Source organism: Scyliorhinus torazame, chromosome 4 (assembly GCF_047496885.1).
Source record: "Scyliorhinus torazame isolate Kashiwa2021f chromosome 4, sScyTor2.1, whole genome shotgun sequence".
In the NCBI taxonomy this organism is placed as follows: Eukaryota; Metazoa; Chordata; class Chondrichthyes; order Carcharhiniformes; family Scyliorhinidae; genus Scyliorhinus; species Scyliorhinus torazame.
In genome coordinates, this window is record NC_092710.1 from 132,600,340 (window position 1) to 132,722,235 (window position 121,896).

General features: G+C 49.3%; 1 protein-coding gene across 1 annotated transcript; it reads left to right on the top strand.

Annotated features, from left to right (window-relative positions):
* The first annotated feature begins 6,533 nt into the window (after window positions 1-6,533).
* LOC140411435 (putative nuclease HARBI1) lies at window positions 6,534-116,933 on the top strand. The gene is given in 6 exon segments (XM_072500540.1): window positions 6,534-7,168; window positions 7,170-7,443; window positions 7,446-7,737; window positions 112,002-112,085; window positions 115,145-115,335; window positions 116,802-116,933. Coding segments are annotated over 6 exon segments (1,608 nt in total).
* Window positions 116,934-121,896: the final 4,963 nt, after the last annotated feature.

The window sequence follows — 121,896 nt, forward strand, 5'->3', positions numbered from 1 at the left end:
TGAGTATTGATAAGTAAAGTTGAGAAACTTGGGTTTTGGCTCGGGGTTTTTAATGGGAAAAGATGAGACTTTGAGGTAATCTAGTTAAAGGTGTCAAGATTATGATGGGAATTGACAAATCTAAACCAAGATTTCTTTTTCGCTGTTTTGGAGTCCTAAATGCCAGAGTTACATGCAGGTCTAAAATGTGTAAGTTAAAAATAACAGGGAAAGTCATGCAAAACAATTTTTCACATAAGTAACCTGGAAGGTCAATGAAGAGAGCAGTGTTAATGGATTTGAAACAATTAAGTGTGTCTCTGAAGACAGAAGAGATTGAATAATACAATGAATAAGTAGACAGTTGGGGTTGATCTCTGGGGCTAATTGGTCTAATGTTCTATTAATTCTTAGGTTCTTATGTACTGAAGTAAATGAATGTAATCTATCAGAGTATACATTTTAAATGTTATAATATTTTTTTATTTCGTGAATATATTTACGGTTATCAATGTGAGAGAATGGGAACACTTTCCTGGGGGGGTTTTGCAGAAGACTAACTTTTCAAGTTTAATGTATTTGGGATGGAACACAAATATCCACATGCACGCTTAGAATCATAGAATCACTACAGTGCAGAAGAAGCCAATCGTCTCATCGAGTCTGCACCCACCTTCCGATAGAGCACCCTACCTTGGTCCACTCCCCTACCCCTATCCTCGTAACCCCATAACCCCACCTAACCTGCACAGCTTTGGACTGTGGGAGGAAAATGGAGCACCCGGAGGAAACCCACGCACACACGGGGAGACTGTGCAGACAGTCAGCCAAGTTCGGATCGAAACTGAGTCTCTGGTGCTGTGAGGCAGCAGTGCTAACCACTGTGCCACCCCAAGAAACATTCTTGGTAAACAATACAAAAATACATTTTATTTATAAAACCAAAATACTATAGAGTAGAAGGAACACCTCCAAGTATCCTTATACGCACATAGTAACAAAATGAATGTTCCTTAAACTCATGTAAATGAATTATTACTTCCAATTTCTTATATCATTTTCAATTACCTTGGTTCTTTTGAAAGTATTTCTGCTATCTCTGGCAGATATAATTTGTCCCAGAACTGTGATAATATTCCTTTTGAGGGTTGAAATATCTTGCACCCTGAATTTAAACGAATAGAGTAAACAATTTATTTTTCTGTTTGAATTTCCATCTATCCATCTTTCCAGTTCTTGAACATGGATCCATGTGATTAATAGCACACACCGGTATATGGAGTTCAAACATTCAGCAAACTCATTTTAGATGTTTACTATTTCCTGCCTGATTCAAAACACGATTAGCCTGATCTGTCAAAAGCAGGAGGGAATGCATTGTGAAGTAAGACGCTTTCAACCCTTCAATGTTTATTCTGGATTTTAATATTCATCACTAGAAATTCAAACAAAATCATGTTGTGTTTGTTTTGGGGATTTTCTATCGTATGTAAATTAAGTCAGGAAGATGGGTGGTGAAATGCCAGAATATGGATATATCCCAAAATGTAAATGTAAAAAAAAAGGAAAACATGTTTGCACTGAGACCATCCACTCTCCGGTACAAAAATAAGTTGTGTCATAATTGTGTTTTTACAGACATGACACAGAGTCACAACATATTGTGACAGACGTGTAATGGGATTGTAGAAATCTCCAATAAAGATGCAGTTGGAAGTATTAACGAATGAGGATGTTACAGCTAGAAATTGTTGTTAGTGTGAAGGCTTACAACACTGACGTATGAGCATTCCTAACCAGAAATCTGGAAATTTCCTTGCTTTGTGTAACTTCCACCCTGGTGGCGTAGTGGTATTGTCACTGGACAGCTAATCCAGAGACCCAAGGCAATGCTATTGGTTCGAATCCCACCATGGCAGATTGTGGATTTAAAAATCTAATGATGACCATTTATGGTTTTAAAAAAAACAACATCTGGTACATTAATGTGATTGACTAATGCCCCTTAGGGAAGTAAACTTTCCATCCTGACCTAGCCTAAATGTGACTCTAAGTGTCCTCTGAGATGGCTAAGCAGTAGCCAAGCAACCCACTCAGTTTATTTCAATCCAGGAATAAATCTGGACAGACCACCTGGCATTGACCTCAGCACCGGACACGTTCAAGCCCTGTGGACCCTGTAAAGTTCTCCTCACTAAGATCCGTGCCCAAAATTGGGAGAGCTGTCTCATAGTTATACTATGTCCCAGCTGGTGCAATCACGAGGAAGTTGCCTTGGGAGTCCTGAACATTGCCCCAATGAAGTCTTATGCCACCAGTTCAAAGATTGGCAAGGAAACCTTCTGTTGATTACCACTTACTGTCTCCCATCAGCTGAGGAATCAGTCCTCCATGTTGAACACCATTTGGTGGAATGTGCTCAGAATGTACTCTGGGTGTGGACTTCAATGTCCATCAACAAGATTGGCTTGGTAGTACCACCACAGATGAAGCTGGCCGGGTCTTAAAGGACATGGCTGCTGGACTGGAACTGCGGCAGATGGTGAAGGAAACAACAAGAGGGAAAAACATACTTGACATAATCCTCACCAATCTGCCTCAGATGTATCTGTCCATGAAAGTATCGGTAGTGACAAACACTGCACAGTCATTGTGAAGACAAAGTCTCAACTCCACATTGAGGGTACACTCCATCATCTTGCACGACCACTGTGCTAAATGGAATAGACTTTGAACAGATCTAACAGCTCAATACTGGGCATCCATGAAGTGCTCTGGGCCATGAACAGGAGCAGAATTGGACTGACCAACAATCTGTAGCCTCATGGCATGACTCTACCATTATCACTAAGCCAGGAGATCAACCCTGGTTCAAAGAAGAGTGCAGGAGGGCATACCAAGGACAACATCAGAAATACCTAAAAATGTGGTGTCAGCGTGGTGAAACTAAAACACAGGACTACTAGTGTGCCACACAGCATAGGCAGCAATTAATAAACAGAGCTAAACAATTCCATAACCAACAGATCAGATCTGAGCTCTGCATTCCTGCCACATCCAGCCTTGAATAGTGCGGGACAAGTAAACAGCTCACTGGAGGAGGAGGCTGCACAACTATCCTCATCCTCAACAATGGTGGAGCCCTGCACATATGTACAAAAGACAAGGCTGAGGCATTCGCAACAATCACCAGCCCGAACTGCTGAGTTGATAATCCATCTTGGCCTCCACTGGAGGTCCACAGAATCACAGATGTCAGTCTTCAGCCAATTTGATTCACTCCATATGATACCAAGAAATGGCTGGAGGCACTGGATATTGCAATGGCTATGGGTTCTGATAATATTCTGGCAATAGCCCTGAAGACTGTTGCCCTTGAACTTGCCTCACCCCAGGCCAAGCTGGCATCTATCCGGCAATGAGGAAAATTGCCCAGGTACATCCTGTACACAAAATGCAGGACAAATCCAACCCGGCCAATGACCATCCTATCAGTCTACTCTCCATCATCAGCAGAGTGATGGAAGGCATCATTAACAGGGCTATGAAGCGACACTTACTTAGTAATAACCTGCTCACGATGCTCAGTTAAGGTTCTGCCAGGTCACTCAACTCCTGACCTCATTATAGCCTTAGTTCAAAGATGGACAAAAGAGTGACTGCCCTTGACATCAAGGCAGTGTTTGACCGAGTATAGCATCAAGGAGTCCGAGCAAAACTGGAATCACTGGGAATCAGGAGGAAAACTTTTCACCAGTTGGAGTCATACCTGCCACAAAGGAAAATGGTTGTGGTGATTGTAGGTCAATCATCCCAGCTCCAGGACATCACTGCAGGAGTTCTAGGCCAAATCATCTATAGCTGCTTCATAAGGCCAAAGGTGGGGTCCTCACTGATGGCTGTGCAATGCTTGCAACTCCTCTGAAACTGAAGCAGTCCATATCCAAATGCAGCAAGTACTGGACAATATTCAGGCTTGGGTTGACAAGTGGCAAGTAAAAATCACACCACACAAGTGCCAGGTAATGACCATCTTCTGCAAGAGAGGATCTAACCATCGCCCCTTGACATTTAATGGTATTACCATCACTGAATCCCCCACCATCAACATCCTGTGGATTACCGTTGATCAGAAACTGAACTGGACTTGCCATATTAATACTGTGACTACCAGCGCAGGTCAAAGGGTAGGAATCCTGCAGTGCGTAACTCAACTCCTGACTCCACAAAGCCTGTGCACCATCTATAACGCACAAGTCAGGAATTTGATGGAATACTCTCCACTTACCTGGATGAGTGCAGCTCCACTAACTTTCAAGAAGCTTGGTACCATCCAAGACAAAGCAGCCCGTTTCATTCCAACCCTTTCACAAACATTCAATCCTCCACCATCGATGAACAGTAGCAGCTGTGTGCACCATCTATAATATACACTGCAGGAACTCACCAAGGTTCCTTAGGCAGACCCTGCCAAACCCTTGCCCACTATCAACTAGAAGTACAAGAACACCAGGCACCTGGTATCACAACCACCTGGACGTTCCCCTCACCATCCTGACGTTGAAATACACCACTTCATTGTTTCTGGGGAAAAATCCTGGAATTTCCTCCCTAATAGCATTATGGGTTTATCTACATCTTAGGGACTGCAGCGGTTCAAGAAGACAGCTCTGCACCACCTACTGAAGGTCAACTAGAGGATGGGTAATAAATGCTGGCCTAACCAGCAACACACATCTCATAAATGAATTTTAAAAATCACTTCTCGGCCTTTTGGCTAAGTTCTGGTATAGCTCTCTTGTGGGGACCACGAATTGGATTCAATTTGAATTGGTTTTTGGAGCAGGCAAGGAGCTGGATTAGGGGTTCGTCCCTCTCCACAATCTGAGCTCTGACTTTGTAACTCTGAAAAAGTAATTTTAAAAAATGAATTAAAAATTAATTCGGGGGCGGTTCTCCCATGCCGCGCCGTCTGGGAGAATCGCTGTTCACGGCAGTTTTTCGCGCAACGCCGGTCCGACGCCGTTCTGCCATTCTCCCAACCGGCGAGAACGGCTTCATCGAGGTCGGCGCCGCGCATGCCGGAGAATCTGCCGAGCAGGCAGTAGAGCCGATTCTCCCAGCCCCCCGCTATTCTCGGCCCGGGTGGGCCGAAGTCCCGGGGTCACGACGTCGGCGTTCACCCAGGCTAAATAAATTTGTCAGCCAGTTGTGCCGGCTGACGAAGCGGATGAGGGAGGTGAGTAGGCGGGCCCATCCCAGGAACCAGGAAGTAGCATCTACGGCCGGTGATTGCGGATGGGGGTGGGGGGTGGGGGACGGCTGTCCGAAGCATTTGCCGCGATCCCCCATGGGGGGGGGGGAGGGGGGAGAGTGGGGAACGGTAGATGTGGTTGGGGGGGAGGGGGCTGGGGGGGGGGGTGAAGGGGGTTGGGGGGGGAAGGGTGGAGGGGGAGGGTGGAAGTGGTTGGGGGGAGGGGGGATGTGGTTGGGGGTGAGGGGGGGAGGGGGGAAGGGTGGATGTGGTTGGGGGGAGGGGGGAGTGGGGAAGGGTGGATGTGGTTGGGGGGAGGGGGGGAGTGGGGAAGGGTGGATGTGGTTGGGGGGGAGGGGGATAGTGGGGAAGGGTGGATGCGGTTGGGGGGAGGGGGCCGGGGAGAGGTGAAGGGGGTTGGGGAGAGGGGGGGAAGGGCGGATGTGGTTGGGGTGTGAGGGGGGAGGAGGCGGGAAGGGTGGATCTGTTTGGGGGAGGGGGAGTGGGGAAGGGTGGATGTGGTTGGGGGGGAGGGGGGAGTGAGGAAGGGTGGATGTGGTTGGGGGAGGGGGCCGGGGGAGAGGTGAAGGGGATTGGGGAAAGGGGGGAAGGGTTGATGTGGTTGGGGGGGGAGGGGAGATGGGGGGATGTGGTTGGGGGGAGGGGGGGAGGAGGGGGAAGGGTGGATCTGGTTGGGGGGAGGGGGGGAGGGGGAGTGGGGAAGGGTGGATGTGGTTGGGGGGAGGGGGTAGGGGAGAGGGGGAAAGAGTGGATGTGGTTGGGGGGGAGGGGGCCGGGGGGGGGGGTGAAGGGAGTTGGGTGGAGGGGAGGGGGGGTTTGGGATGGGCGATGACAGGGCTAAGGAAGATGGGTTGTGTAAAGGAGTACAGCGAAGGGGGGATGGGTAGGAGAAGGGGGCAGGTGTGGGGGTTTGAGAAGGGGGAAGGAGAGGGTGCGGTGCAAATTATGCCACCATCCTGCCGGGTTTGGGGGGGGGGCCCTCCACAGTTGCCCGCGGGACTGAGACCCCCAGCTGGAGTGCCGTGGCAGGAAGGTGGCGAAATCGAGGGCATGGTGAAGGGCTGTGTCTGCTGGCGCTGCGATGAGGAGGGACGGGATGAACTGGGCGGGAGACGGATACTGTGGGCAGGTGGCACGGTGCGTGCCTGAATGAACAGTGATCAGGCAGCCGGGGCACCCATTCATCTGAAGGGCCCTGGCTGCCTACGTGCCAAAGCGCCCTCCTAACGAATTTTGTTGCCTCTCCCTCCCAAACCTACTCCCCCCTTTCAAGTTCGTGATGTATTCGCAGCAGCCATCGGTGTTCGCCGCCGTGGCGACAGCGGCAGCCATGCAGATGGGCATCCATCGCGGGCGAGCACGGCGGCTCAGGGAGGGTGCTGCAGAGGCGGATGCAGCAGAGGGAGTGGCTGCGGAGGACCCCGTGCCAGCCGCTGCTGCTGCAGGCCATCACGCCCGACAAGTCCAAGAGGAGGCGGAGGGTGCGGATCACCTCCACGTCGTCGGCCAGGAAGAGGGCGACGACACCGATCCTGATGGGTCACCAGGGGATGAGCACGAGCAGGTGGTCATGCCAAGGCGGCGGAGGCATCCCATGCGTCACCGTGTGTACAGGGACTGCACTTCCTTCGAGGACCTAACGGAGGCGGCATGCAGGAGGAGACTCCAATTGAGCCATGAGACGGTCGGCCATATATGCCACCTGCTGGCATACCTGGAACCACATGGAACTGGGGGAGGACATGCCATCCCAGTGAGGGTGAAGGTGACGGTCGCCCTGAATTTCTTTGTGACCGGCTCCTTCCAGTCACCGAGCGGGGACCTTTGCGGTATCAGTCAGGCCTCGGTGCACCGGTGCATCCGGGCAGTCACCGACGGCCTTTATGCAGTCGCGGCTCGATACATCAATTTTCCGGAGGACCACGCGCACCAGGCACCGGGCATCGCAATCCACCTCAGTGGCCGGCATCCCGATGGTACAGGGCGTCGTGGATGGTGTACACGTCAACCTGCGTGCACCAACGCGGGACAGGGACGTCTTCCTAAACAGGAAGGGGACATATTCGCTGAACGTCCAGGTGGTGTGCGACCAGGGAATGAGAATAATGCACGTGAGCGCCCAGTACCCGGGAAGCGTGCATGATGCCTTTATATTGGCGCAGTCCTACATCCCCGCAATTTTCGAGAGTCACCCCCCCCCCGGATGAGGGGCTGGTTGCTGGGTGACAGGGGTTATCCGTTGCAGCCGTGCCTGATGGTGCCACAGACCAACGCGGAGAGCCGGTACAATGAGGCCCATGCAGCAACCAGGGGTGCAGTGGAGAGGTGCTTCGGCCTGCTGAAAATGAGGTTCTGGTGCCTGGACCGCTCAGGAGGCGCTCTGCAGTACGACCCCGACAGGGTTGGAAGGATCGTCGTCGCCTATTGCGTCTTGCACAACATTGCCCAACAGAGGGGCGATGTGATGGAGGAGGAAGAATCAGGTGAGCCCGGAGAGGCCAGCGACTCTGAACAGGAGGATGATGAGGAGGAGGAGGAGGAGGAGGGGCAGGAGGAGGAGGGGGAGGATGAGAGGGCGGCGGGGCACAGACACCATCGGGGTGCGGGATATGGCCGGGAGGCCGCACGACGCCACCGTTTGGGACAGCGGGCATGCGATGCATTGATTGCCACATGATTCGCACACTAGGGGGTGGGCATCGTTGCTCAGGGCACTCGCACCATTGACCGTGCTGTCACCACCCAGCACCCCCCTCACCCACCTCCCGCACCATCGCACAGCCCTACCACACACGGCACCACCCTCAAGCAACACTGCACCTGTGGCACCTCTGAGCTACAGATCGCTACTGAATGTCTGACTCATGGCCATATCTGAACTCCCCCACCTCAGTGTGCCCTCTATGCATCACGGACACTCCATCACATGTCCATGTGGGGCAGCGGGAGTCGGAGCACTGAGGACGGCGGCGTGTTTGGTGTTGGGAGGGGGGCACTCCCGCCCTCACCCTTGCAATGATCCTCGAACACCACCGTCACCGGGCACCCTCACGTGCCCGGACTGGATGGGCCAGGCTGTCGGCGGGCGTGCTGGATGGCATGATGCCACCCTCCTCTGCCCGCTGCCCACCAGATGCACCAGGGACAGGACGGGGGGAGTGCGAGTGTTCCAGTCCCTCCCTTGCTGTGGTTACCGGGTCAGGCACCGGGACCTCCTCCTCCCTCGGGGAGCCAGTTGGCCCCCGGGCCTCTCTAAGGGACGGTGGTGCGCGTGGAGGCATGCCCTGTTGCACCACCGACACCTGGTGCTGCCAGTCCTGGAGGCCCGCTGTGGAATCGACCAGGGCCTGAACGTTCCCGGCGATGGAGCTGAGGGAGTGCGACATCCCTGTCAGGGACAGCGCTACCTCCCGCTGGGTCTGGGCGACGCCGTCCATCACATGGACAAGACCGCCGATGCTCTCAGCTATGGCCTGCTGGGACCGGGCCAGACCCCGGAGCGTGGTGGCAATGTCCATGTGGCTCTGGCGCATGGCTGTCTGTCATGGGCCACGGATGACGAGTACACACTAAGCCTCACGCCCTGAAGAACCTGACCCATGGCCGAAACCTTTTCCCCCATTGCCTCCACCGTGGATGCCACCCGTGCGGTGTCGGCCTGGGTTGCAGCCATGACCGGCACCACTCCCTGCTCGTGGTCGCGGATGGACTCCTCCAGCTGCGCCTGCAGTTGCCGGACGACTGCCGTCATCGAGTCGTCTGATCCCTGGGGTAGCAAATGCATCAGGTCTGTGGGTGGGCCTGGAATGCGCAGGAACCCGTGAGCCGTCTGGGCAGCAGCTGGGTGCTGGGCCTAGCCTGCCCTCCGACCGTCCAGCCCCTAGGCTGCTCCTACCTCCACCTGCTGTACCGGTTCAGCTGCGTGATGCGCACCAGTCTGTGAACCAGAAGCCTCGTCACTTACTTGCCCAACCGAGGTGAGCGTATCTGCGATGTTGGAGGGTGTGGGTGACAGCAGTGCCGCGGCCGCGAGGTCCTCGATTGTCCCCAGCTCTGGTGTCTCCTGTGTGGAACCTTGGCCCGGTGCATCGAGACCACAGCCGATGCCAGGTGCCATGCCCCTGTGACTCGAATGTCGCGACATCCTCTGTGCGACACTGTCCGGGCTCACTGTCCCCTCCTCGTCCGTCTCACTGTCATAAGAGTCATTACTGTCCGTCCTGACGTCTCTGTCTGTCCTCTGTGCGTCACGACTCGATGGCCTGGCCTCAGAGGATGGCCCTCCTGCCCGTGATCCATGCCCTCTGTCCCGTGCGTCCCTATGGCCAGAAGAGGTTGGAGCTGGACGGCGGCGGGGTGACCGAGCAGTTCCACGACGGTGCTCCTCTGGCCCTGGAGAACACAGTAAGGCACGTTTTGTTAGACACGCGGGGTCGTATGTGAGGGGGTTGAGGGGGCATTGTGAGGGTTTGGACTGTGGGGGTGGTGCAGTGTCAGGCAGTGGGGTGTGAGGGTGTGGACTGTGGGGGTGGTGCATTGTCAGGTGGTGGGGTGTGAGGGGGTTGACTGTGGGGGTGCAGTGTCAGGCGGTGGGGTGTGAGGGTGTGGACTGTGGGGGTGGTGCAGTGTCAGGCGATGATGTGAGAGGGTGTGGACTGTGGGGGTGGTGCAGTGTCAGGCGGTGGGGTGTGAGGGTATGGACTGTGGGGGTGCAGTGTCAGGCGGTGGAGTGTGAGGGTGTGGACTGTGGGGGTGGTGCAGTGTCAGGCGGTGGGGTGTGAGGGTGTGGACTGTGGGGGTGGTGCAGTGTCAGGCGGTGGGGTGTGAGGGTGTGGACTGTGGGGCTGGTGCAGAGTCAGGCGGTGGGGTGTGAGGGTGTGGACTGTGGGGTTGTGCAGTGTCAGGAGGCGGAGTGTGAGGGTGTGGAATGTGGGGGTGGTGCAGTGTCAGGCGGTGGGGTGCGAGGGTGTGGACTGTGGAGGTGGTGCAGTGTCAGGCCGTGGGGTGTGAGGGCGTGGACTGTGGGGGTGGTGCAGTGTCAGGCGGTGGGGTGTGAGGGTGTGGACTGGGGCTGGTGCAGTGTCAGGCGGTGGGGTGTGAGGGTGTGGACTGTGGGGGTGGTGCAGTGTCAGGCGGTGGGGTGTGAGGGTGTGGACTGTGGGGGTGATGCAATGTCAGGCGACAGGGTGTGAGGGGGAGTGGGGGTACTGACGGGCTGAGGGACTGCATTCATACAGTGGATTCTCACTTGGAGCTTTGCCTCCGACCTGGCACAGCGCTACCTCCCGGCTGGCGACTCCCCCAGCATGGTCCAGTGCCCTTTGCTCGTAGACGGTCAGGGGGTGCAGCTCAGGTGACCCCCCTCCGGGTCTTGCACACTCCCTGTGGTTGTGTGCTGTCTAGCCCTTGGGGGGGGGGGGGCGGGGGAGGAGCTGAACCTCAGGGTTAGGCGACATTGGCAGGACGCACACATGAACGCAATATTATCACAAGGTGGGGACACTACGACCCACGCCATGGCACCTGCCCACTGGGTGGGGTGGGGGATTCCACATGTGTCTCAGGTGCAATGTGGGGCCCCAGCATCCCCGCCCCCCGGCGTGGGCAGGTGGGGGCGTTGCCCGGGGGGAGTGTCAGGGTACATACCCTCGCCGCCCTCGTGGGGTCGTGCAGTTTCTTCCTGCACTGTTCTCCCGTGCGGGGGATGTGCCCCACAGCGCTGACTGCCGTCCCAACCTCTCGCCATCCACGCCTCACGGTGCTGCATGGCTGCCGGTGTCCACGTCTGTGGAAGAGGATGGCCCGACGCTCCTCCACTGCCTCCAGAAGTGCCTCCGGGTCGCTGTCCTGGAATCGGGGAGCGGCGCAATGGGGCTCATCCATGTCGGGCCCCGGTGTGTGTGTGCCGATCCGCGCACTTCCTTATACGTAGCATGGCATCATCCTGGCGTCGCGCATGACGCCGCTGGTCCTGCGCAACGCCCACCGCGTTTCTCGCGGTTGCTGGACCATTTTCTGGCCGTGAATCGGTTGTGGCGGGGGCCTGTTCGCGCCGTCGTGAAACGCGACAGCGTTCACGACGGCGCGGGCACTTAGCCCCGCGATCGGAGAATCGCCCCCTTACTGTTGCAGTATTGCATTTCATGTGCACAACTGCACCTGTACATGTATTGATCCTGGGATGGTGGGACAATCCTGTGAAGCGAGTTTGGGGAAACTGGGCCTGTATTCTCTAGGGTTATGAAGACTGAGAGGTGAAAGGGGTAGACAGGGTAGATGAGGTAAGACCTTCCCTTTGGTTGGGGAGTATAGAACCAGAGGACACAATTTTAAAATAAGGGGGAAGCCACTTAGAACCACAGTGAGAAGGAGTTTTTTACTCAGAGGGTTGTGAATCTCTGGAATTCTCTATCCCAGAGGGTTGTGCAAGCTCAGTCACTGAATGTGTTTAAAGCATTAAAGTGGATGATTAGCCATAATCATATTGAATACAACGCAGCCTGGATGGGCTGAATGGCCTACTCCAGCTCCTATGTTCCTATGGCCAGAGTATTTTGCTCCCCCGGTGGGTTTTCAGGCCTGGAGGGGTGTGAAACTGAAAATGTGGAATTACACTGGGGTGGGCAAGTCCAATTAATGGCCACTTAAGTGCCAGTTCCTGACAGGCTTACGTTTCAGGCTCGTGGAAGGATAAACCTTGTCATGTTGGGTGCTCTGCTACTCAGACGAACCAACACGGTTGCAGATGGTACAACTCTGTTTTATTACTATCAATAACAACATCTGTAAACTTGTTATTGTGGCTCGTTCTTTACCCTTTAACCTGTGGACCCAGCCCTAACACTATCTTGGAGAAGCACTCAGCACATGGTGAATGTCTGAGTGGCACGCTGTGAGCTCTGTGCTCTGAGCTATCTCCTGCTGGAATGAGCGGGAACTGTGGTGTTCCCCGTTTTATAGTACGTGTGCCCTTGCTTGTGATTGGCTGTGATGTTGCATGTGTGTTGATTGGTCCGTTGATCTGTCCATCAGTCTGTATGTGTGTTTGCACCATGATGTTTATCTGAATATCATGACATCCCCCCTTTTTTTACAAAAATATGTGCCTATGTGGTAATAAATATAGATGTGTACTGAGCGCAGCTGAATGTGTGTGTGCAATATCTACAACATGTACATGAGGCTAAACTAAATACATAGGAAGGTGTCAGGTGCAACATAGCAACAAGTTTGTACCATAAACAAAACAAGTGTAAACATCAAGCATCAAAACGAACTCCTGTAATGACAAAAAGAGAAACATACTAACATTGTGGCATAAAACTTTAGTGAGTCCAATGTTCAAACAGGCTCATAAGTCCAGTCTAGTAGGTGGGCGACGAATTCGGGTTGACCGCCTCAAGGGTGGGTCAGGATCCACCGGCTGAGGAATGGGCCTGGCCGCAGGCGACAGAGGAATGGGCATGGTGGCAGGAAGCTCCACAAAGTCGACATCAGGACCAACAGGATGGTGTGGCACCAGTGTATAATTACGTAGCGAGCGCGGAATCAGGCGAAGAGCCCGGCGATTGTGCCGGCGAATGGAGCCATCAGGCATGCGAACCAGGAACGAGCGGGGAGCCTCGCATCGGAGAACTTCGGCAGTTGCCGACCAGCCACCCTCTGGTAGGTGGATGCGGACGTTGTCTCCAGGCAGGCCCATTGTCCGACATGACAGTAAGTGGAATGCCATGGCGAGCGAAGGTCTCTTTGCATGCCCTGATGACAGCGGACGATGTCAAATCATGCAGGCGTATGACCTCTGGATAGTTCGAAAAGTAATCTATGATGATGACGTAGTCCCTGCCAAGTGCATGAAAAAGGTCCACACCCACCTTCGCCCAGAGGGACGTCACCAACTCATGGGGCTGAAGTGTCTCAGGGGGTTGCGCCGGCTGAAACCTTTGGCAGGTGGGGCAGTTGAGCACCATGTTGGCAATGTCGTCGCTGATGCCCGGCCAGTAGATAGCTTCTCGGGCCCTCCGCCTGCACTTCTCAACCCCGAGATGGCCTTCGTGTAGTTGTTCGAGGACCAGCCTATGTATGCTGTGTGGAATCACAATCCGGTCCAACTTTAGGAGGACACCGTCAATGACGGCCAAGTCGTCCCGGACATTGTAGAATTGTGGGCACTGTCCTTTGAGCCACCCTCCCGTCATGTGGCGCATCACACGTTGTAGAATGGGGTCAGCCACAGTCTCCCGGTGAATACGGGCCAGACTTGAATCATCAGCTGGCAGATTTGCCGATGTGAAGGCCACCTGCGCTTCCACCTGACAGACGAACCCCTCCGAATCGGGCGGTGTGCTCACTGCTCTGGACAGGGCATCCGCGATGATGAGGTCCTTCCCCGGGGTGTAGACCAGTTGGAAGTCGTACTTCCGGAGCTTGAGCAGAATGCGCTGGAGGCGAGGGGTCATCTCATTTAGGTCCTTTTGTATGATGCTGACCAGGGGGCGATGGTCAGTCTCCATGGTGAACTGAGGGCGACCATTCTCCATGGTGAACTGAGTAGTCGTGAACTTATCTATGCCGGTTAACAAACACAGGCACTCCTTCTTGATCTGCGCATAGCGTTGTTCTGTGGGGGTCATGGCCCGCGAGGCATAGGCGACCGGGGCCCATGATGCAGTGTCATCCCGTTGCAGGAGTACCGCCCCAATGCCGGACTGGCTGGTATCAGTCGAGATCTTCGTATCTCGAGAGGTGTCGAAGAACGCCAATACCGGGGCTGTGGTGAGCTTAATTGTGAGCTCTTCCCATTCCTTCTGGTGTGCGGGCAGCCACTGGAACTCCGTGGTCTTCTTCACTAGGTGGCGAAGAGCCGTTGTGTGGGAGGCAAGGTTGGGAATGAACTTCTCCAGGAAGTTGACCATCCCGAGAAAGCGTAGCACTGCCTTCTTGTCTGCCGGCTGCGGCATGGCTGTAATGGCGCTCACTTTGCCTGCATCCGGACGCACTCCTGATCGGGATATGTGGTCCCGCAGAAACTTTAGCTCAGTTTGGCCAAAAGAACACTTGGCTCAGTTGAGGCGCAGGCCGTGTTCTCGTATCCGAGCAAAGACACGCTGGAGACGACTGATGTGCTCCTGTGGTGTGGTGGACCAGATGATGACGTCGTCAACATAGACGCGCACCCCTTCGATGCCTTCCATCATCTGTTCCATGATTCTGTGAAATACCTTGGATGCCGAGATGATGCCAAACGGCATTCTGTTACAGCAGAACCTGCCGAATGGAGTGTTGAAGGTGCACAGCTTCCTGCTGGACTGATCCAGTTGGATCTGCCAAAAACCCTTTGAGGCATCAAGCTTCGTAAAGATTTTAGCCCGGGCCATGTCGCTCGTGATCGCTTCCCGTTTGGGTATGGGGTAGTGTTCCCTCATGATGGTGTTGTTCAGGTCTTTCGGGTCGATGCAGATCCGGAGTTCGCCAGAGGGCTTTTTAACGCACACCATGGAGCTGACCCATGGCGTGGGCTCCGTGACCCGGGAAAGCACCCCTTGGTCCTGGAGATCCTGCAGCTGCTGCTTGAGGCAGCCTTTGAGTGGTGCTGGGACTCTACGAGGTGCGTGAATGACCGGGGTGGCGTCCGGTTTGAGCCGTATTCTGTAAGTGTAGGGCAGTGTGCCCATGCCCTCGAATGCCTCCTGGTTGTGGGCGAGGAGCGAGTGGGGCTGTGCCCTAAATTCTGCATCCGGGAAGTCTGATGTGCCTTCTGGAGACAGGGCGTGTACCCGCTGAACGAGGTGGAGAACCTTGCACGCCTGTGCGCCTAGCAGGGAGTCCTTTGATGAATCAACAATCTCGAAGGACAGTGTGGCCGTGTATGTATTGTGTGTCACCTGGAGCTGGCAGGATCCCATGGCCGGGATAACGTTTCCATTGTAGTCGACCATCTTACAACGGGATGGCCGAATCGGTGGTCTGACCTTCAAGGCGTAGAAGGCTGACCATGCTATTAGGTTGTCGAAGGCACCAGTGTCTAAACGGAATGTGATTGTTGATCGGTTGACCGGTAGGGTGGCACACCATTCATCACCCGGATTGACACTGTTCACTGGCATCAGCTGGTGGGTCCTGCTTGGAGACATCCGGTTCCTGTCAATGACCAACACGGAAGGCTTCCCGGTCGTCTGTATCACCGGTCTGTATATCGTCAGGGTATGACTCGGTGTATGGAGGCTGAATGGTCCGCACGTCCCTGCGAGACTGGCGGAATTGGGGAGCTTTGGCAGGTTGAGTTGCTCGACAGCAGGCAGCGTAGTGGCCCATCTTGCCCCAGCAGAGTCATTGTCGGTTCTTTGCTGGACATTGCCGCTTTAAATGTGCAGATCCACAGTTGCCGCACGTCGTGACGTCTTGGTGTTCGTTGCGCCACCGCGCATGCGCAGTTCGGTCCTGCGTAGAGTGCGCCTGCACCTCACGTCCCTCTGCGTCGACGTCTCTTTTGGCGCGTACAAGCGCTGGAGGCCGCAGAAAGCACGCAAAATGGCCACCCTCGTCCGGGCCGCGGGCCGGGAGGAATTCGATCGCCTGGACCCGCTCGGCCTCGTAGGACCCCTGCCTTGCCGATTTAGCTGCGTAGGACCCCTGCCGTGCCGATTCGGCCGCCTGGAATTGGGAGTAGCGGCTAGTCGCGTTTTCATGGAGGACGCAGGCTTCGATGGCGGTTGCTAGGGTGAGGCTTTTAATTTTGAGGAGCTGCTGGTGTAGGGTGCCCGAGGTGACCCCAAAAACTATCTGGTCCCGAATCATGGAATCGGAGGTCGTCTCGTAACCGCAGGACTGCGCGAGGATACGGAGGTGTGTTAGGAAAGATTGAAATGGCTCATCCTCACCCTGCAGGCGCTGCTGGAAGATGTACCTCTCGAAGCTCTCATTTACCTCGACGCTGAAGTGTTGATCGAGTTTAAGGAGGACTGTCTTGGTACTTTGTCTTGTCCTCACCTTCCGCGAACACCAGGGAGTTGTAGATGTGGATGGCGTGTTGCCCTGCCGTGGAGAGGAGGAGGGCGATTTTCCTGGTGTCCGAAGCGTTCTCCCTTTCTGTGGCTTCTAGGAAGAACTGGAAGCGCTGTTTGAACAGCTTCCAATTGACGCCGAGGTTTCCAGCGATTTGGAGCGGCTGCGGCGGGCTGATGGTGTCTGTGGCGCAGGATGGCGGATTCCTGAAGGTGTGTAGGTAGATCTCACAGTTACTGGGTTCCAAACCTGATACTATGTCGTGTTGGGTGCTCTGCTGCACAGATGAACCAACACGGTTGCTTTTGGTACAACTCTGTTTCATTACTATCAATAACAACATCTGTAAACTTGTTACTGTGGTTCGTTCATTACCCTTTAACCTGTGGACCCAGCCCTAACACTATCTTGGAGAGGCACTCAACACATGGTGGATGTCTGAGTGGCTTGCTGTGAGCTCTGTGCTCTGAGCTGTCTCCTGCTGGAATGAGCGGGAACTGTGCCCTTGCTTGTGATTGGCTGTGATGTTGCGTGTGTGTTGATTGGTCCATTGATCTGTCCATCAGTGTGTATGTGTGTTTGCACCATGATGTTTATCTGAATATCATGACAAACCTGAGTGGGGGAAGCCTGGAAATCAACAGGCTGAGATCGCAAAGAAGAAGGGTGGCAGAGGGGAGGATGGGGGGTGGGGGTGGGGGGGGGGGGGGGGGGGGACATCTCCTCACCTCAATCCTAAAAGGTTTATCCCTTATCCTCAAACTATGGCCCCTAGTTCTGGACTCCCCCACCATCGGGAACATTCTTTCTGAATCTACCCTGTCTAATCCTGTCAGAAATTTATAAGTTTCTATGAGATCCCCTCTCACTCTTCTAAACTCCAATGAATATAATCCAAACCAAATTAGTTTCTCCTCATATGACAGTCCCGTCATCCCGGGAATCAGCCTGGAAAACCTTCGCTGCACACCCTTCATAGCAAGAACATCCTTCCTCAGATAAGGACACCAAAACTGCACACAATACTCCAGGTGTGGCCTCACCAATGCCATAAACAATTGCAATAAAACAGCCCTTTTCCTTTACTCAAATCCTCTCGCTATGAAGGCCAACATACCATTTGCTTTCTTTACAGCTTGCTGTAGCTGCGTGCTTACTTTCAGGGACTGATGATGAGGATATCAAGGTCTTGCTGAATATCTACCTCTCTCAATTTATACCCATTTAAATAATAATCTGCCTTCCTATTTTTGCAATCGAAGTGGATAACCTTTAAGTAGATAACCTTGTGGATTATCCACATTATACTACAGCTTTCTGTCCATCTCAGGACACTAGCCGCAATCCCATGTGCTTTAGCTTTACATAGTAATCTGTTGTGTGACACCTTGTCGAAAGCCTTCTGAAAGTCTAAATAAACAACATCAACTGGTTCTCCCTGGCCAATTCTGCTAGTTTCATCTTCAACGAATTCTAGGAGTTTTGTCAAGCCTGATTTCCCTTTCAGAAATCCCTGCTGACTCTGTCTGATTATACCACTGCTTTCCAAAAGCTGTTCTGTGAAATCCTATATAATGGACTCCAGCAACTTTGCTACTACCTACGTCACTAGCGATTGTATTTTACAATTGAAAGAGACCCGGGTTCAATTCCAACTTTGGGTGACTGTCTGTGTGGAGTCTGCACGTTCTCCCGTGTCTGCGTCGGTTTCCTCCGGGTGCTCCGGTTTCCTCCCACAGTCCAAAGATGCGCAGGCTAGGTAGATTGGCCACGCTAATTTTCCCCCAAATGTCCAAAAGTTTAAGTGGGGTTACAGGGGATTGGGCTTAAGTAGGGTGGTCTTTCTCAGGGTCATTGCAGACCTGATGGGCCAAATAACCTCCTTCTGTATGGATTCTATCATTCTACAGTGCCAGTGACCTGGGTTCAATTCTGACTTTAGGTCACTATCTGTGTGGTGTTTGCACATTCTCCCTGTGTCTGTGTGGGGTTCCTCCAGTGCTCCAGGTTCCTCCCACTGTCCAAAGATGTGCAGGTTAGGTGGATCAGCAATGCTAAATTGCTCCTTAGAGTCCAAAGATGTGCATGCTAGGTGGATTTACCAGGATCAATTCATGGGGTTGCAGGGATAGGGTGGGGTGTGGGTCTAGGTAAAGGTCTCTTTCAGAGGGTCGATGAAGACTTGATGAGCCAAATAGCTTCCTTCTGCACTGTATGGATTCTATGGAAAACATCTCCATGTTTCACCAGGGACAAAAGAGAATCAAAATTCAATTGGTGTTGGACGAATGTGAAATGGATTCTATTGACGTTTTGATTATAGTGATGGCCCCTCCTCCAAATACAAAGACCATGGCTGTCTCAAACTCTCAAAGTGTGAAATACCACAATACAGGATGTTTATATGACGAGCACACCACCTTACTCGGAAAATAATTTTGAACTTGTAACAGGTCATATGTGTAAGACAGCAATGTTTGTTGCCTGCTAAAAAACATCGCGGGCCATAGGCGATTACGTTAGTAACAACCAAAACGGGGAAGTCTCACCCTCCACGTTTTGGGAGGCACTGAAGGCCGTGATCAGAGGAGAGATCATAGCCTACAAGGCAAGTAGAGATGGGGAAGAGAGGGTGGCCAGGCAACAACTGGTGGACTCCATTCTGGAAGTCGATAGAAAATACTCCAAGGCCCCGACCGTAAGGCTGCTGGCAGAGAGGAAAACGCTGCAAATGGACTTTAACCTGCTATCCACTAGGAATGCAGTGTACCAACTCTGCCAGACACGGGGGACCATTTACGAAAACGGAGACAAGGCTGGCCGCCTATTGGCTCACCAGCTGTGAAAGCAGGCAGCCACAAGAGAAATAGCGCAGGTAAAGGATAGCAGAGGCAGACTAGTAACAGAACCAAAGGAGGTCAATCGGGCATTTGAGACCTTCTACCGGGGACTGTACACCTCCAAGCCCCCCAAAGGGGATGCGGGGATGAAACAGTTCCTAGATGGACTAGAACTACCAGTTGTGGGGGAAGACAGAAGGGGGGAGCTGGAAGCACCAATAGATCTGGGAGAAATCATGGAGAGCATCAGCTCTATGCAGGCGGGGAGGCACCGGGACCCAACTGGTGCCCGGAGAACTTCTACAAACAATTCGCACCAGTCCTGGGCCCACACCTAAGGGACATGTTCGCGGACTCACTGGCAAGAGGCACCCTGTCCCCCACGCTAGCGCAGGCCACAATTTCACTGATACCCAAAAAAGATAAAGACCTGACGGAATGTGGATCATACAGATCCATTTCACTGCTGAACGTGGATGCGAAAATACTGGCAAAGGTCCTGCCCAAAAGGCTGGAGGGCTGCGTACCAGAGGTGGTCGCAGAGGACCAAACGGGCTTTGTCAAGGGTAGGCAGCTCACAGCGAACATCAGGCAGCTGCTGAATGTGATAATGACCCCCTCCGGGGAGAGAACACCAGAGGTGATCGTCTCCCTGGACGCAGAAAAGGCCTTCGACAGAGTCGAATGGAACTACCTCCTCGAGGTACTGGAACGGTTTGGGCTAGGAGCGGAGTTCACTGCCTGGGTGAGGCTCCTGTCCAACGTTTCCAAGGCGAGCGTCCAAACTAACACCACCAGTTCTGAATACTTCCAGCTGCAGAGAGGAAAAAGACAGGGCTGCCCCCTGTCCCCACTCTTGTTTGCGCGAGTGATCGAACCCCTGGCGATAGCCTTGCGGGACGCGAAAAGCTGGAAGGGAATCCGGAGAGGAGACAGAGAGCACAGAGTCTCACTCTCTGCAGCTGACCTGCTCCTCTATGTCTCAAAGCCACAGGAGGGACTGAAGGCAATACTGCAAATACTGAAAGAGTTTGGAACCTTCTCGGGCTACAAACTTAACCTGGGAAAAAGCAAGCATTCCCAGTGAACCCAAACAGGGGAGGGAGAGAGCTGGAGGGGCTCACGTTCAAAACAGCCCAGAACAGATTCCGCTACCTGGGGATCCAGATAGCCAGAGACTGGACACAGATCCACAAGTGGAACCTGACCAGCCTGGTGGAGGAAGTAAGAAGAGACCTTCAAAGGTGGGGCTCACTCCCACTCTCTCTGGCGGGGAGAGTGCAGACGATCAAGATGAACGTACTGCCAAGGTTCCTCTTCCTGTTTAGATCCATTCCGATCTTCATCCCCAAGGCATTTTTCCAAAACGTAGACAGTCTAATCATGGCGTTTGTGTGGGGGGAGGTTGGAGGGGGTAAGAATCCGAGAATTCCCAAACACTGCAAAGAAGGAAAATCAAAGGGGGCTTGGCCTTACCAAACCTCCGATACTACCACTGGGCAGCAATGGCAGAAAGAGTGAGGGAATGGGTACAAGAACCCGACACAGATTGGGTAAAAATGGAGGAGGCATCCTGTAAAGGAATGACCCTCCGGGCCCTGGCCACAGCGGCACTCCCATCCTCCTCAACAAGATACACAATGAGCCCAGTGGTAGCGGCCATGCTGAGAATGTGGACCCAGCAGAGACAACACCGGGATAACCAAAATGTCCCTCATGGCTCCCATATGCGGCAATCACAGATTCCCCCCAGCCATGCTGGATACCACCTTCAAAAGATGGAGGCGGGTCAGGGGCACACTGACGGTCAGGGACTTCTAGGTAGGGCGCAGACTGGCGACACTAGACGAACTGACGAGGAAGTGGAAGGTAGCAAAAGGACAGGAAATGAGACACCTCCAAATAAAACACTTCCTCTGCAAAGAGACAGTAGGTTACCCCGGGGCCCCAGAAAGCACACTATTAGAGGACCTGATAGGCACAAGAAAAGAGAAGGGGGGGGCTATGTGGGAAAATATACGGACAGCTACTGGACAGAGACTGGACTCTACTGGACGAGACCAGACAAAAATGGGAGGACGTATTGGGGACAGAGGTATGATGGAGACTCTGGAGCGAAGCCCTGAGCAGGGTGAACTCCACCTCCTCCTAATGCAGCTCAAAGTGGTGCACAGAGCGCACCTGACCAGAACCCGAATGAGCAGGTTCTTCCTGGAGGTGGAGGACAAATGTGAGCGGTGCCAGAGGGGCCCGGCCAACCACACCCACATGTTTTGGGCTTTCCCCAAGCTTGCTGGGTTCTGGACAGCCTTCTCCGAGGCAATGTCCAAGGTTGTGGGGGTGAGGGTGAAGCCGTGCCCAATAGTGGCAATCTTCGGGGTATCGGTGCAGCCAGAGTTACACAGGTGGAAGGGGGCCAACGCCCTCGCTTTCGCTTCCCTAATCGCACGCCGGAGAATCCTGCTCGGTTGGCGATCGGCAGCACCACCCACAGCTGCAGCCTGGCTCGCTGACCTCTCGGAATTTCTACACCCGGAGAAGATTAAGTACGCCACCCGAGGGTCAGAGGAAGGCTTCCTGGATACTTGGGGCAGTTTGTTGGGATGTTCCAAAACCTGTTCGAGGCCAGCAACGAGGAGTAACCGAATAAGAATTTTAAAAAAACACCAAGATAGATGAGGTACCAAAAGACTGTGCAACAGGGGGTGGCGTGGGGGGTGGGGGGGGGGGGGGGGGTGGGTGGGGGGTGGGGGGGGGGGGGGGCTGAAGGAAGGTGAGCACTTCACAGCTCCCAAGTGGCTGCCAGGTTGTGTGTGCACTGTGCATCTTGCTTTTGGTTGCAGGACTGCTTGAAGACGGCTAGTGTTTTCTTTGCTGCTGCCTTTTCTGCTTCTGAAGCACGGAGTGAGGCAAAGGAAAGCTGTGAACAAGGCTACTACCAGTCTGAAGAAGGGGAATAGGTGCTTTCTCACTCCTCTGCTATGCTTTGTGTTACTGTGGCTTTCAGGTAATGTTTTGAGATTTTGCTACTGGAAGCTGCCAGAGGGGTAGAGAGATGAAGAATCCCGCCTGCTATTACAATGCCTGGGTTGCTCCTTGCAGCTGCCCTTCTGCTTCCTTGACCTAGACGGAGGCAAGGGGAGGATTCTGGCTGGCCTTCTACTGGGCTGAAGATGGAGGAGGGTTTGCTCTTGCAGTTTGTTGATATATTTTGTTTTTTGACTTTTGACAGGTTATTGACTAATATCTGGAACTATGTGTCACTTGTGTTCCTATGGCCCGGTCCTAGAACTGGGTGGTGTCAGGATATCCGATGCCAGGAGAGTAGGGGCAGTGGCCCGGTTCGACTGAAGAACTCAAAGGCTGTATCGGGGTGCCTTTGTGGACCACTTGTGTCTTTTTGTGTAAGTGGCTCTCTGCTACTTCCGGTTTGGGAGCCATGCAGGTTGTTGATGACTGTTTTGGTTTCCTTTTGTACTATTGTTGGTTTACATTGGTTTATGTTTAACTGGTGGGGAATTGTATGCTTGATATCGGTTTCTTGGTGTTTCTTGTTTCTCACCTAGCAGCTGTGTGTTCGCGAGTTGCAGCCCCTCCTGCTTCTGTGGCCTGGGGTTTGGCAAGTTACCCATGCTGGTGAAGGGGTCTGTTGCTGGGGCACGTGAGACAGGGTGGAGGGTGTGCGCTGGCTTGGATGTTGGTGGTTTCGTTTTCTTATTGACTGTTATTGTTTTTTATTTCTGGTGCGCAGTTGGTATCTTCGTTATATTGTTGCCTGTTTTGTGTTTTCTGTGTTTGCTCTGTATTTTGCCTTGACTTCTGTACAATGAGACTGTTCTTGGATTGTACTGTGTCCCTCCTTGAGAGGGGAGGGGTGTTTTTCTCTCTCTCCTCTGCCATGCATCATGTCGGTATGTCCTTTTCCGGTGGACTGTGCTACTCATTCTCACGCATGCAAGGAAGCTCTTACAGGCATGCACATGCATACATTCGCCCATATATTCTTTTAAACACACACTCTCACCGACATGCACACATTGCTTCCTACGCATGCTTTCCTATAAACATTGGACACCTTTCCACTGCTCCTCCTGGCACGGGGAATGGGGGGGGGGGAGGCGTTGATGATGGTGGGGGGGGGGGGGGGGGGGGGTGGTGGTGTGTGCTGGCTTAGATGCTGCTAGTTTAGTTTTTTTGTTGATTTTTTATTGTTTTTTTTCTGTGGTGTATAATGGATAATTTCAGTGTGTAATTGCTTGTTCTGTAATTTGCTTTGTTTTTTGTATCTTGGAAGTGTTATTGGACTAAAATATACCCAAATGGATTCCCGTGGGAACATATGCCATGGCACAGGTTGTCACTGCCTAGCGTCCCAGTTAGGCTGTGAGGCCTGGAAACTTGACTGAACTCTGACGGCATCAACACCTCAGAGGCAGCAGCCAACATTAGAACATCCAAGAACTGGGCCTCAGCACTGAGGACACCCCCATGCCTGAGGTTGGGTGTGTGGACACAGGGAGCGAACCAACTTCTGGTCCAGCTGCCATTACCAGTGGGTGCCTGGGGCATAAGGTCTGGGATCCGGTGCCCAGGGGCCACTGCTGAGGCCAGAGGTGCGTGTGCAGGGTGTGGTGGATGGCACCCTGAGCGATGGCAGGGGATATGAGGGTGGGGAATGATGATTTGGGTACTCTGAATCTGTGGAGACTGCGTTTACCTTAGCAGTATCATAGACAGGCTACCAACACTTGTAATAGTACAACTCTATTTTATTTAACTAAGAGCTGTTAAACATACTTGCACTGTGGGTCAACACTATGTTAGATTGACTGAAGACCTATGCCTAACCTGACCAGCCTATACTGCTAGCACATGGTGGATGTTTGTGCAACTGACTGCGGGCTCTGTCTGTCTCAGAAACTGCATCACGAATGAACGGGAAAACTAGTGCCCTCTGTCTTTATAGTGATAGTGCCCTAACTGGTGATTGGCTGCTGTGTTGTGTGTGTTGATTGGTCTTGCAGTGTGTCAGTCAGTGTGTGTCTCTGCACCATCATATACTGATGTGTATATTATGACATCCCCCCTTTTCTAAAAAACATGTGTGTTTGTGGCAATAAATAATGTAGTATGCAAATGTTCCTAACTATGTGTAGCATATGCGTGCATATTTATAGGACTATGTACAGAAACTCTAAGATGTTTACATTGGAAGGTGTCTAGTGCAGATGGACAGTATGTAACACAAAATATAACTAGAACAACAGTATGTACAAACCAGTGAGTTAATCAAACAGGGTAACGAAACAATCAAACATGAGTTCAAAGAGTCCATGAATTCAGGCAGTTCATAAATTCAGTCTCTGAGGTAGGCGATGAATTCTGCTTGACCAAAGGAGCATTTGGCCCTGTTGAGGTGGAGGCCATGCTCATGGATTCGTCGGAAGATGCGTTGGAGGCGATCAATGTGCTCCTGCGGGGTGGTAGACCAGACGCTGATGTCGTCCACATATACGCGAACCCCTTTGATACCTTCCATCATCTGCTCCATTATTCTGTGGAACACTTCTGATGCAGAGATGATGCCAAACGGCATCCGGTTGTAGCAATACCAGCCAAATGGGGTGTTAAAGGTGCAGAGCTTCAGACTGGATACGTTGAGTTGGATCTGCCAGAACCACTTGGATGCATCTAGCTTGATGAAAAATTTGGCACGAGCCATCTTGCAGGTGAGTTCTTCGCGCTTTGGAATGGTATCGTGTTCTCTCATAATATTGCGGTTGAGGTCCTTGGGATCAATACATATGCGTAATTCACCGGATGTTTTTTTCAAGCACACCATAGAGCTGACCCAGTCAGTCGGTTCTGTAACTTTTGAAATTACGCCATGGTCCTGGAGGTCCTGCAGCTGCTGCTTGAGGCAGTCCTTGAGGGGTGCTGGTACCCTGCGAGGTGCGTGCACCACAGGCGTGACATTTGGTTTTAACAAGATTTTATAAGTGTATGGGAGTGTGCCCATGCCCTCGAATACACAGTGGTATCGGGTGATGATGGCGTTCAGCTGCGTCCGAAAGTCAGCATCCTGAGATGCGGAAGCGTCAGCGGGTGACAGGGAGTGAACCCTTTGGACAAGGTTTAGAAGTTTGCACGCCTGAGCACCAAGCAGGGAGGCTTTAGTGGATCCCACTATTTCGAATGGCAGGTTAGCCTTCAATGACCAGTGCGACACTTCAAGCTGGCAAGAGCCACTGGCAGCAATGGCATTACCATTATAGTCCAGAAGCTGGCAGGCGGATGGCAGGATGGTAGGCTTGACATGGAGGCTTTCGAGGTTGGCTGAAGCGCCGGTGTCCAGGCGGAATCGGATGCGGGATCGATTGACCGTGAGGGTGGCACACCACTCGTCGTCTGGATCAATGCTGAATATTGGGAGAGACTAGGCTTTTATCTTCTGGAGCATCTTGTGTTTGGTGATGATGCCCACCTGAAATGGTGCTTTAGGGTCCTCGGTGTCAAGATCCGGAATCAAGTCGGAGTCGGAATCGGTGACCGGTGGCTGGATGGTTCGGACATCCCTGCATGGCTGGTTGGAGCGACGAGAGGTAGTAGGTTGAGCAGACCTGCATAGGGCTGCATAGTGGCCAAGCTTGCCACATTGGAGACAGCGTCGGGATTTTGCAGGACATTGCCGCTTTAAGTGGGCGGAGCCACAGTTGCCGCACGTCCTGACGTCAGAATGTTCGGTACGCCACCGCGCATGCGCGGTGCGGTCGTATGTAGTGCGCGCCTGCGCAGTGCGGTTTTTGGCCTCGCCGTCCCCTCCGGTCAGTGCGCACATGCATGGGAGCCCGCGAAATGGCCACCCTCATCCAGGCTTAGTCCCTGGAGTTGTTTAATGGCTTGCGCCCACTCTGCCTCGTGGGGACCTGGCCGCGCCGTTTCAGCTGCTTGAATGTGCGAGTATTGGTTAGTGGCGTGTTCATGCAGAATGCAGGTCTCGATGGCTATCGCAAGGGTGAGCTGTTTAACCTTGAGGAGCTGCTGGCGCAGGGGGTCTGATTGCACACCGAAAACGATCTGGTCACGGATCAGCGAGTCGGAGCTGGAGCCTTAATTACAGGACTGTGCGTGGATGCAAAGGTGGGTGAGGAAAGATTGAAAAGGTTCATCCTTACCCTGCAGACGCTGTTGAAAGACATAGCGCTCAAAACTTTCATTTACCTCGATGTCACAGTGACTGTTGAATTTGAGCAGGACTGTCTTGAACATGGACTTGTCTTCACCTTCAGCGAAAGTGAAGAGTTGAAGATATGGATGGCGTGGTCCCCGGCCGTGGAAAGGAAGACAGCAATCTTCCTGGCATCTGAGGCAGCTTCCAGGTCTGTAGCTTCGAGGTATAGCTGGAATCGTTGTTTAAAGATTTTCCAGTTTGCACCGAGGTTGCCGGTGATGCGGAGCGGCGGGGGAGGGCGGACGCTGTCCATACTACCAGATGGCTGATTGGTGGTCGAAGGCAGATCACTTGAAGGTAGGTCTATTAAACTCGAACATCACATCCTGGTACCATGATGTGTTGGGTACTCTGGATCTGTGGAGACTGCGTTTACCTTAGCAGTAACATAGACAGGCTACCAACACTTTTAATAGTACAACTCTATTTTATTTAACTAAGAGCTTTTAAACATACTTGTACTGTGGGTCGACACTATGTTAGATTGACTGAAGACCTATGCCTAACCTGACCAGCCTATACTGCTAGCACATGGTGGATGTTTGTGCTACTGACTGCGGGCTCTGTCTGTCTCAGAGGCTGCATCCCGAATGAGCGGGAAAACTAGTGCCCTCTGTCTTTATAGTGACCGTGCCCTAACTGGTGATTGGCTGCTGTGTTGATTGGTCTTGCAGTGTGTCAGTCAGTGTGTGACTCTGCACCTTCATATACTGATGTGTATATTATGACAGGGAAAATTTGGGGGATCGAGTGTACCAGGGCGGTAGCCAGAACTGATTGTCAGTCTCACGCCCTCTGCAGTTACTTACAGAAAGCTTCCCTGGCAATGGCGCTGGCAGGCTAGGTGGCCAGATCCTGGAGAAGGTGGCAGCAGCAGTGTCGACAGAGGCTTGAGGTGGCGGCCCATGTGCAGGGCCCCGCCCCACACTCTGAAGACCCGGCTCCCCCATCAGACCAGTGAGAGACCCAAATCATGACTGATCACATCCTGGCCTTAACTCCACTGTCCTACCCATTCTCCAGAACCCTTCAACCCAATACCAATTAGAAATCTGTCTATCTCCTCCTTAAATTTACTCACTGTCCCAGCATCCACCTCAATCTGGGGTAGCGAATTCCACAGATTCACAACTCTTTGGGAGAAGTAGTTTTTCCTCAACTCCGTTTTAAATTTGCTACCTCTTATCCTACCTTTTGATTAATAAATATTTTTGGAATGTTATTTGTGTCTCCCACGGTGAAGACAGACGCAAGGTTTTGGTTTAACTCAGGGTTTCTGTTGACTTTGGCCTCTCTCTTCCTTTTTATATATTTAAAAAACTCTTGCTGTCCATTTTTATATTGCTCGCTAGTTTACTCTCATTGTTTATCCTCTCCCTCTTTACTTATTTTTGATTATCTTTGTTGGTTTTTAAAATTTTCCTAAAATGTGCCACTAATCTTTGCCACATTATATGTTTTTTTCTTTCAGTTTAATACTATCCTTCACTTCCTTTGTTAACCATTTTTGATTTATCCCCTTCCTAGAATCCTTTTTTCTCACTAAAATATATGCGTGTTGCGAGTCATGAACTATTTTCAGAAACATCTGCTATTGCTAATCAACTGTCTTTCTGGCTAAATAGCTTCCCCAGTCCACTCCAGCCAACCCTGCTCTCATACCTCTATAATTGCCCTTATTTAAGTGTAGCACAGATGTCACTGACCCACGTTTCTCACTCTCAAATTGAATGCTAAATTCTACCATGTTATGGTCACTGTTTCCTCAAGGATCTTTTACTCTGAGATTGTTTATTAAACTTGCCTCTTGGCACATTTGCAATTCCAAATTAGTCTGATCGCTGTTTGGCTCTACAACATATTTGTTCTCGGAAATTGTCCTGAATATGCTCTATGAATTCTTCCTCATGGCTCCCTCTGCCAGTTTTGATATTCCCAATCTACATGAAGATTAAAGTCACCCATGATTAAAGCACTGCCATTTTTACATGACTTTATTTTCTCCTGATTTATTCTTTGTCCTGCAGCATAGCTCTACTTGTGGACTACACCCATCAGTGTCTTTTTCTCCTTGTTATTTCTCTCTACCCAGATGGAATCGACATCTTCCGATCCAAGATCGTTTCTTGCTATTGTAATTATTCTTACTTACAAAGCTACCCCACCATTTCCTTCCTATCTGTCCTTATTAAAAGTCACATACCCCTGAATATTTTGTTCCCAGTTTTGGGACCGGATTCTCCATCGGCAGGATCCTCCGTTTCGCCGGCAGCGCACTCACGCCGACGGCACGGGGTGCCCACTATGGTAAACCCCATTGGCCGGCTGCCGGGATGGCAAATCATGCTGCCGGCAGGGGTGCGCCACACCAGAAAACGGGTGCGACAGGGCGGCGAATCCTGTTGAGGATCTCTTTGTAACTATATATCTCTAATGTCTATAAGATCAGACCCATTAACCCCAATTTGTGCCATTAATTCATTTATTTTGTGCCAAATGCTACGTTAAATAAAGAGCCATTAATTTTGCCTTGTTCCAATTTTATCCCCCTTTGATCCTACTACTTTTTAAAAAAGTTTGTATAATCTGTCCCCTCCTGTCACACTCTCGATATCATTGATTCATAGATTCATAGAATTTACAGTGCTGAAGGAGGCCATTCGGCCCATCGAGTCTGCACCGGTTCTTGGAAAGAGCACCCTACCCAAGGTCAACACCTCCACCCTATCCCCATAACCCAGTAACCCCACCCAACTAAGGGCAATTTTGGACACGAAGGGCAATTTATCATGGCCAATCCACCTAACCTGCACATCTTTGGACTGTGGGAGGAAACCGGAGCACCCGGAGGAAACCCACGGAGGAAACCTAAATAGCTGCCTTGTAATGCTGCCACATCCTTTTGCTATACAAGCGGAAATATCCCCTCTACAGAACTGCCCCACTCCCTATTTACTTTTTTAGCCCTCTCTACTTCTCTAGTTATGTGGTTTGCAAGAACACTGGTCCCAGCTCCCTCAAACTGGATATAAAATTTAATCATATTTTGATTGCTGCTACCAAGAACTGCCTTTACTATGAAGTTATCAGGTAATCCTCATTGCACAATACCAGATCTGGTCTAGCTTGCCCCCTGTTTGGCTCCAGAATGTGCTGTTCTAAGAAACTATCCTGAAAACATTCTCTGACCTCTTCATCTATGCCATATCTGATTGTTTCCAATCTACATACAGATTAAAACCGACCATGAATATTTCAGTTCCTTTCTGACAAACGCTCATTATCTCTTCTTGTGTACTCTGTCCTACTGTGTAGTTACAATTAGGGGGCCTGTACATCACTGCCACAAGTGATTTCTTGCCTTTATAATTTCTCATCTGAACCCAAACTATTTAAACATCCTGATTTCCTAAATTGAGGTCATCTCTCTCTGATGTGCCAATACCATGATTAATTAACGGAGACAACCCTTCACCTTTTCCTAACTTCCTTTTACTCTAAATGTCACACAGCCTTCAATATTCAGGTACAATCAATGTTGTTTTGTAGTCATGTCACTGTAATTACTATCAGATTATACTTATTCATTTCTATTTGCGTTATCAATTAATCTGTTTTGTTTCAAATGCTCCGTGTGTTTAGATACAGACCCTTTAGTTTTGTCCTTTTATTATTTTTGTAGCATCTAGCCTACCTGCTGATTTAGTCTTAGATTTGTAGTCTCTGTCCCTTCCATCATGATCTGTTTATCATTTCTCATGTTAGTGGGGACACGCCCAGCCATCCAGATCCCCGCCCACTTATTGGCTAAGGAATCGAACAGAGTAATCAGGGATCACCCAATTAGTAAGGCCCAAATCGAAGGACCGCCCAAAAGAGCGCGAAAACCCCCCGAGTATAAGAAAAAGAGTTCGCCGCAGAAAAAGGGAGAGCATCCAACAGCGTTTGCTGGACGCCTTTGGATCCATTTTACTGCTGTATTTGGTGAGTTAGCCCGCGCCCATTTATCAGCAGACAATATGGCCAAATGGACCCATACGTTAGTATCCCATGCCACAGAGGCAGGACAGAAGGCATGCGCCAGTTAGAACCCCTCAGACCCAGCACACAATGAAGTGTGGGTTCTGAAACGATTGTCCAGAGCTTGGGAACAGTCCGTTCAGAAAAAGACGGGGCATGAGAGAGCAGATGCCACAATGAATCCAGTAAGGGCACACCAAGACCCCACATGGGTAAATGAAGGCAGAGGTACAGCGCAACACCCCAAGACACAGGAATGTTATAATTGCGGACACGAAGGCCATTACACCCAAGAATGTAATGCCCCCCCGAAGCAGCAAAGGAATCAGCACCCAAACGCCCCCCCAGAAACAATACCCGACCCATTCACAGCGTTAGCGCCCGACCAGATAATTTGGCCATGAGTGGCACTGATTGACGGTGTTCGGGCTCCACAACTTGAGTCTGCGATACCCTTTGGGATAAGTCCGGAAGACCGGTAGTTGCAGGTATAGTCCGGGGAGACCCCGTAGAGGTCCTTTGGGACACAAGAAGGTCCCAAACCATGTTAAACTCCTCCATCATGTTCCAGAAAGAGATATGGCACACTACGGATACCATTACCCTTAGTGGCTTTACAGGTCACCTCCAGCAGGGACACATCACAGCCCCTGGGTTTTCGCACTCTTTTGGGCGGTCCTTCGATTTGGGCCTTACTAATTGGGTGATTCCACAACTCCCCCTCCATTTTTCACAGACAATTGGCAAACGGATTATCTAAATTTTCCCGCCCTGAATGCCTTGTTCAGTATGTGGACGACTTGCTCCTACAGACTGACACCAAGGAAGAGCACATCTCGTTTCTTTCTGAATTATTAGAACTCCTTACAACGATTGGATGCAAAATTAACCCCAAGAAAGCCCAAATCTTTGAGGAAAAGGTCACATATTTAGGTACAGTCATCACGCATGGGGGAAGCGTGAAATAGAACTTAAATGCATTGATTCCATTGTAAATTTGCTCTTGCCCCAAAACGTTACAGCACTCCGGTCATTTTTAGGACTGGTTGGATATTGTCGGAACCATATAGACGGATTCACCACAAAAGCAGCCCCACTTTCCGAGCTCCTAAAGAAACAGGCCCCATGGAAATGGCTTCCACAGCACACGGATGCCGTGGATGCATTGAAACGCGCCCTGAGCACAGCCCCCGCTTTGCAAGCTCCGGATCCCCACTCCCCATACGCGATAGAGGTGGCGACCACAGATCGCACCCTTTCGGCCGTTCTCCTGCAGTAAAGGCACGATCGTCTAGGACCCGTAGCTTATGCCTCACGAGTCTTAGATCCGGTCGAACAAAGATTTTCAGCCTGCAAGAGGCACCTGTTAGCAGTTTTCTGGGCGGTACAGTGCTTCTCGTACATAACCGGACTCAACCCAGTAACCATCTTGACCGAGCACACCCCGACACAGCTTTTATTGGACGGCAGACTAAAGGACGGCAAGGAAGCCCAATTCGAGCAGCGTGATGGACCCTACTCCTACAGGGACGCAACATCACTGTAAAACTGACAAAAACACACACATTTCTGGCCGATAATTTGCATTATTCAGGGACCCCACATGAGTGTGAGATCATAGCCCCAAAGCACACCACAGGACCCTTTGTTCCCAAGTCGTTACCAAGAAAGACAGGTATCGGACCCGAGCCCACAGACAAAGCACTGAGAATTTATGTAGATAGCTCCTCCACAGTCCTTGAGGGAAAAAGGATAACAGGCTGTGGTATTTATGTAGAGGACGTGCAGGGACGCGCTTTAGAAGAGATAGCTTTAAAGTTGCCTGGACACTTAGGTTCGCAGGCAGCCGAGTTAGCGGCCATTGCTTACATTGTCCAGCACCCCGATTCATTCCCGACCCCTGTAGACATATATTCGGACAATTTGTACGTCTGCAACAGCCGAACAGAATTCCTACCCCTGTGGGAATCGAAAAGATTTATTTCCGCGGACGGAAAACCTCTACCCTCAGCCCCACTGCTCAAACATATCCTTCAGACAGCTAAAGGCAGAAAATACAGCATCTTCAAAGTAAGAAGCCACCATCGTTCCTCCCCACCCGGTAACGTGAAAGCTGACGCCCTAGCGAAGGCAGGCTCACGACATGGCCACTTTTGGCAACCCCCCGAGAGTGCCCCAGTACATGCAGTTCAGGTCTCACAGACCAACATCCAAGACTTAGCCCAGGCACAGAAAGAAGACAAAGCGTTAAAAGACATTTTAAAAGGAAACTTCCCAGCTCCCTATGAAAAATTTAGAAATTCTTTGACGGTCCATGAGGGAATCGTTTTAAAGGATGGAATTTATGTAGTCCCCACCCAGGACAGGAATGAGATAATTTGTAAGTTCCATGATGGACATGGACACCAAGGGATTGAATCCACCCTTGCCCACCTCAGACCCCTTTGCTGGTGGCCCGATTTGAAAACCGACGTGTCCCATTACGTCAAAAAACCCCGTTGGAATGCGAGAAAAGCCCAGCTTCGCCACACCCGCCCTGTAAATGGCCTGTGGACAAATCTCCAATTGGATTATATTGGTCCCCTCCTGCCCTGCAGAAATGGATACAAGTATGTGTTAGTGGTGATAGACACATTTACGAAATGGGTCGAAGTGTTCCCATTGAGAACAAACGCAGCCAAGGCCACCATAAAGATCTTAACAGAACAGATTTTTACGAGATGGGGACTCCCCCGTAGTATTGAGTCGGACCAAGGTTCCCACTTTACGGGAAGGGTCATGAAAAATGTAATGATGATATTTGGAATTAAACAAAAGTTCCACATTGCCTATCATCCGCAGGCCAGCGGCATTGTGGAGCGCATGAATCAGATGCTAAAGGCCACCCTTAGGAAAATGGTGCAGCAGCACAATCCAACGTGGGACACAGTGCTCCCATTCGCACTGATGTTTAGTAGGAACACAGTGTCGAGCTCAACAAGATAAACCCCCCATACCCTCATGACCGGACAATCCATGAAGGGTACCGAATACTTATTTGGACGTGATTTGGCCAGCCCCGAAGTCACCCCCCTGACCCATGAGAAAGCAGTCCAGCACATGGTAGAGAATATTAAAGCAGCACAGCTCGCTGCAGCCGTTCGACTGGGCTAAACGAAAGCAGAGTAAGGCCTGCTTTGATAAAACAGTACACCCGACAGAGTATACAGTCAGACAGCAAGTAATGATCACCTTATACAACCCTAGCTCATTCCTCTCCCCTAAATTTGCAGGACCCTATTCAATCTCTGACAAAGTAAGCCCCTCAGTTTATAAAATCACATATCCTAATGGAAAGTCAGGATGGTTTCATGTAAACCAGCTTAAGGTTTATGGAACGCAGTGCAGCCACTCGCACCACCTCTCATTGGTGATGGCAGACAATAAGGACCCGCCCACTGACAACCTGAGTTCCCCCTCCCCCAGCAACAGCAGCACATCCATGGACACGACCTTGACACGCCCCCAGAATCAAACTTCACCCTGACGCTTGATTCGGCTGCTAGCAACAGTGACCTCGACAGCACTAGTGAAGCCCCTGAGAGACCCGAACAGAGATCCCATGAAACAGGCCACAGTCACTACAGGCCCAGAGATCCCGACCACGATACTCTCAGCCCCTTTGAAACTATTTATCTGCCTACTCCGGAACCTGACCCACCACCCGACGATAGCGATACCCCCTTTGCAACCTCCCTACGGACCATGAAGCACTGGCACCGCGACAATTCCTGTCGCTTGACGAGAAATGACAAAATGGACCCCACATCGGTACACGCCGTGTTAGCACGCAAACTCCAGGAAAGAGTTTGGCACTCGGGAGATGGTGACAACTCCGAGTCTGACTCCCACCAATGTAACCCCTTTGCAAATTTCTTTGAAATGGAATCTTGAGGTGTCCAGATGATGAGAGTCAGGAACCGATGGAGATTTACAGTGTCCTGTACCCTGATGGAGCCTGCCTGCTTTTTCTTTCTTTAATTTGTTATTTGTAAATGTTGAATGTTTGTTCTTCATGCGACTATTTGTGTCAATCTCACTGAATTTTTTGATACAGTTTATTCTTTCGGCCTCTCACCAAAATTCTTGATGCAGCCATATTTACTCGCCTGACGCCACATGGCAGTTAGTGAAACAAGTTTGTCTGGGGCCCATGTAGTTAAAAATTCTTATCGGTCTTGGAAGGTCACTCGGGCAGTGGAGTAATGGCACTGATCCCCACCCTGCCTGGGGACCCCCTATACATCTCGTCAGCCAAGCCACTTGGTTCCTCCCCTGCCCACTGTAAGTTCCTCTCCAGCCTTGAGCTGATGTTTTTAACCGGAGCGGCAGTCATGCAACATGGCTGCCTGGACTCACATAGTGTCAATCGGATCACTATAGTGCACCCTACCACCATTACATTCTTAGGTGCCCCCCCACTCCCAACTTGAATGGCTTCCTGTACCATGGTACCATAATCAGTCAGGTCATCCACTCTGAATCCCTCACTCATTCACGCAAGCTGAAAGAACGTTAAACATTTTGGACAAATGCAGAGGCTTCCACTCTGGCACTCTTGCCCTCTGGGTCCCCTTAACTTCCTCAGATACAGTGACACCCTCCTGTCCTTGACCACTTTCCAAATCAAATGACCCTGTCCTAACAGATGTGATCGTCTACTGAAACAAAGTATCCAGGTAACCCTCTCTCTCCCTGATGTGTCAGAGTGTACGAAGATCAGTCTCCAGCTCAGTGACTGAGCAGAAGTTCCTCAAGTCGCAAACACTTACAGCAGACGTGTTTGCCCTGGATCACAATGTTATCAAGGAGGACCCACATGCTATAGCCTTGACATCTCACCTGCACTGCCATTTTTAATGTGTTTTAAGTCATTACTTCATAAAATTATTTACTTATTTATGGTGCTTTTTATACATTTTATTAAGTTTGCCACCATGTTGTGTACTATCTTAAACCTTAGGGATAGAGTAGCACTTACCCACTTAGCAGATCCTCACCAAATAGCTGGTTCTTTCCCCTGTATTGGAATAAGAATCAATCCAAACTCCACGCTTGCACTCAGTTCCCTGCTGTACTCCTCAACTCTGTAATGATTCAGTTAATCAATACTTCTACGTTTCCTTTCCATAATTCCATTTCTTGCACTCGGTGCTAGTATTGGGACCTGTGATTCTATTTATAACGCTAAGATTTCCATTTGGGTTTTTTAAGTTCCTTATATACTTGTCCTACCACCTTCAAAGTTTTGTGTATGTGGACCTCCAGCCCCTCTATTCACGTAACCATTTTAAAATTGTGCCATTTATTTTATGTTACCGACAAGCCATGTAATTATTTTAATCTTAACATTCTGGTGTTCTGAAACTTCCTAAGCTACTTTGTATGAGTTCACTTAAACTTGGACTTAACTAATTGATAAGTCTATTTACCAGTTTGTAATAAACATTTTTAGAGGGATAGAGCTGGCTTTGGAAAATGTGGACTAAATTAGCCTGCTGAAGGAGGACATAGATGTACCCGCCCACTTCGTATGTACATGACATACTAAAAATTCACTGAAAAGTGATTGTACATTAACCAACCAGCGAGATTCAGATACAGATGGCCTTGGATCAATCAAGCCACTGCCAGTGAGAGGCAACCAGGATGCCTGGTCAATTATAAAGTAGCTGTGGGTCTAAGATGGCCAAACTAATGTCACCTACATTACAACAGTGTCTATAAAACAAAAGTACTTTGTTGGTTGTGTTTTAAGATGTCCTGAGTTGTGGAAGCCATCATATTCATGGAAGTTTGTTTTTTCTTTACTGTCCATCTTTTCTACCCCATAAAATCGGCAGTTCTATCATGGTTTATGCTGATAAAAATTAAAACGTTGAAAACGTACAGGTCTAGAAGTGCAATAGTGCAGTGCCTGTTTTCTGTGGTGAGATACAAATGCTGAATTATTCTACACCATTGTGTGCAGTGTGTGCGCACTCCAGAATGGTTGGGCTGGAGTCCTCTGGGGAACCCATTTTGAGCTGGCATTAAGCCCATTACCTATGCAAATTGGGGACCTGCCCCTTTTTTTCATGTCCCTTTCCCAAACTACTGTGACTGAGAGCAGTGTGCACCATGCAGGCTGTAATCGATTTTCTCAAATCAGCAGTCCTTAAAGGGGTCTTGGAGATGCCAGCAAAGAGGTAAGTACAAAATGTCCCACTTACTTGAATGTGGAGTCAGGAGGAACAGCAGACTGCTGCCAATCCACACTTGCCCCCTTTCCCAATTCCCACACAGCTGGAATTCCTTGCTATCCTTGGCTGATATCCCAGGCAGCAATCTAGACAGTCCCACTCTCCCTTACCCCGGGGAGATGCCGCTGGGGCTATGATTTGTAATGCTCGAATGCAGCCAATTGACCAATTTTCCACGGTACGGAAACCAAGCTCTTTAGGCAATGACACAATCCAAGTTCTAGGTCAATACTTTGTTATTATTGTCGTGTTGGGTGCTCTGCTACCCAGACGAACCAACACGGTTGCGGATGGTACAACTCAGTTTTATTACTAACAATATTTACAATGGTAAACTGGTTACTGTGGTTCATTCATTACCCTTGAATCTGTGGACCTATCCCTAACACTATCTTGGACTGGCACTCAGCACAGGGTGGATGTCTGAGTGGCTTGCTGTGAGCTCTGTGCCCTGAGCTGTCTCCTGCTGGAATGAGCGGGAAGTGTCGTGTTCCCCGTTTTATAGTGTGTATGCTCTTGCCTGTGATTGGCTGTGGTGTTGTGTGTGTATTGATTGGTCCGTTGATCTGTCCATCAGTATGTATGTATGTTTGCACCATGATGTTTACCTGAATATCATGACATCCCCCCTTTTTTACAAGAACATGTGCCTGTGGTTATAAATAGAGATGTGTACTGAGTGCAGCTGAATGTGTGTGTGTGCAATATCTACAACATGTACATGAGGCTAAACTATATACAAGGGGCGATGTCAGGTGCGACATATCAACGAGGTTGTACCATAAACAAAACACGTAGAAATATTAAATGTCAAAACGAACTCCTGTAATGACAAGGAAAAAGAGAAACATATTAACAAAGTGGTATGATACATCAGTGAGTTCAATGTTCAAACAGGATCATAAGTCCAGCCTAGTAGGTGGGCGATGAATTTGGGTTGACCGCCTCAAGGGTGGGTCAGGATTCACCGGCTGAGGAATGGGCCTGGCCACGGGCGACGTCGGAATAGGCATGGTGGCAGGAAGCTCCACAAAGTCGACATCAGGAACAACAGGAGGGCGTGGCACATGTGTAAGTTCCCGTAGCGAACGTGGAAGCAGGCGAAGAGCCCGGCGATTGCGCCTGCGAATGGACCAACAGGCATGCGAACCAAGAACGAGCGGGGAGCCACGCGTTGGAGAACTTCGGTAGGTGCTGACCAGCCATCTTCTGGTAGGTGGATGCAGACGTCGTCCCCAGGCACCAGGACGGGAAGATCAGTTGCCCGTGTGTCATGTGTCACCTTCTGGCGAACATGCTGCTGTCGCATCCTGTGCAGTACTGGAGCATGCTTGGTTGTGGGGACTAGAATGGACGGCACAGTGGTCCTGAGGGCGCGACCCATCAACAGCTCGGCTGGTGAGAGGCCAGTGGCTAGTGGGGCCGAGCGATAGGCTAGCAGGGCTAAGCAGAAATCCGATCCGGCAGCAGCAGCCTTGCAGAGGAGCCGCTTGACGATGTGAACGCCCTTCTCCGCCTTTCCATTGGACTGGGGATGCAGAGGGCTGGACGTCACGCGTGTGAAGCCATACAAAGCAGCAAAGGAAGACCATTCCTGGCTGGCAAAACAGGGCCCATTGTCCGACATGACAGTAATCGGAATGCCGTGGCGTGCAAAGGTGTCTTTGTAGGCCCTTATGACAGCGGTCGATGTCAAATCGTGCAGGCGTATGACCTCTGGATAGTTTGAAAAGTAATCAATGACGATTACGTAGTCCCTGCCGAGCACGTGAAAAAGGTCCACACCCACCTTCGCCAAGGGGGGCGTCACCAGCTCATGGGGCTGAAGCGTCTCAGGAAGTTGCGCCGGCTGAAACCTTTGGCAGGCGGGGCAGTTGAGCACCATATTGGCAATGTCATCACTGATGCCCGGCCAGTATACCGCCTCTCGGGCCCTCGGTCTGCACTTCTCGACCCCCAGATGCCTTCGTGTAGTTGGTCGAGGACCAGCTTGTGCGGAATCACAATCCGGTCCAGCTTTAGGAGGACACCATCAATGACGGCCAAGTCGTCCCGGACATTGTAGAACTGCGGGCACTGTCCTTTGCGCCACCCTCTCATCATGTGGCGCAGCACACGTTGTAGAAGGGGGTCACCCGCAGTCTCCCGGCGAATACGGGCAAGACTGGAGTCATCGGCTGGCAGATTTGCCGATGTGAAGGCCACCTGCGCTTCCACCTGACAGACGAACCCCTCCGAATCGGGCGGTATGCTCACTGCTCTAGACAGGGCATCCGCAATGATAAGGTCCTTTCCCGGGGTGTAGACCAGTCGGAAGTCGTATCTCCTGAGTTTGAGTAGGATGTGCTGGAGGCGAGGTGTCATTTCGTTCAGGTCCTTATGTATGATGCTGACCAGGGGGCAATGGTCAGTCTCAACGGTAAACTGGGGGAGACGATACATGTAGTCATGGAACTTGTCTATTCCGGTTAGCAAACCCAGGCACTCCTTTTCGATCTGCGCGTAGCGCTGTTCTGTGGGGGTCATGGCCCACGAGGCATAGGCGACTGGGGCCCATGACGCAGTGTCATCCCGCTGGAGGAGTACCGCCTCAATGCCGGACTGGATGGCATCAGTCAAAATTTTAGTGTCACGAGATGTGTCGAAAAACGCCAATACCGGGGCTGTGGTGAGCTTAATTTTAAGCTCCGCCCATTCCTTCTGGTGTGCGGGCAGCCACTGGAACTCCGTGGACTTCTTTACTAGGTGGCGCAGAGCTGTCGTGTGGGAGGCAAGGTTGGGAATGAACTTCCCCAGGAAGTTGACCATGCCTAGGAAGCGTAGCACTGCTTTCTTGTCTGCCGGCTGCGGCATGGCTGTAATGGCGCTCACCTTGTCTGCATCTGGACGGACCCCTGACCGAGATATGTGGTCCCCCAGAAACTTCAGCTCGGTTTGGCCGAAAGAACACTTGGCTCGGTTGAGGCGCAGGCCGTTTTCCCGTATCCACGCAAAGACGCGCTGGAGACGATTGATGTGCTCCTGTGGTGTGGTGGACCAGATTATGACATCGTCAACATAGACGCGCACCCCTTTGATGCCCTCCATCATCTGTTCCATGATCCTGTGAAAGACCTCGGATGTCGAGATGATGCCAAATGGCATTCTGTTATAGCAGAACCTGCCGAAAGGTGTGTTGAAGGTGCACAGCTTCCTGCTGGACTGGTCCAGTTGGATCTGCCAAAAACCCTTTGAGGCATCCAGCTTTGTAAAGATTTTAGCCCGGGCCATTTCGCTCGTGATCTCTTCCCGTTTGGGTATGGGGTAGTGTCCCCTCATTATGTTGTTGTTCAGGTCTTTCGGGTCAATGCAGATCCGGAGTTCGCCAGAGGGCCTCTTAACACACACCATGGAGCTGACCCATGGCGTGGGCTCTGTGACCCAGGATAGCACCCCTTGGTCCTGGAGATCCTGCGTCTTTGAGTGGCGCTGGGACCCTGCGAGGTGCGTGAATGACTGGGGTGGCATCCGGTTTGAGTCGTATTCTGTATGTATAGGGCAGTGTGCCCATGCCCTCGAATGGCTCCTGGTTGTGGGCGAGGAGCGGTTGAAGCTGTGCCCTAAATTCTGTATCCGGGAAGTCTGATGTGCCTTCTGGAGACAGAGCGTGGACCCGCTGCACGAGGTGGAGAACCTTGCATGCCTGTGTGCCTAGCAGGGAGTCCCTTGATGATCCGACTATTTCGAAGGACAGTGTGGCCGTGTATGTGTTGTGTGTCACCTGGAGCTGGCAGGATCCCATGGCCGGGATAATATTTCCATTGTAGTCGACCATCTTCCAACGGGATGGCCGAATTGGTGGTCTGACCTTCAAGGCGTAGAAGACTGACCATGCTATTAGGTGGGCAGAGGCACCAGTGTCCAGACGGAATGTTATCGGTAATCGGTTGACCGTTAGGGTGGCACACCATTCATCACCCGGATTGACGCTGTTCACTGGCATCGGCTGGTGGGTCCTGCCTGGAGACATCCAGTTCCTATTAATGACCGCAACACGGAAGGCTTCCCGGTCGCCTGTGTCACTGGTTTGGATATCGTCTGGGCACGACTCGTAGTACGGAGGCTGAATGGTCCGCACGTCCCTGCGAGGTTGTCGGAATTGGGGAGCATTGGCAGGTTGAGCTGCTCGACAGCAGGCAGCGTAGTGGCCCATCTTGCCACAGCGGAGGCATTGTCGTTTTTTTGCCGCTTTAAATGTGTAGCTCCGCAGTTGCCGCACGTCGTGATGTATTGCCGTTCTTTGCGCCACCACGCATGAGCAGTTCGGTCTTGCATCGAGCGCGCCCGCGCATCTCGTACCTCTGCGTCAACGTCTTTTTTGGCGCGCACAAATGCAGGAGGCCGCGGAAAGCGCGCAAAATGGCCGCCCTCGTCCGGGTCGCGGGCCGGGAGGAACCCGATCGCCTGGACCTGTTCGGCCTCGATGGACGCCTGCCTTGCTGGTTCAGGCACGTAGGACCCCTCCCCGCCGATTCGGCCGCTTGAAATTGGGAGTAGTGGCTGGTCGCGTTTTCATGAAGGACACAGGCTTCGATTGCGGAGGCTAGGTTGAGGCCTTTAATTTTGAGGAGCTGCTGGTGTAGGGCACCCGAGGTGACCCCAAAAACAATCTGATCCCGAATCATTGAATCGGAGGTGGTGTCGTAACCACAGGACTGCGCGAGGTTACAGAGGTGTGTGAGGAAGGATTGAAAGGGCTCATCCTTACCCTGCAGGCGTTGCTGGAAGAGATACCTCTCAAAACTCTCATTTACCTCAACGCTGAAGTGTTGCTCGAGTTTGAGAAGGACCGTCTTGTACTTGGCCTTGTCCTCACCTTTCGCGAACACCAGGAAGTTGGAGACATGGATGGCGTGTTGCCCTGCCGTGGAGAATAGGAGGGCGATTTTTCTGGTGTCCGAAGCGCTCTCCCTTTCGGTGGCTTCCAGGAAGAACTGGAAGCGCTGTTTGAACAGCTTCCAATTGACGCCGAGGTTTCCAGCAATTTTAACGGCTGCGGCGTGCTGACGGTGTCCATGGCGCAGGATGGCGGATTCCTGAGGATTTGTAGGTAGGTCTCACAGTTATCGGGTTCCAATCCTGGTACTATGTCGTGTTGGGTGCTCTGCTACACAGACGAACCAACACGCTTGCGGATGGTACAACTCAGTTTTATTACTAACAATATTTACAATGGTAAACTGGTTACTGTGGTTCGTTCATTACCCTTGAATCTGTGGACCTATCCCTAACACTATCTTGGAGTGGCACTCAGCACAGGGTGGATGTCTGAGTGGCTTGCTGTGAGCTCTGTGTCCTGAGCTGTCTCCTGCTGGAATGAGCGGGAAGTGTCGTGTTCCCTGTTTTATAGTGTGTATGCTCTTGCCTGTGATTGGCTGTGGTGTTGTGTGTGTATTGATTGGTCCGTTGATCTGTCCATCAGTATGTATGTATGTTTGCCCCATGATGTTTACCTGAATATCATGACAATTATTAACCTAGCAGAACGCAACATCCACAAACCCAGGCATTGTTAATCTAGAAAGCTGGAAATTAATGGCATGATCACCAAACTGATCGTATTATGTATGTGCAATGAGGCACATGAGTCCATTGTACAGGTGAACAGTGAGGATGACAATCAGCATGCACAGACGCATATTTTCTTCAGCTACTTCATTATTCCCATTGAGGGTGAATTCAAAGCTGCCTTTTCAGTGAATCTGAAATGGTGCAATTCAGGGACTGCTCATCCATAATAATTAGTATGGACAACAAGCAGCTTTTATCGTCTTGAGGTGAGGGGAAAGAAAAGTTTATTACATTTAGTTCCATTTTTTTCTCAAAATATGTTTTCATTTATAAAATGGCTTAATCAAGAAACACACGGAGCTGGATTCTCCATTTCAGCGGCTAAATGCCGGCTCAAACGGATAATTCGCGGGCGATTTATGACGGCAAAATCGGCGGCGAGTCCTCACTGATTCTAGGACTGGTGAGGGGCTAGCAGCAGTGCCAGGTGAAACCCCCGGCTCCCGCGCTGAAAACGGCCGAAGAATGGCTGGGCCCCTGGCCACGCATGCGCACGTTGACGACCTGCAGCGGTCGCGCTGTACAACATGGCGCCAGCCATACACGGACCCGACCCTCCATCCGCGACCCCACACGCCACCCCCGGCCACCCCCTGGCCATACCCCACCAGAACCCACAGCCCTCATGGAAGCCCCCCCAGTCAGCTGCATGGCTCCTGGCCTACTATGGCGGCACTGGACATATTTTGCAGCCACAACGCAGGGTTCCTGACCGCTCAGACCACACGTCACCCGCGCGATCGGGAACTCAGCCCAACGGGGTGGAGCATCGGGGAGGGCCTGCCGATGACCCGCCAATGACGTTGCAATGGGGTTCGATTACACCACTTCCGAGGGGCAAGCATGGCTGACTGGCGTCAAACCGTGTTGGCTCGGATTTTGGCGTTGGAGTGGATTCTCCGCCCAATCGCCGATTAAAATATCGGCACGCGCAATGGAGATTCCCGCCCATGTTTTCTGGTCTTGCTAACCTTTCTATATATTTCATATATCTGTTTGTGAGAACGGCCCAAAGGAAAATACTGAAGCAGCACTTACCTTAATTCAGTAACAGAGAGATCTGGATGGTGCAAATTCAAGTATCTCTTGATTAATCTAAATTTGCTCCTATCAAATGAGTCAGCAGTAGAGAGCAATTAACACTGCATTTAACTTGAAGGTACTGCTAACATCAATACTTAGAAATGGAGCAGCTTGTGACGTACTGACATTTTATTGTGTTCGAACCTGAGAGACCTCCATCTATTGGTCAGTGCACTTAGATTTTGTAGTGCAGTCTCCATGGGCTTGATTCTCTGTCCCGGGATGTTCGGAATCCCTGATTGTACGGAGAATCAGCGCCAGGGCAAAATCAGGATCGGCACTGGGCATCAATCCAAATGCGATACTCCAACGCCCGGCTGGCAGCGTGAACAAGTTTCACGCCCCATGCCCGCAGGACCATTTAAGTAAATGCAAGTTGGTCATAACGACCAATTTACATCTATTTAGTGGGTCCCGCAACCTATGTTCCCGCTGCCGAGAATCATGCTGGTGCGGTGCACTTTGGCCCTGACGTGGTGGACCTTGCAACGGACCAAGGGGCCAGCCCTCCTGGCCCATCGTGATGTCCATTATATCAGAGCCACGATGGTAGAGACCACCCAAGTCCAATGCGTAACAGTTCCTTCGCACCGCAAATCGCCTCCAATCCCCCCACCCCACCCACAACGCACAGCAGCCCCCAACCGCCAGATTGCCTGCGTACTTTCTCCACCCCCAAGTACGGGGATGACCCAACGCACCCCCCACAGATTCACTGAGTGCAGCTGGCCGAGCTCCCGACGGCATGGCTCTCTCGTGGTTCCACCCGTCGGGAACTCAGCGTGGCGGCTGCGGACTCAGTTTGCAGATTCAGGTGAGGGGCGGGGGGATCATTCATGGGGGAGGGGCCTCCAGGACGGCCAGACTACCGATTGGTGGCCACTGATCCGCGGGTGCGAGCGATTTGGAGGGGGTCTATGTTTTCGGTGCAGGTCCGCGGTGTAGGTTGGCCATGTCACGTGGAGTGGCCGACGCAGGCAGGCCGCCGTGCGCATGCGCGGACTGCTGACCAGAAGTGCAGGGCCCCGTATAGGCAGCCAGAGCTGCGAGGACTACTCCGGGACCCTGCTAGTCCCCTGCAAATCGGAGAATCCAGGTAAGTCTAGAGTGATTCGCGCGGGTTTTTTCACGGGCATGGGACATAGCCCCATTATCGGAGAATCCCGCCCAGACTCTTTGCTGTTCAATTGGATGACTCTTGGCCATCATTTGAACAGTCATGCTTTGCCAGCCATTATTTGTACAGCCTATGAGGAAATAAGACTTAGTCATTTAGACTTAGCAGTTCAGCAGGTGGAGCAAGAATCCGCCATCAGCTGCAGTCCGGTCTTATCAATACAGATTCCATGGCATGTCACGTCTAAGACCAGAAGAGTACATTTTTCAAGTTTTGGGTGGACCCCTGCATCACAAAAACTCTTTAATACTTCCGCAGGCCGTTCTTGTGGTATAGTGTTAGTAACTAGCCTGCCATCAAAGTAAACATCCACCTTGGGAATTCCTTGGAAGAGCTTTTCCATTGTGTACTGGAAGATGGTACGGGCTGAAGAAAAGCCGAACAGCGGTCTGGTATATCGGAAGAGGTCTTTGTGGGTATTGATTGCAGCAAACATCTGAGAATCCTCATCCAACTCTAGATGCGTGTAGGCATGACTGAGGTCTAGTTTTGAATAGGTAATGACCTCACTAGCTTAGTGTGGAGGTCCTCAATTCAGGGATTGCATACTAATTGACGTGAGCAACCTGATTTATGGTCAGCTTTTAGTTCCCACGATTCCTTGAATGATCAGGTTTAAGTACAGGGACAATCAACACCACCCCCTCTGAAAACTGAACCAGCTTGGTTCTACCCAGCTCTTCCAATCTCTTTATCTCTGCTTCAACCTTCTGATGCCATGCGTATGGCACAGGTCAGGTTCTGAAGAACTTGGTGTCAAATCCGGATTGATATATATATCTTGGCTTTTATGCTCTTAATCCGGCCCAGTTCCTTGTGGAAGACACTGTTGTGCTTCCTTAAGCCATCTTGGAGGGTGCTGTTGGATACTTTGAAGATTTGTAGCCAGTTGAGCCTAATCTTCTGTAAGCAGTGTCTTCCCAGTCAGACTGGGTCCATGTCCTTCCATGACAGCAAAAGGCAGATTGGATTCCTGCCTTCTGTAGGCCACTGGGGTATTGGCTGTCCTGAGGATCTTCAAAATTTCCCTGGTATATTTTGAAAGCTTGACTGTAGTACTCTTCAAGCTTAAAGACTGAGTTTCTGCACAAAGATATTGGAAAGTCCCCACTACGGTAAGCCCCAGTGTCGACTTCCATTTTGAGGGGTTTACCATTTACCCTTAAGACAATTTCACTCAGAACCGTCTTATTTAATTGGGCTGCATTTAACCGCTACATTGCACGCTCTTCTACTCTATGTTCATTGGCGCTGCGGACTGCTGCTGCTGCGGCTGTTTTTTTTTCATTGGTGCACTTTGCCTCGTGTAGCAGCATGAATGTGCCCTCTTCAGTTTCAACGGAGGTGCATGGACCCCTGAACATGACAGATCTCCTGGGGTTGGTCTCCCCTGAAATGATAGCATTCCCCTTCAGACCCCAAGTTGACACCACGATTTCTTCCCGCTCCTGGGTTTTGGTCCAGTCCAGAGGACAATGTCTGGTTCTGTGCTGTGCTGATCCCGCCATGGAGCTTGTGGCCAAACCACCTCATGCTCAGTTTAGATCCCCTTCAGCCACACTTTGGAGCTCAGTGGTGACTTTATGGGTACTCTGTTACCTGAGCTATCTCGATTGCTTTTTCCAATGTAATCGTGGTCTCCGCAAGAATCTTCTTCTGGATATTAAGGTTATGAATACCATAAACCATCCACTCGTGCAACATGTCACTAAGCTCGGTCTGGACTCACAGTGCTCAGTGAGCTGGTGAAGCCTGGCTATGAAAGCTGACAGACTCTTCATGGTCCTTCACTGCAGTTAAATTTATAACATTGGAGGATAATCGAGGGTCTGGGTTGAAATGTTCTTATCTAATTTTACTGTCTGGTCAAATGTCTGAGTCAGGCGCCTCTGTGGACATGAGCTTCACAATCAAATTATATGTCTGGGGCCTGCAAACTGCTCATTCATGATAAAAAAGAAACGGAGCCTGCTCGACGTACTGACTCCAAATCTCAACCCCTTGATCAAATGGGTCTAGTTTCCTCACGGTATTAATTTTCACTCACGATTCAAATGATTCCGACTCTTGCTGGAGCTTCTCTACTTTCTCAACTGATCCTTCCTTCCTTCCCCACTCAATTCACGACAACTGTCAGCTATAATCGAGACATACAGTGAAGGCTTCCAGTCGTTGACAAAGGGGTTTATTAAAGAAAGGCAAAACTAGTTAAGTAACAGGCACAGAATACTATACAACAGGTCTTAACACCGGCTCCCTGGTCCACACTGCCCATGGACCTGCTCCCAGGGCCCCGTGCAAATGCTCCATTGGCTGGGGCTCATGCGCTCCCACACAATTGGCCCCGAGCTGGTCACATGGCCTGTGGATGCTGCCCCCTTAAAGGGGCTGCACTGCCACAGCCGATGGGCCAAGTGGGCCTTATGACTGACCCACCCCATCATCTGCCCGCATCATTTTCTGCCTTGATCCTGTTTCCCGAGGTGGCAGCCTTGACTCCTGCCAACTAACCATGAAGATAGCATGAGCTGGTGCTGCCCTGCAGGAGGTAGGTTCACAGCATCAAGAGTTGGTCCCAGCCCCGATCCCCACCTCCAAGATGAAAATTCGGCCCTTTGTTTGTTTGGCTAAGTGTAATGATATCTGCTACAAAGTATAACTTGCCATCCTCTTTGCCAGTCAATGTACATACAAAGCTGTGTTGTCAAAACAAATGGCATGATCCTTTTGTATTTAATTGAAGCTTTAAAGGAGGGGCTGGTTTAGCTCACTGGGCTAAATCGCTGGCTTTGAAAGCAGACCAAGGCAGGCCAGCAGCACGGTTCAATTCCCGTACCAGCCTCCCCGAACAGGTGCCGGAATGTGGCGACTAGGGGCTTTTCACAGTAACTTCATTGAAGCCTACTCGTGACAATAAGCAATTTTCATTGAAGCTTTAAAGGAAGAAAACTGCACTTGATTGTACACTTTACTTTAAATTCCACCCACTGCTCAGCTGGTCATGGTTAATTAAATCTCTAGTGAGCAGAGAAATAGCTTTCCATGTAGGTATACCCTCTGGCATTGGAGAATTAATTCAGTGTATCAGTCAAAAAGTTCTACCTAATCTCTTCTGTAAAAGCTAAATCAGTATAATGACAGGAAGCAGACTTCATATGTAAAATGACAGAGCTTAAGATTCTCACATCAGGCCCCTCCTAACAATTAAAACTAAACACAAATAAAGGAATTAATTTTATTTAATCCTCCCAATCTAGGCCGTACACCAAAAGGCAGCCAATGTCAATGATTGGAAAAAATAAGCGACTATAATGATTAACTGACAGATCATGAATCAAGGTGCCGAAATAAAAATATTCCAAATGAGAGAGAATGAATCGTCATAAACAAGAAGAATCAACAAACAGCTTGGAGCAGAAGGTGAGCTGGAGGATTGAAAAATCAATCAAGACCATGAGGGATATGAACAAAGACTGGTTGCTTCTCCCGTGAGGTGACTCTCAGAGGTTTGTTTCAGTACAGGGGTTAGTTTTGAGAAATGGTGATGGGGAATAAAACTTCAGGGCAAATAAACAATTTTTCTGCCCGGGTGTATTGCAGAGATTTGTGAGGGGGAGGATAAAATGGAAAACCATTGAGGAAGATCAAGAAATTGAAGGAGTTCTGAGAACAGTTGAACTATTTGATCACTTTGTTAAATACTTAGCATTAAAAGGCTCTCACACAAGTTGTCGTACAGTGTATAAAATTCAAAGACAGGCAGAAGAGTAGAATTAACTTGAGACAGAGAGTTTGAAGTCTCTGGGGTGGAATCTACTGCCATTCCCAGCACCGAGAAATGAGGGACTGGAGTTGGGGGATTTAATTAAGTAGTGTTTGGAGGCAGGTCAGACTTTCCATCCGCAAGTAGCAGGAGTCCATTAACAGGCCGCGTACGTGTGCCAGATGAAATGCTCCTTTTCACATTTGCCAGCAAACAAGAAATGTTCGTGACTAGTTCAAGATGGCATGAAGCAGGGAAAGTAGTCTTTGTGGTTGACTTGGAGTAAGTAGGAGCAGCTTTTTGTGTAGGGGGAGCTTTTTTGACCTGGAGAGAGGAGGTTGAATTGTTGTATTGAGCTTGGGCGTCAGTTGTCCAGGCAGTTGGGCATGGCTGCCTGAGGGAAGGAACGTCTAACAAGAGTCCTGGGGGGGGGGGGGGGGGCAGAGGGAGAGAGCTGGACGACACAGGGAAAGTTCATCACTACCAGAGGCAGATCAAACGGGGAGAGCAAGTGTGATTAACGGCAGGTCAATGATGAGGTTGAGAGAGTTGAGGGCGACTGAGGGCAGGTAATGGGAGCTAGGGGAAGGTTGAGGATGACTAAGGGAGAGTGCATGGTGTTGGAATGCAGTTCCAGAGTGAGAATGGGAGGGTCCAAGGGCAGAGATGCAACAACAGCAAGTGGTGGCCAGAGGGAGAAAAAAAACTTTCCAAGGTCAAAGCCTCTACTCTGGTGTTTAATAGATCAACAGTGATTAGCATACCACACTGGGAAATGTAGAAACAATGGAAGAGGAAGAATTAGATTGTGACAAAACCACAAGCAAAGAAGAACCCTACACAAAAATGAGAGACAGACAGCATGACAGGCACATAAACACACGCCGGGAGAGACACAGACCAAACAGATAGAAGGAGATGTCCACACATGAAGGAGATGCAGGGAGAAATATGGGGAGAACACAGAAAAACAGCTAGGACAGAGGCACTCCAAGGGAGAGATAGAGAAAAAGAGACACAGAAAGACAGACAAAGACAGGGGGCAGGATTTTCCAGCTGCGCCTGTCCCGAGAGTGGAAATTCCCACCTGAGGTCCGCAGACCTTTAAAAGGCCCCACAAATTTTCCATCCCGCCTCCCACGGTGTGCGGGACAGGAAAATATACCTCAGAGAGTAAGTAAGAGATGGAGGGAAGGAAAGATATAGGAAAACCGCAGAAGAGGACAAGAAATCTCTGTGTAAAACAAAGATTTCTCTAAAGACGACTGTATTCCTCTATTAATAGATTGTTTAAGAGAGAAATATTTTGCCTAAATATTATGCTTGAAAATATATTAAAGCCTGAAAATGATGGCAAGGGGAGGGTCCTATGTCTGGATTTGCATTTTCGTGTCTCCCCTCACCTGAGTGTCAGTGAACCATCCCACCTTTCACACAAGTAAAATAAATTAAATGAATACTTCTTTTGTAAATTTAAATTATGACATTCAAATGTTAACTTCAAATAAGCATTGTGTTTTAAAGTTCACCATGTGGATGAAACATTTTCATACATTGGATCAAAATCGATTAGGAAATATAAAAATAAAAGATGCTTAGCACTGGGTTTGACAATTTTTAGCAGTTGTGTGAGACCGGGACTGATGGAGATCAAGTGTTGGTGCCAATTTACTGTATCATTTTTGAAAGGTAATTGTAGGGGTAGGGAGGGCGGAAGGTTCGCCTTGGGTGCCATATACTCGTACATTGGGCCTGTTGATTTAGTTTGTAGCTGGAATTCCACAAGTACAAAGTATTGATTGCAGACATGTGGCACTGAGAGCACCCTAGGCACAGCCAGCAGTATTCATGAACTGAAAGGGTATTTTTTATATTCATTCACATGAGGGCTTCCCTGGCTAGGTCAGCATTTACTGCCCATCCCTAATTGCATTTGAGAAGGTGGTGGTGAGCTGCCTTCTTGGACCGCTGCAGTCCATGTGGTGTAGGAACACCCACGGTGCTGTTTGAGAGGTGGGGAGATTCAGGATTTTGACCCAGTGACAGTGAAGGAATTTCACTTTCATTCCATCAAAAGCAGTTGGTTTGTGACCGGAAAATAGGTGTGTGCTCAATTCTACCGGTACATCCTCACTCACTCTCAGCTGCCACAGTTATTTGCTCCCCACCCCCCCCCCCTTCCCCCCAGGAAGGGGTGACTCCTTGGTGACAGGGGATATCCTCAAAAGAAGCCATGCAGAGGAGAGGTACAGTGCCTATTCTGCCTCAATAGGGACAACAAAAGGACAGACCATTGGATTGCTGGAAATGGTGCTGCTGCTTAGACAGTTCAGGTGGAACACTGCAATACAAATCAATGAGAATCTCCAGATCATTCTGGTCTGCTGAGCCTTGCAGGATCTCCTGATCTCTGGCTCAAGAAATGCCAGAGTTGAAGTGCCACTAGATCGGGCACACTGTCTCCAGGCCGCCATATAGCACCGAGAAAGGAAGTGATCGCAGGCCTTTGGCCTGAACAAATCCATTTGCATGGTCTTGTGAAAACCACACCCACATGCTTCACTTACACAAGTTCTCAATCCTGAAAAGACATGGCTAAGAACTCCTGCAATCATGGAATGCCTGAGGTGCACACGCTACTCAGGAGGTGGTAGGGAGGTGAGTGCCATATGCCATTGAGTTTCCAATCCATGGACTTAATTAAGGTTTGACAAACAGAAAAACCTCCATCTCTCAATAAATGCAGACATACCACTACTTCTGATGCATCAGCAAAATCGGTGTCTCCATAACCCCCTACCTCAGCCATCATTGATTGTCAATTAAGTGACAAATCCTTACACACCACTTTCTGTCTGGAAATGTCCCTCAACATGAACAACCCAAAACACATAATTAAAGTGATCAAAACCATATATTTACACTTTACAGTACAATGTCATTGGACACCCATGCCACCTTTGTGCCATTGGAGAGCTCTACATATTCTCCCTCTTAGTGTGACTCTGACATCTGGAGTTGAGTTGGAGGCAGCTTGCTGAGAATTATGCCCATTGCTTGAGATGGCCCCTGTGGATGTCCTCTGGTGGTCTGAGACCTCTGAGTGTGTCCTGAACAGGTGCAGAAGCACCCTGGTCAGCCTCAACTACAGAAGGCACTGGAGTCACTGGCAGAGGGATGAGGAGCAGAAGCTCAATTTTGGAGAGCTCTGAGGCTACACTCCTGAGATTGCTGGCTGATGCTCCACCTCCCTGTTGGTGTGTGATGGTATCTTCCCAACATCTGAAAGAGAAGGGGCACCTGGAGGGAGATCAAGGTGCCTCAGACCTATCCCCCCACCCTTGCCTGTCCACCACTGTAGAGAAACAATGGCGCATGTCTGAGAGCATATCTAGCAGCCACTGAGTGTTCCACTGGACCTGGCTCTCCATGGCGGTTGCCAATCTCTCAATAAAAGAAGACATACTGGAGAACATGGTAGAACTCAAGGCTTGGGTGGACACCTTCACATAAAGCTGCACATAGTCTCTGGCATCTTTGTCAGATGTCCCACTGCTTGTCTCTGCATCTCCAGCAGTTTCCAAAGGTCCATCATCAGTATAGGGCTCAGCATGGTCTTCAACAACCCTCTGAGTGTCACAACCTGTTTCCCCGGTGCAGCGACTTGTCTGTGATGTGCTCACCAGATTGTGACTTTGAGCCCAGCCACAAAGGCGTTCCCACTGAGGTGACTGCACTGGTAAAGAATCCGGGCAAATTCTGTGATGGTGCATTCTTTGAGTGTTCCGGGTTATCATGCTCAGAGGTGGAATGCTGAATTGCTGCCAACTGCATTTGATGTTCCTCCTGAATGCAGTAGTGAAGTCAAAGAATTAGTTTAGGGCAAATCACTATTCTTCTTCCCACAGTTGTATTTATGTGTGTTTCCTGTATGCCCACGTCTCGACACCAGGTTGGAGACATCCTCAATGTGTTGTTTTCGCAACTGAGTGTCCGCCCTGCTCCCCGACCAGTTCGACCACCTTCACCATTGCAGGAGTTTGAGCATTCTGTGCTGTTGAGTGCTCTTTTTCCCTGCAGCCAGACAGAAGAATTGAGTGTCATTAAAGGGCACCTAACTTTTTTTTAAGCATGCAGTAAATTCACCACACACACTCTTGCAACTGGCACAGCTTTCTTACTCTGAACTCGCTCCCACACAATCAGTCGTCACGTTCCATCTTTTGTGCAGAGGCCTGAAGTGCAAAGTTCCATCTGGCATCCTACTCCACTCATATACACATGAGATATACACTCATTGATGCCCTCATGTGTGTCGCTTGGCAGTGACTGTGTTGTTCTTTGCCTTGCTCTAACCAAATGGATTTGATGTATATTGTTGATCAGAGAACAACAAGTCTTGTAAACTAACAAAACTATTTTCATAGAATTTCATAGAATTTACAGTGCAGAAGGAGGCCATTCGGCCTCCTTAACACTACAATGGGATTCAACACTTATCTCTAAGAACTAAGAGTTGATTAAACACACATAAACTATACTCATCTAACATCTAACTCACTAACTCATTAACTACTCTCATGCTCTCTCACTATCTTCACTGCTCCCAACTCAGTTCCTGCTCCTACCACCTACTCCAATCTTCTGTCCCACAAGGCCCAGCATCATCCCTTATATACTTCTAGGATTTCTCCCTCTAGTGGCTGTTTGAATACATTTCATTAACCGTTACATTACCCTCATGTATGATAATACCACAGTGACTATGCCCTGCCCTTTACACTTGGCAGTCGTTGTTTTTTTGCAGCATTGTACTCAGTTGCACTTGTGGACCCCATGGCTGCTCACCCACCTCTGCAATGTCTGTGCAATATGCTTGGGCAAGCGGGAGGATATCTGGCTCCATCACTGGAAATCAGGACCACCCGATATTTCTGGCTGGCCTGGAGGAGGGACTGCAGGGAGGCGTCAATAATCTGTGGAGCCATTTGTTTTATGCGCTGAGACATTTGTTCATTTTGTACAGGGTGTCAGCACAGGATCAATAGATGGGGAGAGAGGGGTGTAGCAGCAGCTCTCGGGATCAAAGGGTGGCAGGTGGAGAGAGGGTGATTGTAGTTGGGATGGACAAACATCCTCTTAGACAGCTGTCTTTCAGAGAGTGGATGCCTGTCTGGGTGCCATTTAAATATGTGCCAAGACCTTTGATTCCATGAGGCGATGGTAAGATTGTTGATTTCCTGTTGGCTTTGTGATTTCCTGCACAATTGACCAGGTCCCTGGACTCTGAATAAGTAATTGACTGCCATCATGGCATCATACGTGGTCAGCCATCCTGTCTCCAAGCAGAGATCCCGTGTACTTCTGGTCCTGTTGTCAGGACACTCGATGCTCCCACAACATTTTTCCTAGTTTCTGAATATTTTCGGTATGGCTCTGATTTTCTGGCTGATGTTGATTTGGAAAATTAGCCTCCAATTCAAATTTGCATTGTTTACCTGAACCACTCCTTGAAGAAACCTTTTTTACCTTTTTTCAAAAAGTATATTCTATTCATAAAATTTGTAAAAATAACAGTTCAAATTGGACAATACATAAAGTGCAATACTGTTCAATTTCTTTCCTTACAGTACGTGGCACTCTGAGGTGCCTCATTACAATATCAATTATATTTGCAATATACATTTACATTTTATATCAAACGTTTCTGGTGCGCACAGACTGAGGGGCTGACCACAGGCTCCTTTCTCTCAGTTGGTGTTGCAGGAGGACCTTAGACTGTAACTCTTCCCCTTGTTCTCTCACTTCAATTATCCAAATATAGACTGGGATAGGAAAGGTTTAAAGGGACAAGAAGGGCGAGAGTTTCTGGAGTGTGTTCAAGATATTTTCATGCAGCAGTATGTTTCCAGTCCAACGAGAGGGCAGGCACAGTTGGATCTGGTTCTGGGGAATGAGTTGATCTAAATGGATCGAATACCAGTGTGGAAGAGCATTTAGGGGATAGTGACCACTGTATCATAAGGTTTAGGCTGGCCATGAAAAAGAACAGGGAACAATCCAGAGCAGGGATAATTAATTGGGGGGGAACCCAAATTTAATAGGATAAGAACGCATTGGAGTCGAGTGCGTTGGAATCAAATGTTGGCAGAAAAGGTGATGGCTGAACAATGGGACCCCTTCAAAGAAAGTGTATCGCAGGCAATATTGAGATATATCCCCTTGAAGGAGAATGGTCAGATAAATAAATCCCGAGTGCCTCGGATGACGAGAGACTTGGTGGTGAAGATGAAATGGAAGAAATGTGCATATGACAGATGTCAGGTCGAAAATACAATGGATAATCAGGCTGAATATAGAAGGAACAGAGAGGAAGTGAAAAGACTTAAGAAAAGCAAGAAGAGAGCATGAAAAGAGACTCGAAACTAACATAAAAGAAAATTTCAGGGTCTTTCATAAGCAGATACATTCTATTAAGGTAGTAAATGAAAGAGCAGGGTCGCTCAGGAGAAAATCAATAGTCACTGAAACAAATGCAGGTTAATTGAGGAAATCCAGTATGGATTCATGAAGGGAAAATCATGTTGAACTAATTTGTTGGATTTTAGCGAGGAGGTGACAGAGAAAGTTGACAAGGGCAATTCTGTTGATGTGGTTTATGTGGATTTTCAAAAGGTATTTGATATAGTGCCACACAACAGACTTGTGAGCATACCTCTAGCTCATGGAATAAAAGGGAAAGTAAGCACATAGATAAGAAATTAGCTGAGTGATAGGAAACAGAGTAATGACAAATGGTTATTTTTCAGTTTGGGTGATGGTTTGTAGTGGAGTTCTCCAGGGGTCAGTGTTGCTCCTTCAGGTATATATTAATGGCTGAAACTGTGAGCTTTATTTCAGAATTTGAAGATGATACGAATATTGGAAACATTGTCAACTGTGATGCGGAGCGTCTTGAACTTCAAAAGGGCATAGGCCTGTTGGTGGATTGGGCAGACATGCGGCAGGTGAAGTTCAATGCAGTAAAAAGTGATGTGATTAATATTTTAACAAAGAATATGGAGAGACAGCATGAAATATAGTGAGAAACTCTAAAAGAGGTGTAAGAACAGTGTAAATGTACATAATTAATTGAATATGGCAGAGTCAGTTGATAAAGCATATAGTACCTTAGGCTTTATCAATAGGGGCATTGAGTACAAGAGTAAGGAGGCATGTTGGACTGGAGTACTGCGTCCAGTTCTGGGTGTATATTTGAGGAAAGATGTGAAGGCATTGGAGAAAGTGCAAAGGAGGTTCACAAGACTGATTCCAGGGATAAAAAACTGTAGTTATGAGGATAGATTGGAGAGGTTGGGACTGTTTCCTGTGGGAAATAGAAGGGCGATAGGAGACTGGATATAGGTATCCAAGATGGATAAGATAGATACCTTTCTAAAGAATAAAGGGATTCGGGGATATGGTGTACGGGCCGGAGAGTGGAGCTGAATCCACAAAGATCAGCCATGATCTCATTAAATGGCGGAGCAGGCTCGAGGGGCCAGATGGCCTTCTCCTGTTCCTAGTTCTTATGTTCTTATGCTAAGGGGCATGGATGGGGTAAATAGTGAGAAACTGTTCCTGCTCAAGAGAACATGGATATGTAGAGCACACCGACTCAAAATAATGGGGGTAAATAGTGAGAAACTGTTCCTGCTCAAGAGAACATGGATATGTAGAGCACACCGACTCAAAATAATGGGAAAAACAGAAAACGTGATGTGAGGAAAAATATATTTCACTCAAAGGGTGTTTGGAGTCTGGAACAAACTTCCTGACAGTGATCGAGGCAGGTTCAGCAAAAAAAGGGGATTGGATTGCTAACTGAAATGAAAGAATGTACAAGGTTACAGGGATAAGACAGAGGAGTGGGACCAGCTAGAATGCTCTTTCAGAGAGTCAGGACAGACAGGCTGGGTGAAATAGCCTCCTACTGCACAGTAAAGATTCTATGAATCTGAGAAAGGATAGATTGATGTAGAATGAGTGCAGCGCACAGCGGTCCCAGGGCTGCAAGAGTGAGTAATGAGGAGAGATGAGATAATGTGGGTTTGTATCCCCTGGAATACAAAAGAAAAAAGGATGATTTGATTAAAGCTTTTATGACTTTGGAAGGGGTTGCTAAGTAGATTGTGGTAAGAATTGGGGAAAATTAAGATTAAAAAATGAAATTGGGATAAAATAAAAAGGGGAATTGATATTGAAGATTGGTTTTGACATGCAAATTAGCATACCAATGAGAAAAGCAAGTGTTTAACTATGTAACTAGCCATAGTGTAGTTAAATGTACTGTTGTAGTGTATTGTAGTCCTTCCTGTCTTGTGTTTTTCTCTTTAGTTAATAAATATTCTTTATTAATTGTTCACACAATGACTGGACTATTCCTCCCTGGTTCACATATTTTCCTCACAGAATACCAAATTGAAAATATACACCACTAAGAACCGATGTTCCAAGATACGCTTCTGGGTTTTGGGAAAGTCTCGCATTTAACAGCAGTGGGGTTTTTAACAGATTGTGTGAAAGCTATTCCAGTGTTGGTGTCAAGGGAACATATCCTTCAAATCTGAGTCAGTCCCTTCGGGAGAGAAGTTAGAATAGATTTCTTCACAGAAAAGGTGGTGGCAGCTTTTTTGCAAAAAGCAAAAATTCCATTTCACTTAATAATTTTTAACTCTGATGTTGATAGATTTTTGTTAGCCACTCCACCATCATGACATCACCCCAACTCTCAGCAGCTTTCCTTATCGGAGATTGACCAAACCCATTTCTCCATTCCTCAGACCTTAGTCTGACAAGCTACAAAGAGAATCATTATTCTCCTATTGTTTATTCAGAAAGGAGGCCAGTGATATATGCAAAAAACCCTCCATCAAGATTAACACAGGGGCAGCATGGTGGCGCATTGGCTAGCACTGCTGTCTCATGGCACCGAGGACCCGGGATCGATCCCAGCCCCGGGTCACTGTCCATGTGGAGTTTGCACATTCTCCCCGTGTCTGCGTGGATCTCACTCCCCTTAATTGAAAAAAAAATAATTGGATACTTTAAATTCATTTTTTTTTAAATTAAAAAAGAGATTAACAATGGCTCTCAATTTCAGTGAAGATGTTTGCAAAGGAATTGTTCTAATCATTGAAGAAATATCAAATTTCAATATTTGTCCTTTTCAATCGTATAAGAACCCACTTTCTGTCTTTGCAAGTAGAAGGCAGTAGTCACATTGGCTGTGGGACAGAGGATAAAGACAATAATCAAGGTAAATGGAAAATATGGGGCCGGATTCTCCATCTCTAAGTCTAAGTGTTGACGCCAATGGAGAATCCATGGACTGTCATATCAGAAAAATCGGCGCCACATTTGAACCGATTTTGCTACTGGTGAGGGGCTAGCACCGGCTCCGTGTGGAACACCATCGTAACCCACGGAAAACGGTACAGGAATCGCCGGGTCTGTGATGGACACTCTCAGGACTGACAAGCTGCAGCCGAGCTTAAACAATACACCCCCCACACACACACACTGATTGGGGCCAGAAATATGAGACAGGTTGTGCTGGAGTGCCATACAGCTGATGGGCCGGCTGGGGCAAGGGGGCACCCAGGGGGGTGCCTCAGGGGGGGTCACCTGTACGACCAGGTTTAAAGTGGGCTGTCAGTGGCATGCACAGCTGCATGGCTGCCTTGTCGGCTGTAGTAACGGTGTTCTTACCCGTCCACCCCGACCATACAACCCACCTCCTGACCACCTCCCACTACTCCCCCCAACCCTGGCAGAAACCCCCCGGCCAGTGGCATGGTTTTAGGTGAAGTATGCCGGTGTTGGACACTGTCCATATGCCCTCTCTCTCCCTTAGCAGTCACCACGCCAGGTTCATGATTTGTGAGACCACACGTGGACCGCACCATCGGGAACTCGGCCCATCGGAGGCGGAGCATCGTGGGTGGGCCCACTAATGATGTGTGAATGGTGTTCCAAGTACGCATGGTCTGCGTTGCATTGATGGCACTTCCGGGAGACGGAGCATCGCGATTTGCCGTCAAACCAGCGCCTGCCGCGATTTCGGCATCTGGAGCTATTCTCCGCCCAATCGAACGCCCCGATTTTGGTGTCAGCCAAATCCCGCCCATGGTGGCACTTGAAGAGAGTTATTTGGTATTGTTGCTTTAATTTTCACTCACTTTCATTTACACAAGAGCATTTAATGGTTAAGGAATTTTTGAAAATCCAGAAGGATAAATAGAAACGTTTAATCCAGTAGAAAAATATTGCTGGTATCATGGGAGTTAGACACATGTGACAAACATTGCCTGAGAACTGGGGAAAAGGCGAACAACTCTTGAATTCTAAGTGTCGTTATGGTTATGAACCAAATGGCCACTGTTTAGAGTCCACACCAGACATAACCCATCCCAATAAAAAGGAACACATGAATTTTCATTATCATTTGTGAAGTTAAAGAGTTTAATAATGTATTCCTAATAAAGTCTTGTTTTAAAGTACCAAAGCCTTATTTTTTCATGCAATCATTTGGAGCGAATCATTCTTTCCACAGTCTTACAAAATAAACAAAAATATTGGCGTTTTGGTCCAGTACCCTCGCCACTGTTGGGCTCTGGTCTGGGATCGTACTAAGTGGTTCAAATCTCACCATTGCTGATCGAAAGAAAATGCAATTTATAATTTGGAATATAAAGTTAATCTCAGTAATAGCAACCATGAAATCATTGCTAATTGTTCTAAAAAGCCATCTGGTTCACAAATGTCCTTTAAGGAAGGAAATCTGCTGTGCTTAACTGGCCTACATGTGACTCCAGACCCACAGAAATGTGGTTGACTCTTAACTGCTCTCTGAAATGGTGTGGCATTGGTGTGGACCAACAAATGGTGGCCTTGCCAGAAACACTCACATCCCATGAAATGATACAACAGAAAATGATGCTAGATCAATTGTTAAATTTAAAACTGAGATTGGCAGCTTTCTGGTAACCAGAAGTATGTAAGAAGCGAGATGGGGAAAAGGTGTATCTGTGGAATTCAGTCACACATTTACTATGATCCCATTGAATGGCAGAACAGGCTCAAGGAGCTAAATAGTCTTCTCCTGTTTCCATGCCCCTTGCTTAGGACACAAAGCTGAGTAAGTCAGGACAGCAAAGCTACCATGAGGGGGGTGCAAAAGTAGTTGGAAAATCTATCCCACAACTTTCCTGTTGGCCATCCTGGAGTGCCATCCATGATTGCCATGTAAAAAGGAGATATAGACATACAAGATCGTCTTGCACAGCATTTTAAAACTGGGCATAATAATACTGAAAAGCAGTATAACTGCATTTTAAAAACAACGGAAAGTTATTTTTTGACAATCAATATCCGTTTTCATGAAGAAAAATGTACATGCCTCTTGTTTTATTTCTCTTTGCACCTTTGGAAATGTAGATTTTGCATGTCTCCACTTCTGCTGTGTGCTTGTCAAAGGGGACAGCTATCACACCTGTGATTCTGTAGGGTTAGGACAGCTGATTGACACTAGGGAAATCTCTAGAGTACGGTAGGTATCTCTAGGTAGTACAACTGGAAAAGAATGACAATCACAGTTTTTTTAACCACTATGATTTTTAAAATTAATTCATGGAATGTGGGTGTCGCTGGCTGGGCCAACATTTATTCACCACATCAGTGTGGATCATGAATCACATGTAAACTAGACCAGGTAAGGATGACAGATTTAGTGAGCCTGATGGGTTTTTACGACAATGGTTTCATGGTCACCATTAGACTTTCAATTCCAGATTTCTATTGAATTCAAATTTCACCATCTAATGTTGTGGGATTTAAGCCCAGATCCCCAGAGCCTTATTGTGGTGTCTCTGGATTACTGGCCCAGTGATAATACCACTGCACCACTTGTAGTGATCTGTACATCTGTAAATACATCTGCCCACACACCACGGACTGCAGCACAGATGTGACAGCCACAGCATCACTAGAGGGAGCATCAGAGACGGGTATAAAGGGTCGAGCCCAAGGCAGGATCTGCCTCCTTTAGAAGCACGGAGCTAGTGAGCAGCAGCACACAGGGATAGCTTAGCATAGGCAGTTTACCTGAGTTTCACTGGTGATCCCTCTTGACTGTTTTACATCTAGTTGAGCTCTGGAAGCAGAACAAACCATTTGAATAAAATGTTTGTGTTAACTGTAAGTCTACAGTCGTTATTCAGAATTAGACAATAGCATATAGAACCAGGAGTGGTTTCAGCAAGCCAGCTAGACACCAGCAAGAGAAGAGAACTTAAACCAGACATTCGATCAAGGAAGGCCTCGCAGCATTTGGACCCTTCAGATACCAATCGGCACGATGGACCCAATCCAACCTCCACGCCTGCTCAAGACCACTGGTAATATGCATTCCAATTGGAAACTTTTCATACAACAGTTCAAAATATATCTAGAAGCTCAGGATCTAACCTCAGCGTCTGATGCCAGGAAGATCCTCTTATCCCTGGCAGATCCGCAGGCATTAGAAATATATAATTCCTTTACCTACCTGGGCAAGGGCAAGGGCAAGCTGGAAATAATCATCAAAAAATTTGAAACCCACTGTCAATCTGAAGTCAATGAGATATTTGAAAAATTCAAGTTCACCAGGCGTTTACAAAAACCGGGAGAATCTTTCAGCAGTTTTGTAACTGATTTAAAATTACTAGCTCAATCCTGCAACTTTGAAAATCTCCGTGACTCCCGCATCAGAGACCAGATGATCAATGGTATATCTGATGAGGGACTTAGAAAATCCTTATTAAAACGAAAAGACCGAACCCTAGAAACAGCCATGCAAAGATGCTCTACTTATGAAAAAAGTAAAGAAGAATATGAGGAGTTTACTTACCGGGACCAAGGCCTTCACCACGAGGTCGAGCCCGTCAAAATGGTGGCCCAGGCGTCCAGAAGGCGTTCCTTGAACAGCAATCCCGCGCGCGCGAAACTGGATGCAGGCCACACGCATGCGCAGTTCTCCCGAAGATTTGACAAAGAAGAAAGGCCTACTGCGTATGCGCGAGCACGAAGGGACAGCGTCATGATGTGTCCCTGCTGCGGACACGCCCACTTAAAAGGGCAATGTCCAGCTCTGGAAAACAATGCTTAAAGTGTGGCAAATACAACCACTTTGCCTCACAGTGCAGAGCTGCACTGCAAATGAAGACAACAAGACAGAAACACATGAACTTCAACGTAAAAAGCATAGACTCAACGGAGCACAAAAAAAACAATGATGAGTATTCCTCAGATGAGGACAACCTCGCTTGCCATAACTCATTTGTCGTGGACACGATCGAGACAATTGAGGAACATGAGCAACAATCGCCACGCTTCACCCGGTCAACAGCATTGATTCCAGCAATGAGTGGACTGCGACTGTGCATGTCAATAACTTTCCATTAGTCTTCAAGCTTGACATTGGGGCCTCAGCTAACCTCCTCACTAGTAAGGATCTCCATTCGATTCCAGGAGACCAGGAAACAATACCCGCTGCATGTCGACTGAAGAACTACAATGGCAATCAGATCGCCTCAAAGGGATCGTGCCATCTCCAGGTGGACAACAAGACGATACGCAAGCAGCTACGATTCGAGATTGTAGACGACAATAAATCATCACTGTTAGGTACTCAGGCCTGCAAAGACTTGCGGTTGGTGCAACGCATTTACATGCACACCCAGGGATCCATCAAGCCTGGAAGCTAAAATCCACAGCATGCTACAAGAATACCCCGACGTATTCAAAGGCATGGGCACCCTGCCCTGCCAATACAAAATCATGCTGAAGACAGATGCCAAACCCGTCATTCAGCCGCCCAGGAGGGTTCCAACTCCACTGCGGGAGAAGTTGAAAGTGGAACTCAACAGAATGCAGTCGCAAGGCGTAATATTGCGAGTCACACAGCCGACTGACTGGGTAAGCTCCATTGTCTGTGTTAAGAAACCTTCTGGAGATCTTCGCATATGCATAGACCCGAAGGACCTGAACCAGAACATTCGCCGGGAACACTACCCCATCCCCAAGCGTGAAGAGATCACATCTGGGATGGCGAATGCTCGTAGCTTCACCAAACTCGACACCTCGCAGGGATTTTGGCAGATACAGCTCGATGACTCGAGCAGATTACTGCGTATGTTCAACACGCCATTTGGATGTTTCTGCTTCAATCGCATGCCCTTTAGCATTATCTCTGCGTCAGAGATCTTCCACAGGATTATGGAGCAAATAACCGAGGGCATTGAGGGTGTCAGAGTCTATGTGGATGACATCATCGTATGGCCCACCACTGAAGAAGAACACCTCTGTCATCTGAAGAAGGTGTTTCAGAGGATTCATAAATACGGTTTGAAACTGAACCAGGCAAAATGCACATTTGCGAAGGAGTCTGTAACCTTTTTGGGTGACACCATATCATCTCAGGGTGTCAGCCCTGATGAGGCGAAAATCATTACAAAACGGACCATGAAGACGCCACACGACAAGAAGGCGGAGCTACGATTTCTAGGCTTCGTCAACTTCCTCTGCAGGTCCATCCCAAACCTGTCCGCACGGACAGTAGCTTTACACAATCTCCTACAAAAGACCACTGCGTTTGAGTGGACACAACGTCACCAAAATGAATGGGTGGATCTCAAACAACAACTAACGAGGGCACCGACCCTTGCTTTCTTTGACGCAACCAGACCCACCAAGATCTCCACTGACGCCAGCCAGGATGGGATTGGCGCCGTTCTCCTCCAACAGGCCGACCAGTCTGACTGGGTCCCGGCCGCATACGCGTCCAGGGCCATGACCGCAACTGAGTGCAGATATGCACAAATCTAAAAAGAATGTCTCGGACTCCTCACTGGGATTCTGAAGTTCCATGACTATGTGTACGGCCCGCCCATGTTCATAGTGGAAACCGACCACAGACCGTTGGTCCATATCATAGACAAGGATCTAAATGCCATGACACCTCATCTGCAGCGCATCATGATGAAGCTGTGAAGGTATGATTTCACCCTAGTATATTCAATTTGGATTTTTGGAAAACGGGGGAAGTCAAGTTCAGATACCGTAGATACATTTTGTATCTCTAAATTGATGTAATTTGTTTTGTAATTCATACACCTTAATTGCAACAGGATCGAGTAGTCCAGTTCGTGTCCTTTATTATTACTACACAACTCGGCTATTGATTCTCACTGGCCTCCTCACACCAAAAAAATTACACCCACCCATGGACTAGTGTTCCAAGTTGGGATACCCTGCAGACTGGTGTTCCAAGTTGGGATAGCCTCCAGACTGGTGTTCCAAGTTGGGATAGCCTCCAGACTGGTGTTCCAAGTTGGGATAGCCTCCAGACTGGTGTTCCAAGTTGGGATAGCCTCCAGACTGGTGTTCCAAGTTGGGATAGCCTCCAGACTGGTGTTCCAAGTTCACTCCGGAAAGAGAACTTGCCATTGCCGATGCACTGTCCAAATCAATTGGCACTGACAACGCACCATCAGCCCCTATCAGAGAAATTGAGGCTCAAACACAGTTATGCATGGAGAATTTGCCTGCTTCGGATGAGAAGCTTTGCCTAATCCGACAGGAGACGCAGAAAGACGCAACCTTACGGAGGGTGCTGCACCTACTCCAGCACGGTTGGACGAGGGGACAATGTCCACAATTTCAGAATGTCAAGTCAGAACTGATTGAAGTTGCCGGCCTGCTGCTACGCAATGCGCAGATTGTGATTCCGGCCACACTCCGCGCCGAGATGCTACGTAAGATTCATGAAGGCCACCTAGGAATTGAGAAATGCAAAAGGCGAGCACGACAGGCTGTGTACTGGCCCGGCATGAATCAAGACATAACAGATATGGTCATGACATGTGACCCCTGTCAACGCGCACAGTGTAAAGAACCACTGCAGCAACACAAACTCACAATGGCACTGTGGACAAAAGTGGGCATTGACCTATTTCATGCCACAGGGCGTGATTACGTCTTGATCATGGACTATTACTCAAACTATCCGGAGGTACTGGAACTCCATGATCTCACGTCTTCATCTGTCATCAAGGCGTGCCAGGAGACATTCGCGCGACATGGAATCCCACGTGTGGTGATGTCAGATAATGGTCCCTGCTTTGCGAGCTGGAAATGGAAAGAGTTCTCAGACCGCTACAGCTTTCGGCAAGTAACATCCAGTCCGTGCTACCCACAGTCAAATGGGAAAGTAGAAAAGGGTGTCCACATTGTTAAACAACTTATTAGCAAGGCAACAGATTCACGCTCGGACATCGACCTAGCGCTGTTGTCCTACCGAGCAACCCCATTGAGCTCAGGACTGTCACCAGCGCAGTTGCTCTTCGGCAGGGACATCAGGGCAATCCTCCCGGCGATTCAATTCCGAGACCCCGATAACGCTCCGGTACTCGACAAAATGCGGGTACCACGGTCCAAACAAAAACAATACTACGATCAACATGTGATCCCACTCAAGCCACTGAACATGGGTGACATCGTCAGGATCAGGGACCCAGAAGGCAGATGGTCTGAGCCAACCACGGTGATCAGGCAGGAGGCACCGCGGTCCTACATTGTCAAGTCGTCGGCGGGAGTACTCTTTCGCCATAACCGTTGAGATCTGTTAATGCTTCGGCCTATAACGCCGGTGTTTCCCACACTGGACTTGACCAAGTCCATTAGTCCACAGGACGTTCCTCGCCACACAACGCCAGACAGTACTCTTGAGGACATCAAACCGTCATCCCCACCACCACCGTTAAGGCGCTCCAGCAGAAGCCGTTTTGCACCCAACCGGCTAGATTTGTAACGACACTTCAATTGTCACAAGACAAATATGAACATTTCTCACGATGGACTCATAACACAGTTAATTGTTTCTGTATTACTTTATCATTTTCACAGTGTGCAGCTTTGCTTATTCTCACCACTTGTTATGTCCAGTTTTCTTGAGGCCAGTCTGAAAACATATCAAGTCAAAAGGGGAGGATGTAGTGATCTGTACATCTGTACGGGTATAAAGGGTCGAGCCCAAGGCAGGATCCGCCTCTTTTAGAAGCACAGAGCTAGTGAGCAGCAGCACACAGGGATAGCTTAGCATAGGCAGTTTACTCTAGTTTCACTGGTGATACCTCTTGACTGTTTTACATCTAGTTGAGTTCTGGAGGCAGAACGAACCCTTTGAATAAAGAGTTTATGTTAACTGTAAGTCTACAGTCGTTATTCAGAATTAGAGAATAACATACCACTGTCTTCCCCTGTAAGTCAGATGTGAGATGTATCTCCAGTTTTGGCTGCAGTAGGTGACATGTACCTGGTAGTATCCTATGGCTGAGGGCAAGCTCTCCGAAGCTTGCTGTGCTGTAAAGTCTATGCGACTGCTTCACAGTACCTAGCCTATCACTGAGACTTGGAGATCGGCTTCCTTTGACCCCCTTAGGTCTTGTACTGGCTTCTCCAGATTCTTCAGATTCATCCTACTCCCATTCACCTGTTAGATCCATTATTTTGAAAAACTGTATGAATGACGCTGATGACAGAAAGATCTGCTGGCAAACAAGGTCTGTTTATTTGTGTTATGCTTATAACATAGAACATACAATGCAGAAGGAGGCCATTCAGCCCATCGAGTTTGCACCGACCCATTTAAGCCCTCACTTCCACCCTATCCCCGTAACCCAATAACCCCTCCTAACCTTTTACGGTCACTAAGGGCAATTTAGCATGGCCAATGCACCTAACCTGCACATCTTTGGACTGTGGGAGGAAACCGGAGCACCCGGAGGAAACCCACGCAGACACGGAGAGAACATGCAAACTCCGCACAGACAGTGACCCAACGGGGAATCGAACCTGGGACCCTGGCGCTGTGAAGCTACAGTGCTATCCACTTGTGCTACCATGCTTCCCCCGAGGGGGGCATTTTAAGTGGGCTTGGCAAATGTATAAATGTACATTGTTAAATAAGTGGATTTTGTATAAATAGGCCGGGAATCTCCGAGCCCACGCCGGCTCGGAGAATCGGAGATGACGCCGAATCGGCCCACAACACCGGGACGTGATTCTCCGGCAACGGGAGAATTGCTACCAGCTGCATGCGCGCGGTCGACGCATTGCCGGTCGGGGGCCGATGAAAGAGGCCCCCGCGATGATTCTCCGCGGTCGACCGGCTGAGTTCCCGCCAGCGTGGTTCTAACATGGTTACCCCCACCGGCAGCTCGGACCCGCAGCCGCGGTGGCCGTCCTGGTGAGGGGGGGAAGTATCAGACTCCGGGGGGGCCTCCACAACAGTCTGGCCCGTGATTGGGGGCCACTGATCGGCGGGCGTGTGCGATCCAGGGGGGGCCTACCTTCCTCCACGCCGGCCTGCTGTGTGGCTCCACCAGGTTGCGCGGCGCTGGCGCGCAAGGGGCTGCCGCACGAACGCGCGGACCTGCGGCCGACTGCCACGCGCATGCACAGATCCATGGCGAGCAGTGCAGGGCCACGTACGGCAGCGCAGAGCAGCACAGAGCACTCCAGTGCCATGCTGGTCCCCTGTGGGGAACAGAATCGCTGGGCCAAGAGGCCCGTTGGCGCCGGCGTGAAACACTCCGGTGTTTACGCCAGCGTCAACACTTAGCCGCGTTTTCAGAGAATCCCGGCCATGGTCTTGAATCAGATTGAACAAAGACTGAGTTGTTTAAAAAAAAATCTAACATCACAATTGTGTGCTACTATTAATGGCTTCGCCTGTAATAAGGGCGATATTTCAGGTCATGCTGTAAGGTTACATTTAATGTGCACGTTTGGAATTCTCATCCAGCCTCATTTTGTCCAAGTCCAATCTAAGGAATATCTAGGTAGATTTCACTTAACCACCATGGTTATTAAGGAAATACAATTAATGGTGCAAGTTTAACTAATAACACAACTCACAATTCTTGGTGCGAGGTCCACCATCTGCAATGCCGACCATAAAGAGAGCAGGAAAGATAAAAGGAAATTCTTATTTCCTTCTCTCCGCTGGGGTAATTTTACTCTTCAAAAACGATGGGTTCAGCTCGAATGGCCAGTTGGAATGTTAAAAATCTGAAACAGAAATGTAACCCAGTTTTAATGGAATGGGATAGAAAGATCCTGATTCAGGCTCAGTAAAATGTACTCACCAACGATTCTTTCATTTGACTTTATAGGTTCTTTCATGAGATGTGGGTGGCACTGGCAAGGCCATCACTTGTTGCTTGTCCTTAACTGAGAGACTGGCCAGGCCATTTCAGAGGGCAGTCAAGTCAACCACATATGCTTTGGACCCAAAGCCAGAAGTAGGTCAGACCAGGTAATGATGGCAGATTTCCCTTTAGTGAACCAGTTTTTACGACACTAAATGATAGTTCCATCATTGCTATCACTAAGACTGGCTTTATAATTCCAGCTGAACTTAAATTCCATGAGCTGCTCTGGTACAGTTTGAACCCATTATTCTGGGCCTCTAGATTACCAGTTCAGTGATATAACCACAACACCACGATCTCCCCAATTAATTAATACATTTGCTGGCTCTGTTCAAACAGAAATACCACACTGTTTTGCTTTCCTCTGGCAGCAGATTACCATTCAAAACCCCACAAAACGTCTATGGCTAAGTTCAAATGTAATGAACCACAGTAACGTTCCCAGCAAAATCCAGATCTTTTAACTTCGGGCTTGTTGAGGATGGTGAAAACCTGCTTTATTCACAGAAATGATAAAGCAGAAGATGACACAGTCATTTCCAAGTGAAATATAATCATCAGAGGGCACAAGGCAATCACATTTAAAAAAATAATATTTTCATCTTTGGATACCGATCTCAAATGCAGGGACAATAAGATCAAAATGCATGCCAGACCTGATGCAAAACTTGCTCTCATCATAAAAGCGGCATTATCTTAGTGCGGCACTGAGGGGATGTTGTATTGATATTTAGACCAGTGTTCAAATGAAACTTCGCACCATGAGGTAGACAGGTGGGTGAGTGAGAGATATGGTGGCAGGCAAGTGGGCAAGAAGGTAAGGTGGAAGGTGGGTGGGTGAGGCAGCAGTGTGGCAATTGTGTGGATGAAGGGGTTGTGTGGGTTGGAGGGTCAAAGGGGTTGCTCGGGGTCGCTGGTGATGCTGGGAGTTTGTGGGTGGTCAGATCGCAGGGTTAGTCGGGGGCTTTGGGAGGTAGTCAGGTTGTTGGGTGGATAGACGGGTAGTCGTGGGAGTAATCAGGTGGTTGGGGGCTAGTCAGTAGACATGGCTCAGAACTTCCAATCTCAAGATCATCGTAACCCGGCGATTCCCGTACCAGTCTCCCCGAACAGGTGCCGGAATGTGGCGACTAGGGGCTTTTCACCGTAACTTCATTTGCAGCCTACTTGTTACAATAAGCGATTTTCATTTCATTTCATTTCATTTCATTCATTACCCCTTCCCCCCCACCCCCACCCAAGATATGTTAGAGGACCCCTTGGAACTCCCACATACTGACTTCCCGGGAATTATCTGGTAAGATTGGACATGTGAGGAGAATTCACCGGTATCCGGAACCCTCTGAAATACTCAGTTAAAGTCAGAGACTTTGGATGGCTCTGACTCACTTGACAGAATAGTTACTCGGGAAAAGTTAGAAGAATTAAAACCAGTTCCAACTTTCGGGTAAGCATTCTACTGACCAAGCAGCAGCACACTGGACTCTTCCCCTCCGATTACCCACACTCGAAATGTGGAACTCCAGTGCAAGGCAACTAAATAAGAGCGGAGGGCAGTCTGACAGTGATTGCCCATCCTCAGAAGGCTGGGCCCAAAATATCACATTGTGCTATTCAAAGAGCAGGGAAGCGTTCCCACTGCCTCAGGCAGCATCATGCCTCAAACCGCACCAGCAAATTATCCATTTACTAATCGAACTGGTGTTTGTGGAACCTTGCAGTGTGCAAATTAGCTGCCTAATTACCCAGCGGTATAACAGCGACTATGCCTCAAATGTACTTTGTTGGTTTAAAAGTTCTTTCCAACATCCTGAGAATGTGAATAATGCTACACAGTAGGGAAGAGGTAGAGAAAATATTTCCATTGGCTGGGGAGTCAAAAACTAGGAGTCATAAATGTAAGATAATAACTAATAAATCCACTAAGGAAATCAGGAGTAACTACTTTACACAGGGAGTAATGGGAATGTGGAATTCGCTATCCCATGGAACAGTTGTGGTGAGTAGCATTGATACATTTAAGGCGAAGCTGGATACGCACATGAGGGAGAAAAAATTAGAGAATGTGCTGAAAGGTTGAGTTGAAGTAGGAAGAGAGGGGGCTCGTGTGGAGCATAAAACACTAGTTGGCCTATTTCTGTGGAGCGCATTGTAAGCAATTCCATGTAATACTCATTTGCCTCTTGTGTGCTGCTTGTAAATTATGAATGTGGTTATTTACCTTACAGGGCAACCAATCTCTGTTACAATCCCAGTTGGTGTTATAACTGGATGGGAAGATCCCAGAATGATCCCAGGTGATAGGGTAGCTAATATTTAATTCTGACATCTCGGTTGAGTAATGGTGTATAACCTGTGGAAAATCATTCCTGCTTCCATCTGATTATTCTTATTCTTTCGTTATTCGATGGCAGATGTTACTAGATGCAATGATGATGGGAATCAGTGCCTTGACAAATTTGATTGACAGTATTCTGATGTGCATTTCACTACACAAAAAAGACCTGGGCAGGGGGGGGGGGGTGCAGAATATGGATTATCAAGAGGTAACTCAGAGATCTCCCACAATCGAATGCACACGCTGGGAACATCATCCAGCAAGTGAAGATGAGCTACATTTATATTTTTGAACTGCAGTATCAGATTATCAAATCGAAGCAAACGCCTGGGGAGGGTTGCAGAAGCAGAAACAGGCAGTGTGGGGGTTTTCTGCTTGGACATCTTTGGATTGACAGAGAATGTCAGACTTAAATTCTAGCAGCTCTTCTCGTCCTTGCTATTGTAAATCGATTGCTGTGTTTGCATACATAAGACTTGAAATTAGTTTACCATACTTGAAGTGCTTTGAGCCAGTGTGAGAGGTTTAAATCCAAGACTTTCTTTTCTATTTACTCTGAACTCTATTTATTTATATATTTTTAAAAAAAAATCCAATTAAGGGGCAATTTAGTGTGACCAATCCACTTACCCTGGGTTGTGGAGGTGGGACCCAAGCAGACACGGGGAGAATATGCAAACTCCACAGGGATAGTAACCTGGGGCCGGGATCAAACCTGGGTCCTCGGCACCATGAGGCAGCAGTGCTAACCACTGCGGCACCGTGCCACTCCAGGAACTCCATTTATTGGTGGGGTCTGAGAAGCTCTGATACGAACTTTGGACTTCATTCTTTTTAGAGCCGGTGTTGCAGAAGGAGATCATGCGGATAAGTGTTGGAAATTCATTTAAGTACTGGAAATATGTAATGGAAGCAGCCCACAGGGACATGACGGCTAAGGGGGTGATTGCGCACTTGTGGCATTGGTAACTGGATGTTTGAGGCCTCGGAAGTGAGGAAGAGCGTGGGGAGAGGGTATTTGGAGGTTAAGAGCCAGAAGTTGTGGATGCAAAACTGGAAGAGTGTGGAGAAGGAGGTTGGAGATTGGGGGTAGGAGCCATGAGGTCATTGCCTGGATGTTCAGTGTTAGAGATCTCAGAGAGCCTGGAAAAAGCAGTGTGGAGAACCAAGTTTTTCACTGAGGTGAACTTTAGGGTTTACGTCCCTGAGTGTAGCCAACAACGATCTGAGCATCAGGCATTAGGTTCGTTATTTGCATATTCAAAAAGGTTCTAATGGTTGCATTAGGCATGAATAATGAACACCTCTTGTTTGTCTGTACCCAGAATGACAGGCGATGGGCCTCTGATCGGCAACGTGGATGTGTTTCCTGCCCATCACTGAAGTAAATTAGAAAAATGCAACGCGCCAGAGAAGTAGAAACAATGGAACCGAACTTCTTGGGCAGCACCACAAACAATGGCAATAAACAATTGAAAAGAAAAATCACATTTCAACAATTTGAAACATCCTTATCAGTTCTCTTTAAATATTTTACATGGTTTCCTCTCTGAGAATCCTCTAAGTAGAGTATGAATTGTTAAAGGACATATTCAAGGTTTCTTATGCATAATAACTGTGATCTATAAAAAGTTGTCATTTAAGCTTGGTTGGTCTTACTTTGAAGTTGTCTTTATGTATTAAAAATTAATGACCGTTGAAGAACAAACACCACAAGATTCATAGTGATTATGAGATAATTGCTGCATAGGATGTGTAAATATATGATACGTGGAATTTATATCTTTGCTTCACACTGTAAATATTTGCAATGATAAAGCAGGAAATATTCATTCCAAATAAAAATTCTGTCAGTGCCACTAGGCAGGATTTTCCAGGTCCCCTACGGCAGTGTGTTTTCCAGTGGTGGGCATTACAATGGGCAGGATTCTTCCGGCTCCTCCTGCCGGAGGGATTTTCCGGCCTGACCAAAGTCTACGGCCTTTTTTGTACGATTCGCCTGTCCTGCCGCCAGCGAACCCGCCACAGAGGGTCACCTTTGGTGGGACCAGAGGATTCCACCGACAGGAAGGACTGGAAGCTCCCGCCCATTGTATAGGTAACCCAGGTTTGTTGCTATTTACATACTGGGAGCAGGCTGTCCTGGCAGTAGGGGTATAAGGGAGTGTTGAATCATTCTGACCAGCAAAATTTTGGAGTGGTACTGCGGTCATCTTTCTGCATTTCACCATTCATTGTGTGAAATGGTGTCCCCTATGGGCATTCTGTGAGAAGCACCTCTGACAGTGAGGAGGAAAGGAGGAGGAGATGGAGAAGGAGGAGGCCAGCTGACCAGGGGTGGGGTTGCTGGTGTGGGGAATTAATATTTAACACACTGAGGTAAGAGGTCTTCTGGTCAATTTTATGTTGTGACATCACAAATGTGTTTGAAGTGGTTCCACTGATGATAAACAAATTCTCAAAGATGTCGCTGGGAAGACGAAACAGTGGCTTTGACTGCAATAGGGGTTGGCGCTGGCACTTCTGTGCTCAAGGTGAGAGCACATCAATTTAGGAACCCTATAGTGAAATCAGTCACCTGTGATAGTAGAAAACAAGTGTTCGCGAATCAACAGCCTGGATTACACCACAGCTGATTTTATTTTGTCATTAACTTGAAGATTCACAACTCCCCAATTCGCACAACATTTGAAAGCTAATTTCAGCCCCCCCCCCCCCTTCCCCAACCTCCCATCTCCACCCGCCATCAACGTTAAGTGCTGCCAGGTGCAGCAAAGCCAGACACAAAGAAAAACTCCCTCTGCATTGGAGAGCACCCATTACAGCACCCACTACTGCAGCAGTGTGGCTACAGTTTATTTCCCATAGCAGACATCGTGTGACCCTTCCCTGTGAGATTACTAATCAGTGTCTGAACTAGATGTCTGAGATTGATGCTCATTTCCTACAATCCTACAGTCAACAGGCCGAGAGGACTTTCATCCATCACGCTGTGCAGGATTTGACAGGACTGAAATAAAGGACGGGATTGTCCGGCCTCACCTGCCGCTGGGATTGTTCTGCCCTGCCAAAAACTACGGTGTTGTGTTGGGTGTTCTGGTTCACAAACAAGCCAACAATGCTGGAAGTGGTGTAACGCTACTTTATTAACTGTTCAACTATGCTAACATACTGTAAGCATAGGTATAAGCAATACCAGCATAACTGTGGACCCTTTCCTATCACTAGCTATGGTGAGGCACTCAGCACATGGTGAATGTCTGTGATGCAGGCTGTGAGCTCTGTACTCTGAGCTGGCTGCTGCTAGAATGAACGGGAACTCTCCTGTCCCCTGTCTTTATAGTGCGTGTGCGCTCACTGGTGATTGGCTACGGTGTTATGTATGCTGGTTGGTCCCACTGCATGTCCATCAGTGTGTGTATGTGATTGCACCATAATGTACTGATGTATATTATGACATACGGGGCCTGAAAATCCTGGGTGCAGGTCAGTACACTGAAAAACCTTGTCTCAATTACAAATGGTTCAGGGCAAAGCTTTGTACCCCTATCAGCCAACTGGGCAATCAATAGGAAGGGGAGACTCAATGAACATCCCCATTTTTAGCCATGGTGGACCCCTAATGTGAGTGCAAATGACAAAATGATGATTTTGCTGAAAAGCCTTCTTCGAAAACTCCAACATCATAGATATCAATGTCCAGCCAATTCAGTTCACTCCATTAGTCATTGTGTGCTGCCTGAAATGAGCCTGTACCATGAAAGCGGAGTTAATAACTACATAAATTAATAACCACAGTGTGCTAAACAGCTGGCTCGTCAATGCCAGCAGCGCGGGTTCAATTCCCGTACCGGCCTCCCCGAATAGGCGCCGGAATGTGGCAACTCTGAGCTTTTCACAGTAACTTCATTGAAGCCTACTTGTGACAATAAGCGATTATTATTATTACATTGAGGATACTAGGGACAACAAATGACTGGCAATAGGTGACACTGAAATCACCTCCAGTACACAGTTCCTCAATAAATTCCTGGTGTTTCCTGCATATTCTATGGAGTGTGAGATCATCACTTATGCAGGGACGAGACCTAAATTTGCATATTAAAGTGTGCAGTAAGGCACACTTCAATGTGCACTCACTGGAGTTACCCAAGCAATGGGATCTAACCATCACACTATACAGACCCTGTGTGAGTGCTAGCTAGTCCTGGTCTCCACAAATATGGGCCAGGTGTTCTGGCGCTTAGCGGGGCTCTCCCAGGTGATTGGGGCCTGTGGGTGGTTGGGCTCTGGGTAGGATGCCCTGGATGGCATTATTGTCTGTCTCATCTGAGCCCAACAACTACTGTGTCTTATCATTCTCAGTAAGAAGTCTTACAACACCAGGTTAAAGTCCAACAGGTTTGTTTCAAATCACTAGCTTTCAGAGCACTGCTCCTTCCTCAGGTGAATGAAGAGGTATGACATACCTCTTCACTCACCTGAGGAAGGAGCAGTGCTCCAAAAGCTAGTGATTTGAAACAAACCTGTTGGACTTTAACCTGGTGTAGTAAGACTTCATACTGTACTCATCCCAGTCCAATGCCGGCATCTCCACATCATGGTTATCATTCTCAGTCCACATTACCCCCTGTGCTTTGAAAGCAGAAAACCAAGCAACTCAGAGCTATGGTGTCACTGGATCTAATATATTCAAATAAGGTAACAGTGCAGGAATCATAGAAAAGACCAAAATAGGGCATGATTTTGAGGGCTGGGTGGGGAAGACTTTGGTACATTTTAATTTATTACAAACTATCTGGAACATCAGTACTGAAAGGAAGTTCTATAATCTGGGGTGGTCCATTCATTTCTCCTACATTCTCATTTGTGTTCAGTGTGAGAACAGTGCTGGGTGTGACACACAAGAGCCAAAAACAGTTATCACATCTATGAATACTGTATTGTGCATTGCAGAACCAATTGGCGTGAATAAAACACCTTGCGGTTTTTTGAAGTTATTAAGTGTGAATATGGCCCGTTCAGCTCCTTTGCAAGTGGATTGGAAACCAGGCAGAAATATTTCTTTTGCAAACACATCATGCAGCCAAACATAATTTACATGAGAAAGCCAACACGGTGTTGTCGTAGACAACGAGCAGACATTTACAAATAAAAGACATGTTGTCACTACCAAAAAATCAATGTCAGTATTTGTTACTTGAGATAATCCCTTATCTTGTCAGCAAATGTGCAGCTGTCCTTTAATTAACATCTCACCGGTCAACAAAATTAAGAATACAGGCATGATTATGAGAACAACTACTGAATGATTCACTTCATCATCGCTAAATATAGTGTCACTGTTCTCCTCATGCACAGGGACAGCATCAATCTCCTCTGAGAATCTTGTGACTCGTATCTAACATGAAACAGTCCTCTCACTCATATGCCAAACAAATTCAACACTGGGCTGATGCTGAACCGCTTGCCATTGCAAACCACCAGGGATGGAATTGGTCTTGGCCAGGGCTGGGGAATAACAAATCTGCAGTCTGTTGACTTCAATGGAAAGGGATCAGACCTTGGGTGTGTGTGTGTGGGGGGGGGGGGTTTAGTTGGACCATGGCGAGGAGTGCGGGATAGGGATCGAGCCTGCTGGGTGTGGAGTCAGGTCAGGGGGTGAGAGTCCAGCCCACAGGGTGGGAGGTGAGTAGTGCCATGTGGGTGGGGGGGGCGGGGGGGGGGAATCCCATGACGGGGTCGTCGAAGGTTGGCAGGGTGGGGGGGGGGGGGGGATGGTGGTCAGCCTGGATCTTTATAAAAGATAGCAAGAAGTTAGAAGAGGTTTTGGTTCTTCTAACTTTTTCTGAATAAATATTAGTGTAACCCTGGTGGAAACATCCAAAGTTTGCGACTTAAATTACATTAAAAAAAAAATTTAGAGTATCCAATTCATTTTTTCCAATTAAGGGGCAATTTAGTGTGGCCAATCCACCTATCCTGCACATCTTTTGGGTTGTGGGGGCGAAACTCCACACGGACAACGACCCAGAGCTAGGATTGAACCTGTGACCTCGGCACCGTGAGGCAGCAGGGCTAACCACTTGCGCCACCGTGCTGCCCTTAAATTTCATTTTTGGATGGTATGCAGTACAGGACAATTGCAAGTTCAGTGTGAAGCATTTGCTTCCCCCTTCCATAATGGCATAGAATTCAATGCAAATTGACATGGAATGGAGGAGGGAATGTTTGAATAACACAGACAATATCTTGATGACAAGTTGGAGCTGAATTCACATAATTGTATAAACAGCTCCTATTTATAATTCTAACCATCAGAAATGTAGCCAACTGGGAACAAATGGAATCCACCTTTTCTGGCATTCCAGCACACCTGCCTTCTGCCCTTACACAGTCATTCTGCCATCATTCACTGTTTAGATGTACTTAGCTGAGATCAAGATTTCTAATAATAATTGTCTTTATTATTGTCACAAGTAGACTTACATTAACACTGCAATGAAGTTACTGTGAAAATCCCCTAGTCGCCACACTCCGGCACCTGTTTGGTATATGGAGGGAGAATTCAGAATGTCCAATTCACCTAACAGCACGACTTTCAGGACTTTCAGGAGGAAACCGGAGTACCCGGTAGAAACCCGTGCAGACACGGGGAGAACTAATGGACTCCGCACAGACAGTGACCAAAGCCGGGAATCGAACCCGGGTCCCTGGCACTGTGAAACAACAGTGTTAACCACTGTGCTACCATGCCGCCCCTGTTCTTTATATAAAATATAATTAAAGAAATGCATGCAACAGCATATAATGTCCAGCAAGTATACGGTGCCTCCGTGCCTCATTTGCAGACTGTGCTTTTAATGTATAAGCAGCATTCAACCTGGCAAGGCAAGAATTTCAATTCAAGATGAACACAACTAAAATAAATGAAAATGAGGCTCTTAGAATGGTAAAAATTTGGAAGGCAAAGAACAGCCTGACATTTCTGCCTGCAGCTGTGAGATGTTTAATTCCCATTGGCTGAAGAAACCATATTATAAACAGGACAGTTTCATGGACTGGAGTCACAAAATGCTTAAAAATGAATTTTAGCTCCAGGGTCTGAACATATCAGTTAATCTTCCTCTGGTGCATTCCTGAGGCCCACAGTCTTCCTTCATTAGTATGTGCCATATTAAAGCACAACAAACTTGGCTGAAACTCCAGTGCATCACTGAGGAGTATTACTGAGTGACTGGGCTGGACTCTCCCAAAATGTGACTATATCCCCATGCTGGCATTTTACTGCAGAGATTTCTGCAAAAATGTACTGCTAATAAAATGCTCTGCAGGCTAGCAGGGACCTGGAGTAAATCTCGCAGCTTTAGTTGTGGAAACTGGCCCCTGCACTTCCAGTTTGGAGTCCGCGCATGCATACGGCGGCGGCCTCCAGCGGCCGCGCGACCTCCATGCTGGACTCGGACCGCAGAGCCAGACTCAAAAATTAGACCCCCCCCCCCCCGATCGGTCGCGCGCCCGAGCATCTAACCACGTACAAGCACTCCCCGGCCGCCTATAAGGCCCCCCCTATGTCCAATCCCTCCGCCCCCCCCAACCAGGGCATCTGCCACGCAAACATCCCGACAAGCAATAGGTGGTTAGTTCCATGCCGTCGGGAACTCGGCCGTTGGGAGTGGAGGATCGCTGGGCGGGCCTCCGTCAATAGGCCCCCAGTGCGGCGTACTCCGGAGAATCACCGGACTGGCGCCGGGCCCGATTTTGGCGTGAAAGTGGATTCTCTGCCCCGCGCCAAACATAATTTCGACACGGGGCTGTGGGGAATCCAGCCCACTATTCTTTTAGAAGGCACTTTAAACAAAAGTCTCTCCTGCTCCCTCAGGTGGGGTGAAAAAGATCCCATGGCATTATCTGAAATCATGGGGAATTCTCCTGTTACCTTCAGGGACACCCAATGACCTGTTCATAGCATCCTTCTATTTCTCACCTTCATGCTGCCTGTCAGCAATATCCTAACTCGCAACAGGCCCCATTCACCCGTCACCTTCGTGCTCACTGATCTACAGTGACTCCCGGTCTGGCAAGGCCATGATTTCAAAATTCTTGGGCGAAATTCTCCCCCAACGGCGCGATGTCCGCCGACTGGCGCCAAAAATGGCACCAATCAGACGGGCATTGCGCCGGCCCAAAGGTGCGGAATGTTCCGCATCTTTGGTGGCCGAGCCCCAGCATTTTAGCTCCAGGGTTCCGCCGGTAAATACCAGCTTTGATTTACGCCGGCGGGACAGGCAATTTCTGGGCGGGACTTCGGCCCACTCGGGCCGGAGAATTGAGCGGGGGGTCCCGCCAACCGGCACGGCCCGATTCCCGCCCCCGCCCAATCTCCGGTACCGGAGACTTCGGCGGGGACAGGGGCGGGATTCACGGCGGCCAACGGCCATTCTCCGACCCGGCGGGGGGGGGGGGCGGAGAATGACGCCCCTGGGGCGCGATGTCCGCCGACTGGCGCCAAAAACGGCGCCAATCGGACGGGCATCGCGCCGGCCCAAAGGTGCGGAATGCTCCGCATCTTTGGAGGCCGAGCCCCAACATTGAGGGGCTAGGGATTGCCGCCCCGCCAGCTGGCGGAAATGGCGTTTGGTGCCCCGCCAGCTGGCGCGGAAATCTATTGCATGCGCGGGAGCGTCAGTGGCCGCCGACCGTTTCCCGCGCATGCGCAGTGGGGAGAGTCTCTTCCGCCTCCGCCATGGTGGAGGCCATGGCGGAGGCGGAAGGGAAAGAGTGCCCCCACGGCACAGGCCCGCCCGCGGATCGGTGGGCCCCGATCGCGGGCCAGGCCACCGTGGGGGCACCCCCCCCGGGGTCAGATCGCCCCGCGCCCCCCCCAGGACCCCGGAGCCCGCCCACGCCGCCTGGTCCCACCGGTAAATACCAGCTTTGATTTATGCCGGCGGGACAGGCAATTTCTGGGCTCTCCGGTACCGGAGACTTCGGCGGGGGTGGGATTCACGGCGGCCAACGGCCATTCTCCGACCCGGCGTGGGGTCGGAGAATGACGCCCCTGGGTTTTGAACATTACTGTACACAACTTGATTATCTCACTTACCTATATTACAAGTACCGATACTTAGAAGTACTTCATTGGTTGTAAAGCAGTTGGGATGTCTTGAGGTTGTGTAAGCTGCTCCATAAATTCAAAGCTTTTTATTCCTTCTTTATATTTGTCCTGTGGCAGTCACCACTGATGTATATATTAGGTGTTTTGTGGTAAGGCCCTGTACTACAGGTATGGGGGTAGTTCCCTGCCTGCTGGCTCCGCCCAGTAGGAGGAGTATAAATATGTGTGCTCCTCGTACAGCAGCCATTTCGCCAGCTGCTGTAGGAGGCCACACATCTTAGTATAATAAAGCCTCGATTGCATCCAACTCTTGTCTTTGTGTAATTGATCGTGCATCATGTCCTAAAGGAGCACTGAGAACAGCCGCAAGAAGAGTCTCTAATCTTTGCTTGATTTCTGTTTTGAAGCAGGTTTTGCTGTCTAAGGAGATGTGAGTGCAGTGTTTCTGCCCAGAGAATGTGACTTTTATTAAGAAGACAGACTGCAAATTGCTGGGAATATGTTTCAATTTGTAATTTCAGTAATACTGGACCTGCGTAAGCATCCGGTATGTAGCACACAATGTAGGATGATGGGGGAGATTTGCACCTTTACTCAACTTACCTTGCATTTATATAGCGCCTCTGCCATAGTAAAACATCCCAAGCTGCTTCACAGATGTGTAATGAGACAAAAACTGACACCGAGCCAAAGAAAGAGACACTGGGGCAAGTGATCTAAAGCTGGAAATCTGAAATAAGTACAGAATATGCTAGATAGACGTAGCAGGGCGTGCAACATCTGCGGAGAGAGAAACAGAAAAATAAAAAGGGGGGCAAGATGGAGGGGAAGTGCAGTTTAGGCATTGCCGTAAAGGCAGGGAGACAGGTGGAGGGGTGAGGAGGTTTAGATCATAAGACCATTAGATATAGGAGCAGAATTAGGCCATTCGGCCCATCGAGTCTGCTCCGCCATTCGATCATGGCTGATATGTTCCTCATCCCCATTCTCCTGCCTTCTCCCCATTACCCCAGATCCCTTTAATAATCAAGAAATCCCCTTATTAATCAAGAACACCAGATTTGTGCTTGAGATGCTGTTACCTACAGGGCTACAGACCAAGAGCTGGAAGGTGGAATTAGACAGAATAGTTCTTTCTTAGAAATTTTGCAAGTGTTTTCCAGAGTTTAAGGAGTGGATGTCTGAAAGCTTGACCACCAATGTTTGGCGAAGAAAGTGGGGAATGCACAAGAAGTACACAACGTCTTGCACGAATGGAAGAAAACTTGTCCAATTCTGCTCTTCATACTCCACTCATGAAATGCCTTACAACCAAAATATATCCCACACTACTTCAAAATCACTGGCAAAAATTCTTCGCTCTTGGTAATATTCATACACAAAAATATGTCTCTTCCTTCTTACTAAGTCTTCCCCTTAAGCCTGGTTACCTCATGCCACATGAATTCTGTGGACAAGAGGATGGGAGGATGAACAAGGGGAACAGTGGAGGGAAGCAGTACCTGACTTCTGCTCAGTAGTTTCCCACATTGACACATGATGCTAGGTTTTCAATAATGGGATGGATCATTGAAATCAAATTAATGTTCCTTCACAATTTCATTATTAGTGAAACCCTTTCACAATTCCGAAAAGATCCACTAGACTCCCTTTCTTGGAGAAGCTGTAGTTGTGCTTCTCAAAGCAGGGAAATTTAACAGTGGTGTGCTATAGTTCACTCAGGCAACATGCACATACACGTGTACTCTGGAACTACGAATGCTGATGATGGTAGAGGCTACAATATTCTTTCCATCATATGGCTATTCAGGAATCTCTCTTGCTCTTCTTGTCAGCTACTGGCATGGGTTGCAAGGGTTTTCAGATTAATAATCAACCAGTTAGGCCACATTATGAACTCTCCTTCACTGGCCACCAAGTCCTGGAGTGGGACTTTAACCCAGAGCTTTTGGTTTAGAGGCAAGGATGCTACCCACAGCAACGCAAAGCCTCCTCTAATTCAATGGTGGTGTTCAAAATTTTAATGGGCTTTCTTACGGCCAATAAGGAGAAACAGTTTCCGGTGACTGGAGTGTCGATAACCAGAGAGCACCGATTTAAGGTTATTTGGAAAAGGACCAGCTATGAATTAAGGAGAGTTTTTTTTGTTCAACAAGGCGGATCTGTTCTGGAATGTGTGGTTCCTGATAGGGTAGTGAATCAGATTCAATCATGGAAAAAGGGAATTGGACAAATTCTTTAGGGGAAGGGCAGGGGAGTGCGGGACTAATTGGATGATTTTTCCTAGAACCAGCACAATGGGCCAAATGGCCTCCTTCAGATTATCAAACCCTTGCAACCCATACCAATTAGCTGTTAAGAAAAGCAAGGGAGATTCCTGATCAGCCATATGATGGAAATAATATTGTAGTCTCTACCATCAGCATTCGTAGCGCCAGAGTACACGTGTATGTGTATGTTGCCCCAGAAACGCCCTGTGTTATTTTATTATTCTATTCACCTCAGTTTTAGTATGGCAGCTAGGAATTGGGAGTAGGGCAGCAATTGGCAGGCATCCAAAACAAGTCTCCGCCGCCCATCGACAATAGCGTGGTCCCCGATGCTGCAGTGAATCGAAAAAGCGGGATTGGCAGCTTGCGTCGGTGGGCGCCGATCCGATCGTGATGTTCTGGTCCACCGCTGGCGGTGGGATCGGGGTTTGTGCCCGCGCAGCAGCGGGAGGATGTGAATAAATGCAAACGAGGCTTAATTACCCATTTGCTTCCGTTTAGCGGGCCAGGCACCCTACTCTCCAGCCCTTCATGATTCACCGGTCTTCTGAGCGAGGAATCACGAGGCAGGGTCTCAACAAACGTGAGCCTGATGTGGTGGCCCTTGCCCTGGGCCAAGGGGGTGACCCCCTAAGGGAGTTGCCTCCAAAGTCCATCCGAGGGCCGCACTGCCCCCCCCACAATGCATGACCTGCCTGCCCTTCCTCTACCAGGCCCTTCCATATTCCTGAGACCCGCTAAAATGGGAGACCCCCAAAGAGATCTTCTAAATATGGGTAGTCCCAAGGGACCCCATTAATAGAATGACCCACAGAGGGACCCCCTTAATAGGGGAACCCCCCACATGGACTCCCTAACTAGATGGATGCTCAACAGGGGCCCCCTAACTAGTGGAACCCCCCACAGGGACTCCCAAATTAATGGATCCCCCCACAGAGACAGCCTAACTAGAGGGATTTCCCCCCCCCCCCCCAGAAAAAAGACAGCTGTCTGGAAGCTAGAGAGTATTCCAGACAGGGGAAATGACAGAAATTACAGTTGTAACCCTTACCTGTAGACACTATGTGTCCATTACTAGAAAGAGGGCAGATGTGATCTGTGTTTCAACCTCTCAGATCCTGTAGCTGCAAGTGATTCATTCATTTCTAGTGGTCTGCTCTGATTGACGTCTTCTACAGAATAGCTGCAGCCTTGATTCTATCAACTCCCTTCATGGATGAGTGACTCTAAGTGCTGAAACCCCAATGTTTACAAACATCAACCACATCAGAGGAAGGCAAGTGCATTCCAATCACATTCTTGATTGGAATACACTGAATGATTGGAGGGCTCTGTGTGAGGGGTGTCTATGGAGGGGGGTCCATTTAGGCAGGGTGTCCCTATGGGGTGTCTCCCAATTACCGGGGTCCCTGTGGGGTGTTCTCCCTACTTCAGGGGTCCCTATGGAGGGTCCTCCTATTACAGGGGTTGCTGTGGAGAATCTCCCTATTGCAGTGGTTCCTGGGGGTGGGGGGGGGAGGGGGGGGGGGCGTTGAATCTCCTCTGTACTTGGGGAGGGGAGGGCACCCATGCACTCCAGAGATGGGGAGGGGCTTTGGGTCTGATTTGCAGTGCGGGGAGGGGTGGTTGGGTGGCCGCTATACCTCATTATCGGTCCGGCAGCTCCTTGAATGATAGGCACCGACGGTATACGTGTGGCCTCATGTGTCACCTCCTTCACACCTCCTCCTCAGCTTGTTGGACGCCCAGCTCCCCAGCCTCACCTGCTGGACCCTATTCCTCTGGGGAGACACCTGTTCTGCAGGGTCCTTCCCGAGCAACGCCTGTGCGTGCAGCCACAGTGCATCCGCAAGGGCTGCTACCACCAGGCAGAAGGCATCCATTGTTGGCTGAATACCGAAGTCATTCTCTGCAGCGTGAAAGGGCTGCTACCACCAGGCAGAAGACATCCATTGCTGGCTGAATACCGAAGTCCATTCTCTGCAGCGGGAAAGGGCAGACATGTTCGCATGGTGAGTACTCCCATGCCTATCCAGGTCCAATAGGCTACACACTGGTTCTGAGTTGAGTTACACCACAGCCCCCGTCTCTGCATGTGTCCCCCTCTCAATCCCACCCCGCACCCATTGGCCGTTCCCCCGACACTTTGCCTTCCACACCACACCCCTGGCCCCATCAGTAACTTGCACTGGGCAGTGGTCCCTGTAGGGTTTATTGTGTGTGTCCTCCTTGGGTGGACCATTTGATAACCGCATTGGGTTATGGGGTGGGGGTCTCACCGTGTGCCAACGACCATCTCCATGCTTATGGCATGTGTGCGGGCGGGGCACATGGACGGGGTTAGACGAGGGGGGGTGGGCACCTGTTGGGACCATATATAGTGTGCTGTGGGTCCTGTGTGCGATGCACAGGTTGTGCTACCCCGATCGGGGCAGGGTGGATGGGAGCAGGGGCAGGCAAGGCCTGGAGACAGCTGGTGGTCCTGCAGAGTGGGCTAACTGATAGTGCCCCTGGTGAGGCCTCGGCCCTGAGACCGACAGTGTTCCAGGGAGGGTGCCAAAGGCCACGTTGCATGTGTCCATTGTCCAGGGTGCGTTCTGCTCATCCCTTGCTTCCCCTGTAGTGGGGCAGCGCTTCTGATGAATGAGCTGGGGAGTGCCAGCACCTGGTGGGCAACTAGGTGTGTATGGCCATGCCCGTCTTGTTGATGGGTCAGCTGGGGTCTGGGACTTCCTCGGGGGCTGGCCTGGGGGGGGCACCCACAACCAGTCTCGGGGATGCCCCATGGCATTCCCCCAGCCCTGGCAGACGGCCTCCCAGCAGCACAACTTTCAGCCTGTTATTGCTATTTTGGAAATGTATCTTTTTAAAAAAATCCATAGTATCCACTTATTTTTTTTCCCAATTAAGGGGCAGTTTAGCGTGGCCAATCCACCTAACCTGCACATCTTTGGGTTGTGGGGGTGAAACCCACGCAGACATGGGGAGAATGTGCAAACTCCACACGGACAGTGACCCAGGGCCGGGATTCGAACCCGGGTTCTCAGTGCCATGAGGCAGCAGTGCTAACCACTGTGCCACATGCCGCCTTTTTGGAAACTTTTCTAACCTCTCTCTCCCTTAGGAGTCTCAGGGTTTTAAATACCACAAGTGAACCACGCTGGCCTCATTCCTGCCTGCCACGGTGGAGCATCATGGGGGGCCCAGAGAATACTGGGCCGAACCCGGTAATGATACATTAATGCATGCAAATGCACGTTTTGTATACTGACGCTGGTGCAGGGCGTGGAGTGCGTTGTAGCCACCAACGAGGCTCCGGAGCATGGCGGTTGGTTTGGTGCCCAGCTCCAAACTTGATTTTTGGCTTTACTACAGGTATTTCCCAGCGTGGTAGACCTCGCTGTGAATCAAGGGGGTAACCCCTGAAGGCAGTTGCATGCAAAGTCCTTCCGAGGGCCACTCGCACCCACCCCCCATAATGCCAGACCTTCCCACCCCACCCTCAGCAGAGCCCCCTCACACCCTCCCATCAACCACTTCAAAGAGAGTTAAGTGCATTCCAATCACCCCTCCTTCATGCTTGAGTGATGTTGAATTACTCAATTGGAAATTGACAGAACTTAACTCTTTTTGAAGTGGCTGATGTTTGTAAACGTTGTGGTCAGAGCACGCTACTAAACCATGAAAAAGATGAATGAAGCAAGACTGACAGCTGTGTGTGTGTGTATGTGGAAGCTGCCAATCACAGCCCAGTAAGGGAAATGAATGAATGACTTGCAGCTCAATGATCTGAGGGGTTTAGACACAGGTCACGCTTCTCTCTTTCCAGGAATGGACACGTGGTGCTTCCTGTGTCTGAGCCAGCAGGTGTATTGCCCAGATGAATACTTACAACAGTAATTTTTTTCACTGTCTCTGTCTGGACTGCTCTCTAACTTCCAGTCAGGGGTCTCACTTCTGGGAAGCTTCCTGACAGTGATCTAATTTCTGTCAGGCCTGTGGGGGGTCTCCCTATTTAAGCATCTCTGTGGGGGAGGCCCCTATTCAGTGAGTCTCTGGGGGGGGGGGCCCTATTTAGGGGGTCTCTCTGGTGGGTCCCCCAATATAGTCATCTCTTGGGATGGATGGGCAGTTCACCCCCCCCCCCCCCGTTCTTGGGCGAAGGGGGGAGGACCCAGAAAATCTGGGGGGGGGGGAGCGGGGGGGGGGGGGGTAATTTGCGATGCGGGGTGGGGGAGGGAAGATGGCAGATGCATGACCTTGTTATCAGGCTGCACGCTCAAAATGGCGGCCCAATAGCAGGATCCTAGGGAATCCCTTGCAATCCTCGGTATGCAAAAGCCTGCATGGCTAAGGATTGGGAATCACTTCCTGATTTCCCCTCACAATTGAGCAGAAATCAAGTATGATTCAGCTCCCTTGGGGGAACATTTGGCAGGATTCTCTGTTGCCCGATGCCGATATCATAATCGGCGATGAGGCGGAGAATCCCTTCCGATGCCCAAATTGGGGGCGGCGCCAGTTTGGCGTTGGCTTTTGAGTCTTGCCCCATCTGAAATGGCATCATCGGAGACTTCCGGTTGTGGCTATGCCTGGGTAGGTCGCACGTTCGTCAGCTCCCGCCGTGAACGGACTTTTGGGCCCACTTGAGGGCACCCCCAACAGCACTTGGACGAAGATTCCCGGTGTGGGAAGGCAGCAGCAAGGTTCCCCAGCATTGCATGGAGTGGACCAGGAGTGGAGAGGTCAAAAAAGTGATCTTGGAGAAGAGAGGAGAACGGGCGCGAAAAAGTAAGATGGCGGCTGGTGGAGACCACGCAGCGTGGGTGCAATGCTCGCTGGAGCAGCAGGAGTTCCTGAAAAGCTGGTTTGCGGTGCTGAAAGCAGAGCTGCTGGCCCCAATGAAAGCATTGATTGAGAGGCTGGTGGAGACCCAGAAGGCTCAAGGGGCAGCGATTAGAGAGGTGCAGTAGAAAGCCTCTGAAAACATAGAACATAGAAAATAGAACATACAGTGCCTATCGAGTCTGCACCGACCCACCTAAGCCCACACTTCCACCCCATCCCCATAACCCAATAACCCCTCCTAACCCCTTTTCGTCACTAAGGGCAATTTATTATGGCCAATCTACCTAACCTGCACGTCTTTGGACTGTGGGAGGAAACCGGAGCACCCGGAGGAAACCCACGCAGACACGGGGAGAACATGCAGACTCTGCACAGACAGTGACCCAGCGGGGAATCGAACCTGGGACCCTGGAGCTGTGAAGCCACAGTGCTATCCACTTGTGCTACCGTGCTGCCCTAACGAGGACGAGATCCTGGGCCTGGCGGTGAAAGCACGAGGCGCTGCATAAAAAGTGGCAGGAAAAGTTTGAGGACCTGGAGAACAGGTTGAGGAGGAAGAATCTCCGGATTCTGGGTCTCCCTGAAGGTGTGGAGGGGTCCGACATCGGGGCACATGTAGCCACGATGCTGAATATGCTAATGGGCGCGGTAGTCATCCCGAGGCCCCTGGAGCTGGATGGGGCTCACAGAGTCCTGGCAAGGAGGCCTAAGGCAAATGAGCCGCCAAGGGCCGTAGTGGTGAGGTTTCACTGCTTCATGGACAGAGAATGCGTCCTGAGATGGGCGAAGAAAGAACGGAGCAGCAGGTGGGAGAATACGGAGATCCGCATCTACCAAGACTGGAGTGCAGAGCTGGCCAAGAAGAGGGCAGGATTCAACCGGGCCAAGGCGGTTCTCCACCGAAAGGGGGTGAAGTTCGGGCTGTTGCAGCCAGCGCGATTGTGGGTCACTTTTCAGGATCCCCACCATTATTTCGATACGCCGTAGGTGGCGTGGACCTTTATTCAGAACGAAAAATTGGACTTGAACTAATGGTTTGCCGTGGGTTTGGGGAAAGGTGGGGTGTGGGAAGGGGTGATTGGATGTGCTATGTGTGTTTTAATGGGATTGGGTATTGTTTTGGCGGGGCCGCTCCTCACGTTCGAAGGGGGGGGGGGGGGGGGGGCAGGAGGCCCTGGGTCGTTGGGAATTGGGGAGAGGCTGCAGGAGAACGGAGCTGTGCCACAGGGGGCGGGGCCAGCCCAGGTAGAAAAGTTGCTGCTGCATTGACCGAAGGGGAGCTGGAGGTAAGAGGGAGAGTTGGGGCGGGGGTCCTCCGCCTGGGGTTCTGGAGAGTGCGGGAGGCGTGGGCACGTGGCTGGCCTAAGAAAGGATATGGCTAGTCGGCAGGGGGGAGTGGGGGGGCTGCCGGCAGTCCCCCGATCTGGCTGATCCCATGGAACGTGAGGGGCCTGAACGGGCCGGTCAAGAGGGTCCGGGTGTTCGCGCACTTAAAGGGGCTGAAGGCAGACGTGGTTATGTTTCATAGATTTCATAGAATTTACAGTGCAGAAGGAGGCCATTCGGTCCATTGAGTCTGCACCGGCTCTTGGAAAGAGCACCCGACCCAAGGTCAACACCTCTACTCTATCCCTATAACCCAGTAACCCCACCCAACACTAAGGGCAATTTTGGACACGAAGGGCAGTTTATCATGGCCAATCCACCTAACCTGCACATCTTTGGACTGTGGGAGGAAACCGGAGCACCCGGAGGAAACCCACGCACACACGGGGAGGATGTGCAGACTCCGCACAGACAGTGATCCAAGCCGGGAATCAAACCTGGGACCCTGGAACTGTGAAGCAATTGTGCTATCCACAATGCTACCGTGGTGCCCTTGTTGCAGGAGACGCACTTGAAGGTGGTGGATCAGATCAGACTGAGAAAGGGATGGATGGGGCAGGTCTTTCATTCGGGGCTGGATGCGAAGAATAGAGGGGTTGCAATCCTGGTGAGTAAGCGGGTGTCGTTCGAGGCGTTGAACATTGTGGCTAATAATGGGGGTCGATATGTGATGGTGAGTGGTAGGCTGCAGGGGACCCGGGTAGTGCTGGTGAATGTGTGTGCCCCAAATTGGGACGTTGCAGGGTTCATGAAGCGTATGCTGAGTCGGATCCCGGATCTGGAAGCGGGCACTGGACCAATCCAGGTCGAGGTCGGGCAAGAGGCCAGCGGCGGCCGAGGTTCTCAGGGGGTGTATGGATCAGATGGGGGGAGTGGATCCGTGGAGGTTTGCTAGGCCGGCGGCCAGAGAATTCTCTTTTTTCTCCCACGTGCATAATGCCTATTCACGGATAGACTTCTTTGTGGTGAGCAGGGCACTGATTCCAAGAGTGGAGGGAAGGGAATATTCGGCCATAGCGATTTCGGATCACGCCCCGGACTGGGTGGAGTTGGAGTTGGGGAAGGAAAGGGACCAGCGCCCGCTGTGGCGCTTGGACGTGGGACTGTTGGCAGATGAGGAGGTTTGTGGGCGGGTCCGGGGGTGCATTCCGAGATACATAGAGGCCAATGATAATGAGGAAGTACCGGTTGGTGTGGTTTGGGAGGCTCTGAAAGCAGTGGTTAGGGGAGAGTTAATCCCAATTAGGGCTCACAGGGAGAAGAGAGAGAGGACGGAGAGGGAGAGGTTGGTGGTGGAGATATTAAGGGTGGATAGGAGGTATGCGGATTCCCCTGAAGAGGGGCTGCTGAAGGAGCGACGGAGCCTCCAAACGGAATTTGATTTGTTGACCACGGGGAAAGCTGAGGCCCAGTGGAGGAAGGAGCAGGGTGCAGTATACGAATATGGGGAGAAGGCGAGCCGGATGCTGGCACATCAGCTATGCAAAAGGGAGGCGGCGATGGAAATTGCAGGAATCAGGGATGGAAGGGGGAACACGGTGCGAAGTTCGGCTAAAATAAATGAGGTATCATGGGATTTCTATGGGAACCTGTATAAGTCAGGACCCCCGGAAGGGCCGGAGGGGATGCGGCGGTTCCTGGACCATTTGAGGTTCCCGAAAGTGGAGGAGGGGCAAGTGGAAGGCCTGGGAGTCCCGATTGGGATAGAGGAGCTGGTTACGGGGTTGGGGAGCATGCAGGCAGGCAAGGTCCCGGGGCCTGATGGGTTCCCGGTCGAATTCTACAGGAAGTTTGTGGATCTGCTGGGTCCGCTGCTGATGAGAACTTTCAACAAGGCGAGGGAGGAATGGATTCTCCCCCGACAACGTCTCGGGCACTGATCTCGCTGATCCTTAAGCGGGACAAGGACCCGCTGCAGTGTGGCTCGTATAGGCCGATCTCGCTCCTGAATGTAGATGCCAAGTTGCTGGCAAAGGTCCTAGCCACAAGGATTGAGGATTGTGTCCCGGGAGTGATATACGAGGACCAGACGGGGTTCGTGAAGGGCAGGCAGCTAAATGCAAATGTGCGGAGGCTCCTGAATGTGATTATGATGCCCTCGGAGGGTGAGGAGGCAGAAGTGGTGGCGGCAATGGATGTGGAGAAGGCCTTTAATCGGGTGGAGTGGGAGTACCTATGGGAAGTGCTTGGCAGGTTTGGGTTCAGGGAGGGGTTCATAGGGTGGGTCAAATTGTTATACCAGGCCCCAGTGGCGAGAGTATCTACGAACCGGCAGAGATCAGAATATTTTAGGTTGTACCGTGGGACGAGACAGGGGTGCCCCCTGTCCCCTCTATTGTTTGCTTTGGCAATTGAGCCGCTGGCCATGGCGTTGAGGGAATCTAGAAACTGGAGGGGGTTGGTCCGGGGAGGGGAGGAACATCGGTTCTCGTTGTTTGCTGATGACCTGCTTTTGTACATCGCAGATCCAGTGGAGGGGATGGTAGAGGTCACGCGGATCCTTAGGGAGTTTGGGGACTTCTCAGGCTACAAGCTTAACATGGGGAAGAGTGAGCTCTTGGTGGTGCATGCGAGGGGCCAGGAAAGGGGCCTGGAGGAGCTGCCACTTAAGAAGGCGGAGAGGAGTTTCCGATATTTGGGTTTCCAGGTGGCCAAGAGTTGGGGGGCCCTACATAAGCTTAATTTGGCACGGTTGGTAGACCAGATGGAGGAAGACTTTAGGAGATGGGACGTGTTGCCACTGGAGGCGGAGGAAGCCTTGGTGGAGGAGCTGAAGGGCAAGTGGGAGGAGGAGCTGGGCGAGCAACTGGATGAGGGCTTGTAGGCGGAGGCCCTGGGCAAGGTTAATTCCTCTTCGTCTTGCGCCAGACTTAGCCTGATCCAGTTCAAAGTGGTTCACAGAGCACATTGACAGGGGCGAGGATGTGCAAGTTTTTTAGGGTGGAGGACAGATGCTTGAGGTGCTCAGGGAGCCCATCAAATCACGCCCATATGTTCTGGGCATGCCCAGCGCTAGAGGGGTTCTGGAAGGACTTCGCAAAGGCTATGTCCCAAGTCTTGGACACGCGGGTAAAAACGAGCTGGGGGATAGCAATATTCGGGGTATCAGATGAGCCGGGAGTACAGGAGACGAAAGAGGCCGGAGTTCTGGCCTTTGCGTCCTTGGTAGCCCGGAGGAGGATCCTACTAATGTGGAGGGATGCGAAACCCCCAACTGTGGAGGCTTGGATTAATGACATGGCAGGGTTCATCAAGTTGGAGAGGATAAAGGTTACCTTGCGAGGGTCTGTGCAGGGGTTCTTCAGGCGGTGGCAACCGTTCCTAGACTTTCTCGCAGAACGTTAGGTGGAGGTGAAGAGCAGCAGCAACCCAGGGGGGAGAGGGCGGCGGGGGGGGGGGGGGGGTTGGCTTGTTTTTATTATTGTAAAGGGCGTTTGCCCCATTTTTGTTCTTAGTTTGTTGGATAGTTTAATGTTTAGTGGTTGAAGTTGTTGGAGGGGATGGCATAAGGCCTCCCTTTATATTTTTCTTCTGTATATTTTCTTTCCTTTTTGGATTGTTTTGTAAAAATTTATTGAAAAACTTGAATAAACATATTTAAAAAAAAAGAACTGGCGTCATCGTGTCGCATGCCGCATGCCATTGAAACGCCATTGGCGCATCATCAGAAGGCCCTCCCGTAATGCTCCGCCCCCGATGGGCAGAGTTCCCAATTGCGTGGTTGGCGGCTGCGGACTGTGTCCAGCGCCACCACACTTGACTAGGATCTGTGCCGCTGGCCGGGGAGACTTCCTTGAGGACCGGTAGGACTGGTGGGGGTGGCCAGGGGATGGCAAAGGGGGTGGCTTGTGGGTCTCATTTGGTGGACCGCGTCCGCGCACGGCCGGCGCCATGTTGTAGGCCGTGACCACAGCAGGTGGCCGCCATGCGCATGCGCAGCCAGGGACCCGGCCATTCTTCGCCCGTTTTTGGTATGGGAGCCGGGAGTTTCACCCGGCGCCGCTGCCAGCCCCTCACCAGTCCCAGAATCAGTGAAGGTTCGGCACCGATTTTGGCGTCGTGAAACACCCGCGAATGTTCAATTTCAGCCGGCACTCAGCCGCTGAAACGGAGAATCCGGCCCATAGTCTCCCAAACGGAGAATCCGTTTGTACCATTTGAAACTTTCCTTAAGCTCCATCGCTGACACACCAGTGAACCAAAGAGAGAAACATGTAGAAGATATCTGCACTTCCATATTATCCTTTCGCCAAATCTATTTTTAAAAAAATAATATTTTTTATTCTCCTCCTTTTTCACATTTTGTCCCAAATGTACACCCACCAACAATAAACCAGCAACAAATATGCCAATCCCCATATCAATAACAACAATCCCATCCTCTCACCAAACCCCACACATTAGCCCGCATCTTTACACAAACAAATGACAAAAAGGAATCAGGAATCACCCATAGTCACCATTAACACACACCGCCCCCCTCCCCCCAACCCTCCCACCCACCCCCCCAACTAATGTTTGATGTTATCCAGTTCTTGAAAGTGCATAATGAATAATGCCCATGAATTGTAGAACCCCTCCGTCCTTCCCCTCAGTTCAAACTTAACCTTCTCAAGAGTCAAGAATTCCAACAGGTCCCCCCGCCACGCCAGGGCACAGGGTGGAGAGGTTGCCCTCCAACCCATCGGGATCCGCCTTCGGGCGACTAACGAGGCGAAGGCTACAACATCTGCTTCCGCACCTGTTTCCAACCCTGGCTGGTCCGACACCCCGAATACGGCCTCCCGGGGGCCCGGGTCCAGTGTCACGTGCTCCACTTTAGAAATTACCCTAAAAACCCCCTTCCAGTAATCCTCTAGCTTTGGACAGGACCAAAACATATGTATGTGATTAGCGGGGCCCACCCCGCAACGCTCACACACATCTTCTACTCCTTCAAAGAATCGGCTCATCTTCGCCCTCCTGAGGTGTGCTCTGTATACCACCTTCAGCTGTATCAGCCCCAACCTCGCGCACGTGGTGGAGGCATTTACCAAATCAATTTTTAAAATTCTTTTTCGAATGTCAATGGCTAGGCCAGTGTTTATTGCCATTTTCTAATTGCCCTTCAGAAGGTAGCGGTGAGCCACCTGCTTCAACTGGTGCAGTCAGTGTAGGTACACTCACTGTGCTGTTAGGGAGGTAGTTCCACGATTTTGACCCAGCGTCAGTGAAGGGACAGCGATATGTTTCCAAATTAGGATGATGAATAGATTGGAGGGTAACTTCCAGGTGGTATTCCCATGTGTCTGCTGCCCTTGTCCTTTTATGTGGTAGTGGTTGTGGGTTTGGAAGGAGGCTAGGTGAGATGCTGCAGTGCATCTTGTAGATGGTACACAATGCCACTGTTCATTGATGGTGGAGGGAGTGAAAGCTTGTGGATTGGGTGTCAATCAAGTGTGCCGATTTGTCCTGAGTGGTGTCAAGCTTCTTGAGTGTTGTTGGAGCTGTCTTCATTCAGGCAAGGGGAGAGCATTGCACCACACCCCTAACTTTACGTTGTGGATGGCGGACAGACTTCGGGGAGTCAGGAGGTGAGTTACTCGCTGCAGGGTTTTAACCTGCTCTTGTAGCCACAGTATTTATATTGCAATTCCCATTCAGATTTGGTCATTGGTAACCCCCAGAATGTTTACAAATCGGGGATTGAGTGAGGGTAATGAAGTTGAATGTCAAGGCGTGATGGTTAGATTCTCTTTTTGGAGATGGTCATTGCCTAGCAATTATGTGCTGCAAATGTTACTTACCACTACTTACTCAGCACACTTGATTGTCAGCCCAAGCCTAAATATTGTCCAGGCCTTGCTGCATTTGGACATGGACTACTTCAGTATCTGAGGATTCACAAATGGTGCTGAACATTGTGCTATCATCAACAAACATTCCCACTTTTGACCTTTTTCTGGAAGGAAGATCATTGATGAAATAGCTGAAGATTGTTGGGCCTAGGACACTATCCTGAGGTATCCAGTGATGTCCTGGAACCAAGATGAATGACCTCCAACATCGAGAACCATCTTCCTGTGTGCCAGGTATGACTCCAACCAGCGAAGAGTTTTCCTCCTGATTCCCATTGACTTCAGTTTTGCTCGGACATGTTGATGCCATACTTGGTCCAGTTTTGACAAAGAGTCATCCAGACTTGAAACGTTTGCTCCCTTTTCTGTCCACAGATGCTGTCAGACCTGCTGAGATTGTCTAGTATTGTCTAGTTTTTGTTTCGGTCAAATGCTGCCTTGATGTCAAGGGCAGTCACTCTCACCTCAACTCTGGAGTTCAGCTCGTTTGTCTATGGTTGAAACAAGGCTGCAATGAGGTCAGGAGCTGAGTGGGCTTCGTGGGACCCAAACTGCAAGTCAGTGAGAGAGTTATTGCGAAGCAATTGTCACTTGATAGTGCTGTTGATGACACTTTCCATCACTTTACTGATGATCATGAGCAGATTGATGGAGCAGTAATTGACTAGGATGGATTTCTCCTGCTTTTTGTATATAGAACTGGGAAGTTTTCCATATGGTCGGGTAAATGTCAGTGTTGTAGCTGTACTGGAACAACTTGGCTAGCAGCAAGTTCAGGAGCACTGGTCTTCAGTACTATTGCAAGAATATTGCCAGGGCCCATAGCCTTTACAGTATCCTGTGCCTTCTGTTGTTACTTGATATCATGTGGAATGAATTAGACCATAAGACATAGGAGTAGAATTAGGCCACTCGGCCCATCAAGTTTGCTCTGCCCTTCAATCATGATCGATATGTTTCTCATCCCCATTCTCCTACCTTCTCCTCATAACCCCTGATCCCCTTATTAATCAATAACCTGTCTATCTCTGTCTTAAAGGCACTCAGTGATTTGGCCTCCACAGCCTTCTGCGGTAATGAGTTCCAAAAATTCACCACCCTCTGGTTGAAGAAACTCCTCCTCATCTAGTTTTAAAGTATTGTCCCTTCAGTCTGAGGCTGTGGCCTCGAGTTCTAGTTTTTCCTACGAGTGGAAACATCTTCTCCATGTCCACTGTATCCAGACCTCGCAGTATCCTGTAAGTTTCAATAAGATCCCCTCTCATCCTTCTAAGCTCCATCAAGTACAGACCCAGAGTCCTCAACTGCTCCTCATATGACAAGCTCTTCATTTCAGGGATCATGCTTGTGGACCTCCTCTGAACCCTTTCCAAGGCCAGAACATCCTTCCTTAGATACGGTGCCCAAACTGCTCATAATACTCTAAATGGGGTCTGACCAGAGCTTTATATAGCCTCAGAAATGCATCCCTGATCATTATTCTAGCCCTCTCGATATGAATGCTAACATTGCATTTGCCTTCCTAACTGCTGACTGAATCTGTACATTAACCTTAAGAGAATCTTGAACTTGGACTCCTAAGTCCCTTTGTGCTTCTGAATTTCTGTCGATACGCCGTGCGGCGTACTCCTGGAGTACGCTGCTTTGGAGGGGGCGGTGCATCGTGAAAGCAGCACCGCCTCCGATTTCGACACAAACGTTGATTCTCCGGCCGATTGCCGAATGCGATTTCGCCGTCGGCGACTAGAGAATCCCGCCCCATGGGTGGGATTCTTCAATAATGCGGTTATGTCCCCATGCCAGCGTGAAAACCGGCGCCAACCACTCCGGCAGCAACGGCCCCCGAAAGTGAGGAATTCTCACCTTTCTAGGGGGCTAGGTTGACGCCGGAGTGGTTCCCGCAGCTCCAGCCGGCGCCGAAGGGCCGGCGCGAGTTCGCGGATGCAGGGAACGGGCAGCGTACTTCTGCGCATGCACAGAACGGCCGGCATATTTCCGTGCATGCGCAGAACGGCCGGCGTATTTCCATGCATGCGCAGGACTTCACTTCCCCGCGCTGGCCACCGGGCAATATGGCAGAACCTTACAGCGGCCCGGTGCTGAGTAAAGTAGGCCCTCACGGAACCAGCCTGCCCGCCGATCGGCAGGCTGCGATCGCGGGCCAGGCCACCGTAGGGGCCCATCCCGGGGTCGGATTTCTTCCAGATCGTTAATGTATATTGTGAAAAGTTGTGGTCCCAACACCGATCCCTGAGGCACACCACTCGTCACCAGTTGCCATCCTGAAAAAGACCTATTTATCCCCACGCTCTGCCTTCTGCCAGTCAGTCAATCCTCTATCCATGACAGGAACTTACCTTAACACCATGGACTCTTAACTTATTTAACGGCCTCCTATACGGCACCTTGTCAAAGGCCTTCTGGAAATCTAAATGGATCACGTCCACTCGTTTTCCTTTGTCTAACATCCTTGTTACATTCTAACAGATTTGTCAGACATCACCTCCCCTTGACGAAGCCGTGTAGACTCAGTCCTATATTATCATGCACTTCCAGGTACTCTGCAATCTCATCTTTAATAATAGACTTTAAAATCTTATCAATGACCGAAGTCAGGCTAACCGGCCTATAATTCCCGTCTTCTGTCTCCCTCCTTTCTTAAACAGGACTGTTACATTAGCCATTTTCCAGTCCTCTGGGACCATCCCTGCCTCCAAAGATTCCTGAAAGATCATCACCAATGCCTCCACAATCTCCTGAGCCATCTCTTTTAGAACCTGGGGTGTAGTCCATCCGGTCCAGGCGATGTATCCACCTTCAGATCTTTCAGTTTCCCCAGAACCTTCTCCTTAGTGATGGCCACTGCACTCACCTCTGCCCCCTGATTCTCCTGGAGCTCTGGTGTCTTCCACTGTTGAGACTGATACAAAGTAACTATTCAGTTCCTCTGCCATGTCTTTGTTTCAATGGGGCCGAGATGGAGATGGTTAACAGCTTCAAATTCCTAGGTGTGCACATCACCAAAAACCTCCCTGGTCCACTCACGTTGACGCTACGACCAAGAAAGCATAACAGCGCCTATACTTCCTCAGGAAACTAAGGAAATTCGGCATTATATCTGGCTGAATCACAGCCTGGTATGGCAACTGCCCAGTCCATCACACAAACCTGCCTCCCGCCCATTGACTCTGTCTACACCTCCCCATGCCATGAGAAAGCAGACAGCATAATCAACACCCCTTTCCATCCAACTTACTCACTCTTCCAGCTTCTTCCATCGGGCAGAAGATACAGAAGTCTGAGAACGCTCACTAACTGATTCAATAACAGCTTCTTCCCCGTTGTTACCAGACTCCTAAAGGACCATTTTATGGACTTATCTGACCTCTTCACACATCTTCTCTACTGAGTAGTACTACACTCCTGTAAGCCTCACCCGATGCCTCTGTCTATGTATTTACATTGTGTATTTTATGTTTGCCCTATTATGTATTTTCTGAGCTGCATGCAGAACAATACCTCGGTACACACTGTACAACACTGTACCTCGGTACACACAACAATAAACAAATCCAATCCTATCCTTTTACTACTTTTCAAGGCTCATTTTCCAGTGGTCCAATGTCTATTTTTGCCTATCTCTTACCTTTTATATATTAAAAAAAACTCTTCCGATCTTCTTTTATATTACTAGCTAGCTTGCACTCATATTTCATCTTCTCCCCCCTTATTGCTTTTTTAGTTGTCCTCTGCTCACTTTTAAAGGCTTTAGTACCTCTGGCTTCCCATTAATCCTAGCCACTTTGTATGCTTTTTCTTTTGCTTGTATGCTGTCCCTGACTTCCCTTGTCAGCCATCAATGCCTCAACCTCTCCTTCGCATGTTTCCTCCTCCTTGGGATGAATTCCTGTTGTGCCTCCCGAATAACCTCCAAAAACCCCTGCCATTGCTATTCCACTGTCTTCCCTGCTAGGCTCCCCTTCCAATCCCAACTCTGGCCAGCTCGTCCCTCATCTTTTTGTAGTTACCTTTATTCAACGGTAATACCGTTGCATCTGATGCTTCCATCTGAGTTAAATTGATGTAGGCTGGGCTCTGTGATTCTAGGGACTTCTCAAGGAGGCTGACATAAATCATCCACTTGGCACTCATGCTGAAGGTTTTAACAAATTCTTCAACCTTACTTTTGCTAGTCTCCTCCAGCAAAAGTGGGCTGGTTTAGCTCAGTGGGCTAGACAGCTGGTTTGTGATGCAGAACAAGGCCAGCAGCGCGGGTTTAATTCCCGTACCAGCTTACCCGAACAGGCGCCAGAATGTGGCGATTAGGGGTTTTCACAGTAACTTCGTACTTGTGACAATAAAAGATTATTACTATCATTGAGGATGGGGATATTTGTGGAGACATTTCCTCCAGCGAGTTGATTAATGGTCCACCTGCATTCACACCTGGATGTGGCAGGATTTCAGAGCTTAAATCTGGTCTGTTGGTTGTGGAATTGCTTAGTTCTGTCTATCACTTGCTGCTTTTGCTGTTTGGTACACAAATAGTCCTGCATGTCGCTTTACCATCTTTAGGTCTGACCGGTCCTGCTCCTGGCACTCTTCATTGAATTAGGGTTGACCCGCTGACTTGGTCATAATGGTAGAATGGGGGGTGCGCCGTGCTATGGTTAAAGATATATTTAAAAAATTAAAGATTTAACTGTTTAGAACATACTGCTGTGGAAAAATTGCATTTTTGCTAATGTGGAATTTTTCTTACTTTGTATTTTTGTGCTTCACTGGATGTTTCTCCATATCACTCAAGAAATATAAGAATATTTTTAAAAAACAATTTAGCTCGCTTTCTTTTTAAATTCAATATTTAATTGAATATTCTCAATTTTTAAAAATTCAGTTGCTCCAATTAAAGATGTTATTTGGATTAAACTATTTGAAATAGTAACTCACTCTTGGGTTTCTGTTATTCTATACAGTGAATTCCTACAGTGCAGAAGGAGGCCATTCAGCCCATCGAGTCTGCACCAGCACTCTGATAGAGCACCCTAACTGGGCCCACTTCCCCTCTTATCCCCTTACCCCAGCGAACCTGCACATCCCTGGACACTAAGGGACAATTTATCATGGCCAATCCTCCTAATCTGGACTTCTTTGGAGTATGGGAGTAAACCGTTGTGTGCCCAGAGGAAACCCACACAGGCATTGGGAGAATGCGCAAAGTCCACACAGACAGTCACCCAAGGCCGGAATTGAACCTGGGATCAAGACACTGTGAGGCAGCAGTGCTAACCACTGTGCTACCGTGCAGTAGTTTCTAATAACCATCGCTGTTAAAAGTGATATTAGAGCTCGAGGCTGGCCTAAAAAGGGTGATGGCTAATCAGCAGTGTGGGGGGTGGGGGGGAGGTTAGAAGCCCCCCTTCTAGGCTGATCACATGGAACGTGAGAGGACTGAACGGCCCGGTCAAGAGGGCTCGCGTGTTCGTGCATTTGAGGCAGCTGAAGGCGGACGTGGCAATGCTACAAGAGACACACCTAAAGGTTACAGACCAGACGAGATTGAGGGGGATAGCGATCTTGATCAGCAAACGAGAGGCATTCAAGGCAGGGAGAATCGTGTCAGACAAACGGGGTAGGTACTTAATGAGAAGCTGGAGGGAGTGCGAGTGGTACTTGTGAACATATATGTTCCGAATTGGGACGATGTGGAATTTATGAGGTGGGTTTTAGGTAAGATCCCAGACTTAGAGTCACATTACCTGATCATGGGAGGGGACTTCAATACATTCATTGATCCAGAATTGGACCGATCAAAATCCAGGACAGGGAGGAGGCTGGCTGCGGCAAAGGAATTGAAGGGTTTATGGAACAGATGGGGGGAGTAGACCCATGGAGGTTTGCACGGCCGAGGATGAAGGAGTTTTCCTTTTTTTCACATGTCCACAAGGTATACTCTCGCATCGACTTTTTTGTTCTGAGCAGGGCGCTAATACCGGGAGTGGTGGATACTGAGTACTTGGCAATTGCAGTGTCGGATCATGCCCCGCACTGGGTGCATCTACGGGTTAGTGTGGAAAGAAGGCAAAGCCCGCTGTGGAGACTGGATGTGGGGTTGCTAGCGGACAAAGCGATCTGTGGGCGGGTTAACATGTCCATCCAGAACTACCTGGAAACAAATGATACGGGGGAGGTCTCCACAGCGACGGTTTGGGAAGCTCTGAAGGCAGTAGTCAGAGGGGAATTAATCTCGATATGGGCCCACAGAGAAAAGATGGAATGGGCTGAGAGGGACAAGTTAGTTGAGGAGATACTCCAGGTGGACAGGAGATACTCGGAGGCCCTGGATGCGGGGCTACTGAGGGAGCGGCAGAGGTTCCAGTTGGAGTTTGGGATGTTGACCACAGGGAAAGCAGTGGAACAGTTGAGGAGACGATCTATGAGTATGGGGAAAAGTCAAGCAGAATGCTTGGCGCACCAGCTAAGGAAAAGAGAGGCGGCCAGGGAGATAGGTAAAGTAAAGAGTAGAGACTGTAATACTTTCCTGGACCCAGCGGGGGTGAACGAGGTGTTTAAGGACTTTTATGGTAAATTATATGAGTTGGAACCCCTGGCTGGGGTGTAGGGGATGGGGCAGTTTTTGGATTAGTTGAGGTTCCAGAGGGTGGAGGAGGACCTAGTGGAAGGGCTGGGAGCCCCAATTGAGATTGAGGAAATAATCAAGGGGCTGGAGGGCATGCAGTCGGGCAAAGCCCCTGGGGCCTGACGGCTACCCGGTGGAATTCTATAAGAAGTGTTCAGAGATATTGAGCCCACTGCTGGTGAGGACATTTAATGAAGCAAGAGAGAAGGGAGTCCTCCCCCCAACAATGTTGCAGGCCTCGATTTCACTGATCCTGATACGGGAGAAGCAATGCGGGTCATACAGGCCGATTTCTGTACTGAACGTGGACGCCAAACTGCTGGCTAAGATACTGGCCACAAGGATAGAGGACTGTGTCCCGGGGGTGATAGGGGAAGACCAGATGGGATTTGTTAAGGGCAGACAACTCAAGGCCAATGTTCGATGGCTTCTAAATGTTATTATGATGCCCTCAGAAGGAGAGGAGGCAGAGGTGGTGATAGCGATGGATGCGGAGAAGGCTTTTGATCGGGTGGAGTGGAATTACCTGTGGGAGGCGCTGGGAAGGTTTGGGTTTGGTGAGGGCTTTATTGACTGGGTGCGGTTGCTCTATCAGGCACCAGTAGTGAGTGTGCGAATGAACCGGCTGAGGTTGGGGTATTTTAAACTACACCGAGGTAAAGGTGCCCCCTCTCCCCGTTACTGTTTGCTCTGGCCATAGAGCCATTGGCCATGGCGTTAAGAGCCTCTAGGAACTGGAAAGGGCTGGTTCGGGGTGGGGGGGGTGGGGGGGGGATGGGTAGGGTGGAGCACCGGGTCTCGCTCTACACAGATGACCTGCTCTTGTACATTTCGGACCCGTTGGAGGAGATGGGGGAAGTAATGCGAATCTTGGGGGAATTTGGCAACTTTTCGGGGTATAAATTAAACATGGGGAAAAGCGAGATGTTTGCGATCCAGGCAAGAGGACAGGAGAAGAGACTGGGAGAGCTGCCGCTTAGAATGATAGGGATGAGTTTTCGATATCTGGGAATCCAGGTGGCCCGGGAATGGGAGGTACCGCACAAGTTAAACCTATCCCGGCTGGTAGAACAAATGGAAGGGGACTTTAAGAGATGGGACATGCTCCCGCTATCACTGGCGGGGAGGGTACAGACTGTAAAAATGACGGTCCTCCCCAGATTTCTGTTTGTCTTTCAGTGCCTCCCCATCGTCATCCCGAAGGCCTTTTTCAAGTGGGTGAATAAGATTATTTCAGGCATTGTGTGGGCGAATAAAACCCCGCGAGTGAAGAAAGTGTTGCTGGAGCGCAGTCAGGGGAGGGTGGGTTGGCGCTGCCGAACTTCTGCAATTACTACTGGGCGGCTAATATAGCCATGATCAGAAAGTGGGTCGTGGGGGAGGGGTCGGCATGGGAGCGGATGGAGGCTGATGGGAGCTGATGGAAGCACTGGTAACGGCACCTCTGCCGTTCTCGCTGGCCCGATACTCCACAAATCTGGCGGTAGTGGCGGCTCTGAGGGTCTGGGGGCAGTGGAGGAGATATAAAAGAGTGGAGGGAGCATTGGTTTGGACCACGATTTATAATAACCCCAGGTCTGCACCGGGTAGGCTAGATGGCGGGTTCCGGTGTTGGCAAAGGGCAGGAATTAGACGGATGGGGGATCTATTTATAGATGGGAGGATTCTCAGTTTTAAAGCTTTGGAGGATAAATTTAAATTGCCAGCAGGGAATGGTGTAGCCACCTGGGTTGTCCAATTCCCAACGTAAAATGGAGAATAGCAAAGGCTGAAGGGAAATTCAGCCAACACAGGCAGAAACTAGCAGGTGCAAGTTTACTGTGTATTAGACGCTGCAAAAGCCCAGACAGCATCGATACCAGCAACCATCAGCATAATAATGTAGCAGCCATCTACATACTAATGAGCGATCCCTGGGAACAATCGAAACATTTAAGGTAAACAAGGCCAAGCCAGACTCCTCGGCACCAGCAGGAGCCAACACAAAAGAGGTTAACGGACACTTAAAGACCGCCCACCGATCAGGGAACCGCTCCAGTATTGGAGTAATCGAACCAAGTGATTGGAACAAAGTCCAATCACGTGAAACCAGGTACGGGGTCCGCCCCGAAGGGCGGGAAGCCCCTGGGGACTATAAAGTAAAGCCCCCAAGTTCAAATCGTCCTTCTTGGCAGGGTCACTCAGCAACGCGAACCAACCCTTGACAGTGACCTGTCCAGCTGCCTCCAAAGAACGTAAGTCTCAAGTCAATGCTCGCTACGAGATAGGTGCTCCTAGCTACAAGTCCATACCAGCTTTGAATCCCGCAGACTCCGAACCCGAACAAAAGGCCATTTGTTCCCCTGACCTGGTGGGCCCGTCCGAAGCTAAGTATAGGCCTGTTAGTTATAGAAATAGTTTAGCAAGTAGAGTTTATGCATGAGTAGCAATTTACTGTGTATAATAAATGTGCTTTGATTTGAATCTTACTAACTGGTGTATTGAGTTATTGATCATTACTTGAACTTGAACCTCGTGGCGGTATCATAAAGATACCTGGCGACTCTAGAGCAAAGGTTATAAAACAGAGCCAATTGAACCAACCAAAAGTTAGCAACAATGGTTTTAGGTACTTGCAGGTGCGAGACTTCCTGAGAAAACAGGTGCCAGCCTTTCCGCTGCTGCCGCCACAGGGGATACAGGATAGAGTAGTTTCCAGTACCCGGGTGGGAGAGAGGAAGGTATCAGATATTTACCAGGAGCTTTCAGAGGCGGAGGAAACCCCGGTGGAGGAGCTCAAGGGCAAGTGGGAGGACGAGCAAGGAGGGGAGATAGAGGCGGGTCTATGGGCGGATGCCCTAAGCAGGGTTAATACCGCCTCATCGTGCGCCAGGCTTAGCCTGATACAATTTAAGGTAGTCCACCGGGCACACATGACGGCGGCTAGGATGAGTAAGTTCTTCGGGGTTGAGGATAGTTGTGCGAGGTGCGTGGGAAGCCCAGCAAATCATGTCCACATGTTTTGGGCATGCCCGAAGCTTAGAGGGTTTTGGCAGGGTTTCGCTAAGGCAATGTCCACGGTACTAAAACCATAGGTGGTGCCGTGTCCGGAGGTAGCGATCTTTGGAGAGTCGGAAGATCCGAGGGTTCAGGGGGCGAAAGAGGCTGACGTCTTGGCCTTTGCCTCCCTGGCAGCACGGAGACGGAACTGATTATTGCGGAGGGATTCGAAGCCCCCGAGTGTAGAGACCTGGGTTAGTGATATGGCTGGGTTCCTCAGTCTCGAGACAATAAAGTTCGCCTTAAGAGGGTCAATGGTCGGGTTCACCCGGAGGTGACAGCCGCTCGTCGACTTTCTCGGGGAAAATTTTAATATCAGCAGATGCAGTACTCCAAGGGGGTAGGGAGTGGGGCGGGGGTGGGGGGGGGGGGGGGGAGTGGGCGGACTGTTGTTGTCATTTTCAAATACCTCAATGAAATATTATTAAGAAAAAAGTGATACTAGAAAATAGCACAAACAAATAAATAATGAAACAAGATAGTGGGCAGGATTCTCTGACCCGGCCGCCGGGGGCTGGCATGAATCCCGCTCCCGCCGGCCGCCGAATTCTCCGGCACCGGATATTCGGCGGGGGCGGGAATCGCGCCACGCCAGTCGGCGGGTCCCCCCGCGGCGATTCTCCGACCCCGCGATGGGCCGAAGTCCCGCTGCTGTCATGCCAGTCCCGCCGGCGTGAATCAAACACCTACCTTCCTGGCGGGACTGGCGGCTCAGGCTTGCTCTGGGGCCCTGGGGGGGGCGCGGAGCGATCTGGCCTCGGGGGGTGCTGCCACGGTGGCCTGGCCCACGATCGGGGCCCACCGATCCGTGAGCGGGCCTGTGCCGTGGGGCACTCTTTTCCCTTTGCCTTGGCTGCAGCCTCCGCGATGGCCGACGCGTAAGAGACCCCCCCCCCCCGCGCATGTGCAGGGCTGACGTCAGCGGCCGCTGACGCTCCCGCGCATGCGCGGACTTCCGCCGCCCGGTGAAGTCCTTTCGGCCCTGGCTGGAGTGGCGCCAAAGGCCTTTCCCGCCGGCTGGTAGAGCGGAAACCACTCCAGCACGGGCCTAGCCCCTCAAGGTGAAGGCTTGGCCCCAAAGGTGCGGAGAAATCCGCACCTTTGGGGCGGGCCGACGCCGGAGTGGTTCCCGCCGCTCCATGCCGCCAGGATCTCCCGCCCCGCCGGGTAGGGGAGAATCCCGGCCAGTATTTTATTTCTTTCAAAACAGAACTCCCAGTGAACATTTTAATCCCAGAGAAAAGAACAATTACTTTTGCTTAATCAGATGTGGGTTTGAGCCTCAGTTTCATGTCTTCGTGACAGATGGAGTGTGCCTTTGAAGTTCATTTTGCTATGGACTAATTTCTTCAACCAGAAGGAACAAATCCTATAAAAGAGATAAAAACAGTCACAGGAAAGCACTGAAGAAAACGTCAAATTTGATGTTGATTGAAATCACAGAAGTAAATAATGTAGAATTCGGGATGCAGGGCAAAATACTTGTGATTTGCATGGTTTTTCTTTGCAGCTTGATAAAGGCACAAAATCACTTGTCACCGGCTAATTACCAAGTTGAATATGCCACACAGAGGGTGAAGAAGTTTACACTGACTGGTACTTTCAGGATCTCATTAGTTTGAGCTGAGAAGTTCTGTCAAGTTATAAACTTGCAGAGAAACTACAATTCCTTCAGTTTCTAGCTGAGCCACTGGTGATGTGACATCAGAAAAGCCTAGTGGGGAATGGTAAGTTTTTGAAGTTTTTCCTCCTGTTCTTGTTCTAGATGTTTTTAAGAATTCAGAATTTTAAACCGCTCTGGAAACCCTATGTCACAAGAGAGTGCTTTCGTATGCCTGGAATATTCGACATAGCCTGGATCTACCATGTGGTAAACACTACTGGTCACACAACGTGTATTACGGTGCTGCCACTGTACTACAGTTAACACAATAAATCCCAGCTTGCTGTCTCCTCCCAGCAGGCGCTGTATAAAAGTGTATACTCTCCTATGCTGCCTACATTCTGGTTCCAGCTGCAGGAGGCTTAGCATCTAGTGCAATAAAGCCCCAATGGCTTCACCATTTCGTCTCGTGGTCATTGATGGTACATCAATTTATTGTGCTAGAATTTCAAAGATGAACATCTTAATCAATCCGGATCGCCTGGAGCTGAACCCTCACGCAGCCGACGCCACAGCCACTTTCGAGCACTGGCTAGTCTGCTTTGAAGGATTTCTCGGAGGATCCACAGAAGCCCTCTCAGACCCGCAGAAGCTCCAGATCCTCTACTCACGGGTGAGCCCCCATGTTTTCCCCCTCATTCGGGACGCTGCCACCTACACGGAAGGGATGGCATCACTAAAAGGACAGTACATCAAGACTGTGAATCAGGGGCGAAATTCTCCGGTATCGCCGCGATGTCCGCCGACTGGCACCCAAAACGGCGCAAATCAGTCAGGCATCGCGCCGCCCCAAAGGTGCGGAATACTCCGCACCTTGGGGGGCTGGGCCCCAACCTTAAGGGGCTAGGCCCGCGCCGGACTAATTTCCGCCCCGCCAGCTGGCGGAAAAGGCCTTTGGTGCCCCACCAGCTGGTGCGGAAATGACATCTCCGGGCGGCACATGCGCGGGAGCGTTAGCGGCCGCTGACGGCATTCCCGTGCATACGCAGTGGAGGGAGTCCCTTCCGCCTCCGCCATGGTGGAGACCGTGGCGAAGGCGGAAGGAAAAGTGTGCCCCCACGGCACAGGCCCGCCCGCGGATCGGTGGGCCCCGATCGAGGGCCAGGCCACCGTGGGGGCACCCCCAGGGGCCAGATCGCCCCGCGCCCCCCCCAGGACCCCGGAGCCTGCCTGCGCCGTCTTGTCCCGCCGGTAAGGTAGGTGGTTTAATCTACGCCGGCGGGACAGGCATTTTAGCAGCGGGACTTCGGCCCATCCGGGCCGGAGAATCGCGGGGAGGGGGCCCCACCAACCGGCGCGACGCGATTCCCACCCCCGCCGAATATCCGGTGCCGGGGAATTCGGCAACCGGCGGGAGCGGGATTCACGCCAGCCCCCGGCGATTCTCCAACCCGGTGGGGGGTCGGAAAATCTTGTCCCTGGTGTTCACCAGGCACCTCTTGGCCACGAGACTGTACAGCTCGCTAATTCCCTAGAAGTGGCCTCCCGCAATCGAGAGTCCTACACCTTCGACCGCGCGGCACCTTCGTGGGCGTCATGGGCCCCACCATCATCCGACCCGGGTACGCCGCAAGCCTGCGCCGCACGGCAGCCAGCGAACTCCGGAGGCCTCAAATGCTGTTTTTGTGGCCAGAGCAAGCATCCCAGGCAGCGCTGCCCGGCGTGGAGCGCGACCTGCAACAGGTGTGGCAAGAAGGGCCACTTTGTCTCTGTTTGCCAGGCCCGATCAGTCGCTGCCGTTTCCAGGCCCAGCATAGCTACACCCCCCACATGCGATCCAGGGGCACTGCCATCTTCGCCGCCGCCCGCCACGTGCGGCCCCTGAGCGCCGCCATCTTGGATGTCAGCTTGGACCGCACCTCAGGACCTGCTTGCTTGGCCGTTCAGGGGCCGCTGATACCTCCGCCACCGTCGATCAGCCCAACAACTCCCAACAACCTGCGCAGCTCGCCTCCATCACCCTCCATCAGTCTCGGCCCCGCAACCTCGCGAACGCTACGATGACCGTGCGGATCAACGGGCACGAGACGACCTGCCTTTTCAACTCCGGGAGCACGGAGAGTTTCATCCACCCTGCCACGGTAAGGCGCTGCTCCCTCCCGGTCCTCCCCATCACCCAGAAAATCTCCCTGGCCTCCGGATCCCATTCCGTACAAATCCGGGGGTACTGCGTCGCGACCCTCTCCGTACAGGGCGTAGAGTACTGCAACTTCAGACTCTACGTCCTCCCCCATCGCTGCGCTGCCCTGTTACTAGGTCTAGATTTTCAGTGCCACCTCCAGAGCTTTACTCTGAAGTTCGGTGGACCCCTGCCCCCCCCCCCTCACCGTCTGTGACCTCACGACCCTTAAGGTCAATCCGCCCTCACTTTTCACAAACCTCACCCCGGACTGTAAGCCCGTCGCCACGAGGAGCAGATAGTACAGTGCACAGGACAGGACCTTTATTAGGTTGGAAGTCCAATGGCTTCTGCGGGAGGGGGTCATTGAGGCCAGTAACAGCCCTTGAAGAGCTCAAGTGGCGGTAGTTAGGACTGGGGAGAAACACCGGATGGTCATCGACTACATTCAGGCCATCAACCGGTACACGCAGCTCGATGCGTACCCCCTCCCAAGCATATCTGACATAGTCAACCAGATTGCGCAGTATCGAGTCTTCTCCACAATTGATTTGAAGTCCGCCTATCACCAGCCCCCCGTCCGCCTGAGGACCGCCAATACACTGCATTCGAAGCAGATGGCCGCCTCTATCACTTCCTTAGAGTTCCCTTCGGTGTCACCAATGGGGTCTCGGTCTTCCAGCGAGAGATGGACCGAATGGTTGACCAGTACGGGCTGCGGGCCACGTTCCCGTACCTGGATAATGTCACCATCTGCGGCCACAACCAGCAGGACCACAACGCGAATCTCCAGAAATTCCTCCACACCGCCAAACTCCTTAACCTCACCTACAATAAGGAGAAATGCGTTTTCCGCACTACCCGCTTAGCCATTCTTGACTACGTTGTGGAAAATGGAGTCCAAGGGCCCGACCCCACTGGAACTCCCCCTCCCCCACTGCCCCAAGGCCCTGAAACGATGCCTGGGGTTCTTCTCATATTACGCCCAGTGGGTCCCTAATTATGCGGACAAGGCCCGCCCACTCATCAAGTCCACAGTTTTTCCCCTGACGGCTGAGGCCCGCCGGGCCTTCAACCACATCAAGGCGGACATCGCCAAGGCCACGATGCACGCGGTCGACGAGTCCCTCCCCTTTCTGGTGGAGAGCGATGCATCGGACGTGGCTCTGGCCGCCACCCTCAACCAGGCAGGCAGACCCGTGGCTTTCTTCTCCCGCACCCTTCATGCCTCTGAAATTCGGCACTCCTCTGTTGAAAAGGAGGCCCAAGCCATTGTGGAAGCTGTGCGACATTGGCGGCATTACCTGGCCGGCAGGAGATTCACCCTCCTCACTGACCAACAGTCGGTTGCCTTCATGTTTAATAATACACAGCAGGGCAAGATCAAGAACGACAAGATCTTGAGGTGGAGGATCGAGCTCTCCACCTATAACTATGAGATCTTGTATCGCCCGGGTAAGCTCAATGAGCCCCCAGATGCCCTATCCCGCGGTACATGTGCCAGCACACAAGTGGACCGACTCCGGGCTCTCCACAATGACCTCTGCCACCCGGCGGTCAGCCAGTTCTTCCATTTTATCAAGGCCCACAACCTGCCCTACTCCATCGATACACCAGATACATTGATGACATTTTTTTCCTTTGGACCCACGGCGAAGAATCACTGAAACGACTACACGATGACATCAATAAGTTCCATCCAACCATCAGACTCACCATGGACTACTCTCCAAAGTCAGTTGCATTCTTGGACACACTCGTCTCCATCAAGGACAGTCACCTCAGCACTTCGCTTTACCGCAAACCCACGGATAACCTCACGATGCTCCACTTCTCCAGCTTCCACCCTAAACACATTAAAGAAGCCATCCCCTATGGACAAGCTCTCCGTATACACAGGATCTGCTCAGGCGAGGAGGAGCGTAACAGACATCTATAGATGTTGAAAGATGCCCTCGTACGAACGGGATATGGCGCTCGACTCGTCGATCGACAGTTCCAACGCGCCACAGCAAAAAACCACACCGACCTCCTCAGAAGACAAACATGGGACACAACCGACAGAATACCCTTTGCCGTCCAGTACTTTCCCGGAGCGGAGAAATTATGACATCTTCTTCACAGCCTTCAACACGTCATCGATGAAGATGAACATCTTGCCAAGGTCACCCCCACACCCCCACTACTTGCCTTCAAACAACCGCGCAACCTCAAACAAACCATTGTTTGCAGCAAACTACCCAACCTTCAGAACAGTGACCACGACACCGCACAACCCTGCCATGGCAATCTCTGCAAGACGTGCCAGATCATCGACATGGATTACACGTGAGAACACCACCCACCAGGTACGCGGTACATACTCGTGCGACTCGGCCAACGTTGTCTACCTCATACGCTGCAGGAAAGGATGTCCCGAAGCGTGGTACATTGGCGAGACCATGCAGACGCTGCGACAACGAATGAACGGACATCGTGCGACAATCACCAGGCAAGAATGTTCCCTTCCAGTGGGGGAACACTTCAGCAGTCAAGGGCATTCAGCCTCTGATCTCCGGGTAAGCGTTCTCCAAGGCGGCCTTCAGGACGTGCATCAACGCAGAATCGCCGAGCAGAAACTTATAGCCAAGTTCCGCACACATGAGTGCGGCCTCAACCAGGACCTGGGATTTATGTCGCATTACATTCATCCCCCACCATCTGGCCTGCAAAATCCTACCAACTGTCCTGGCTTGACACAATTCACACCTCTTTAACCTGGGGTTACCCCATCTCTGAATCTGTAAAGATTTAATCACCTGCTAATGCTCGTATTCCAAACATTGTCCGGCATCTTTGAATCTGTCTATATATATGTTTCTGGAACATACCTCTTCATTCACCTGAGGAAGGAGCAGCGCTCCGAAAGCTAGTGACATCGGAACAAACCTGTTGGACTTTAACCTGGTGTTGTAAGACTTCTTACTGTGCTCACCCCAGTCCAACGCCGGCATCTCCACATCAATTATATAGAGCACTGGTGAGACCACATCTGGACTACTGTATACAGCAGTGTTCTTCAAAGTCGGGGGCGCGACCCGCGGGTAGATCGTGGGCGGGTGTCGGGAGGGTCGCGGAGACGTTGTCCGCGACGCTCCCGATCGTGCAAATCCTCACGCAGCAGCCGACTTTTCATAACGCCGGCTGCAAGCGGCCACGAACATGTTAAAAAGAAAATTGGGCTACATTGTGCATGCGCGCACGATAATCAGCCGCTATTTTTTTTAAAGGGTTGCAGCTTTTTGTTTTACAAGTTCTGTAGTGGTTTTTATTCATTTATTCATTTATTTTATTCATTTTTTTTTTTATGAGTTCGAGGGGGTTTTATTCATTTTTTTCATTTATTTTATTCATTTTTTTTTTTACAAGTTCAGGGGGAGGGCGGGTTATTCATTTTTTTCATTTATTTTACTCATTTTTTTTTTTAGAAGTTCGGGAGGGGGGGTTTATTTGAAAAAATTTTACAGGAAAAAAAATTCAGAACTTTGGACAGACTCCATATGGACTCCATACTTTCCGACACCAGGAGGCTTCACCTTCATCCAACATGTTCCATTGGAGGAGCGTGTACGAGGGCCAAAGGGACCCAAAACCATTTCCTCCATTTTTGTCAGCAGCAAACAAGGTAAGAGAAAATGGTGGGTCGTGCAGGTCGGCCAGCGTGGGTCACGAAGATCGGCCGGCGTGGGTCCCGAAGCTTGGCCGGTTGGTAAAAATGGGTCCCCGGAAAAAAGTTTGAAGAACACTGGTATACAGTATTTTTCTCCTTAGTTAAGGAAAGATGTAAATACATTATAAGTAGTTCAAAGAAGGTTTCCTAAATTAATATCTGGAATATATATGAGGAAATGCTGAAGACATTAGGCTTGTATCTGCTCGACTTTAAAAGAGCAAGAGGCAACTTGATTGAAACTTATAAGATCCTGAGGGGACTTGACAGGGTGATGTGGAGAGGATGTTTCCTATTGTGGGAGAATCTTGAACTCAATGTCACTGTTTAAAAACAAGGGGTCACCCATTTAGGACAACGATGAGGAAACTGTTCTCTTAGAAGGTTGTGAGACTTTGGAATATCCTTGAATATCTTTAAGGCAGCGGTAGAAGGATTCTTGATAAGAAAGGGGCTGAATAGTTATACGGGTCAGACAGGAATGTGGAGTTGAGATGAAAGCCAAAGCAGCCATGATCTTACTGAATGGCAGAGGAGGCTTGAGGCCTATTCCTAATTTCCTAATTTGTGTGTTCTAGCTTCCACGGTGACAAAATAAATGAGAAGTTCAATGAGTTTGCTTCTAGCTATTGATGCCTTCCTTTTCTGCTTATGCAAGGATCGCCTCAGAGTACGAGTGTCGGGTCCCAGTGCTTGGAAATCCAACTGCAATTTTAACTCTTCCAATTAAATATTGAGAAAATCAAAGCCATTATATTGGTTCTCTGCCCAAAGATTCTGTTCCTTTGTCACCAGTTCTATCCCTTTCCAGTCATTGTCTCAAACCAAAATATGCACAAGCTCAGCATCCCATCTGACCCTGAGGTGAGCTTCTGACACCATAATCCTATCACAGAGATAGTACACTCCCACTCCTGCTTTAACACATCTGTTGCTGAAATCATGCTCCATCCCTTTCTTACCTCCAAATGTGACTATTCCAATGTGACTGGCCATCTTCCACCTTTCATAAACTTGAACTTCTCCAAAACTCTGTTTTCTATATCCTAACTTGCATTAAGAAGCTGCCTTATTATCCTAGAGATTTCTGACATAGATTGGCTCCCAGTGTGCTGAACTGTTGATTTTAAATTCTTATCGTTGAGTCCAAATCCCTCTTTGGCCTCAACCTTCTCTCCCTTGCTCACCTCCTCCAGTTCTACAACTCTTGAAGGACTTTGTGTTCTCTTTTGTGCACCCCCACTGTCTTGACTCCAGAATTGGTGCCTGTGGTTTTATCCATGTGGAACTCCCTCCCTAATCCTCTCTGACTCACCACTTCCCTCCCCCTCCTTTGAGTTACCTTAAAGCCTGTTTCTGTGACCAATTAGTCCCCTTTGATGTAGTGTCTATTTTTATTTGAAGAATTTTCGTTGGACATTTTACTTCATTAGAGGCACTATATTACTGCAAGCTTTGCTGTTGTTGTTGCAATTTCAGCTGGAGCAGGACAATCTTTGCGATGTTTCCATCAGCCCAACCTGGGGCACAAGAGGATTAACTACCAGAAGAAGGCTGAGAAAGGTAAGCATATTTTCATTCCTTTATTAGGCACGAGGATCAAAAACAGAAGAATGTGGAGATAGTTCAATGGGGAAGGTTCATCATTTTGGTTTGAATTATTCATCTTTATGCTTATAATCATTTATATTAGTATACTCTGAATATTATATATGTGGAGAAAAATTGAGCTATCTATCAAATTCAAATGGTAATGTTCCTGGGCTCTCTGGTTGGTGATAAGTAGCCATCTCCTGCCTCGTTTACAAATGTCAAGTGTTGCACCCTTTTAATGTGAAACACCCCACAGACATATGCTGTGTGTAAGTCCTTTTTAACATAGTTAACTGTTCTGGTGATCTGAAATTGGAATATCCAACCAGGGTGTGATCTATGAAATAATCAAGGGCCCGGTCCACCGGCTGCATTGTGCCCCCGTTCGGGCGAACTAGGGTGCGATGCAGCCGGTAAATGCCAGGAGAAGCCTCTTCCGGGATCTACCCAGCTTGTCACACCATGAGAGATCTAACAGGATCCCATGAGACGTTGTGAGGGCAGGATCAGTATTAGCAAATCTGCATATGAGAGTGAGTAGCTGGTCGCACTCTAATATGCAGCTCGCCTGATCTACCCAAGGTGTTGGGATCTAACGCCTTCGCCTCGAAGACCTGAGGTGAATGCCGTTCAGTACTGGTCCCCACAAATGGGGACCAAGCAGAATGGCACTTAGAGGGGTTTCCCAAGGGATCAGAGGCCCACAGATGGTTGCCCCCTGGGCAGCGTGGAACCGTGACACTGCTGGTGCTACCTGGGCACCCTGGCACTGCCAGCCTGGCAGGGCACTGCCAGGCTAGTATTGTTCTCGTGTCGGAGAGCGGGCCCAGGGGTGCCCTGCCGGTGTAAGGTGTGGTACGTGGGAATGGGGGGCCTGAGAACACTCTTATAGGTGATTGGGGCTTTTGGGAGTCTGAGGCTTGCATCGGGCGTGGGGGAAAGTCGAGAGATTGGGGCGCCATTTACAAATGGAAACAGGACTAAGGCCCCGGATTGCAACAAAGTTCCATGCGATAGTGTGGTCTTTCTCGGCGCTGCGAAAGCTGGGAAACACCCGGCTAAACGCACTTAACACAGGACACTGTTGCAATTCAGTTAAATCAAAACAGAAAGTTGAAACCAATAAATGAACTAAAACAGCAAAAAAAATGGAAACACAAGGCAGGTAGGTCTATTGGTATTCAGGAAAGAGGCAGGCCATTATACATAATGGGATATAATGAAGCAGGTTTATATTCAAAATGTTAGTCAGCTTTTTTTCTTTACAAACACAGACATGTATTTGCAGATTTTTCTAATTTTGTTTCAGATTTTCAGGAATGTGCTGAGGCTTTTCCTCCTATTTCCTTGCAGTAAAGCCAAGCCAAGGTTATTCAAATGCAATTTTCCACTTGTCACCAAGTTGTATTTCTTTGCTTTTGATATTGGGCAAAATCGAGTAAAGTAAATGAGTCATGACAGAACTGTGAACTTAATAGCTAAGGCAGTGGCTTTCGTCCACCCCCTTCAGACATTCGGAACATTATTCTGGTCCATTCAGTGGGGGTGATCAGTGTTACAAACATATCACTCAGTCAGGCTGCTACTATTTTATTAGAAAACGTAGCAAAGTTTTAAACTCATTCTATTTGCTGTACTTCTGAATACCATCAGGAAAAATGAAGAGACAGGGCCAAGGCCTTAAAATTGCCTTAAATAGCCATGTCATCTCCCTGTTTTGACAGAGCAATGCCCGCTGTGTGGTGCTGCCAGGGCCATAAAATATAAAGTAACTATGGCGCTGTGACAACTACTTGTGAAGTACTCATAATCCTGGTCACAATGCCCTCCTGGGCGCTTTTGAATTCTTTGTGCAAGTGTAGTTTTGAGATAATAAGAACAGAAAAAATATACCTCTATATTGTTCAACAAAGCTATCCCACAGCAATGCATGTATTATTTACATAACAAAAATGCTCTTCTTAGGTTTCTCCATCTGGGTTTTTTTGCACAGCTTCCATTTTGTGTGATTCATTTTGTAATATTATTGAATGACTGTGAGCCATTTGTTCTGCCACTAGCCAAATAAAAGAAATGATTCCCTTCCATGCCAACACATGCTAAGAATTTATAAAAGAGTATTTTTCCCAAATTACTTGGGGGAAAATCAGGATGGAGGGTCACTCGGAGGGGAATCTTCAGATGGTGATGTTCCCATGTATCTGCTACCCTTGTCCTTAATTCTAGATGGGAGCAGTTGTGGGTTTGGAAGGTGATAATCAGTATATTTCCATGGCTGTAATGAATTTGCACTCTGTAAGCTTTTGAAAATGTGACTGTCACTTGATATGATGCTATTTTTAGGTGGAGATTGAGGGTGGGGCTAGAAAGTGATAGGAAGATATGATGTGTTCGTTTTCAGGAACTTGCTTGTATTCAACTTGCCGAGTAATTTTGCTGCCCGATTTGTAATTTATTATAAAGACTCATTTCTATTTTCCGTTTGGTAGCGCCCGCTAATAACATTTTAATTGGATGCTAGTGTTGAGAGTTTTATTTCAGAAATGTATTCGTGTTGGTGGGGAGGGTACGTTATAAATTAACAAGATAAAATTAAATTATCAAACATTTTTAATAAAAAGATCAGGACAGAATGTGCGACCTTGAAATAGTCACTGAACTAAGTTTGCACCAAAGTTTGTATCAATGAAACTTGCACCTCATTATCCCGGAAGAGAAACTAATGACTCCCCCCCCCCCCCCCCCCCCCCCCCGTGCCCACCCCCCTCAAACGTGAGCTGCACAGAGCAAATTCAGAGCTCTAAAAGGCTATTTGAATTTCATAATCCAGTTTGGCCAGCTGGAGTTCACTTGTCTGCTGGGACAAAGGGCCCTGCAATCATCCTTTCAATTCTTAATGGTTGAGCCATTTGAGCATCTTGGGGGCCCAGAAGAGGGATACACATCCCTTATCAAACACAATATGGAGAGTAACATGGGCCTCTAGTTTACGGAACCAGTTACATTGTTTTGCCGTACTGCAAATGCAGTCTGCCATTTTACTATCCTACAAGCAGCCTCACAGAAAAAGTGCTCTGTCCATCAGCACTGTGTCTACTGGAACCTCTGTACCTTCGTCTACAAGACTGACTCATCTCTGCATTCCTATCTCAGTGTGTGCAGTCAACCCTACCAGAAAAGTGAATTACCTAGCAGCAGTTTTCAGACCAACAACCTCCAAGTAGGAAAACGTCAGTGGACGTCCAGACTCTGGAATCCATGTGAAACATTCTTTTCGCTGTGGTTTCCGCACCGTCTAGCTACCTTTATTTTATCCTTCATTTGCTTTTTAAATGTAAAGGAGACAACATAATCACCCTCCTTCGGCATTTTAAGTGTGCAAATAAAATAACCCATTGAGTTCATCCTATCTTGAGTTTCCTTTGGAGTTATTAATAAACTAAGGGGGAGGGAATATGTCATGGTTTATATTGGGTAAAGTAAGTTATATTTGGTAATTTCTGTTAACAGAGGGGTGGTGAAAGGAGAAATTAGTGTTGTTTAAATTAAACCCCTCCGATCTGTAGTATATCTCTCACTTGCTACATTCTGTTACGACCCCCACAGAGAGTAATAATGGATAGAAAGATTTTTGAATTTCCAGCAACTGAGTGAAAGGATCGCATGACAGGATTTCAAGTTTTAATACTTTTACAATAACAAACAAGCTAAAAACAACATTGACTAAATACTATTTCAGTCGACAATATAACTGTATATGACTGAAAATCCCCTTCTATGGTTACATGTTACTCTTAAGTGGATACTTCATTCCCCAGGAACCAGTCCAAAGCTATTCTCCACTCCTGATGGCTTGTTTCCTTTTTCCTTTCATAACCAAAATGACTTCTAATTCCTGAACTGACTTTCATGGCCAGGGTTGCCTTGAATATTCCTCCCTTTAGCCAAAGTTAGGTCAACCAGCCTCATATAAACCCTCATGAACTTAGTCTCTTCAATCTGAATGCAAGTTCCCAGCCACATTCTGCTTAGTGTACAAGAGAGACTCTCTGCGTTCTCTTGCTCCTCTCTCTCTGGGTCTGTTAGGTTCAGGGTTGTCCTGAGAAAACCTTATAAGTCAATACTACAATAGCTTGCTATGGACTCTTCCTCTCTCAAAACCCATCTCCATGGCAATGTGAATCATATAGGATTTGTATCCAGGTAGAAATGCTGATTAACTATCTTCTAAACCCATAACTCCATTCTATCCTTGAATTAGTTAGACAGTTTATAAACCCTGACTTTTATAATACCTCTTTGAAAGACTTGGGAGTCAAAGGGCAGATATTTTCAATATTTTACCAAAGTGTCGATTTCAATGAGAAAAGCAGAAAGAACCCATTGGAATGTCAGTGAGAAAAATTGCCGTATCTTCAACCATTTAATAAAAAAATTCCATGAGTTTCATACAGTGCTCGTGGCGCCCTGCCTCTGATTCGCTTAGCCCGGCTTCACTTGATCTCAGCAATCAGGGGGACACTGCGAGTTTCACATCATTCTGCCGTACCCCCCCAAACCTCTTATCTCCCCAGTGAATCCTCTCCTCACATCCATGCTCCCACTCACCTACCACACATGCTTGGCATCTTTACCATCTGACCCGCATGAATCCTGCTCATAATCTCCCCATTTTTCTCATTGCAGGACTTGCTCAAGCACAATTGTCATGAGTGGGCACAGCCTGCCAGAGTCGAGCCACAGCTGAATACCCTCACTCCATTTGAGGGAAGAGCCATTGAGCTTGCCAGCAAGGAACTGGACCGCAACAGGTGCTGAGATCGAGGTGGGGGCAAGAGACAAAACAGCCATTGCGCCAGCCTCACGCGAGTTCAGTTACTGCTATCCTTATGCCCCTATCTTGTAGTAGTGCCATCTCGCTTCTGTTGCATGCCAATCAGTTGACCAGCCCGGCCTATCCACTCGCCCTCTGGACACGATGGACCAGAGTAGCTTTGAGGGTAATCTTTCGGAGAATAGCATGAAGATGTGTCACAGCTGTCACCTTCACCCTCTAGATACTCGCAACTCGGTGGGAATGATTAGTTGGCAGGCTTCTGGGTCATTAACTGGCGAGCACTTCAGCACTTACAAACCCACAATCCCTACATTCCCTTATTTTGCATAAGGTATTTCAAATTTAATCTATCTTTCCACCTTCATTCTTCTAAGGTTCAGGCTATGTTGTCTTCACTCTCACGCCTTGCTTTTTTTATCTCTTACTCTATTGACCATTCTTGCTCTACTTTTCCATGTCTTGATTGGCTAGAATGAATTGTTATAAATGTAAAGTTTATAAGATAGTTATGTTTTGTACTGTCTTTCTAATTTAAGCCAAAATGCAGGGGGGTCATGTGACCTGCTACAAATATCCTACATTACAGCTAGCTTGGGTAGTTTGGTTGCTATGGGGAATGTGAAGAGCAGGTTGATTTACTGGGAAGAAGGTGGAAGATGTTGACAACTGAAAACAATGACCGGAACCACTGTGCTGATGGTGGATTGACTGGTTGGGCAGAATTTTAGACCTACATTAGCTGCCAGCGTGAACGGTGACATGGCCAAAGGGGGAAGGGGGGGTTCCGTCCTGCCAGTTTGGGGGGAGGGGGGGGAGGGGTTGCTGCTCGCAGACCTTTGTGGGCCTCGGTTATTGTAGTGCTCTTGGTCTCCATGGGGTCTGGCGCTTGGTGTGGACTTTGCGCATCTCGGGTCGCCCTGACTGAGGTTGAAGCAATGGTTACTTGGAGGGATTGCCTTTCTGGGATGGCAAACCGGGAGTGGTATGAGCAGGAACATCCACAGGGTCAGCACAGGCGTGATTGCGAATTGCCAAGGTGCGGTTTGGTGGCACTCCAGCTCAGTTGGGAAATGTGGGGGACTCTGACATGGGGTGCTGATTCGCTCCATGAGAGTAATGGGACGACAAGGCCAGTCACATTTATCCGGCACGCTCAGACTGTAAAGGACAGCTGTAGGGCTTGAGCAGTGTGGATGGGCACTGCCCATGGTGCGGGAGGTCAGGCCTTTGAGATATTATCTTGGGTGGCTGGGTGTACAAGATGGAAAGTTATATGATCCACTACCCACGAGAGCTGGGGGAATGCAGGTTAAAGTGAAACATCAAGTTGAATGTAATATGGAGGCTTCAAATAAATCAGGTGAGCCTCACTTGCCACGGAAGGAAAGCGCTTCCCTTATAACATCCCTGATCCTTTCTTGATGAGCCAATTATGCCCATTGAGTCAGTATTGCAATGCATGATTCTGCTACTGATTAGCACCCACTAGTTAACCCTTTGGGAGCTGAGCCCCTCCCTTTAAGGGACTGTACCTTTAATTTGCCCTTCAGTTTGTTTGATTTAAGTCGGCTTGGTTACTTATGTTGATCAAAATAGGTGGGAGCTAAGCCCTCATGAATTGACCTCCATGGCTTACACTCACCTCTCCATAAGAGAGAGGTGTCACGGGTTTAGCTTCCAATAAAAGGGAAAAGGGCAGGCAGCCCTGAAACAAGAAGTGTTATGGTAGCATTCTGCACACACCCTCCCCCCCCACCCCCATATAACACCCGGCACATCATCACACAGTTCAAGTCAGTACACACAGGTGCCACTAACACTATCCAAGGTAGGTGCCCACCTATGACAAGGAGTTGGGAGAGGCTTGTGTAGTGACATGGCCGTTGTGTGTGAGAGTAAGGGAGTGAATATCATTGAAAAGGAACTTGCACGGCTGGATGTCCTGTCTCTTGATGGAGAAATGGGTCCGGGCATTGACAGGGTTCCTCATTGCCCACAGATCTGTTTTGTCTATTTCAATTCTTGGAGTGTGAGGGTGATGGAGCTAGAGGAGTTGATCGTTCTTATGATTGCAGTTTACCAGGATAGAGGACACCAATGTGTAGCTGCACATGGACAGGATCAGTGCCCTGCAGAGGAAGGGATGGCACAGATTGCTGAGTTACCTGGGGCAGGGCCACACATTGAGGTGGCTCAGAGGACACACTGCCAATCACGATGTACGGGAGAGGAACAACATTCCTCCAGATGACAGAGAACATTTGCCAGTGCTGACTGGGTCTGTCCCAAGGGACGGTGGACCAACTGTGCCAGGTCACGCAGGGGTTGGAACCACATAGGTTGGGAGGTCACCCATTGTGTGTGACCCTGACGGTTGCAAAACAAGATGCAAAAAACTAGATGCAAAACAATTTTGCAGAAAAATATTGAAATCATCATTGACCTGAAGCCTTAAACAAATAATTTATCAATTAAGAGAGCTTTGAAAAATGGGTTTGGAAATAATAATAATAATCTTCATTATTGTCACAAGTAGGCTTACATTAACACTGCAATGAAGTCACTGTGGAAATGCAAAGAGAAAGTGATAGGAACAGTCATGGACAGGTGTTAGCAATTTATAAGGAAAATATTGTTTCATTAAAGTCATCAGATAAAGGAAAATGAATTGGATTTGGAATGTGCTGGGAATAAATGGAATGTGAAAGACGCGCTGGAAGGATGGAGGGAAGGAAAAAGACCAACAGGGAAGGAAAGAAGAAAGCGTTGAGTCACCTAAAGGGAGATTGTATGTGTAGTGATCCCTGTATATGTAAATACATGATTGGTTAATGTACAGTCAGATGATCACTAGATGGCAACACTAACAGGAACTATATAAGGAGTTTCCCGCTCTTTCTTAAGGTTAGTGTGTGTGTGTGTGTATTGCAGCTAGAGGATAGGTGTGACCAGCTCAGAGTGTAGTGTATTATATTAATTGTTAATTTAATCTAATCTTTGTTAATTCCATTACTAGTCAAAGTATTAAAGTTAAAAACTCACAAGTATATTATTTTGTTACTCAATAAATAATTTGTCATCAACTGGGAGACTTCGACTGTTTGTCATCAAGTTAAATACAACTCGGCAAGACAAATGAGTAATATTTATATTACATCTCTGTAATGTAACAGTATGGGGGATTTAAGATGGCAGCACAAGACCCAGTGAATTAAAGGGGGGAGAATTTAGCCCAAATCTGCCTTGGGGAGATCACTGAAGAGGTTGATGAATTCAACTTGTAACACAGCAGTGGACGGAGTTGAGAGGGGAAGTGCTTCCCTGTGTTTCATTTCACAGCAAGTCACACATACGTTTCCCAGAAGATATCACACTGAAGCCGGAAGCAGAGATGGGTATAAAAAGAGGGGCTTGAACAGGCGGGTGGGGCGGGGGGAAGGGGGGCTGAATGCCTGCAAAATAAACGGATGTGGGGCTGGATTCTCCCAAAATGGGACTATGTGCCCACGCCGGCGTAAAAATGCTGGTGTTTCACTCCCGAATTTCCGATAAAAAAGATAAGCAAATTCACTCACCTTCAGGGGGCTAGCAGGGACCCAGAGTGATTCACGCAGTTTTAGCTGCGGATACGGGCCCCCGCACTTCCGGTTTCGAGTCTGCACATGCGCACGGCGGCAGCCTCTAGCAGCGAGTGCCATGGCGGACTCGGACCGTGGAGGCAGCTGGAAAATGTAAGTCCCGCGATCGGCCGCGCGCCCGAAGATCCGACCGGCTCAATTTTGGCGTGATAGTTCTGCCCCCGTACCGGACGCGATTTCAGCGCGGGGCTGCGGAGAATCCTGCCCGTGGTGTTTGACTAAGTAGTGAGCAACCTAAGAGGAAAGGCCTTTGACTACCTGGCTTTGAACTTTGTGTGACCTCAAATTGGAATACAAACAGGGACTGGCTGAGAGCCCGACCCTGGTAGGGACTTAACATTCTGAACACTGGTTTTCTGTCTGTTCTGCTTTGATTGCACTGGTAAATAGCTGAGCTACCTGGTCAAATATATAGGGAAAATAATCAATGTAAAGATTGTGCTCAACAAAGAGCTAGATTTTTGTTGGTGTGATTTCGGCATAATTTTGAAGCAGGTTGCTAATGTGAAATAGACTTTGCAACAATAAATATACAGTTATAGTGAAGTTTACCTGAACGTACATGTTAAAGTTTGCTTAAACTCCCCGTCTACAAAGATCCCAGTGCAATGCAATGCCCTTGCTGGTGCTGCTGGTGCTACAATCTCTGTAAACAGCAAGATTCCCACAAGGAATGTTTGAGCGATAGCTTTAAAAGGATAGGCCAATGCACCAGCGAAACATCTTAATAGCTTATTATCTGTTAGCAATATCATAGATCTGCTAGAATACATAAATAAATAAAACCATGAATTTCAGTATTGTGTACGTAGTCATGCTGGAGGGTTGTATTTCTTCCATGTTGCGATCAAATATAAATAAAGCAGTGATACTACAAAGACAGGTTTGTGATATATTCATTATGTTTGTCATACTGTAAATATTTATCCATGTGCTCACTTGAATTGGGAGACAAAGTCCATTTTGTAACTAAAAACTAGTTGAGTCCCGCTTTCCATAAAATTGCTAAATAATTGATAGGTTGTTATTTGGATGCTGTATCCTCTGTTACTTGCGCTTGGAATCCCTTTTTCGTAAAGCATTTCTGCAGAGCACAGAAAAATGTTTTATAGATACTTGTCTTAATTCATTGGACAAGCTGTATGCTATTTGCAAAAGAGTTTGGAATACAGGCCTATGCAAGCTACTGGCGAGATGAGCACTGCTGGACAGTGCGGCAGGTGTTCTGACAATGTTTTGGTACAATTTTTTTTTTTAACTCTAAATCTCGGATTGAGTTTTTCATTTATTGCTTTGTTTAATTGTT